This window comes from Periplaneta americana, chromosome 4, assembly GCF_040183065.1.
Source record: "Periplaneta americana isolate PAMFEO1 chromosome 4, P.americana_PAMFEO1_priV1, whole genome shotgun sequence".
Taxonomy (NCBI): Eukaryota; Metazoa; Arthropoda; class Insecta; order Blattodea; family Blattidae; genus Periplaneta; species Periplaneta americana.
This window is the reverse complement of record NC_091120.1, coordinates 172,947,528-173,091,706: the sequence shown is the minus strand read 5'-3', so window position 1 is coordinate 173,091,706 and position 144,179 is coordinate 172,947,528. Positions and strand designations below refer to the sequence as shown.

Below are 144,179 nucleotides of genomic sequence, written 5' to 3'. Positions count from 1 at the left end.
CTTTGTTCCATCTTAGACACCTGCGTCCGTAATTTTTATTGTTCTATAATTCTTCAAAACCTTTCTTTCAAAGGAGTTAGATGCATCTTCCATACACCGTGTTAGCACAGTCTACTATATACAGTCACGAAGCTCAATATGTACTAAAAATGCAAACATGGGTAGTAGCCCACCACTAGGATCGCTACTATCGCCTCATCATTGCAGATCTCTCTCCTAGTAGACGACAAAATATGTTACACTTTCGTTGTGTTCTTTTGGAAAAATTAACACCTTCCTTCCATTATTGAAATATTAAATGCATAAAGTTAATTTATTATTTTAATGAAGTATATTAAATTCCACCATAAACTCGAAGATACCTGCAAGAAATAGGTTAATATAATTTTTGTTTGTGCAAAACGAACTGAAATTTACTATAATCGCTTCACTCATTCAAGATTATAGCGATAATTAACTATGAAACCAATAAATATTAATTTTCATTTCCCTTTACAACAATAATAATGGAAGTATGAATTAATGGAGTAACTTACGTGTACCGGTACTTGTAGTGTAGGCTTACGCAGTTAACAAAGTGGGATGAGGTTAAGCAATAATAATCACACCAGAATTGGAAATAAAACGTGATCAATAACTTTTATTGTAACAGACTTTTTCTACGTCTCTAGTAAAGTAACAAATAAAAATAACAACAAAATTAACAGTTATAATTAAAAATATATCCTTTGAAAAAAAAAGTAGGCCTAAGAAATAATAATCCCACCAGAATTGAAAATAAAACGTGATCAGTACATTTCATCACAACAAACGTAATTTCTCTAAGTCTCTATTAAAATATTATTATTCCAATTATTGTATTTTAGCCATTAACATTTCCATTACAACCAATAACGAACATTTCACAAGCATCAATGTGAAATACGCAACGAGCTAGCACTCGATGGAAATACGACACAGTCCAAAGTCGACCGTGGACAGTCTATTGTTTCTAGTTGCTAACCGCTTGGAGCGCTTTATCGCGAGATTTGCAAAAAATCACCTCAAGCTTCGCGACTGTATATAGTAGACTGTGGTGTTAGTGCCCAGGTTTCATACCCGTAACTCAAAAAGGGTTTTATACAATCTAATTTTATTTCGATTAATATATTTGGGCTTGAATATAGTTTGTAGTAAGTAGGTCTAATACACTTTGTTAGCTGTCAGTATTTTAACTTCTATTCCTTATGTTTCGTCACTGGTATTATTAATTGAAGTTCATAGATATTTAGCCTAAAGTTATTAACAATTTAATTCATCTAACAAAGGCATATTTTCTTCAGTTCACTATCTTTTCCTACTATGTCTCTCAAAAGTTTGTTCAACAATGTTTTGAATTTATTATAGCACTGCATCAAATGTGAGGTTATCCAGCGACCATGATAACTGAAGAGGTAGATTCCACACTGGTCAAAATGACAGTTATGATAAAACAAATTGCACGCTCCTAGTGCCTGCAAACGGATCTAAGCCGAGACTCAAGAGAGTCTGCTAAATTAAAACGTAAATGAAACAAGTTAAAACATAAAAAAAAGACTTAGGGCACTTTGAAATCCACCTCTGCAATTGTGGCTGCGAGATAGTAAAGTTTTGTTGACGAGTCTCCAGGATTCATCATGAATTTACCTGACATTCGTCTTACAATCGGGGAAACCATCAGGATAAAACTTAATCCGAGATGGGACACTCGTATTGTAAACAGAGCAATCAGCATGAGTACGGACATACTACAGCAACTAAGACAGCGGGAGAAGCTAAGTTCTCTGAGAGTGGCCTTTCCACGTCCCTGCGGTAAGCTATCCAAAAAGGATTCGAATCCACGTTCCAGTTCAGTTCTTTAACCTTGACTACGCCAATGGATACAAGTCATGTTAAATGTGATTCTGCAAGTAGAAGTATATAATGCAAAGGCATATGTAAAATGAAAATGCATTTATTAAAAACTATATTAATTTATCACAGAATGGTTCCGAGTATCTACAAGTGGAGAAATTTTCATATGCTTCTATCTCTTATTGTAGTCTGAGATTGGCTCAAGTACAGACCTTGGCCTGAAATTATCTTCAATGAGACATGCTAAATATTAGGCTTTTATGCTGATAAATAGAATACGTTATCATTCCTTAAATCGGTATACGTCAGTACACTGAGTGTTATGTGTTACTTCAATTCTTTAAGGTGGAAATGACATATAAGCATTATGTTCCAAAACAATCTTGCTTTTAAGGGGTAAGGTACAGCTTACAGCAGTATAATTTTGGAAATATTGAACATTTTTTTCCTCCATTACTGTATCTTGTACAATAATGAGAATTAGTATGTATGAAGCACTGTCCTTCTGCTATATGAAAAAAAAAAATATTTTTACGATTTAAAAAATTATTTACATTTTTTTTTTTTGTTTCAAAATTCAGTTCACTGTGCAGTGACGAAGCGTTTCCCATATAACTCAAAAACTATTCAACATTATGTGATTACATTTTTTGTGTGTATTTATGCATGTCATATCTACAATATGATGCAAGATCACTTGTCTACCTTTGATAGATTGTCTGATAAAAAATAAATTCATTTAAAAATGGTCAAATATAAGTATTTTCTTCTATCACAAAATAAAGAAAAATATTTATTAAGGAATGTAGTTGAAAGAGCATGATATTGTAAATATGAGTTTCAGCAATAAAATAAAAAAGAGAGGACATGAAAAAGTTAACAAGTTTATGAGTTATGAGGAAAACGCTTGATCACTGCACAGTGAACTATCACCATTTTGAATTCTGAAAAAATATATATATATAATTTTTTTAATCGTAAAAATATTTTTTCATGTAGCAGGACAGTGTTTTATAGCCTACATACCAATTTCTATTATTGTACAAGATACAGTAACGAAGGAATAAAAATGTTGAATATTTCCAAAAATTTTACTACTGTAAGCTGTAGCCTACCTAACCCCTGCCTGCTTAGTCCAGTATTCGGAAGTTGATTCTCTACTATTCGTAATTCAGACTTCTATACAGTTTTCCTTAATCCCGACAAAAGGCAATTCTGACAGAATAGACTGGAATAAACTTACGGAGATTCTGGAGAAAATTGGTGTAGATAAGAAAGATTAATCTAGTCTCTATCATCATATCCCACCTCCCTCGAATCCATTTTAATATTGTTTTCCCATATACGTCTCGGCCTCCCCAAAGGTTATAATCGGTCCCATTCCGAGGCTTATTTTGAGGTTTCGTAACAAGCTGTTTTTTTACGGTGATGGGTTGTTAGCCCTTCGCCCAACCCCCAAGTTGGAGGACCACCCCTTATCGGCTGTCTACGACTGCTTATTCAATATATTCGCAGTTACCCTCTATATCTGGAGGTCGTCTTCTCTGTCCGCAATCTGAGGACGCGCCATGTCGTAGTGATAGAGGCCCACAATACATGGCGTAACATATAATTTCAGATTAAAATCCTACATACATTCAGACAGATTGTACTACTTTAAATCTTTTAGTACACAGATTATTAGACAAGTAGAGGGAGAATTTTCCCAATCACTAGCGGTGAACGTAATATTGTACCAGAGTTTACTCAATGTATTCTGCTCTTAATCTAAGCAACGCGTGTCATAACCCTATATCCGTGGCCAGGATTCCAGTGTTGGAATATCCGCAACTTTTCCTTGATCAGTAATGAAAAGTTATGTTTTTACAACCTTCGTGATGAGAAGTATTATGCGGTATCCACAGAAATGGGCTAGAGCCGACTGGGTTAACTCTCACGCGAATCAAAAGTGTCGAAGAATTTCCGCAGCCACTGACGCTCCAGCCACGAAGGAATGCAGACACTGCTTTTGGTGAAGTGGCACGCACATCGGGCTTCAATTCACAAGAATAATTTAATAAAAATGTTGCTCCTTCCAAAATCAGGAGACATTCTGAAGGCCAACCCGTAGCTCATGCAACTGACAAATAAGATTATCAACACACGAGACTGATTACGATTCAAAGCAGATGCCGTCAGATTTGCTGGGCGATACACGTATAGAGCAGATTTTGTTCAGAGTAATTTATTCGTTTCGCCGTTCTCTTTCAGCCAAACATCAACATCGTCATATCACCACACGGTGTGGGTAAGTTATTTCATACCATCTTAGGCATGAGATCAGTGTGACGAAATTTATACGAAGCAATTATATAAAGTCGTGCAGTTGGCGACGACGTCAAAGTGTTGGACTATGAATCATACGTGCCGAAAATGAAAACAACTTCAAATTCTGATTTTCTACGTATGTTCGAACAAGATGGATTAAAATAGGCAATGAATGGAAATTTTACGCTGAAAATTACAGTCCAAGGTCTCAAACAGAATCAACCCGAACAGTCACGGTCGTTTGCCCTTATGACTTGGGATTTTAGGTTCCCAAGGTTGCAATTCTGTTGGAGTATGGATTTTTTGTAGCTTTTCTTCACCGTGCCGCCACCGCAGGCATGCCCGTCTATTAGCTCTGTTTACCGGTCCATTAATTCGTGAAAAAAGTAACACTTTCAATCTTGGGCTTGTAAGGATAGGCCTACGCAGGGTTCATCATTTCAAAGCTACGCTATTACATATTACTTCTAAACTCTAAATCAAATCAACAAGAACGAGATAAGTTCGTAATTAAGATCTGGGGATGCAAGATGATAATGCTGAAAGAAGCAAAACTAAAAATTATTATGTGCATTCAAGCATATCTCATTCCAGGCTAATTACTAATACGTTTAACACAGTGTGAATTCTACAAAAATTCGGCAAATTCGTAATATAACTGCTTTATTTAATTTGGGAATTTCTTTGCAGTCAATATCTAATTTCCTTAAGCACTTCATTAAGATGCTGTTAAAAAGCCCAGCTGCTTTATGACTATTCGGATGACTTCCACGGAGACTAAAGCTTACCGTGCATGCCTCTGTGTTCATTTGAGAGAGGAATACCCTTCTGATATAATTTTAATCATGGCTTTGTTTATGACGTAATAGAAAATGAAGGCGGTTCTTTTTTATTGGATATAAAGGACAATGTCAAATTATTATCTTGAATTTATTTACAAAGTCGCCTCCCACAGTGCACTTGTCGTTCGCGTCGAAGTTAAAGAGCGTTTGTCGGGGGTTGCATGCGTGCAGTTCACCTCAATCTTTTATGAGCTGCAGAAGGGATTACTCACTCTGCGTAATGTAATGCAAGGTATTGTGTGTTTTTTTAATTGTTCGAGAACAATGAATGGCTTACTCGTTCGTGCGTAGAATAGTGCAAGCTACTATGTTTTTCTAATTGTTTGAGAATAGTGTAAACTCTTTACATAGTACATCGCAATGCGTCTTTGTAGTTTTAAGTTATGCGAAATATGGAAGAAAATATCCAACAAGTTATTTCGAACATTTCGCAAGAAGAAATTAGTAGCGTATTCCAGAACAATCTTCGGAGATGTCAAAAATGTACTGAAGCAGGAGAAGCACACTTTGAACATCTCTTGTAACACACGTAAGATGCACTTGTATTCATTTTATAGTTATTTATGCTACAAGGAAGGTAAGTAGCAGTTACCAGTCGAGGACGAGAATGGTCAAATCTACTTACATCCCGAATTGCATACAATATTTTCCCACTTCTACGTAAAAAAATATCATGTTTTCAAAAATTAGCTTGGATTTAGGGCCTACATCTGTTAACATCAGTGAACGCGTTTGAGTATTCTTTTGTAGTTTTGTTTCATTCAAAAAATTGGTTTGGATTTGCATCTGTTAATATTAGTGAACTCGTTTCAGTATGTTTTTCTTTTATTACAATGTTTCTTGTTATAGAAGTTGTAAAACTGTTTACACATAGAGAAGTGTGGCAAGCATTTTGAAAATTGTATTGTAGTTATTTAAAATAATTTCAGTTGATGTTGAAGAAGCATCAAGGGATACTTGTAAGATTTTACTGCCGCAGAAATAAAAAAAACGATATGAACGTTCGTACAAGATGTTTAAGGAATGGTGTGGTGTTTAAGGAGACGATTATTTGTGAAACCCCTTTGTTAGCATATTTCTTTCAAAAGTCGGAAATAGTAATTTCACCGGCTAGTTTGTGGTGTGAATATTCTATGTTAAAGGTGACTCTTTTTATTGAGGATAATATTAACATATCAAATAATAATATTCATGTAAATGTTGTAACCAATATAAGTACTAATAGACGTGATAATTGCAATTGTTCCTATAAATTTCAGTTGTCGGCAAAAGAATGAATGAGTGTATCTTGAAATTTATTTCTACTTACCGCCCTAGTAACTTACTTATTGTTCTCGCCAAGCTTAGACGATCTCATTCACACCACTCTGCTGACTCGTGCCTTACCCAAAATATAACAAATCATACAGTGCATGCCTGTTAGTTATGTAGCGTTGTCACATTATGACTCTGAATTGGCTGGGCTGAGGCAAGTATGATGATTTTTTTTTTAACGGACAAGTTAGTAGTAGTCTCTTGCGGCACGACCTCTCTACTCGGGCTGAGGCCGTCTATGTTTGGCAACGCTGTTATAAAGCAATTCTGACGTTGCCAATTACATAACATAGACATCGAGAGCATGTTGATGTGACTTCTTTCCTCTGAGCTGGGGTCGTCTAAGTTTGGCGAGTACAATACCTCCCGTTGCCTGTAGAAACCAAAGAAGTGACTGTAAAATAGACTTCCTTTCTTAGAATCAATGTAATGACTAGGCTTCGAGACTTCGGACCCGATAGAGCAGTTCAGTGGAAAATCTGCATAACGGCGTACTGAGTATAGTGGTAAAGCGTACAGTGGGTGGGGGTACTGTAGAATGAATGCCAACAAATAGCCTACGCAAAGGAAAACGCTCTGGATTTGAAGGTTCTGATGTATAATTTGGTTTTCATACAAACTCACTTTCAAACTGTGTCTAAAACTATTACACGGTTAGAAAAGTCAGAGCAAGAGATACCGGAAGCCCTCAAATTAGTCGAGGAAATGACACAGAGAATTAATGAGACATCAAGTACACCAGTTACTGAACGTGTAAAACAGGAGTGGAAATAAATTTTATTTAAAAATAACGGATGTGGAGAATTGTGTAATATAAACAGAGAATTAGTGGACATGGAGTCACCCGAGAATGAAGGACTGTCTCTTAGCGACTGCAATTATGTTAGGTTTCTTCGTTTTACTCCTATAAAGTCATGCGACGTAGAGCGCATCTTTTCACAGTGCAAACTATGTTTGGTAGACAACTGAAAAAGATTTACGTTTGAAACACTGAGAATGTATCTTGTAGTACATTGCAATTCGGTACTATAATTCGGTACTAAAGACGAGCAATAGGATAAATGAAGAAATTTAAATTGCTACTTGTTTATTTCCACCATTAACACTGTGTATAATTAAACACAAATGCTTATAAAAGACAGGAGAATAAATGCTTTTCACATTCTTTTGACATTGTCATTGTGTAATGTATATTTACTTTCAGAATGTGCATATGTGTGCGTTTCCCCATACTACCGTACTCTATTCTAAATAGCAACGTTGTTACCTCAACCCTAGATCATATATACTAACAGATAGCTCTTTTATATAGGCTTTAGGGTTTGCAGTCGAGGCCGGCTTGATGTAGTTCAATAATTGTCAACAGATGGCACAATGACCAACACCATCACTAGATACGAACTCTGAACCGGTCTGGTCGGTCTAAATCGATTATTTCTTGCTTACGAGATATTCTACTGTCGACAATTGATGACCATGGATAAATATTATTGGCCTATATGACCTAGGCAAGTTCGGAACGAGGGAGTTCTAATTATAGTTGTCACGTGGGCGAAGCGGAAAGATAAGATAAAGTACGCCTTTGTATTGAATAGAATACAATGCAGAGTCTCGCGCAAAGCCAATCTACCTAGAATTTTTAGACCGTGTTATAAAGTTATCGGTGGGCTAAATTATGATTCGTTATCTCTTCTGTTTTTATATATTTGTCGTGAATATTATTTATATTATCAACTGAGTGTATAACATAATTTATTCGTTAATTGATATTTCACTAATGATAAATCCAAAGAACAATGGGAAATAAGGGACTAAACACTGAAAAATAAATAAAATAAGAGAATTTGACGTTCATAATTATAATGTTGCCGGAGTTTTGTTATACTTTACTTTGAATTATTTTAATTTGCACCACAAAACTTATGAAAATTAATGTTAACATTACCTATTTAGTTATGATAGTAGTATATTGGAAAATTTGTGCATATAGCCTGATTACAATATATAAGTAATCCTATCCTAACCTAACCAATGGTAGTCTTGTTTATTTCAGACATGTTCGTATAATTATACAAAAACAAGAATAATCTAGTTTGCAGCCTGTGATATTGTCTCGTTTACAGTATTATATAATATACATATTACGATATTTACTAGGTACTTTAACAATATATAGTTAATAATATTATAAAATATACAGGCCTAATCCATTACCAAGAAATAGCCCTTCCCTCACATGTTCAATACTGTTTACCTCAAAAGGCCTTCAAACCTTAAAAACTATTAGAAACTGGATTAAAATAGTCATGTTGATGTAGGCCTACAACATTACATTTTTTGTCACTACTCCTGATCCCATTCTAAGTTTCAGGTTTTGTAATTTGTAACAATACTAACAATACTGATGGGTCATTCCATAGTCATACACGTAACATTTTCGAAGTAACTATGATCTTCACAGGATACTTAATCAAATACTTAGGAGTTCATGAAAGACACATCACTGTTTTTTAACGTAAGCATTCCAAAATATAAACAGAAAATCATAATGAAAAGGAATAATTAATAATGTAAAAAATATTAAATATTATATGGTGTGACACATGAACATTTTCTTGCCACTTAATTTATTACCAAAATGGAAAATGTTCATATTATTGTGCCAAATGTCATAAATGCATTTAGTTGTTTTTGAAACAATTAAGACATTTGTGAAGTACATGTAACTGCTAAATCGCATACTTTAATAAAAATAACAGTGCCATTAACAAATAGAATATTACAAATTATATTGTGACACACGAACATTTCTGTCAAGTTGATTACTAATCATTTCAAATGCATATAGAGATTTACCGTATGCACTGTGCCTACAGTTCTTATTATACACTATTATACTTATTACACTAAAGTGTCCACACCTGTGGAGTAACGGTCAGCGCGTCTGACTGCGAAACCAGGTGAACCGGGTTCGAATCCCGGTCGGGGCAAGTTACCTGGTTGAGGTTTTTTCCGGGGTTTTCCCTCAACCCAATACGAGCAAATGCTGGGTAACTTTCGGTGCTGGACCCCGGACTCATTTCACCGGCATTATCACCTTCATATCATTCAGACGCTAAATAATTTAGATGTTGATACAGCGTCGTAAAATAACCCAATAAAAAAAATTACACTAAAGTACACTTTCAGATTTAAAATATCCACGGTTGTTTACAACTATATGTGGTAATATCTCCTGTGTAATGTCACGTAACAAATACACCAATATAGGCTATCCACTTTTTCTGCCATTTGTAGTACTTCCCTTTTTTTAACAACACAGACGCTTTAAATTCTTCGCCACTACAAGCTTTTGTAACTTCCTCTGCTTATCTGACGTCTTTTTTTAAATAGTTTATTTAACGATGTTGTATCAACTACTAGGTTATTTAGCCTCGATGGAATTGATGATAGTGAAATGATATTTGGCGAGATGAGGTTGAGGATTCGCCATAGATTACATGACATTCGCCTTACAATTGGGGAAAACCTCGGAAAAAACCTCAACCAGGTAACTTGCCCCAATCAGGATTTGAACCCGGGCCCACTCATTTCACGGTCAGATGTGCCTACCATTACTCCACAGGAGTGGACCGAACATGGGTTATGTACATTAATTCTTTTGACTTTCGGTTAGCTTTCTTAAGAATACGCATAAAGAAATGTAGTGTTTTCCAGGCTATCCTTGTAATATTAGTGACTTATTTCAACCAGTTTGTTACTAAAATATATACAGTACCTAAGTGTTTACTTGTGACACTGGTGATCCATTTAATTGGTATATGAGACGAATTTAATTTTGTGTTTTACAGAAGGATACATATTGATTTACTTTTGCTCACATTGATTTCAATTTTATTTGTTGTAGTCCAGTTTTCAATAACGTCAAGCTAGTTTTGCAAGGCGGTGTTATAAGATTTATCACTAATTTTTTCTGTATATTATACAGTCATCCACGAATAACCTTGCCTGAGAAGTGACATTTCTATTCAAATCCTACAATAATTTTCAGTAAATATTTTGCACCGAGAAGCTATTATACATTTAATTTTACTTCTGAGACCAGTGAAATATATGCCAATTTTATTAGAAAGGTGCATGTATAATTATCCAATAGCATGATATTATCTGCAACAAAAACTAAAGGGCATGAAAGAAAAGAAGAAAACATTAATGCTGTGGTTCTTAGAGTTCCATTAGAGTTACACGTTCATTGTCCACTGAAAGTTGTATTTCTCTATTGAAGTGTAAAAGAGAAACTCTCATAAATTATGTCAGAAACAAAGAAAGGCACCACTCAAATATGTGGGATAATTAATTTAATAATGTTATTACCGGGACTTGAAAAAAGCAATCATATGTAATGGGTGGGGAAAAAAATACGTTTTAATCGCGCTTCTATAGTTCGACAATGCTGACTATTCAGAGTTTTGCCTGACAGGTGAGCTACCATAAATTCCTTGAAGTCCTAGTTATTACTGAAGCCAAATGTGTGTCTTTTGTCAAGAGTCCATTTTATTTATACTTGTTAAGACATCATTTATAGACTAGTTACCGCTTTCAGTTTTGATACTACATACACTGAAATTAATCTATTATTATTCGTCCTATTTATACATTTATATTGAATGATTCGGTCTACCTTCATAACACATCTCATCAACAATACTCGATAAGAGTTGAATTAGCTTCCATGGTGCATTGTATTTATTTTGTCATGTTCCTATAGCAGGAATATTAAATAGGAATTCCTTAAAACAGATTTATATTCACTCCTATGCCTTTATATAGAATACCAGTACATATACTGTATTTCTTAAGATTTGGTTACTTTATAAACAGTATGTTAGTGCAAGAACTCTTTTTTTCATATTTAATAATTCTGGCATGTGTCAATAAATATGCTTGAGACCTCTGTCTCTCTGAATTACTCTTTACTAACTGGAAACATATTCCAAATTTATATTTTAAAAAAGTATTAAAATATCCTCACAATTTAGAGCATAACAATTCCCGAAATAATCATCCTACATTAAATTATTAAGATAAAAATGATTCAATCTATCGCTTGTAACAATACCTTTATGGTCCTAATAAATTAAGAAATAATTTACATCCAACAGATTTATTTTAAAATGGTCTGCAGTTATTATTTTGAATTTTATTGTACCTTAATAAATTGAGTTAAGGTACAATAAAATTTCATCAAGTTTCAAACAAAGTAATTCCATCTTTCCAACAGGGGGACAATAAATACTTAAAGTAATGCTAAACTCGAAAAACTTATTGATGCAACTTAATTTCATATTCTATACCACTAACACCAAAAAAAAAGTGTCTTATTGTTCATACTGATTCAAGATGAATAGTTTCTTAGTGTTTGTCCATTCCACTTTTTTTATTGTCCTTCCCATTTCTATTTCTCTCATTTTTAGTAGGTACCGGTACTTCACATGTAGTATATATTTTATTTTAATACATATAATGACCATGAAGATATTTGGATATGTCTTACAAAATTCTTGCTGAAGACCATTGTGGTAATATTCTGCCGCATCTGTAGTTTGTACATTTCGAAATTTTCGTGCTTCAGCCCAGAATTCAGGCGGGGGGAGGGGAGGTTGATGTGACAATGTAGTTTTCCAGAATATAATAATATTCAAAACATTCTCTAATAGGAGGGGCCTCTGATATTAGCTCTGCAAAAAATCTGATATCGGTACTTCTGTTGCTGGTAAATAAGAAAGAACGAAATATAAAAATTTTTAACCACTTTCGAATTTCAGGTGCTTTGTGTCTCAGCTGCTGGTTTGATATACTGTTTGTTTCCTTTAATTTTCCAGAGCAAAAACTGTCCTAAGCGAAATTTACACTCTGTAATTTTAACACTGGGAACATTTATTTTGGCAGCATTGTGTGATGCTATTTCATAATATAACAAGAGCTTTGAAATGATTAACTGCTAACTACTTACCTGGGTGAAGCGGTTCCTGTGATTTCTGAAGTGAAAACCGTTCAATTTATAAGGAATTTTTTTGTGGAGATGCATTTGATTGTATATGCAAGGTGTAAAAGTGCCTAAACTAACTGACCCCAGTGCTCTCATGGAGGCCACACGAGGCCATATATTGTATGGAACCTACAATTTTTTTTTTAATTAATCGTATGGGGAAATGAAAATTTTGTCTGTAAGGAGCCATACGGCATATCGGTGCCTAAGTTTTGTACGTGGAGATCTATACAGATCTTAGATCATCTCTTCCTGTTCCTACTGTACCTACCGCCTATTTTGTTTGATGTTCATAAACAAAAATTATCCACCTCTTCAGCACTGGAATCCAGAATTATATAAAAAAATGGTTGAAAAACAAGAAGTGCTGCAAATATACACTCCAAGATTCATCGAGACAAGTGTGCATCTATGGTGGTGCTACATGGTGTATTCTTTAAATCAAACTTGTACAATTAAATTGTAAAGCAAAACAATTTCTTTACTTCTTCTTTAATATTAAAAAAAAATAATTAAATGACAATTGGAGAAATAGAGAGAGGAGAGTAAAATATATTTCAAGGGAGAAAACAAGGGGTGGGGTGTATGGCCAAGAAAAAAATTACCATGACAGCACTGACCAAACCTAACCTGTTACAGACTCATGTATGTAAGGTGAATAAGCTGAGTATGAAGGAAACTACCTCAGCGCTAATTTAACTCTTATAGATGAACTATATAAAGAACTTCAAGTGTCAATATTGTCTCAAAGGTTTCTGTGTAACAAACTTCATTTAGAAATGCCCATCTGCGATTATGTTAACTGTAGAAGAAGGAAGAAATATTGTCGTCATATGAAGTTACTCAAATTTCCAATTAAGGACAAGGTAAGGCTACAAAAGTTATTTTTGATTTCACCCTTATAAATTGAACGATTTTCACTTCAGAAATCACCGTAACTACCTCAGCACTAGTTTCAGTAATTTAAGGACCAGTATCAAGTAAATTTGATTAAAGTGAGAAAGAAATTCGTAAGGGAGGCGGTCAGGAGGGATTGAGGTTGTCTACTAATTCGTTGCAAACAACTATTATAGGCTATTTCATTTGACTAACGATGATTTGTAGAGAGCAAAATACCTACAGTAGGGTAAAGAATCTAAATCAGTACGTTTGAGAACGGATATAAAAGTGTCAGGAAAATAACAGAATTACCGTATATTGCAATTAACTCTGCATTGGCAGAGAAACCGCACAGGGTATCGTAAATCTGCTGAAAATCAGAAAATTGTGTAAAAAAATGCATTCAGAGCGAATTTTCCAGCCTGATAATATCTCGCCCACGTTATGGACATAATTCAATACCGTAAGACTGATATAAAACGAATACTAGAACAATTTGTTAACCAAAGACGATGTTCAGTAGTTATTTAACAACATACAGTGCAAATAAAAACACAAATGCATATTCTAGCAATAGTTCAGATGAAAAGAAAATGATTAGTACGACCGCTTATTCGTAAAAAGAACACTGCCAGCTGTGTAGCCTACATGAAACAATATATCAGGCCTACGTTATGAACACGTTGAATTTAATGTGGACGAGAAACGTACAGTTATTATTTATCTGCTTCCATATCGCATCGTATAATACACCTGTAAAATGAAAACATGTAGGCCTAGAAAAGAGGAAACATGTTTGGGGGAGGGAGTTGTAATTCTTCCCCTTTCGGATAAATTTCAGAAGAGGGATACCGGCTTTTCCTTCATATTCAAAATTTGTAATCTTGTTCACACAAAATAAATTAGTGCCTTTTCGTGAGCATCATGATGTGCATTCAACAAACGCAGACAAATCTGCTCTTTTTAGTATTTTGTGATAATTGTTGCTAGGGAGGTATTGTATACTGAAAATTAAAAACAATTAGATTTCGTACATCAAATGATGACAGATTGTATATTGAACGCAAACAACATTATATCAGCCATGTACCAAAATGTCATCTATGTGTGTTGATGAATTTCGGTAAAACAAGCTTCTGTATACTACAATTTAGCGACACATCAAAGTTCTTATTGTAACATAACCTCACATTACATTGAGAAAGAAATTTGGAGGTGGCATGACGTAAAAAAGTCATCCCACAGTCGTATTACTCTATGTACTGTTCAGGTACTCTGACATCTAGTGTTTGTTATTGCAAGCTCATTTCTCGACACTAGCGACGCATAGCGTCCGTTATTTTCCAGTTGCGTCTAAATTTAATATAAACTTGGTCAATCTGTTTTATATATGATCTAGGCCTCAACACATCTCTACCTTTCACCACCTGCAGCGAGTCAACAACCTATAGGCACCGTGCATGGGTCTGGAAATCGTACTGGTGGCGCCGCGCAGTGTCTCAATTCGTAATTAACTACAGGCTAGCATTAATTCACTAGTCGTGTGATATAGAAATTACATGCGGCTTTCTGCCAATAAAAAGCTGTAATTTTAGTAAGAATAGGTTCGTTCATTAATAGTGTTCTGACCAAGGGCAGGCCTTTCACTGCAAACCCAGAATTCTACAGTCTTTAATTATTTAATAGACGCAGTCGAAAGTTCAGTAGGGCATACTACTAGAGGAATGTAAAAATGTAACTACAGAGTTCCTGAAATATCAGCGTAGTCGTTCGGCATTTAAATTAGATTTCAGACCATTGAATGATGGAGGAATAGTCGTATTACGAAAACAATGATATATGTATGATGTCATGACGTGTGTAATATTTATATGTGTATAATATCTCTACAAATTACGTATTATAATGTGTTTTTTAAAAGTAGTCATTTTTATGTTATGTTTTATTTAACGACGCTCGAAACTGCCGAGTAGTTTCGACTTCTTCAGCTGTTAATCTGTTATCATGCAGATACGGTGAAGTAACAATGATCACTTTATCGGAGAGGTTTGTTTTTATTCCGGGAAAACCTGACTTCATCACCACCTTCTAATAGAGTAAATAATCCGCAATCAGCTGTTATGAATGTGTCATTCGATCTGCCACCGTAGCATTTAGATTTGAAGGCCACCATTTGTTCCACGTTACGTGGCTGTTCCACTTTAACTTCAGTACAATCAGTTGTCACTCTGCATTTTGGGTAGTCTACTTTCTTTGCAATATTGCGGGCATTGTTTCCTGAATACTTTTTCTGCTAGGCCAAAACACAAAACTACAGTAACAAACAGCATTAAAGTGATGGAAAAAATACATCATAATTATAGTTGTACGATGACCTCCGAACATCACCGTCATAGTAGAATACGGCAATCCAGTTTTCAATTTAATGTGAAAATATGAGTAGACTATTTTCTTTACTAATCTTACTATATGATTGTGTTTCAATTGGCAGCAATTTTAACAATATATTCAAAACCACAAATGTCACTCCCATTAAGTCTGGTAGATCTGTCTCATTTCTTTTTGAAGAATAATCTTGGAAACCTTGCATTTCATTAAACATATCATCTGTTCCTGAACTCTTGTCATAACATTTTTCTTATGTGACTTCAGTTCGGGATGTAATGGAATAGACACTTGAGTAGAGAATTCTCACAATTCAATTGTGAAAGAAAAAACCAAAATCACTAAGAATGGTTTCATTTACTTCTTCCTACGGCTGACTACTTCATTTTTCGAAATAACACTTGTTGAGCATTCACCTTCCGTAATACTTAAATGTTCATCTTTTCTTCTTCTTTTTGCGTCTCTTTCATATCTTTTCTAAGCTAGTTGAGATGAAGCAACTTTTTCTTGTAATCTTGTGGAAAAATACTGGGAACGATATGCTGGTTTTAGAAGTGTCCTGATCTCATTCCCAATAAAATGAATACTGCAGATTCTTGTTGTGGGTGTTGGTTCCCAAGGTGAACCATCAGCACTTGAAGTCAAGAATTAAATATCGATATGAATACATTTAAAAATAAATATATATTATTGTTTCTAATATTATACATAATATATATATATGTAAAGAACTCGGTAATTATGTACTATGTTTTTTTTAATATAATAGCACATACAGCATTGAAATTTAAATTATAAATTTCCGTCATTGTTGACTTAATGGTTATTTATAAACATAATATAACATATAGATTATATTTTTACATTAGTATATAATAATACTATGATTATTTACAAGCAGTGTAGCCTACTTACTTTCGTCTGCGTAGACTACTGCTTGGATCCACAATTAACATTGTTCCGCTTCAATTTTCTGTTTTGGGAATGAATATTCCTATAAGCATTACTGCACCAAAGAACACAGCAATTTGTGTTACCTTTCCGCTATTTAGGATTATCCATATTTCTAACCATTTAACCTGAGACGTTAAAGTACATTCATACGTTTCAAGCATAACTCTATCGCTGCTGTCCTGCAGTTAGTAACAACTGTCGCCGCCAGAGGAGCTTGCACGGTGCCTATAGTATAAGCACAGTAAACTTATTGTATCGGGTCCAAAGTCTCGAAGCTTGGTAATGACAATATATTTACTAGAGGAGGAGTGGGGAAAAGTTATTTATAAACATTTACCTTACTAAACATGTTTCAGAAGCTAAGTTACTACCGTAGAAACGTCGGCCGATTCCGAGGTAAATGTGCGAGGAGTATAAAAGAAAATGCCGCTGACCTTGAGTCTGACTTTAGTATCTTCTTCACTTATAAATTCGAGGTTTGATTCCAAAAGCCTGCTGTATAACTGTGCAGAATTTTGTAGATTCAGTTGATCTTTGTTGCGAAAACTTGCACAGCTAGTCTGTACAGAATAGAAAATGGATCTTACTGGGAGTTGAAACCCGGTTGGCTAGATTTGTAATACCACCATTTTAACCGCAGGCAAATACAAACAAGACTAGCCACAACGATGGCCAACAAAACGATTGTTTCTAAGTGCAAACGTGGAGATAAACTCACTCTATTGAGAAACAAGCAAGCGTCTCAACATAGCTGTGCGGAATTTATTCCAGCCATAAAGAAAGATAACTCCAACACTCCTCTAGCGCACATCCGATGCCTCCCTCAATTACTCTTTATTCAGACAATAAAATCAATTAATGCAGATTTAACAGCCTAATAATAGAAAGCCAGAGTTTATTAGCGCAAGTCACGTGAAGACCCATGTGCAAGTCGCTCTATGATAAACTCTCACATAAATACTGCACTTATCTCCAACAGGGAGCCACAGTGGCGGGGAAGAATCAATGAACGACACCAGGCGAGATCCCGGACACATACACGAAAACAAGTGCTCAAATATGCGAATGCAACACTTACAAAAACATTTTACTCAGATACTAACATGTGTTATTACGACTATGACGTCAGCTCTCAAATCTCGGAGTTCAGGGGACTTGAATAAAGCCTCGTTCACACTTTTCAAGTAACCTGAATTCAAGTCGCAGTTCAGACATATTCAAGTTGGGTCTATTTTGTTTTCAAGCGTCGATGGAAGTTGTGCAATTAGAAATTTGTGTAGTACCAAGTCAGAGAAATGATAAATATATTGAAGAAATGGAAAACGCGTTGTTCAGTATGGGTTAGAAATTAAATTAGTAAGAGAAATACACGACCATTGACCATTACAAATAGAATAAGTGAAATCTTCAAACAGATTTAATAATTCTTAATGTAAATGTAATAAAATATAAGCAGGTCTGATTTATCATAATTGAAAATTATCTTGAAGTTGTTAGAGTTCCCCCCCCCCAAAAAAAAAACTATCAGTCACATTGAACTATGCCAGTTCGACCGATAAATGTCATCCCTTCAAGCCTGCTTCAAATAACACTTCTTAATCCCTCCTACATTCCTCACTTCTTCTCTATCTACAGTTTAATGGTTATTAATTGTATTTCATATCTCATCTGTGTCCACGTTAAAATCTCTGCTGTTCAGTTCTTCAATGCACTCTCCCTTCCTTGGCAGCTTCTTTTGCATTTCTGTCACGAAACTTTGCAGTTTCTATAACCCACAGACCTCCGTGAGTTTTATACAACTTCAGAAACTCAAATATTTGGTCATTACTTCACTTACTATTAATTCCTATTATTTTTACGTTCTCAGTAGAACAGAAAAACAATCAGTTGTTAATTTAACGCTCTTAAAACAGCTGTTAATTTAAATTCCCGCGCTTTTCTCCTTGAATTCAAGTTATCAAGTGACGTTCACACTCTTCAAGTTGTTTCAAGTGTCCTTTCAGGTCAAGTAAAAAGTAGAAAGGGATCCAACTTCACTTGAAACTTGAATTCAAGCCGTTACTTGACTTCAAGTCAACTTGAAATATAGTTCAAACTTTTCGAGATCGTCGAATCAAGTGACTTGAATTCAAGTTACTTGAAAAGTGTGAACGAAGCATAACTAAAAATGTTGGGGCAAGTTTTCTTATTGGGTTACTCCTTTCTCCATGGAATTTAGTACATTAATTTCTTCATTTATTAACATTCCATGCAATGGCATAGGCGGACAAAATCGTGTCACCAGTTAATGTGCCCATGGAAAGTATGATATTTGTTATTTAACAAGACGACAGAAAGAGAGATTCGTGAACAAGGTCCACAAGATATAGGCACAGTCTAGTGTATACAGTCGCGAAGCTCAATACGTAGTAAATATGCAAACATTAGATAGTTGTTCACCACTAGGATCGCTAATATCGCCTCATTACAGGCAATGCAAAATAGTACCGTCACAGTCTATTGTTTCTAGCACCCTCAAAACTCAAGCTTCGTGAATGTATATAGTAGATTGTGATATAGGTATGTCTCACTCACTCATTAAAACATTTTACTTAATCATTACAAGAAATATAAGAGAAAGTAGCCTAATGTGATGCTGCAAAAAATTGAATGATATTTCAGTGGGGAAAAACAAATTTCAGCATCATAGACAACAAAAAAATCGACAGACGTATAGCTTTACTAAGCCCCGTATCTTTACGTAGAAGTAAATACGTGTGAGTGCGACCACTCGTCCACAGATGCATAGGTTTTCTATGCTGCAAATCTTTATGTAGAGTTACGCGTGGATGCGATAACCTATTCACAGATGCAAAGCTTTACTATGTTGCCTATCTCTGCTTGAATTTAATTTAACGAAGGGGGCACTATGGCCCAGCACTGCGACCTGTTAAGATCTATTGCGCTGACCCTCTGGTGAAGCATTCCGAAACCCACACCGGGTGACCACACTAAGGTTCTCTGTGTGCCCAGGTTTCGAGCAGACAGGCCAACACCCTCCATGCGTCGCCAGCCGGCGTTCGGGGAATGCTACGAAATGATAACGAAATAGAAAAATGGTGACGGAATGATGTAAATGCATAACTTGGGGAAAAACGAAAGAACCCCGGAAAAAACCCCAACTGCGACCTTGTCTGCCACAAGTTTCACTATGGATTCTTTCACCCGGGAATCGAATCTAGGGCGCCTGGGTGACAGTCTGAAGGTCTGACCGTTCAGCCACCGCAGAGGTCCCTATCTCTGCTTAGAACTACGTACCCTATTACGAACAGGGTTGGGTCAATGGTTAACAAGAAGGTGCCTACTGAAGGATGCACTGGAAGCAATGGTAAACGAGAGAAAAGTTCGGGGCAGATGAAGATATCGGATAGACGACATTAAGATAATATGGTTCATATACGGAGACTAAGAGGAAGGCAGAAAATATAAAAGATTGGAGAATGCTGGTTTTGCAGTGGAAGACCTGGCCTTGCGCAGAAAACTATGAATGAATGTTTATTTTGAATTTATTAGTAATTAGGACAAATTTGAATACAAAATTGTTGTTATAAAGTAATAGGGTCATTCCAAGCAAAAAAATATGTTTTTGAACCATATCTCAAAAGTTAAAAATATTGTAGTAGGTTATTTTGTATGTTCTAAATATGAATTTCAAGCAATACTATATTTATATCGTTCATAGTTTGGCAGCAATCAGAATTTAAAATATTGGTTTAACAAAGAACAAGTTTCATTTAATGAAGTTTTCTTACTATGTAAAGGAAGCTGGAAACGTGATCTCAATGCAATTCGAAAAAGGACATCTTTGTTTATAAATGCCCTTAAAATGAAAAAAATATATAAATTTTTAATAGTTACACACCGTAAAATAATTTAAAAATATATAGAACACAAAAGCAATTCAGACGAAAAAACATTTGCTTAATTCTTTAGGGTATATTGATTCCACTGTGAAAATATCAGAATGCTGACTTAAATATCATGTCAGATTTTTAACAAAATTAACTCATCGGAGCAAAGGAGCTCAGCAGGTAGGCACTCATGTCGTACAGAATGTAGCGCGATCAAGGTCAGGGAGACGGACGTTTGAGATTACTCATCGTTATGAAGTCTCGCGAACACTGCGACCGCCACACATAGCAAGCGATTTTCAACCGTCGGAACAAAAATTAATGATTTTATTAATTCAATTATTAATTTTAGATAAGGTCATAAAACTTGGGAGATGGATTAGGAATAAGTTTTTCTTTAATACGAATGGAATTCGCATGAATTTAATTCGTCGCATTCGAATATAAAACTATTTATTTTTTCAATGAGGTGTTTTTATGAGCATGCCTTAATATTATTCGGATTAGTCTTTAAGGTATTAAAATATGGTTATTCAGGTTTACAATGGCGTCCGTTTAGTTTCGATGACACTTCATATAGGGTGTCTAGAATATTTTAAATGACTGATAACATGTAACTGCCACCCATTTTTCAGTCATCCGTACGACTAAAATATTAATGATGTGGCGCTCATATTTGGCAGTTTAATTTATTTTCATAATAACATTATTATATTAAAAGCCCAAAAAAATTCATGACATCGCTAGCATGTTCTTAAAATTTTGTATGGAATGACCCAATACTGACATTAAAATGTGTTGGGATACTTGTGCAATATTTTACATTATGCAAATGAAAAAAAAAGTCAGACATGAATAATTTGGAAATATAACATTAGATCTGCATTTTGAATTTTAAAGACATTTTAAATTTTTGTCTGTTTTTATTTTATACAATTAACTTCCATCCGAAATAATAAACAAAATTGCTGATTTCAAAGGTGTAAATGGTTCTTCTTTGAAGGCAACGAATACATTGAAACGCCACTGCGAGCAAGGATATTACACTTCTAAGTATAAGGCCAAAGTCATAAATTCTGAGTTCTCTATCGGGAGGTGTAAACGGGGGAGGGTTTGTGTTGCTAGCACAATGAGGTGTGGGAGTGACCCTATTGGAAATAACCGACGCACCCTAATGGTTCTGGAGCAGGCACTGTAATTCCTGGATGCTGCTTCATTTATCTCCCTATCTCACTGGGGGCACGTGATCGCTCGTAATTGCAGGAGGGATAGCAGCCCTCTTCAGTACACGTAGGCTATATCGGAATTGAATGGGTGCCTCCTATCTCTAAAAGGGGTATCCGGCTGTCTATGAGATAAAGCACCAATATGAGAACCAATTATTGGAAGTCACTGTAAACGACAGAAATAATCACGCTACTGGAATTCTGCTCCCCTGTGATAATACCGCTTATAAAACAGCTAAATACTCAATAATGTTATTCGCCATTTTCCTATTTCGCGTTTGTTAAATAATGCAATATATGAAGGGTTCAGAGCCATAGTGGGCCAAGCGCTATAAATAAAAAGTGAAGAAAACACGGGTTAAAATTAAGTTATTATTATAATTTAATCAAACATATAGCAAGTAATATAAAGTATGCACATTAAAACTATGTGACATATCAATCTTCATTAAACCATGGTATTCACTTAACTTTAAACCTTGCTTTCTCACTTTTTTTAAAAAATGGCGCTTGGGCCACTATGGCTCTGAACCCTTCATTTATTCAGTGACGGTTCGTGCCTAAAATTACAAGGGGTTCACTACTTTTATATTACGTAGTTTTCCAACAATTTAAGCAATATCTCATTTCTGAAAAATCTTTAAAGTAGATAATTGCCTTAAAATCAGTCTGGTGGTGGTGGTGGTGGTGGTGATGATGATGATTAATTATATTTGAAAGAACATAGCGATTTTTCCTTACGTTATCATTTTGTCTTTCAATATTCTGCCTGAAAGCTGAGCTAAGCGGTTGCCTAATTTCTGTTCTTCCAAGGACTGATCAATCTAGGCAAGCATTCTTATGTGCAATAGATTTCTCATGCTTCTTAATTTTCTGTGTCAAATGGCTTAAATCTGACATACCAGTGCATGTCCAGCTCGTATCTTTATCCTTAGCAAATAGTAGGCACGAGAAACAATATAATTTATTTGTAGATTCACAACCACAAATCCAGCTGTTTCTTTCATATTCTTTTACATTAAAAGTCCTTCAAAATGTCTTACCTCGGCTTGTTTGTGCTTAACTACAATAAATAATGTTAAAATGTTCAATCTTATGACTTATTCCACTACATAACTTAGATATCGTAGAAGCAAGTTGTATCTGATGATGTCGTAAAAGGCGAAAACGTTTATACATTATTTATATTTAACACGTATTCAATTGATAAGTCATAAGATTGAACATTTTAACATTATTTATTGTATTTAATAACCGGCTTATCTGAAAATCAAAACATGAATTGTAAATTATTTGTGCTTGCATTACATCGAGTTGAGATAACGGCCTTCCAAACTTCTTTATTTTACACTTATCTTCCAAGATTAAAACTGAATAATTTGTTTTTAAAAGATAATGAACACTTTATTTTATTTTGAAACGAACATGGTTACACTCACAGATGAATTATATTAAGACTAAAACACACACAAAAAAAAGACTAAATGGACATTTAAAGAATTGTAAGAAACCACTAACAAATATAACAATCAATAACACACACGTGCACGTGCTATAAGCATGATCTCAGCTACAGATTGGAGCGAACTTCCGGTTTGCATCACGAATGCCTTTCGCGTGTCGGCTGTCTCATCATCAGGTGACTACAGCTGCGCTGCTCCAAACATCGGCGCAACCACACGTTTGCCATGCAGCATTTCCCCTTGCCTCTCGCCCCGCACACAAGTCCAGAAGCTGACTCAGAAAGGTTCAGAGGATAAATTGAACCCTCGGAAGCACTCATAAGCATGTATTCATATATGTGTGCGATCTCTGCGGTTCATAGGCTTTCATACGACAAAAATACGCGAGTAGACTTATTAAAGATGAGCAGGAAACAAAGAATGATAGTACAAATTATAAATGCATTTCAAGAATTAAAACTGTTTTCACTTGTTTTTCCTGGGGGTTCTTCGTTCACGGACTCTGCCGCTGCATTGTTAGTACCAATGCGGAAAACATCGCATAATAATGACAGGCGAAATACTGTTCAAGCAGTGCATGTTCTAGAATCTAGGTCAGTGGTCGTCAGCACTCGCTGAAATGTGCAAAGGGTAAGCGGTGCCGTCCCGTGTGTACCGTCGTGCAGCAGAAGGAGATAGCATACCCGCTAACAGCTACGAGTGCACCATGGTGCACTGCGTTTTCCGCGGGTAAGAGACGCTAGCCCCAGGGTGCTCTGTGCTGACGACCCCTCATCTAGGTGGATGTATTCAAACATTAAGTCTGCGTATATTCTTAAGCAATACGACAGCAATAACGAAAACAAAACTATTTGCTTAATGTCTACGTCATCATTAATCGATATTAGAATATATGCCACGGTTTTCACTTGTTTAAAAGTATTCCTTGAGAAATTGCGCCAAGTTATTTATATGCGGTAATTACGATAATGCTATGTTACTCAAGCGCAGTGATATTTATATTTAATGTGATCTTACAGAAGCTATTTTTGAATAGCTACTGTATAATCTATCCACACAGCTAAGCTGCACGTTTTAATAACATTGTGTAGTGCACGGCAGGCAGTGAATTGAGCGTGTTGAAATGAAAACACTGCAACTATAGTCCGGGTTTTCTTACTTTATATCCTAAGGGTGAAAACTATCTAGTTCCTCCCTATTACTATACATATGCTAGTGGGTTATAGAGATTTTCTAGTTGTAAGGTTGAATTTTCTTTCACCAACTTTGTTTCGAATTTCGGTAACGACAAACACAGTTACTCTCTAATAATTATGTTGACAACATCGTTCATGACACGAAAGTTACTAGCAAGACGTGTTATTTGAAATTTTAAAGTAACTAATAATAATTTTAACAAATAATACATTAGTAATAAAATTAATATATAAACAGCATACATTTTAAAGTCGTATTTGATTTTGTCAGTCACAACCCGATGAACCAGGCTTGCGTGAGAACTGACAAATCTCTAGATTAGAAAACCAACAATTCCAGCAAAATATGCCCAAACGTAGTTCAGATGCCCGCGCAATACCAAAGAAACTGTTCTAATGAGAATAATTTGTTAATTCTCAAAATTTAACAAAAATCAGTCCAGAAAGATCATCTCTTCTCCGTAATATTGTCATTAACAGCAGGCAATTTTCTGAGCAACCACCAGATCCCATTTCTATCTTTTCTGAAAGTACTACCGTATGTTTCCAAATTAATTCAGCCTGCAACTTCGGAAAAGTGCAAAGCTAGAGTGCTTGAAGGTAATTTCTAAAATAGACCTATAAAACATGTGCGTCACAAATAATTATCGTACTCATTCCTTTTATTGTCCTTCTCCTTTCCAAAATTATGTAAGTTTGCTCGAACTGCGCTGTCCCCTTGACCAGTGTGTAGAAGTGCATTTGCCGATGGCCAAAGTTGTGGCTATATGGCCGGGAATAACTTTGCTCACCCATTATTTCTATCCCAGTGCACCTCTACTGAATAATTTTCTAGTAACTTGAGGGGTTAGGTACAGCTTACAGCATATTCAACATGTTTTCCCTCCATTACTGTATCTTGTACAATAATGAAAATTGGTATGTGAATAACAAAGTCCTTTTGCTATATGAAAAAAATATTTTTATGATTTAAAAAAATAAGTTATATATATATATATATATATATATATATATATTTTTTTTTTCAAAATTCAGAATGGTGGCAATTCACTGTGCAGTGATGAAACTTTTCCCTTATAACTCATAAACTTGTCAACTTTTTCGCGTTCTCTCTTTTATTTTATGTTGAAACTCAAGTTTACAATAGCACGCTCTTTCAATTACATTCCTTAATAAATAACATTTTTTTTTATTTCGTGTTTGAAGAAAATACTGATATTTGACCATTTTAAAAAATGATTTAGCCTATTTTTATCAGACAATCTATCAAATGTAGAGAAGTGATTTTGCATCGTATTGTAGATATGAAATGCATACATACACACAAAAAATTTAATCACAGAATGTTGGATAGTTTTTGAGTTATGAGAGGGAAACGCTTCATCACTGTACAGTGAACTGCCACCAATTTGAATTTTGAAAAAAAAAAAAAAAAAAATATATATATATATATATATATATTTTAATCGTAAAAATATTTTTTTTTTTCATATAGCAGAAGGACAGTGTTTTACACATACTAATTTTCATTATTGTACAAGATACAGTAATGGAGGAAAAAATGTTGAATATTTCCAAAATTTTACTGCTGTAAGCTGTACCTAATTCCTTAATAGATTATACTGACATGATTTTTTATTATTATTATTATTATTATTATTATTATCATCATCATCATCATCATAAAAGATTATACTGACATGATTTATTATTATTATTATTATTATTATTATTATTATTATTATTATTATTATTATTATTATTATTATTATTATTATTATTCATGTAACCAAGATCACGAATTTACTTTAATAAAGATGAAGTTTGACTAGACGACTGAAGACCACATCGGTGCGACTGTCAAATTCATTATATCACATATGGCACGCATTGTTCTAGACGTTATTACGGCACTTTTTTTTTTTTACCAAACGCATGTCTTTAAAGTGGAACATCATTTTCTTTGCTGCAGAGCTGCAAAATCCTTCCCAATTTCACGCTACTGTCGACCGATATAGCAAACCACACCTCTGTAACACGGTTCTATCAGGCAACGTGATACGCATGCACGCCAGGTTTAAAATCCTAACCCGGAAGTGGAAAGAATGCAGTTCCTTCCCCCTCCCCCCGAACACCCGCGCACACGACACCAAATGGGGCGATCACGCAGTCCATCAGTACGCAGCAAAGTACGTGACGAGAAACGGAGAACAAAGGCGTGCAGGACATGTCCGCGACGGACCATTCAACACCTCCCGGGACGGGATCCAGAGCAGCTTTAATCTCGACTGTTCGCTGTTGGGCACGAAGCCATTCAAGAGAAAGGGTTCTGCCGCTCTCACGGGTTTTAGTAGTACGATTAAAAATAAAAAACGTATTTCCAAAAGAGTCAAAAGGGAAAGCACTAGAATAACATGATTCATCAGTGTAATCCTTCTAATGCGACGAATGAGACGTTTCCATGTCAAACGGTTGAGACGTTTCCATGTCAAACGGTTTCTTTTCTTTTTTTTTTTTTAGTAGGTTATTTTACGACGCTTTACCAACAGCTTAGGTTATTTAGCGTCTGAATGAGATGAAGGTGATAATGCCGGTGAAATGAGTCCGGGGTCCAGCACCGAAAGTTATCCAGCATTTGCTCATATTGGGTTGAGGGAAAACCCCGGAAAAAACCTCAACCAAGTAACTTGCCCCGACCGGGAATCGAACCCGGGCCACCTGGTTTCGCAGCCAGACGAGCTGACCGTTACTCCACAGGTGTGGACTAAACGGTTTCTTTCAGTTCATTCGTTCATTCATTTATTTTATTCCATAGATCTTACATGAGCAATGAAGCTTTAAGATGTGGAACAAGTCAAAATTTTACAATATTACAATTACAATTTTTACAAATTTTTACAGTTTTACAATTTAGTAATTTTCTACAATTTTTACAATTTTGTGCAATTTTTTACAATATTTTGGCGAGATGTAGTGAGATGAGGTGAGGTCCGAGGATTCGCCAAAATATTACCCGGCATTTGCCTTCTGGTTGGGGAAACCTCGGAAAAACCCAGCCAGGTAATCAATCAAAGGGGGGTAATCAAATCAAAGGGGTTGATGCCGAGGACTCGCCATAGACCATCCGGCTTCAATCCCACGGCTGTGGAAAACCTCGGAAGAAATCAAAGACCAAAGGGGGATCCAACCCAAACCCGAACACAGCTCCGGATCAGCAGCCCAGCGAGTCTGCCGACTGAGCTACATCGATGGCTCTACTAAAAGTATACAATACATAGCCAATCAGATTATTAAATTTACAAACGCAAACGATCATTCATAAGTTGAGCTATATGTATAATACAAAACAAGTAAGTTAATTAAATTTAAGGCATAAACAATTCAACCAGTTGTGATGCACAGAAATTGATAATACATATCATGCAAACTACTTCAAATTACAAACACAAACAATTTATCAACAGAGCTATACAGATTACTATTCAATTTAAAGCATATACAATTTATCGGCCAAAACTATACAAATATATACAATACAAAGTAAGCAGAATAATTTAATTTACAAGCATACTTTCATTAAGCTATACAAATTTGTGCAATTAATATCAAGTAGATTAATTCAATTTATAATCATAAACAATTCATCAGTTGAACTATACAGACTACTATACAATTTACAGCAGATACAATTCATCAATTGAGCTATACAAACTACCATTCAATTTAGAGTAGGCCTATATACGATTCATCATACAATATACTAATTCAATTTACAGCACATACAATTCATCAGTTATGCTAAACAAAAATATACATTGCATAGTAAACAGATTAAGTCAATATAAAAACATATTTTAGTTGAGGTATATAAAAATTGTACATGTCATTTAAGTAGAATAATTCAATTCACAAGCATAAACAATTCCTCAGTTGTGTAGAAGGTATGAGTATGTAGAAATTTGATTAATTCTTTTCTAAACCTTTTCTCGTGTTTCTTCAAATCTTTAAGATAATTAGGAAGTGCTTTCAAGACTGTTATACATGAATAGCGAACTCCTTTTTTAAAACAGCGTAGACTAACAGAGGGTAGATGAAGATCTGATTTATGTCTTGTATTAAAATGATGAATGTCTTGATTAGTACTGAATTTATCTTGGTTCTTAACCCAGATAAGACTGACGTCCTATATATAGGACGGAAAGTTTTATTTTTTTAACATTGCTGTGTAAGATTTTCATAGTCGGCAATCATGATACCATAATCCTTATGTGTTATAAATTGCCTCCAATTTTTTTTCTTATATTTAGTCTGTCATAGTCATTGTTATTAACATATTTGTGTGAAACGTCCGGTGTCCTATATATAGGATGTCAGTCTTATCTGGGTTAATATACAGCATCATTAGGGAAAGAATGTATTCACAAGGTAAAGTCAAGATTTCTAAGTTTCGGAAAATATTTTTACATGATGTCCTTTTCTGCACACCGGCCATTATTCTTATAGCTTTCTTTTGTAAAGCAAAAACGTGTTTAGCTTCAGACGAGTTACCCCAGAACATTAATCCATATTTCATTACAGAGTGAAAATATGCAAAGTATGACATTTTAAGTAAGTTTATATCACCAATAGTAGATAAGGATCTTAATGCATAACAGGCAGAGCTCAATTTACGAGTAATACATTCTATATGTGTTTTCCAGTTCAAGTGATTATCCAATTCTAAACCAAGAAACTTTGTGCTTATAGATTCTTTGAGATGAGTTCCATTTAATCGAATACTGTAGGAAACCTGAGCACTATTGTGTGTACTAAATTTGACTGCACTGATTTTATCAACATTAAGTGCTAGTTTATTTGCTTGGAACCATTCATTCATTAGATTCAGCACTGTATTAGAAGATCTGCAAACGGGAAAATAAATAACAGGGGCACTAGGGTGGAGTGAAAATATGAAGTTTATGGAATCAAAATGTAATACCAGAGAAAAGTTGTGGGGTGATATCATAAAGAACAATGCAAAATATATTTTCTCCAGATTAATATTTAAAGGTACCCCAAGAGCATCATATTTTGAAATTTTCACAAAATTTTGAGGTTCAGATTTTTTATCGAGAGAACATTCTCTAGTGATTTAATCTGAACAGGATACCACGAACATGTTAAAAAAATACAGTTAAAAGACTCGGCATATTTTTGGTCCCCTGTTGTTTCATCTTGAAGTGTCACAAAAACCTCAATTTATAAGAAAATTAAATTAAATCAAGAAAATTTTACAACCCTGAAAAGATATTCATTATAACGGCGGTATACCGGCTAGTCCAAGGAAGTATTGTGGAAAAAATGTTATATTTACTCCTACAAATATAATTGCAAATGAGTTTGTTGTTTTGGTTTTATTTTTAATATTATATGTTTATTTGAATGGTTTTAATTGGAAATAATCACAAGACTCTTAGGTATGATATAATATAATAAAATTAATAGAAATTCATTCTTTTTGTTTATACAAAATTTTTGATTGGAAGTCAAATATACTAATTATATTAGATAAATTATGTACGCGATATTTGTGTAACTCGGAAACGGGGATGAATATTGCAAAAAGTGTATTAGGATTTTTTGTTGCAGATAAGGTCCTGAATCACCTCCTTGGTGAAGGACTGACCTGATCTTTTGATACACCCTGTATACATATCTAATATCAATTCACATATATTTTAGAGCAGTTTTTAACTCTAATACCGCTGGAAAGGTTAGTCTACTAATACAAATGTTCGAACGAGTTCTATTTATAAGAACTGGAAGAGTACAATTCATGGTATGCATATATTAATTCCATACGAATGTATCTTCTGAGTTCATCATCATCACTATCACCATCGTCATAACATTGCCTATTGTATACGGCTTTCCTAGAGCACTGCCTATAAGGCGTTGGTCGCTGTATACTGTGTATGCAATTCTGCAGGTGTTTCCTCGCAGTTCGTATTATTATGAAGACGTGAAAAACAACGCCGCACAAGTGCACAGCAACTGACACGGAGTTCCGGCTTTTACAATGTAACATACTCATGAAAACCGCAAGTAACACGTCAGCTGTGGCAGTGAAGTCATACGCACTGTAGGTGTCAATAGCTGTCCTCTGTCGAGCAATGTCTTGCTACTGTTTGCCAAAAGAAAAGAGAAACGAAAAATCGATTTGTTTTATTTAGGTACAAGAAATTAATCCTACATAATAATGTACTCCAAAACTAAATAAAATATCATTACATATGAAGACCACGGGAGGAAAACGTGATAAGTAGGCCTACAAAATTACCGATTCTGTTTTAGATGTCATGTAATAGCTCAGATAGTGTAGATTTGCGTAGTTTAACTGTACAGAATAAGAATCTTATAGGTCCAAAGAACTTTGAAGAATGATAACCCAAAGACAACATAATATCATGAGTCTCGAAACTTTCAACTTGCTCTCCTATAAAAACAGTAAAACGTGACTTATCATGTTTTTTCCCCTGTGATCTTCATAATATAATAAGCATCTGGGATTCTACGTACGATAGCAAATTAGGGAATGCTATCTGCATTCTGACGCAATACGCGGTACTTGAATCCTGAGAACGTGAAAGATTTGACAATAGTAGTAATAATAGTAGTAGTAGTAGTAGTAGTAGTAGTAGTAGTAGTAGTAGTAGTAGTAGTAGTAGTAGTAGTAGTAGTAGTAGTAGTAGTAGTAGTAGTAGTAGTAGTAGTAATAATAATAATATGTCAATATCATAATCATTAAGGAATTTCCTACAACACAATAATTTTAACAAATTTTATTCTTCCATAATGTTCTATATGCTGCATCCTCTCTTCTCCTGTCAGTCTAAGTCGACAACATTCATACATTTCTCTTTTAATCTTCCTTCCCCTTTTTTTCTTCCGTCTAACTCCTACTCTAATACTTTCCTCGGTAATATCTGATTTGACATTCTTTTCAACATATCCAAAACCATCTTAATCTTCTTCCTCGAATTATTAGTTATAAAATGTTATTTTCCATCTCCATAATTGAAGAGTCCACTGCAGGAATGATGGATGTCATTTGGAATAATACATTTTGCAGGAGAAGCAATTGAAAGTTTGAAATGCTTAGCGCTCAAAGCTTAACTGTGATTTTCCGATCATTACTGGACAATGACTATCAGTGTTAATGTCATAACTCTGTATGTACATTCTATATGTCTTAAGCTATGCATTGACAGTTTTGGTTCATTTTCGACAAGAAAGTGACATCCATCATTCTTGCAGTGGACTCTTCAATTTCTCTTATAGTACTTTTTCAGACTTCCATCTCTTCTTGATTTCCTCGCTGACCTCTGTAAAAATATATTCTGTAGTGAAAAACTTTTGGCTCCTAATGTGTTTATGTTACATGTTTCTGTATCATATAATAAAATGATTTAGACTAAAGCCTTATATATAATATAAAATGAAGGGTTCAGAGTCATAGTGGGCCAAGCGCCATATATAAAAAATGGAGAAAGCAAGTGTTAAAGTTAAGTGAATAAAATAGTTTAATGAAGACTGACATATCATTTAGTTTTAATGTGCATACTTTATATTACTTGCTATATGTTTCATTGAATTATGGTATTTGCTTAATTTTAACCTTTGTTTTCTGCGTTTTTAATATATGGCTTGGCCCACTATGACTCTGAACCCTTCATACATTATATAGGCTATACATACATGTTTTTCTCGTTTCAAATTTATTGTTCTTACATTATAACAAACCTCTAACTGAGGTTCTGGCTGATATGTACATCTATTATCAGGCAGTACATCTCACTTGACGATATTTGTCAAAGGAAGAACAATTGTTTGTATGCATCTAAAGTCTGACTAGTGTAATAGGGAGAAAGAAACTGGCCACCCCTTCTCCATTATCTCCTGGCCTAGTTGCCTCATAAGTGGTGGCTTCTTGGTATCACTTGTGAGGTTCAAACCTGTCTTCCGATAGTTAACTACACAACACTATAACACAGAATTTAGCATACAAACTGCTCTCCTTCCATCACTCTTTTTGTGCGTCTGGTATAGTAATACCATTATTATTACTTTTTAAGGTTGAACCCAATAAGTAATTTGTTTATAGCCTTTATTTATTTTGTGTTAATAAGTTATCCATTTTATTACACGGTTACATATTCTAAGTTCGCTATGTTGGTTCGTAGTGTCACCTTCCGAAATTCAAATCAATCAGAACAAGGAGGATTCGAACCCATACCGGACAGTAACTTAGGATCAATAGACCAGCTTCTTATTGTGAGCTACAAGGGCCAATAAACCATTACTTCAAATCAGAAGCAGATGACAGCATTCTGTACGGCCATAGATTAAAATTCAAAATAAGAAAAAAAATACAAAACAACGCACATCCGTTTCCCGAGACCCGAAACCGGATCCACTGGGTTCGTAGTCGGAAAGCTACAACTTTTTTTTTCTACAGGTACAAACAATCAAGAACTCCTTGCGGCAGGTCAAGGTGACGAAAGAAATGGGCCAAATAACTAGTATGTGTGTGTGTGTGTCTATATATATATATATATATATCACGAAATGACGTTTTCCTTCACGAAGGTGTGTTACTCAAATGTTTGTTGACAAAAGGACTGCGAGCATGACTAATATAAAAATAAATGGGCCGCGTACTGACAAGTGAGAGAACTGTCGCATATTCGCTTATCGTAAGTAACGAAACGCAGCGAACCACGGTTTGTGAACGCACTACATTGCCTCGCCGGTCACGTTGTGTCACGCCGACGACGGTTGGACAGACAGACTGTCCCACAACACATAACGGGCAAGAGTGATCCTAATGACTCGGTTAACAAGAAACTGTGACATCTGTCCCACATCGCGATCGCTGCTGCCAACAGGCACATAGTGTAGGGATCTCAACCTCGCTTCGGCGGCAAGTACAGTCTGACGTCCAAAATAAATGAGTAAAGAATGTTGACTTTATCGCATTGCCTGCTACGATAATGTGTAATCAATCATAATTTATTGCTTATTTTGAAATATGTGCACCATATTATCCACACTAAAACAGTCAACCTTCTGCCTAATTCTAACAGCCTGTATGAAATTTTGGCAGTGTTGCTTCTAAGATTCCACACTATAATACTGCTATTCATACATAGAATACGATTTTGTATCAAGTAAACAAAGTTAGGCCGTGTCTCAAAGCTACATTTTCAGCTGAAGTGAACTAGATTGTTGACTAAATAGCCGGATGTGACGTCAGAAGTTATGATCCAAAGCTACATAGTGCATAGCAATCAAGTCCGTAGTAGCTAGTAAACGAAAATGCTTGCTTGATTGATGACTTGTTCACTAAACAAACATGGATACCTCATCTGCAATTGGAGTTATGAAATCTGAAAATGCTTTGGAAGTGAACTAATGTAAATATAATGTAGAATAACACGTTAACTTTGAACACTGACATTATTAGTACCTTCTGTACAATGTTTTAAACATTATTGTAATATATTAAGCCCTTATCTTTTCCACATAACTCGTAATGAAACTGCATTAGGACACTGCCTTCTTAATTTAGTACTGCACCGTGATGTCATGGTTTTAGAAGATGACCATGTTTCAAGCATAAATTTCCAAAGCTCCCTAGTGTGTAGTCTACAAGTCACCTAGTTGCTAGTCACTAGTGTATAGTATGGACTTGAGCTTTGAGACACAGCCTTAGTTCGAATGATGATGCCTTATTGGTGTCACCTATGAGGTTTAAACCTGTCTTCGGACATTTGACAAAACAACAAATATCCAACGCCATGTTATATAACTTACAGACACTCTATAGGGCATTCAAACGGGGATAGTTTACAGGAGTCAAGTGCTTGAAGCAGCTCGACTTTCCCCGTGTGATATGGTCGAGACAGTCAAGCTGTGGCTTGGCGGTCAAGCAGAATTTGAGTTGACGACTCGACAACTTTTGTGTCTACTTTCCCGTCACGTGATCAACTTGACTCCACCACTTTCCGCGTGTGAATGCTAACTTGTAGCAACTTGCAAGCAGATATTGTGGATAGTGTGTGATTGTTTTAATTAATAGCTAATTAATTTAGGTATCGAAATTGAGATTAATTTAACTTTCACACTCCACATTTTAAAAATTACTAATAATTCTATTTATAAATCACTTGGCTTTGTAATTCGAAATTATTCAAGCAACCACCTGTTTTTAGGTTAGGCCTACATCTGGTTAGAAGCAACTGAAACACGCTACTGTATATTTGGAATCCTCGTTGTAAAAACAACCTTCATTCTATCGAGCTGATACAGAATAAATTCCCTTAAGTTCCTACAAGATATTCAAAATATCTTGTCCATTCCAGTTCCCAACTAGATTATTGAGATGAATTTTTGGTTTCCACACGCTCAATGACAAAACGACTTACTCGATATTTCTCAGAAAAATATGAACAAAAATAATACTGATTCCGTTGAAATACTCAAAGTAATTCCATTTTATATCCCTCCAAATATATATAGAAGGAATTTGGTATTTAATATCTCTAGATCGAGACAAATATCACAACTTTTTCCATGTTTTGTCCATGCAATTTTTTACAAGTATCGATTTATTAAATTTCTGATTTTTTAATCATAATAAGCAATATATCTTTCATGTTTTCATTTCTTTTATTTCTATTGCTAATGAATTGCATATATTAGTACGTATTTTATAACTGCAGTCCATATGAATCATTATCACTAATTATAAATTAAATTTATGTGAAGAAGGTGCTTTGATGGGCATCTAACCTGTGTACCTACTTTCCCGTAAGTCATAGTAAATAAATATATAGACCCTATTTTTAGAAGTGCATGACATGCACGAACTTCCGTGGAATATACGGCACGAAAAAACTTCAATAATAAGAAAATTAAAATTAAACACGAGGTAATTATTTCAGAAACTTTCTATAAAACTTAAGGAACAAGGTGTCCAAAATATTACTGTAGAAGTGGTTCGCAAAAAAGGTTTAAAGAAAAAAAAAAACCCTTGAAAACAGTGTACCTCCCCATGCATACAACATTCAGCGCGCGTTTTTTACGTGTGAAACATGGTTTCAAGTTTAGTGTCTCCGAGTGATCACAAATATGGCGTAAAGTTTAAAGGCTTCAAGCACTTGACTCCTGTAAACTAGCCCCGTGTGAATCGGGCTTATATGAACCTTTCCACAATAAGCAAGAAGTTTGGGTACAGATTATGGTAAGAGAAGCTGTTTGCACTTCCATTTCAAATGAAAACAGCCTTACGAAGGACTAAGTTCAATTTGCGCCCCGCGTTTCCGTAACGTCTTTAAACCCGGAAAATACGAGCCTGCACGTCGCCACCTGTCCGAACCATCGATTGCAACACGAGCGTGGGTGTGGTCCAATCAGCTGGAGATACTCGGTGCGACTCGCAGGATGTGAAAGTGGAAACTAGCCGCCTCCGGGCGACCAGACAGATATTCCGCGTATCCATTATTTGTAACTTTGAACCAAGTGTCCCAGTCTATGAAGTGGTGGCCATTATTGCATATCTTCAGTAATCTCACTAGACAAAATCAAACTTGAGTGGGATTTAATTGACTATTTACACGATTAGAAGAAAGTATATAAAGATTAGAAGAAATAAAGTACTCTAATACTCTCTCCGTTCCAAAATATGGTATAGTCACAGTCTAGTATATGTATACAGTCACGAAGCTTGAGTTGTGAGGGTGCTAGGAACAATAGACTGTGCCGGTACTATTTCGCATTGTCTGTAATGAGGCGATAGTAGCGATCCTAGTGGTTAGCAACTATCTATGGATGCATATTTACTACGTATCGAGCTTCGTGACTGTATATACTATACCACCGAAATACACATGCGCGCACGAAATGCTTTGCGGTATTCAGTAATGAAGAGACTATCAGACAGTGCAGTTGTGAATGTTTCTAGTCTTCTGTAGTGTATCAAACTATACTTAAATAGTTCATTATGAACAGAAATCAAATGGGCACATGCTGTGATGTTCCTGTTGCAGAAAATGTAACTCAAACTCAGTCAATTTTGAATAGAATATCTAAGGCACAACACTCATATAAAAGCGGGTTGTAATTTATTGCAGTGTTTATGTTAATTTGCCTCTCTCAAAACAATGTTTCTTTTTTTCTTTTATTAATTTGACATTACATAGAATGAAATGTACTTTATTTATTAGTTTTTCTTATGTTAATTCATCAAAGAAATAAGTATCTAGAAGATGTATTAAAGTTACATTATATTACTGAGAACTTTAACAAATCTATACCATATTTTGGATCGGAATAAATTACATCTTTCTATACCATATTTTGGAACAGAGTGAGTACAATAAAACATTGACTTTCTAAACTATTAAACTATCTTGAAAATATATTATTATACCATCTCATCATTACAAATATTCCGCTAGATGGCAGTTGTGTGTTATGATGAGCTGTTCTCTTGTTATCAGTTTTGCCAACTATACAATCTTCATTGAACTGTAGAGACGATTACTAGTCAAGAAGGCTTTGTTGATTCAATTTTCATTTTTATTAAAAGTTGCATTCTACTTCAATCACTAATATATTATATTAAGCAATCTCTGATACGTCACTATTCATTTAATTTCATAACATAACCTAACTTAAATATAAAAAAAAAATTAATGATAGAAAAGTTTTAATTAAGGATGATGAAATAAACATGAATCACTTTAATAGGTACAATAAAATTGTTGAAAGTACAATGTTGGCAAACAAACAAAAATAGTAGGGAGGTGATAACAACTGAAGGATAAGCAGCCATGATTGGTTGAGACACGTCGTTGCGTACCGTTTGTACCTACTGCGTCCAATAGGAATGGCTGGAATTTGCTTTGAGTTATTGTAAAGACTTTGTGAATGGACTATGTTCTGTAAATGTATTCAAATCAACGGGTCATTACTATCTAATGTGTGTAGGATGAATAATAAGAAAATTATTAAAGCATCGAATATCTTTCACATCATTCGACGGCAACAGAAAACTGAAAGTTATGATTTCATGCTTGGCAGAGCAAATGATCAAAGTTCAATTCCCAACACATGTTTGCACTCTGATAAACTGTATCTCCACAGAAGAGATTATGATAATCCTGTGTCACATACACAAACCAATGCAGTTCAGTTACTTCATGCGGTTGCATGAACATGTGATATCCTTTTCCTGTAAGTTTCGACGCAACTTATCTTAAATAATACACAATACTACTGTATAAATAGAGTACATTTGTTACACTCTTCATTCTGAAGCAGTTTCCTATGGCGATGGAAGAAATAAAAGGGATGTAAGCTGGATAGTTTGCTTACACGTTATCAAGCTTCCGCATAACCCTCGTGTGCACAAAGGTTTAATGCGCCCAAAAGCACGGATATGAATCATGCCTGGCATGATAATCCGTGGTCATTGTCATGCTGAACTCGTTCTACCACGTGTTCATATACCGTTAATAGGGATCTAAAAGTGCCCAAGAGATACTAACTCAACATTATCCTCACAGTGTGTTTACTTGAAAAAACATGACATTGGAACCTTCAACCACAGAGATTTCCTACGTTCATAGAAGGATGATTATTCGTATCTATGACGGAAGGAACTAGCTAATTTAGAATTCGATTAATCATAAAACGAAAATAGCTGATGTCAACTTCACATAATTATGATGGCTAGTCACGTAAAAGAATCAATAATTTTAAGAAATGAATCGTGTCAAAACAATACCGCAGTATAACGCAAAGCCAAATACCGGAATTTGACAATCTCATCAAAACTGTCACAAAGCAGTGACGTACCCGTATTGAACAATTTCATAAATGGTGTCATCCTAGCAGCAATGCCATCACCTGATAGTCCTAATACGGCACAGTACAGATCTTGCGTCAGTAGGCAAAAGGAAATAAGAGTCACTGCATGGATTTTCAGGTTATGATTGATATAATAGTGTTTTGGAGAAGAATGGAACGTGTGAAGTGTACAGACAGAATAAGAAATGAAGCTATGTTGGAAAGAGTGGGTGAAGAAAGAATGATGTTGAAACTGAACAGGAAGAGGAAAAGGAACTGGCTGAGAAGAAACTGCCTACTGAAGAATGCACTGGAAAGAATGGTGAACGGGAGAAGAGTTCTGGATAGAAGTAGATATCAGATGATAGACGACATTAAGATATATGGATCATATGAGGAAACAAAGAGGAAGGCTGAAAATAGGAATATTGGCGAAAGCTGGGTTTGCAGTGAAAGGCCTGCCCTTGGGCAGAACACTAAATGAAATGAATATTTTATGCTTGTTTTGATGATGATACTCCTGAATTGCAGGAATGGATAGTTACTTACGTATTTCGATATTTAAAACAATTAAGTCATAAAGCTGTACACAAAGTGGAATATTCATCTCACCATATCTCAAAATGGAGGTATTGGACTTACTTCCCTTCGACTTCAGAGGTAAGAGATGTTGGTGGTCACTGAACTAGACACCGACCATCTTCTATAAATTCTTATCAGCATCAACAGCCGTTAACTTGCATTATCAGCATCCTGATAACTGTCCCTGCCTGTTGCGGCCTTGATAAGAATGCATAAACAGTTTAATGGCAGCTGACACATTCAGTGTTGCCACTTTTTCATTAAAATCTGTGAACCTACTTCAAATGAACTTTGACATCGATACGTCTGTAACTACGTCCAGTAGTAGGGTGCCATCCCAGAAAGTCGACTGACATTTGCAGGTGAGTTTTGTCGCGCACATAATTTCTAAACTATATGGCATATTCCAAATAAGTAAAAGGCGGTCGACAGACGAAGGATCAAAGTATCCAACGTGACTTTGAGTTGAAGCAGGTGACGTCATCTAGGGATACGCGGAAGGGGTGAATCTGAAACACGAATTGGCGGATCGCGCAGCAGACGAGGCAGTTTAACTCGAGATTGCAAAGTGATAGAACGTTTTCAGTGGTGTCAAACGATTTCAACAAGGCTACAATTTCACCTTATTCCATAAACACTTAACACGACAGTCGACAAGTCAAATTGGAAAAATTAATTCACAATGTCGAGGCATAGGCATATGCAATGCGAATGGTAGAGAACGCACAGCTGTCAAAAGAAAAAGTGGCCGCTCTCCTGAAACAAAGTTCCCTTCGGGTATCTTCGCTACAATTCGGAGAAGGCGATGTTACATGTTATTGGACCACGTTGCCTGATATCTACAGTTATAATTGAAGTATTCTGTGTGTTATCGCTAGCATAATGGTAGCGTTCAGGCCTCTTATTCATGAGGTCCTGCGTTCGACTACAACCACGTGCTTTTTATGTTCTTTTTTGTTCTGTTTTTGAGAGAGACAAACTATACATAATGGCTCCTTTCTCTTTTACGATTATTTTAGTAATTAACATCAGGTTCATTAATATATTATGCCATGACTTTATCATTATGATATTGTGGCTGCAAATGGAAAGAAAAAAGATTTTATTCTCAATAAAAATATCCTTCGTGGCATAAACAAAACAAATTTACTGACGTCGGCCTTAAAACATTCAAACAATTAAGCGTTCAAAAAACAAAACAAAAAGCCACAATTCAATATTTAGTCTATCTTCCTCTTATCTCGATCATCTTGCAGTTGAGTGGGCATGGAATTGACTAGTCTTTGCAAATAGCGACTGTTTTTATACACGATATTCCAGGCATTCTGAACATACATAAGTGTTCTGTCCATGGGCAGGTCTTTCATTGCAAACCCAGCAATCTCCAATCTTTCCTATTTTCTGCCTTCCTCTTAGTCTCCGCATATGATCCACATATCCTAATGTCGTCTATTATTCTTTTCAACCAGAGACCCAACCAGTTACTTTTTAACTTTCTAATCAGTTTCAGCATCATTCTTTCTTCACTCACTTTTTCAAACACAATTTTATTTCTTATTCTATCTGTCCACTTCACACGCACCGTTCTTCTTCACATCCACATTTCAAATGCTTCAATTCGTTTCTCTTCATTTCGTCGTAATGTCCATGTTCCTTCCCCATACAATGCCACACTCCACACAAAGCACTTCACTAGTCTCTTCCTTAGTTCTTTTTCCAGAGATCCGCAGAAGATCCTTCTTCTTCTATTTAAAGCTTCCTTTGTTCATGTTTGCAGTTTTTCTTGGGAAGGATAGGCCTAAATGCGGTAACATCCAGTTGCTTTCCGCACACCACTATCTCTTTCGCATCTTATTAAATTCCAGGGGGCCCAAGCGTGGAGATGAGGAGAGTGGATTTGACTAATTGGGCTCTCCGGACTTCACCGAAAGTCACGGCAAGGGTTAAATATTAATTCTATCAGGATGTTTGACCCTACCAGAGATCGGGAAATCTCAATTAGCCTTTGCCCCCCGCATCCTGGACTAGCTTCTACGAATCATCAGAAAATTTTAGAGTGTGATTGGGCCAATTTTTCCGAAAATGTTTCCACACTTTTGCCCTCGTAGCTCAGCGGACGAACGTCGGAATTTAGATGTCAACGTCTCAGGTTCAATTCCTCGTTACTCCTTTTCATTTTATTGTGGTTCAAGATAGTATAATGTAATAATACAAAAGAAAAACTAATAGCAGTATTATGCAACTGGATTTCTCCAAACCTAATATTAAATTTATGTTATTTATATCGCTAAAGAACGATTACAATATAAATAACTTGAATATTATTTATACAGTATCACTAAAGAACGATAACACAATATAAATGATAAATATCGGTTTGTTTAATTAATATAAGATATTATATAATAAAGGTAAAGGTATCCCCGTAACGTGCCATGAAGGCACTTGGGGGGCATGGAGGTAGAGCCCCATGCTTTCCATGATCTCGGCACTAGAATGAGGTGGTGTGGTCAGTACCACGCTCTGACCGCCTTTTACCCCCGGGAAAGACCCGGTACTCAATTTTATAGGAGGCTGAGTGAACCTCGGGGCCGTTCTGAAAGTTTGGCAACGAGAAAAAATCCTGTCACCACCTGGGATCGAACCCCGGACCTTCCAGCCAGCTGCTCTACCAACTGAGCTACCCAATACGTATTTAATTATCTAAATAAAATAACCTATTTTACAAAGAAAGATATTTATTTGTGTTACAATAATTACCTACATAAAATACAGATTATTTATATTGCGAAAGAACAATAACAATACAAATAACTTGAATATTATTTTATAATGCTAATGAAGGAAAACAATATAAATGATAACTTGAATATTATTTATATCGCTAAAGAACGATAACAATATAAAAAACGTGAATATTATTCATATCGGAATTTCACAGATTTATTACAGATGTATTTAAGAAATTGTAGAAGTATAGTAGTTAGTAACAGTGTCCTATTTATTCTTCTTGGAGCCAAATTTGTAACTTTTAAAAGTGTGGTTACTATGTTGGAGTGTATGTGTTGCAACGGATGCTTGATTTGTTATGTAAGTCAGTTATGGGATGCTTGATGTCGTCGCAATGTCGTAATTATAGTTTGTGTTTGTATGACTATTGTGTATTAATTTATGATGTATGGTACGGAAAGCTGCATATTTGTGTTATAGAAGTGTTACGTATGTGTGTTGTTAATGTTTTTGTATGTTTCAAATTGATAACTGATATTTGTTTTGCAATTGCAATGCCTAATTTACGGATTGTTTATGTTTTGTTTACATCGCGTAAGCTAATTTAATTTTCTTTTCCATTTCTCTTTATGCTTATCTTTTTTGTGTATAAAACTATAGCCTTAACATACATATGTAAAATAGGGCTAACCCCCATTGGAGATACTGTAGCTACAATAGTAATAATTATTATTCATATCGTTATAAAACGATAACAGAATACAAATGATGACTTGAATTTTATTCATATCTCTAAAGAACGATAACAAAATATAAATAACGTGATATCCATCAAGAACGATAACTGGATATAAATGATAATTTGAATATCATTTACATCACTAAAGAACGATTAAAAAATAAAATGAAAACTTGAAGAAGGCGAGAACCCAGAACCTTTAAATCATTAAACAAGCACTCTACCGCTGGTCTGCGAGGAGCAGATATGGAACACTTTCATAGTTCCGGAACTGCTTACAAGCACATGCATCGTGTAACATCGCCGCGACCCGAAGTGGACTTTGAAAATATTCGCTGTTCACGAGTGCGGCCACTTTTTTTTTTTTTTTTTTTGACAGCTGTACAAGCAACGGGTAGCAAACGATAGAGCACGATGGTTACTATAGCAACTAGGGTTGCCAACTTTTTTTTAAGAAAATACGGGAGATTAAGGAATCGACAAAATTTCACATTGGAAATTTACAAATTATTCCGTTCAGTTATTTAAAAAACAACTTTATTCTACACTTTGGCAGCTAGGCTTAAATTAAAAGTAGGCTATTTTGAGACAGATTTTTTCTCGCGTAATAATTGAAGTCGACTGCATTTTGCAGCTCTGATTTGATTAAATGTGTCGTGCTCCTGTTTCGAACATCTGTCCAATTATTGTTCATGACATAAAACATCCTCTTTGTATGAGCATTACTACCTGGTGTGCTTAGAACAAAACTAGCTAGTTTTTATTTTTCCATCATAATTTTAATATTGTTTGATTTTAAACTGGTGCTCACTAAAACCCATTTCTGGCAAGCATTACGTCCTATAAACACTGCACATTTCAATGCCTGTCTTGAACAGTTGTATAATATTGCGTACACGTCCAATTTCATACATAAATATTTTCAGGAAAGAACCTAACAACCCAGCCACTAGCCTTTACAGAGGGGCCAGCAGATGCGACATAACTACTCGGACGGGCAGTAGTCTTCCTTTGAAAAGAGAACCGCGCGTTGATTTTGACCCGAAGAAGAGTCCGCCATTTTTTCTTGGGACGAATGTACAAGAAAAAAATATCAATGGCTCAGTGTCAGAGTTGCTTAAACCACAATTGCGGTGGAAAAAGTTATTGAAGTCTAAACTTGTCGTTTGTTAAAATTATATGCTCTCAATTGGAAATTATTTCTCATTTACCATCATATGAAGGGTTCAGAGCCATAGTGGGCCAAGTGCCATTTATTAAAAACGGAGAAAGCAAGGGTTGAAGTTAAGTGAATGCCATAGTTTAATGCAGACTGACATATCATTCTGTTTTAATGTGTATACTTTATATTACTTGCTATATGTTTCCATTGAATTATAGTAATAACTTCATTTTAACCCTTGTTTTCTACGGTTTTAGTAAATGGCGCTTGTCCCACTATGGTTCTGAACTCTTCATATAATAGTTAGGCCTATCTAGTACATGTACTTTGTCACACATAAACGATAAATTTCAGTCATTCTATGCAGAAATCAGAGGCTTAAAAATTTGTGGGTTAGGCAACTGTGGCACTGAGCCACTCCACAGGAACCAGTTAAATAAGGAAGGATTTAAATATATTATGTAAACAAGAAACTCATATTTAAATAATATTTTAAACACACTTTATGGACTATTTTATGCGATTTTTCCAAGCATATCTTCTTCTTCTTCTTCTTCTTATTATTATTATTATTATTACTTAATTACAAATGGCTTTTAAGGAACCCGGAGATTCATTGCCGCCCTCACATAACTTAAGCCCGCCATCGGTCCCCTATCCTGTGCAAGATTATTATTATTATTATTATTATTATTATTATTATTATTATTATTATTATTATTATTAAGAAAATAATTCGTCATTTGAATTCAATTATGATTGCTTTCAGAAACTGAGTTTCATTCAATACATTAACATTGTGTGGCTGATGACGTCTTGTGAAATTTTAATCTTGCCTTATTTCTTAAAGCATTCAATGTTTAAAATGAAATAAAATTATAAAATTAAAAATAAAGATGGTTTGAACAGCGTAACATCCGTAATCAGTACAACATTAAAGCACAGTCTACTATATACAGTCACGAAGCTTGAGTTTTGAGGGTGCTATAAACAATAGACTGTGACGGTACTATTTTGCATTGCCTGTAATGAGGCGATATTGGCGATCCTAGTGGTGAGCAACTATCTAATGTTTGCATATTTACTACGTATTGAGCTTCGCGACTATATATACTAGACTGTGATTAAAGGTTCTTTATATGCCACAGTTCCATGCTTTCACGACCTCGGCACTAGAATCAATGGTGAGTCAGCACCACGCCCCAACCGCCTTTAACCTCCGAGAAGGCCTGGTACCCAACTTGACAGGATGCTGAGTGGACTCCGGGGCTATTCTCAAGATAAATTCCACCACCAATCGGAACTGAACCAGAGACCTTTCAGTCCTTAGTCGGTTTTCCTACCAACTGAGCTACCAAGCCACCTATCCTTGATAAGTAGCAATCAGAAATTGTTATATTTATTGAGGTACAAGTTATTGATAACGTTATCTTGAAACAACGCAATACGTCAGTGATAAATCGAAATATCACAAATGTAGATCATGCAATCACAAGAAACGGGAAAGAAAAGCCTAGTCAACATTAAAGTTCGTATCATATAGCCTAACTTATTCCTTTAAAATACGGAATACAGTATCTGACAAAATTAAACTCAGAACAACTATTAATCATAGCAGAAAATTCAACGATTTCTGAAGCAAGTGAAGCGATTGGTTTGGAAGTAAATCCCGAAAAGACAAAAAGTATATGATTATGTCTCGTGACGAGCAAATTATATGAAACGGAAATATAAAAATTGGAGATTTATCTTTTGAAGGGGTGTAAAAATTCAAATACCTGGGAGCAACAGTAACAAATATAAATGATACTCGGGAGGAAATTAAACACAGAATAAATATGGGAAATGCGTGTTACTATTCGGTTGAGAAGCTTTTATCATCCAGTCTGCTGTCAAAAAATCTGAAAGTTAGAATTTATAAAACAGTTATATTACCGGTTGTTCTTTATGGTTGTGAAACATGGACTCTCACTTTGAGAGAGGAACAGAGGTTGAGGATGTTTGAGAATAAGATTCTTAGGAAAATATTTGGGGCTAAGAGGGAGGAAGTTACACAACGCAGAACTGCACGCACTGTATTCTTCACCTAACATAATTAGGAACATTAAATACAGACGTTTGAGATGGGCAGGGCATGGAGCACGTATGGGCGAATCCAGAAATGCATATAGGCCTAGAGTGTTAGCTGGGAGACCGGAGGGAAAAAGACCTTTGGGGAGGCCGAGACGTAGATGGGGAGGATAATATTAAAATGGATTTGAGGGAGGTGGGATATGATGACAGAGACTGGATTAATCTTGCACAGAATAGGGACCGCTGGCGGGCTTATGTGAGGGCGGCAATGAACCTGCAGGTTCCTTAAGCACTACTATTAAACCCACATAGTGTAGTTAAAATTTGTTACAGCGTGTACTGATAAGTGCTCAAACATGTGGTTAAAAATTTTATGACAACTTTAAAACTGTAAGAGTTGAAAATTTCAGTCATAATTACCTTTACAAAATAAAAAAAAAGTCATTCTAAGATGTGCATTTATATCGCTACTTAATCGGTAGTTGCTGACGTAGCTCAGTTAGCTATAATAAGCTGGTTTTCTGGTGTGAGACAGGCTTGGGCATGAGTTCGGATTTTTTTCGAGGTTCGCCCCCAATTTTATTGTAAGGCGAATGTCAGATAATTCGTAGTGAATCCGCGGTTTCGTATCATTAAAACACCATCTCGATATCATTAATTCCACACTAAATAACCTCACAGTTGTTACAGTATGGTTAAATAACTCATTAAAAACTAATTGATGACCCCAACGTAATAGCATTAAGTTTCAATTGTAACATGGAGCACGGAGACAAAATTATTCTCGATCGTTGTTGCCTTAAAACTTTTTTTTTCGATTCTGACGTTTTTGAAGGAGAACACTTTTTTTTTTTCTCTGAATCACACATGACTTTCGATGTAGGCAGACCTATCCAAGTTGAAGTCTGTGGGTGATGCATTTAGATTGCGTCATGGTTACCAATTAAGTTACGTAAGAATACAAATAACAAGAATAATTTTATAACACAACTAAAACATCGAGCACAAAACTCGCTGAAAGAAACAACCATCAGAAGGTATGTAGGCCTATGTAGGCTATTGCTTTAGTCTCCGGCTGGCTATCGAATCATCATGCACGCGTAACTAACCAAACAAAAATTTCAAGCAGACTACCATAATAGCAGCGAAAGCTTTCTTTCCTTTCTCACGGTAAAATGCTCCTTAAGCTTCCGAAAAATAATCTCAAACATGTTTCTGAAAAGTTTTTTTCTACTGTTTGCAGTGCTCTTACCGAAAGCGACAGTCAGGTCGAGTTCCTATCTATATCAAGCAATTCTCAGTTTGAAGCTTCTGTTGTCAAAATGAATCTTCTTGAAAATGCTTTTAAACATGGTATCCGTTAGTCGATCAGGTTAGGTCAATAACTAGGGCGATTTGCTTCGTTAGGTTAACACGTGGGATGAATAAGTTCAGTCTAACATTTTAGTTCCGTATGAGAGATCACATTAACATTTACAATCACAAAAGTACGTTTACAAAATTATTGGGTTTGGACACTTCATTGGGAAAACTGTTTAAAGCGAGAGTCGGTTTTAATGTAAGAGACAGACAAATAGAAAAAAGGCGTAACCAGACACATCAAACGAGGAAGGCTATCTCGCACCTACACTAAAATTCACAAAAACACTACGAAATAGCTAGGCATACATTTTTTAAGAGAATGTTATCAATACACGCATTTTTGACAACTGTTACTAGTGTACATTAAAGTACTGAATTAAAAACAATATTGTTCCTATCCAAGCAAATGTCAATGAATAGTTTCAACACTATAGCAAAATTTTAATGAATTGATAGTGTCATAGAAAGCGTTCGAAGAAATTATGGATTTAATAAATAGCCTATAGATTGCTACATGACATAGCCTAAATGCTTAACACGACGAAAATGTTAAATGTTATGTTTTATTTAACGACGCTCGCAACTGCAGAGGTTATATCAGCGTCGCCGGATGTGCCGGAATTTTGTCCCGCAGGAGTTCTTTTACATGCCAGTAAATCTACTGACATGGGCAGTCACATTTAAGCACACTTAAATGCCATCGACCTGGTCCGGGATCGAACCCGCAACCTTGGGCATAGAAGGCCAGCGCTATACTAACTTGCCAACCAGGTCGACTTAACACGACGATGATTATGGATTTCTGGGTAACTATTTAATACTTTTAATTCTCCACTCGTGTCTAAAGACTGTACATTCAGATTATAGTAAGGCTTTATGTAGTAAGAAAACCGGCTGTGTCTTCCAAATGTACAGGCATATTATATTCGATACAATGTAGACATGACGTGCAAAAAGGCCTATTCTATAAGCAGGCGTTGAATGAATGGGGGAATTTAAAATACCACAGTACACAACAGCATATGAACACCTGTTTTCTGTATGTCGTACTTCGTACAGTACACTTTAATAGGCTATGTCAATACAAGTCATACCTCAATTTCTATTGAGAAACGTAAATGTCATTTATTCGCCCTACTATACAATCTAATTATGCATCACAACTGTCCAAGAGAACAGTGTTTTTTTAGATGTTTATCCTAGATATATTAAAACTTGCAGTAGGAGTCTTGAAGAGTTCTAAATCACACATGAGTATGTAACTCATAACTGTCTTATTATCATCATCAACAAAATAGCCTACTTTGTCTTGCTATCTTAGTAACTATAAACTACAACAAAAAAGTGAATAGAAATTCTAAGAACACTTTTAACTTATTCTATCAAAATCTCTAAAAAAACGTGAACAGAAATATTATAGGAACACTTTCATTCTGTCAAACACGTAATAAGTTCGAAGTACGAACATCTAATATTTACTTCTCTTCAAATTGACCATTTCCTACTCACAACTGTATGTATGTGCGTGTTTTCCTGTTAAAATTTCATAAAATATCTGTCGCCGCATTATTCCCATTCTGATACTACAGTACATTAATTCTAAAGAAGGTGTAAATACTAATAATTATAGGCTATCACCTGTTTAGCCTATGTGAATTCATTCATACTGCGTAACAAAAATACGCAATTGGCATGGATTATAATATAGGCTACAATTACCTTTCACACAGGCCTACAATACAACCCAATTTGATCGATGTATTGAAATCTACATTTTACCCGGGACACAAGATTCTTCGAAATTTGAATTACATCTTACATAACATAATATCATACGATAGGTAATATGTACTGTACTATTTCACTTAATTATAGTACTGTTAAATTACTTACATTGTAATAGGCCTATATAAAGCATACCGAATTTTCGCTACAGGAAAATGGGACAATATTATAAGCAGATATGGCAAAAATGGATAAAATAAAAGGATAAATTTCAGAACACGGATACCTTCCTTTCCCTCTTAAATAAAAATTAACCATTAAGCTTAAAATACTGTGAGAGGTTATGTCAATTTGAAATTTGGAACAAAATTCTTTAAAAACGTTTTTGCAGTACTATGTCTATGTCCTACCTGTGTAAACTTTATCTTGGTTATAAATTAATTTTACATTCAAATTAATATAAAAACATTTAGATCATCTTAATAAACATATGAACATTGGTGATGTGCCCATTTTAATTCTACTTGTACTTATGAACTGCCCTTCACGCCTTCATTTACATGCTTGGTGTAGACGTCAAAATGATGTTACATGTATTCTGAATAACTCAACTCTTAACAACATGAAAAATCTATTTGTAAATAATACGATTCATCACATGTCAAAACTTACTTTTAGCAGCACTAAGCAAGTCTTTCACTTCTTTCACTAGTCCTTTTATTTGTTGACTGGTTCTCTCAAGTTCTTTCTCATGTGTATGCAGTTTTTCTCTAAAATACGGGCTATCAGTTAAACAATCAGAAAATTCTAGCGGTTGTAGTCCCACCCCCATGGTAAAATTGTAACACTTAACAGCACACCATTCAAAATTTATGGAAACATAACCAACTTCCTCAGCTACGTACACATCACTCGACCACTGACAAATGATTACTAAATACACGAAGTTAACTTCGGACCTGTTCACTCTACAATTTACGCCATTTTGTTTCTAACCGTATTTAAAGGATTACTGCGACATCTGCCGGATAATCGCTATATTTTTTCGATTTTTATTAGTACAAAATAAATTTACATCTAAGATAGATGGCAGCTGTGTCCAAGATTGCCAGGCACGTCATCTCATTTTATCACAACGTGATTTGTGTTCTTTACTACTCAAACCCGGGGATGGTTTTTGATATCATTCATTAATGCTCTCTGTAGGCTCCTGTCTTCAGCTGCAGCTTGATGGTAGAGATCACTGTCCACTTGGTCCTTCCATCGGAGTCATGGTCCACCAAGAGGTCTTCTAGGCCTATATCTTGAATAAAATTCTCCAAGACTTGTACGCCTCAGCTTAGAATATGACTAAGACACCATTGTAGTTCTTAAACAAACTGTTCTCCATTTGAAGCTATTCATTAATGAAATAATAATAATAATAATAATAATAATCACCACCACCACACTTGAAAATTCTAGACCAAGTGCTCTGTTTCGGACCACAAAATGAAACAAATCATCAGATGTTTTTAAGGTCCCTTTCGTTTTTATTTCCTCCAGGTTGGTAATTCAAAATTTGTAGAGGGATTCTGCTGTCATCCACTCTTAGTATATTCTGTACTGATTAAATTTCCAACTTCTTTACTGTGTTAATATTTAGGATTTATCTTAGCTGACTTAGCTGATTTACCAAATTGTTCAAGTTTCTGGTTTTTTGGCTGGATGTGTAGTATTTTCATGTCATTGTCCATGTTACTGTAGCTGTGATTGGAGTTAATCAAATACATAGCATAAGAAATTGTCCAACACAATAGACATCATAAGAAAGACTAAATGCAAACAAGAAAACATCACACAAATACATGAAAGAAACAAATACATTACACTAACATACGAAAACAAAAACACATACTTACAAGATTGCGTCATCATTCAAGAAACTAAAAGACAACATTGCATAGAGAACACAGAACACACTACAAAAACATCTTACAAGACACACGAATAAATACAACTTAACATGAGTTTACAAACTATCATGCAACAGTTGCAATGACTTCTACATTGGAGAGACTGGAAGATCATTTCAAACATGTTACAAGGAACATATTACAGCCATAACCAAACTACACAATTCAACCTACGCAGAACACATCACAAACTCCAATTACAGCTACAGCAATATACTGACATGAAAATACTACATCCAGCCAAAAAAACCAGAAACTTGACACACTATTTATAAACATACAAAAACACATCCACATCACATACTGAACACTCAACTCAATTTAAAAAAACACGCCGTTTTCGACACAATAATGAATATCACACCACAACATGAAACCAGTCTACTATATATAGTCACGAAGCTTGAGTTTTGAGGGTGCTAGAAACAATAGACTGTGACGGTACTATTTTGCATTGCCTGTAATGAGGTGATATTAGCGATCCTAGTGGTGAGCAACTATCTGATGTTTGCATATTTACTACGTATTGAGCTTCGCGACTGTATATACTAGACTGTGATGAAACAAAAAGATAGCGCGGTATCTCCATTAGGCTTTGGACAATGAAGAACAAGACTTCGAAACTAGTCAGCTATGGTAAATCCTAAATATTAGCACGATAAAGAAGTTGGAAATTTAATCAGTGATATATAAGTCTTAAAAGTGTATATACAAAAATGAAGTATTTTCTGTATCTAATTTTGCTTGTAATTTTTTATTATTTTAAAAATTAAATATAATTTCTATTTCTTGTAAAATTTCTTTTTTTCTTTCTTTTATGCTCTAAGTATATCCAGTTGTTTTCCTAAAAATTTCATCTCTGCAGTATTTCATCTTATTATATGTTGTTTTCGAAGTGCCCATATTTCGCTACTATACAGCAAAATTCAAACTGCTAAGATGTTTTACACTTAGAAGTCTTGTTCTTTTCTAAACTTAAGTTTGAAAATTTGATTCAGTATGTTCAACTAATAGGTCTGAAATTTCAATTCAGTATACCCATTAATGTAATGTATTAATAAAAATCCAATCTTGTCTGTTTCTGTTTTACCACGTTACAAAAATGGAGTAAGCATCATTTCTTACTAGCAGCTTGTATTATGTCGCTTTGAGTTTAAAAATGACATTGTATTCAGATTTAATGTACCAAAATAATATATCTTTTAATGTTTTTAATCACATTCAGACATCAGTACTAGGGTTGTCCAACAGTTAAAATTACATTCGTTTGCTCTAAAACCAATAACAACCATTCATATTCTATTGGGTTCTCTTAAATAAAAATGCTAATCATTATGTACTTAAAATTTATTGGACTAAAGAATATAAAAATAACAACAGTATCAATAGTAACAGATACATTTGAAGGGCTCAGAGCCAAAGGCGACTAACCCACAATTACAAAATGAGTAAATAAGAGTTGATATTAAGAGGATCCTTACAAAAATTATTAGTTTCACAATTTATTTTAAATGGTCTACATTGAATAAACACAAAAAAATATCATGAATCTATAACAACAATGTACAGTTTTGAAAAAAGGCTTAATAATGAACAATACAAAATTGTGGGCTGGTCGCCTTTGGCTCTGAGCCCTTCATTTACATACCTTACTAGTTAATATGCCATCATTACTAAGGAATGTTATAAATATTGTAGCTACATCATAAATTGTCCGTACAATAAAAGATTTTCATAAATTAAACTACAATTTCATAATTTCCTTCGTGGCCTTGTGTTTACTATGTTAGGTAATGGATCAGAACTTGAGTAATTTATGTCCAGTTATTAACGTCGAGTTTTCTTGCGATGGTTGTCTGCAGAAAGATAGAAATAGTAGATGTCTCGTGTTATAGATGTACATATTCGTACTTTATACAATTCATCCTTGTTTTTTATTAAATCGCGCACAGTTGTAACGACAATCTCATATTCTGATGCGACATGAGCCACAATTTCTTCCTCAAACCTCTCAATTATTTTCGATAATTAGCACACGTTTTCTTTTGACACACATGAAAGAAGATATTTTACATAGAAGTATGCAGTACGGCCACTTGAATAGTAAGGATAAGGTCTGAATAGTACACAGGGGAGTTATTTCTTTGAAAGCATGTAGCGACTATTTTACAAGTTGGGAAAAACACCCCCTCCCACAAGTAAGAGTTTCTGTTGCCAGCAGCGAAAACATTCCTATTTACATACTGTGTGCTATGCTTGTAATTAATAAGCCTCTACAGAAAAATACGTAGTAACACAATGTACAGCACTTCATATTTTTTTATGCAGGAGAAAAAAAGAAGGTAGAGAAAGATAAACTGCCAGTCGGTTAATAGAGTGGCAGGTAATAATCGGAATTCTACTATAGATTAAAAAGGTTTGCTAACAAGTTCCTGTTAATACATATTCATATTAGGTATAATGGGAAACATTTTCATTACAGTAATTATCCTAAAATGGAAACAATTCGTTCTCAGGCATAAGAGTAGGCTACTGCAGTTTCTAGTGCAAAATGTCGTTTGCTACTGATATAAAGTCAGAGGCTGTGTAGCAAAACTTGGCTCCTTAGATCACAGGAATTGTTAAGTAGCTTTGTATAACAGCGATCAGTTTGTCTGTTCTTAAATTATTACCGACATTACTGTTAAATGATCACTAAAACCTTCACCAAGGAGGAAAACAAAACGTGAGGCAGATACAAAATACTGCGGATGAAGGATTAGGGAAACAACTAGAAGTGTCTGAGGTGAGGAGCATAGACAAGACTAATGGAGGAAATGCAAGAAAAGACATGATAAGAACGAGCAAAGAAATGAAGCGACTACCAGATATTAGTGACTGTGAGGACAAAATAGATAGGGCTTTGGAGAGGTTATTAAATGGCGAAATGGAGGACAGAATAGTTAGAAGGATGGAATTAGCGAGGAAGAAGAGTGCTAAAAAGTGAATGCAAGAAAATTAGGGTTGGCAAAAGTTGTTGTTGTTTTCTAATGCAAGGTGTTTGACAATAAAGTCATTTGATCTCTTGTACTCCAATATTTTTCAAAGATATTATCATGGTCAGCCACTGAAGCACAGATTTTGAGGTGTTCTGAATCCATTTCTTGGTTTGAGTTACACAATGGGCAGTTAGGGGACTGATATATTCCAATTCTATGCAGATGTTTGGCCAAACAATCATGGCCTGTTGCCAATCTAAATGCAGCTACAAACGATTTGCGTGGTAAATCGGGAATTAACTGTGGATTATGACGCGAAAGTGATAGAATAGGATTAGAGAAGAAAGTGTTAAGTGTAAGAAGATTGTGTAAGAGTGTAGTAAGATATACATACAAACAATGAATAAAAGAAAATTAAAGTGAAAAAATATCTGAACAAATGTGAAGTAGAAGAGAGAGAAATTGGAAATGTAATTAAGTGAATTAGATATTTCAATGTTTTTCAATGTTGTGGATTGGGAGTAATATCAGGGGAATATATCTGTAGTAGTATTATAGGAATAAATATAAGGAAAGAGGTAATAAAATAGGAAATTTAGGAGTGAAGTGAAGAGAAAGAGATAAATACGTAAATAAGTCAATCTTCTTAATGTATCCAGCTGTTTGCTGACAACATAAAATCCACTATAGTCTATTCAGTTGTTGTTTTTCACGAGAAATGAGGAGTATTTTGATCAGTGTTCATTATAATGCCTGTTGCTAGTAGCCAGAGTTGGGGTGTAGTCAATATATACTGCAGGGCTGTGTCTTCTGCAACTGGTATTGATAATTTTAATTTACTTCTTTTGTGGTATATGGATAGACAATATAGAAGAATGTGTTCCAGATCTTCATCATGATTATTGCACCACAGACAAGTAGGATTATCAGAAATGTGAAATCGGTGTAGGTACAATTATGTGACAATGTAAATAAAAATAGAGAGAGGAAAATGTAAACAATTAATTCAGGAAAAGAATAACTGAGTAGGTAGACTTGAGAGTTGAGAAGAAAATGAATGAAAAAATGTGAATTATTAAGGAAAGGAATATGCAGTATTACGAAAGCGACAATTGAGAGGGAGACAGTCTAGGTATAAGAGAGAATAGAAGAGGATAGATAGGGAAAGATATATAGCAATTCAGTGAAAACAGAAGAATAGGAAGTAATCAAGAAATACTTGGCAAATGAATATATTAATATAAAAGAGTGATATGTATTAAAGGGATGGTGGATCGAAAAACAGAAATGTGATGGTCCATCATAACTGTGAATTGTAAAGTTGACTGACAAATAAATATCATATCATATCACTAAAACCTTCAATGTTACTCATAATTTAAATATAATAGGCACTGAATAAGCTTCGAATCTTCCTTCCTATGAGGTAGGAAGGCCTTGTCTGACAAGTCACTTCAAAGACTGAAAACCGGTTTTCTTTTATTTTTCTGTTTTGTATAGTCTATTAAAAGACTGCTGCAAGGCCAGAACAGATGGGACGCTTGGGCGAGGAAATGGATGGTATTCTATCACACAGTATAATGAAGTATAGCTATTATTCAGAACCTTCACTTCCCTCTTAAAGGAAGCAATGCTAAGGCTCTCTATCATCCTTCAAGTCCATCCTCCGCAGCTAATCTGAATTGTCAATCTCAGATTCAAGGGCAATTACAGTAATTCAGTTATTCTGATGCTAGAGAGATAATCACAATTGGTCCACTGAAACCTCCTCAGGGTTAATCTAAATCATCACTATATTTTAATTATATTTTCAACAACAGATAAACATTCTCTTTCTTAAGTCATAAGGTACTGTATTGGTTTCTAATGGCAGCTCACAAAAATGTAAAGTTATTATGAAAATGCGAGATTTACATGAATAAAAAAATAATGTATCACATTTTCATGGTCGATTATATCACTCTTCTACTCATCTCTTATGAAATAGAGGAAAGGAATAAAATACCTAACTAAAATATTAAATGTCGTTGTTCCTGCAATAACTCCTATGTGCAAAATATGAAATTTTTCAGGAGAGGGGGGGAAAAAAAAACACATCTATTCTTCTATGGCAGTAGTGCATAGGAGATTGTGAATTCTTACATTTTCGAAAGAAAGAAATATAATTACAGGAATGCTAAATAAAAAAGTGGTCTTCCAATGGATCCAGGCCCACTGTGGACTGAACAGTAACGAGAAAGCGGACACGTTAGCAAAGAAAGGAACTAAAATCAACTTAAAAACAAATTTCAAGTTCCCATATGAATCAATAAAACGAGTCATAAAAAAGAATAAGTAACAGCAAACAGACAAAATATCAAAATTGAAAGAATCATTCAAAGATCCAAAACTAATTCCTGATCTACCTCGAAAATCTGCCATGGCCATGTTTAGATTGATTACTGGTCATGATTGCCTCAGTAAACACCTCCATCGTATTGGAGTACTGAATTCACTTAAATGCCTGTGCACCAGAGAAGAGGACATGGGGATGGAGCACCTGGCTAATTGTGAAATTCTTAGGACATTTGTGGACCATCCATCAAAATATTGGAAAGCAAGAAGGATGATGACTTCATTGTTAAATCCAGAGCATTAGATACACACACATACAGGAGATTTTATTTTTTGCTGTATCACTATATAAGTTATTTAATAGAGCAAAAATCTGAAAATCGATAAATATGTCACATAGGAGTTATTGCCGGAACAATGACGATATACATCTTCCTATTAGGAACATGAATTAAATACCTCATATTCAAAGCTGCAATACAAATAGCTTTTGTTTAACTACTGGGTGTTCATTTCAAAGTGTGTCATGACGTCACTGTTGTTGAGTCATCGATTTGAAGCGAGTTTCAGCTTTTATGTCAGAGAAGTTGCCTATTAATCAAGGCGTTCAATCTGAACTTGAGAACATGTACGGTATAACTTGAACGTCATAGCAACAGATGGCAGCCTGTATGGTCTGTGTGCTACCATAACCTCTTTCAAACTGTGTTTTGTGCGGGCAAGTCGTACGCAGGGTATTTGTTATCATCGGTTGCATACGGCAACATTTCACAAATCAAATGCTCTGTGTCCATGTTGACCGTCGAAGTTAATGTCAACAAATACGTAAGTAATCGTCTTAACCCTCTCCCTATATCCTGACAGTAAGAAAAAAACTCACCTCAGTACGTGTTTCCAAAGAGTTCACATTCTTGCCACTACCGCCGTTACTGTACGTATCGGTACATACTCTTCAGGATGAATGCTGTACTTGCTAGGCAACTTCTCTGGCACATAGGTAATATGCCTTTGCAGAAGTGTAGGAAGACTGAATTCTCTAGGCTCTTCGGCTAGCACATGACGGCATACAGCGAGCCATGACACACTTTGAACTGAACACCCAGTATAAACACAGAATTCTTAATAATTCAATGTTTAAGAAATCCGATTTGCAACACTAAGATAACCGACGGCTGAGTTTATAATGGTACAAAAACGCAAAAAGGTCCTTAAATATAGTCACACTTATAGTTCATGAGAAATTTCTACCGTATACAAAAATATTTCTGCTATATTATAGTATAAAAATGAAATGGAATGAAATGTCACATGAGAGGAAAAAAAGAAAAATCACAGAAATAGCCGAGATTCTATGATGCATTCTGAACACACCAGGTGAAGGCATTCTCAAAGATGCGCAACCAGGGTGAAATGGTGTATTTATTACGCCAATCTGCTGGCATCCAGGGCCATTGCCACAGCTGTGTGCAGCGCTCAGGGTGAGGCATCATGGCAAGATGGCGACCATCTTCAGAGCATACTCCAGCAACTCCATCTGAGAAAAGACAAAATAAAAGTCTAAATTCAAGAGAATGGCCCATAGATTATGCACTGTAACTTCTACTTTTACTGATTTCATTATCATCATCATCATCATCATAATCATAATAAAAGTAATCAATTGGAATCCCTGGAATAGGCAATAAATTCTGAAATCAGGAAAATCTTGGTGGAAAGGGGGAAGATTGGCTCCAATTTTATGAGAGAAAAAAAATTCTGGAATGTAATGTTCTCAGCAGTAAAGATGATAATCTTTGGGATCCATTCTCATGAATGAGTGGAAGAGTTCAACTCTGGTACACTGTAACATGAATAACAATGTGAAGTATTTAAGGGTGTACAATACTTACAAGGGCTTCCATTAGGATTGAGTGGATATGCCATTGTTGGTCTTCCATCATCGTCCACATATTTTATGGCAAGGCAGCGACTCTTTTCCAAGCTTGTGACCACTTCCTCATTGCGGAATGTGAAACGACCTGCAAATATTAAAACATTTCCTACACCAGTCTGTAATTCTATAAACAATAAAAAATTCTCTATGAAAGATTTATGTCATGGGCTGTCATTACTAGAACTGGAATTTTTATGTAGTATCATAATAGTAAACAGTGGGAGAAACACATGTGACAAAGAAATAATACAGAAAATTATAAAATACACATAGAAAACCATAAAGTACACGTTTGTTCTATGTCTGTTGACAGAACTGTCTTTACGCAAACAAAATCACCTCAGTTCCACCAAACACATAATTTTGTTCCAATGAAACTGTAAAAAATTCTGTCTTAAATATTTTTATCATCCTTCAAAAATTCATTTTACGAACTACTTGATCAGTAAGAATTTTGAATGTCCAAAACTATCCTACATGTTCTGATAAATCTTCTGAAACAAGAGAAGTAGTCCAAATCAATCTTTGTAAACACAGTAGCCCAATATAATTTGGAGAACATGTACTGACAAGTCAATGTAAACAATAAATATTAAACACAGAGCCTTCATTTGACTGTCATATTTGTACATTATGCAACGAGCCTATAATGATAATAATTAAGACGCAAGTATGTTTGTTTATGAAACGAGCGCAAGTGAGTTTCATAATTTTCATACGAGCGTCTTAATTACCATTTATGCTCGACCATATTTCTAACTTGAAATTATTCAGAAGTATTCATTTTATTTGTATCTGACAGAAGATCGGAAGTGACCTTGTTCATAGCTCGTCAATTGTGAGATGTGCGCAGACGCGAAAGTATTGATTTTTTTCCGAGGAACAATAATGTCATTGACCTTGATGTAATGTAACATGAACTAATTTTGATATAACCTGGAAATTGATTTAGAATTGAAAAACGAGATGACAAATTGAATTTATTTGAATATTATTTACAATTAACGCTAATTATTATAGTAACAGAACATAACCTTCTGCGACAGTAGTGGATTTCCAGCCTCCATGACATTTCCCTCGTTGTCTTTCGATTGCATATCCGAGAATAATCGAAAACCTGAACTTTAATGAATAGGTGTACTTTAATGACATGCATTAAAGGACTGCTACCAGGTGTATAATTACTACATTTCGGCATGGTCGAGCATAAAATATAATATGACAGTCAAATGAAGGCTCTCTGTTTAATCATTTATAGTAGCCCAAATCAATCTCTGTACACAAAAGTAGCTCAAATTAATCATTGTAAAGTTATGAGTGCTTTAAACCTGTAACTTATAAGATACCTCATTATGTACAACAACAAACCTTCTCCATGTGCAACCCAGACTCCTAAGACACACCCCTCCATGCCTCGTAGCATAATGGAAGGACTCCTCTCGATGCGAACAGTGCTGAAGCGGCACTCAAATCTCTCGGACAGATTGTGGTCTAGCACAACATCAGGTACTGGCAGGTCATCTGACACCTCAGTCTTGGCTGTGGGTAACACAACATGATTTAGCAACGTGATTTTCTAAAGGTATATACAAAGCATAGGGTTTACACGTGGAATAAGTAGTAAGTCTCCATGTAAAGGTCGTAGAAAATAAATGAGCACTCTTTTAAGGCTTGAAATATTTTTAAAATGGAGAGGTAGTCAATAGGAAATGAGGCGAAAGTCGCAGCAAATTGTAGAGTTTCAAGGCAACACAATACACCCATGTTAAACAAGTAGACGATCACAGCAATTTATTTGAGGGCAATAAATAAATACTGGTAATAATTAATAAATAAAATAAGGAAGACTCTTTCAAGTTGTGTTGCCATCCAGTTTCTTAACTACCCATCATGAGCTCATTTACCAGAAAGTCAGGACAGCTAAATGGATAGAATATGGATTAGAATGCATTAAGGTCTCTGTTCGAATCTCTTTACTTCAACTTTTTTCCATTATTATTATTACTTACTGTTGCCCAAATTTATTTAATATAATGTTACATGACTTACCTGATGTTGTTCTACCTGAGGTAAAATAAGTATCTATGCAGATGATGTTACAATATGGGCTACGAACAACGATCCAAACGAATCATTAAGAGTTATACAACAGCTGTAAATAATATCAGTAATTGGGCATCCACATGGAATCTATCTATCTCACAATTAAAAACTGAATATACTGTCTTCACAAGAAGATATAGCTTAAAAAACTATAAACCTCACATTTATCTGAATAATCAAGAAATTCAGTACAATCCAACTCCTAAGATCCTAGGATTAATTTTTGATGAAAAACTTTTATGGAAAACACATTTAACCAATGTTGCTTTGCAGCGTCTACCATGATTAAATCTCTTGAAGATCATAGCTAATAAGGAATGGGGATCAGATATCACAACAATGCGTCTGTTTTATAATGCTTAGGCTATATTCGATCAAAATTGACCTATGGATGTGAAATATGGGGAGGAGCATCAGCAACTCATCTACAAAAAATATCTGTTCTTCAAAACTCAGCCTTAAGATTATGCCTAGACAGATTACTTACTGTTCAACAGTTTTTTACTTTATCATTGTATGAGTTGTAAGGGGTAGTGAAGTGCATTTCATAACCTCTCCTACTCAAATTCCATCCTCACCTTCCAGTAGTTCAACCTGTTTTTAAAAAACGAAGCTCTGGGGACAGAATTACAGTGGTATAACTGTTCCATCAAATATGGAAGAAATGGTGTGCATAAGCATCCCCTAAGTGTGAAGAGGTGATATGGTCGGTAGAGTTGTCTGACAATCCTTCCGATTAGGTCATATGGACCACTAACGGATGGCAGGTATGGTCCTCCAAACAGTTTGAAGGTTGAGTGTACGTGATATAACCACCTTAACTAGGGTTGCCAGGTTTTCAAACTGAAAATATGGGAGATTTTGGAAATAATTGTCATAATCGTCACAGACTTTACATCATTATGTTTGACAATAAATTAAGAAACTAAGATATATTCACCTTCTGATTGCAATCCTATCCAACCTAGTAAACTAATTAGCTGGCAACCATTGCAAACACCCAGGCTGAAAGTGTCTTTTCTCTCCACAAATGCACGGAACTGATCTCTAAGTGACGGATGGAACAGCAAACTTGCTGCCCAGCCTTTCGCAGATCCAAGCACATCTGAAACAATTACACAAACCTTGTACAAAAATTGGTTTTGAAAATATTCTAAGTAGGCTACTTCAGTTTCGTGTGCTGCTATTGCCGCATTAATGGAAGTTATTGTAACGTATCATAAGAATGTAATATTGTTTGGTATCTATGGATACGAAAAACAAGAGTTTTGATCTATGTTAATCAAGAGGATTTTCTGTATTAAAAATTGTTAATTCAATGAGTTTATTAAATAAAATCATTATTATATTACCTAATATAAAGATAATAATATTGGCGACGAGATGAAAAAGAAAACAATTGAAACGACAACAGTTATTAAGGAACAACAGGTAACATTGCTAAATTCAATATTAATAGAGATAATTGGAAGATATGGACAGAATGTCTCTGAGCAATATTTTGTGGTCAATGATATCGCAGAAGATTAAAAGGTACCAATTCTGGTAACCTAATGTTACCTTAAGACCATGAAATAAAATATATCTGTAAACAGATGACTGCAAACAATCAGTGACGTTACCGCAAATGAAAAGCATGAAGTTTGCAAGCTTCTGGTTCGCGTTTTCGTTCACTTCTAATATCAATGTTTATGAAAATCATTGTGAATAGTTACATTAAATAACCTGACTACAAGCTTTGGCGTTTACTTTTCGTTGTGAATGGCCCTTTGCAGCATTGTAATTTTGGCGAGCATTTAGAAGAAAATTTACATGATCAATTGGTTTGAGGAATTCGCAATGAGAATATTAAGAAACGATTACTTGGTGGAACGAACTTGACTTACAAATGCACTGTTAAACTAGAGGCACTATGAAAAACGCAGCATTAGGAGCTGATCAAACTCCGTCTTCAGTTCCTGTCATCACTATTGGTTCGTGGAGGAAAATCAGAGAAAGTTCAAGGTACGTAGGTGATAAAAGTAAATCTGTAGTTCTATATTTGTTAACGTTGTGGAAAATTAAATCATATAACTGCACAATGCTTTTTCAAAACATGTGTGTGTAATGGTTGTGGTAAAGTGGACAATTTATTGAAAGTTTGTCGAAATGTAGAAACTAATAAATTGAATACTATGCGTAGGTCTAGTGGGAACTTATAGGGGAGTCAAAAACCTTATGTCTCAATATCAACACATCACCAACTATGAACACAGAAATTGTAGTCAATGCTTCCTAGTCTACTAAAACTGCTGACAGATAATCTTATTTAGCTTTATTTACAGAAGCAGAAATAATATACAAACAATTTCATAGCCACAGCTTAACACATCATATAAGCAGACATGCCTTTTTATTGAAAAACGCGTGCATTACGAGTTCCGTTATTAATTCTACACTGTTATATCTCGCCTATTTAAAAAAAAAAATCAAATTCCTTCAGGTATCGTTCTTCAGATTTTCTAGGTATTAATTTACATAAAGTCTCCTCAGAATCTCTCTCTTAATATCAAAACAAAATATATTTTTTGATAAAGCCATTTTGAGTTTTTGCATGTTCAGAATACACAAGTCCTCACAATAGCTACACAACAATCATGACGTTATAACTTGACCTGCTATAAAGTCAATGTAGTGTTAGTAGGCCATGACTCCTAGCCTACAAAAATCTCAATAGTCTTTGATTTATTTAATAGGTTAATTAATTCACATAGAATTTCCATGTAGTTGTGCCAAAAAATATTGTACATAACTAGTACAAAAGTATCTTTCGCGCACTCGTTTCGAAATTCAGGACTCGGCTAACGCCTCATCCATAAACGTCTCACTCATACATCGAAGTATTACTTTCTGTTCTAGTTACGTACATAACTATCTTAGGAGGCCTTGTGAATTAATATAAAAAACATATTCCTAGGGTCTCATACACTCTCAATCCTTTGTATGCTATATATTACATAAAATGAACCATGGTAATGGTCTAAAGCTCATGTTTCACCATCTTAATGCAACAAATAACCCACGCATTGTTTCTTTTGCTGGATTTAAAGCAAAGATGATGTTGGAAAACCCAATGCACTGCCTGCAATGTTGCGACTCGGTAAGAATGCCAGTAATTTAGGTTTGACTCATACTGTACAATGCATTCATCAGCACTTAAACAAAATAGAAGACGAGAAAATTAGAATTACACAAAATGGTTAGGAGGCCATAATAGGGTCACCAAGGCCCATACTGAGTTGGCATTTCTGGTATTCAATAACTGTCAGAATGAAACGGGAATGATAAAGTGTTCTGCCGTAACTTGGTTTCATATAGAAACTCACCTGCATAGCTAAACCCTCCAGGAAAGATAATGCCCTGAAAGTTATCTGCTGTCACTTGTTTGTTAAGAAGGTCCTGCATTGTCACATCCCAGACATCAAAGCCAACGCTAAACAGGGATGCTGCCATCTCTCGATCTCCATTGGAACCTTCTTCTCTAATAACTGCCACACGTGGAGCTGAAATAAAAGTTTTCTCTCTCAAAACTCCAAAAATATTAGACATATCCTATACAACTGATAGAGATTCTGGCTGATATGTACACTGGTGTTCAAAGATGTCTGACCTACAATTTTCTGATCGTGTAAGCAAACTTTCTAACCACGGGATAAGACAGTACGAAGGATTTAACAAATCGACAATCTTTGAAATAGTTCCTCTAGTCCTTAATAGGTAACAATGGGAAAAATTATGCAGATTAAGTATGTTGTTGTTGTTTTCTAATGCCAGGCGTTTGACAAAAAAGTCATTTGACCTCTTGCACTCCAATATTTTTCAAAGATATTATCATGGTCAGCCACTGAAGCACAGATTTTGAGGTGTTCCGAATCCATTTCTTGGTTTGAGTTGCACAATGGGCAGTTAGGGGACTGATATATTCCAATTCTATGCAGGTGTTTGGCCAAACAATCATGGCCTGTTGCCAATCTAAATGCAGCTACAGACGATTTTCGTGGTAAATCGGGAATTAACTGTGGATTATGATGCAGAGAGTTCCATTTTTTGCAGATCAAGTGTAAATTATTCATATAATTGACAGTATCAGCGGTTTCTGCTAAACTTAGTGCTTTTTACAATCATTATAAACCTAGTGCTTTCTACAATCATTAGAATGTAATAAAATTTTATTTATGTAATACTGATGACATTGACTGTCATCTTCGCCATCTATTCATATTAGTAGTAACATAACTAAAGCCGCCACACTTACACAAACAAACTATTGATCACTATCGATTAGTAGTAGGAGTCAGGTATGTTTGAACGCCAGTGTACATCTATTATCAGGCAGTGCATCTCACTTGACGATAAGTCTCAGAGGAATAACAATAATTGTTTGTATACATCTGAAGTCTGATTAGTGTAATATGTTACTAGTCAGTGATGTATGCAATGGAGGGGGAAAGGAGCTGCCCACCTTACTCCATTATCTCCTGGATTAGTTGCCTCATGAGTGATGCCTTATTGGTGTCACTTATTAGGTTCAAACCTGTCTGCAGACAGTTGACTAAACAACTATGCTGTATGAATTTCAGTCGTGTATCTACATTACCGATATAAATGTATTCACACACACACACTCTCTCATCAACTAATTTTTAACCCGCTCACACGCAAACAGAAAATATCACAGAGTACTTACCAGACGACAATTGTTTTGGAGGTGTTGGTGGCTTGTGTGGATCAAAAGTCAGTCTATATGATGGAGGTTTTCGATTTCCTAGAGATTCAAACTCTCTTCGCACACAATCAGGATTGGCTTGCCGCCGTTCCAGTCTATAACTGGTTTCTTCCCATGTTCGAAATAGTGAAAGCAACTCACTGTTCAATATCAGGGTGTCATTAACAGAGATAGTGACTAATGACTGGATTCCTAAAGTTGTCGACTGTCCAATTGTGTAAACTGGAACATTATGAGCCTTGAATGTTGTGTTTATAAAGTCAATGTCTTTAGCATCGACCTCCAGCACCCAACCTAGCTCCTCAGCAAACAGTATGTCCAGAGCTTTGCCCTCTTTGTGAGTAATGTTGATCTTGATACCACTTATTCCAGCGAATGCCATCTCTAACAGACAAGTGATGATACCTCCATCGCTGATGTCATGACCAGCTATTACTTTGCTCGCTGCAATATAAGACAAGAAAGCATTAACATCCACATTAATAAATTCCCTTTGTAAATAATTCTATGATGGGGTTTATTTTATTGTAATTACCTCTGATCAGTTTCTGAGTAGCAATGAAGGCTTGTTTGAGGAGAGTGGGTTCATCAAGGTCGGGTACGTCATCTCCGAGCTGCTTGAAGCACTGAGCAAGAGCTGTGCCTCCTATTCGGTTCTTTCCTCCTGAGAGATCCACTAGTAGAAGAGTCCCGTTCTGTCCTCTAGCAGGACCTTTCAGATCTGGTGTTACTACTTGTTTGATGTTGGGGCAAGGAGCATAAGTAGAGATCACCAAAGCACCTACAAAAATAATTTTATATTACACTTGCCAATACCTAGTTTAATTCTTAAAAGAATTCACTCCACATAGTGAATAAACCACGGAACTCACACTTTGCAGTAGATAATGACAAAGCTTGCAGGAGCAATGCTAATGGTGATAGTGGCGGTGGAGGTGATGATTGTGTACGTTATGGTGGTGGTAGTAGTGGTGGCAGTGATGGTTGTGTAGGTGGTGGTGATGATTGTATAGGTGATGGTGAAGGTTGTGTGGGAGGTGGTGGTGATGGTGGTAGTGATGGTTGTGTAGGTAGTAGTAGTAGTAGTAGTAGTAGTAGTAGTAGTAGTAGTAGTAGTAGAAGTGGCAAAGATGGTTGTGTATGCAGTGGTGATGATGGTTGTGTAGGTGGTGGTAGTAGTGATCGCAGTTATGGTTGTTTAAGTAGTGGTGGTGATGGTTGTGTAGTTGGTGGTAGTAGTGGTGGCAATGATGGTTGTGTAGTTGGTGGTAGTAGTGGTGGCAGTGATGGTTGTGTAAGTAGTGGTGGTGACAGTTGTGTAGTTGGTGGTAGTAGTGGTGGCAATGATGGTTGTGTAGTTGGTGGTAGTAGTGGTGGCAGTGATGGTTGTGTAGTTGGTGGTAGTAGGGTGGCAATGATGGTTGTGTAGTTGGTGGTAGTAGTGGCGGCAGTGATGGTTGTGTAATTGGTGGTAGTAGTGGTGGCAGTGATGGTTGCGTAGTTGGTGGTAGTAGTGGTGGCAGTGATGGTTCTGTAATTGGTGGTAGTAGTGGTGGCAATGATGGTTGTGTAGTTGGTGGTAGTAGTGGTGGCAGTGACGGTTGTGTAATTGGTGGTAGTAGTGGTGGCAGTGATGGTTGTGTAATTGGTGGTAGTAGTGGTGGCAGTGATGGTTGTGTAGTTGGTGGTAGTAGTGGTGGCAGTGATGGTTGTGTCGTTGGTGGTAGTAGTGGTGGCAGTGATGGTTGTGTAGTTGGAGGTAGTAGTGGTGGTAGTGATGGTTGTGTAATTGGTGGTAGTAGTGGTGGCAGTGATGGTTGTGTCGTTGGTGGTAGTAGTGGTGGCAGTGATGGTTGTGTAGTTGGTGGTAGTAGTGGTGGCAGTGATGGTTGTGTAGTTGGTGGTAGTAGTGGTGGCAGTGATGGTTGTGTCGTTGGTGGTAGTAGTGGTGGCAGTGATGGTTGTGTAGTTGGTGGTAGTAGTGGTGGCAGTGATGGTTGTGTAGTTGGTGGTAGTAGTGGTGGCAGTGATGGTTGCGTAGTTGGTGGTAGTAGTGGTGGCAGTGATGGTTGTGTAATTGGTGGTAGTAGTGGTGGCAGTGATGGTTGTGTAGTTGGTGGTAGTAGTGGTGGCAGTGATGGTTGCGTAGTTGGTGGTAGTAGTGGTGGCAGTGATGGTTGTGTAATTGGTGGTAATAGTGGTGGCAGTGATGGTTGTGTAGTTGGTGGTAGTAGTGGTGCCAGTGATGGTTGTGTAGGTGGTGGTGATGATTGTATAGGTGATGGTGAAGGTTGTGTGGGAGGTGGTGGTGATGGTGGTAGTGATGGTTGTGTAGGTAGTAGTAGTAGTAGTAGTAGTAGTAGTAGTAGTAGTAGTAGTAGTAGTAGTAGTAGAAGTGGCAAAGATGGTTGTGTATGTAGTAGTAATGATGGTTGTGTAGTTGGTGGTAGTAGTGATGGCAATGATGGTTGTGTAGTTGGTGGTAGTAGTGATGGCAATGATGGTTGTGTATGTAGTAGTGATGATGGTTTTGTAGTTCGTGGTAGTAGTAGTGGCAATGATGGTTGTGTATGTAGTAGTGATGATGGCTGTGTAGTTGGTGGTAGTAGTGGTGGCAATGATGGTTGTGTCTATAGTAGTGATTATGGTTGGGTAGTGTGTGGTAGTAGTGATGGCAATGATGGTTGTGTATGTAGTAGTGATGATGCTTGTGTATGTAGTAGTGATGATGGTTGTGTAGTTGTTGGTAGTAGTGGTGGCAATGATGGTTGTGTATGTAGTAATGATGATGGTTTTGTAGTTCGTGGTAGTAGTAGTGGCAATGATGGTTGTTTATGTAGTAGTGATGATGGTTGTGTAGTTGGTGGTAGTAGTGGTGGCAATGATGGTTGTGTATGTAGTAGTGATGATGGTTTTGTAGTTGGTGGTAGTAGTGGTAGCAGTGATGGTTGTGTCTGCAGTAGTGATGATGGTTATGTAGTTGGTGGTAGTAGTGGTGGCAATGATGGTTGTGTATGTAGTATTGATGATGGTTGTGTATGTACTAGTGATGATGGTTGTGTAGTTTGTTGTAGTAGAGGTGGCAATGATGGTTGTGTATGTAGTGGTGATGATGGTTGTGTAGTTGGTGGTAGTAGTGGTGCCAGTGATGGTTGTGTAAGTAGTGGTGGTAATGGTTGTGTATGTAGCAGTGATGATGGTTGTGTAGTTGGTGGTAGTAGTGGTGCCAGTGATGGTTGTGTATGTAGTGGTGGTGATAGTTGTGTATGTTATTAGTGATGATTGTTGTGTAGTTGGTGGTAGTAGTAGTGGCAGTGATGGTTGTGTTAGTAGTGGCAGTGGTGGTTGTGTAAGTAGTAGTGATAATGGTTGTATAGTTGGTGGTAGTAGTGTTGGCAGTGATGGTTGTGTATATAGTATTGATGATGGTTGTGTAGTTGGTGGTAGCAGTGGTGGCAGTGATGGTTGTGTAAGTAGTAGTGATGATGGTTGTGTAGTTGGTGGTAGTAGTGTTGGCAGTGATGGTTGTGTGTGTAGTATTGATGATGGTTGTGTAATTGGTGGTAGATGTGGTGGCAATTATGGTTATGTAAGTAGTGGTGGTGATGGTTGTGTATGTAGTAGTGATGATGGTTGTGTAGTTGGTGGTAGTAGTGGTGTCAGTGATGGTTGTGTAAGTAGTGGTGGTGATGGTTGTGTATGTAGTAGTGATGATGGTTGTGTAGTTGGTATTGGTAGTGGATGGCAGTGATGGTTGTCTAAGTAGTAGCAGTGATGGTTGTGTATGTAGTAGTGACGATGGTTGTGTATGTAGTAGTGATTATGGTTGTGTAGTTGGTGGTAGCAGTGATGGTAATGATGGTTGTGTAAGTAGTGGTGGTGATGGTTGTATAAGTAGTGGCAGCGATGGTTGTGTAGTTGGTGGTAGTAGTGTTGGCAGGGATGGTTGTGTATGTAGTAGTGATGATGGTTGTATAGTTGGTGATAGTAGTGATGGTAATGATGGTTGTGTATGTAGTAGTTATGATGGTTGTGTAGTTGGTGGTGGTAGTGGTGGCAGTGATGGTTGTGTAAGTAGTAGTGATGATGGTTGTGTAGTTGGTGGTAGTAGTGGATGGCAGTGATGGTTGTGTAAGTAGTAGCAGTGATGGTTGTGTATGTAGTAGTGATGATGGTTGTGTATGCAGTAGTGATTATCGTTGTGTAGTTGGTGGTAGCAGTGATGGTAATGATGGTTGTGTAAGTAGTGGTGGTGATGGTTGTATAAGTAGTGGCAGCGATGGTTGTGTAGTTGGTGGTAGTAGTGTTGGCAGGGATGGTTGTGTATGTAGTAGTGATGATGGTTGTGTAGTTGGTGATAGTAGTGATGGTAATGATGGTTGTGTATGTAGTAGTTATGATGGTTGTGTAGTTGGTGGTGGTAGTGGTGGCAGTGATGGTTGTGTAAGTAGTAGTGATGATGGTTGTGTAGTTGGTGGTAGTAGTGGTGCCAGTGATGGTTGTGTAAGAAGTGACAGTGATGGTTATGTAAGTAGTAGTGATGATGGTTGTATAGTTGGTGGTAGTAGTGTTGGCAGTGACTGTTGTGTATATAGTATTGATGATGGTTGTGTAATTGGTGGTAGCAGTGGTGGCAATGATGGTTGTGTAAGTAGTGGTGGTGATGGTTGTGTATGTAGTAGTGATGATGGTTGTGTAGTTGTTGGTAGTAGAGGTGCCAGTGATGGTTGTGTAAGTAGTGGTAGTGATGGTTGTGTATGTAGTAGTGATGATGGTTGTGTAGTTGGTGGTAGTAGTGGTGGCAGTGATGGTTGTGTAAGTAGTGGCAGTGATGGTTGTGTAAGTGGTACTGATGACGGTTGTGTAGTAGGTGGTAGTAGTGTTGGCAGTGATGGTTGTGTATATAATATTGCTGATGGTTGTGTAGTTGGTGGTGGCAGTGTTGGCAATGATGGTTGTGTAAGCAGTGGTGGTAATGGTTGTGTAAGTAGTAGTGGTGATGGTTGTGTAGTTGGTTATAGTAGTGGTGCCAGTGATGGTTGTGTAAGTAGTGATGATGGTTGTGTAGTTGGTGGTAGTAGTGGTGCCAGTGATGGTAGTGTATGTAGTGGTGGTGATGGTTGTGTATGTAGTGATTATGGTTGTGTAGTTGGTGGTAGTAGTAGTGGCAGTGATGGTTGTGTAAGTAGTGGCAGTGGTGGTTGTGTAAGTAGTAGTGATGATGGTTGTATAGTTGGTGGTAGTACTGTTGGCAGTGATGGTTGTGTATATAGTATTGATGATGGTTGTGTAGTTGGTGGTAGCAGTGGTGGCAGTGATGATTGTGTAAGTAGTAGTGATGATGGTTGTGTAGTTGGTGGTAGCAGTGGTGGCAGTGATGGTTGTGTATGTAGTATTGATGATGGTTGTGTAATTGGTGGTAGATGTGGTGGCAATTATGGTTATGTAAGTAGTGGTGGTGATGGTTGTGTATGTAGTAGTGATGATGGTTGTGTAGTTGGTGGTAGTAGTAGTGTCAGTGATGGTTGTGTAAAAAGTGGTGGTGATGGTTGTGTATGTAGTAGTGATGATGGTTGTGTAGTTGGTGGTGGTAGTGGATGGCAGTGATGGTTGTGTAAGTAGTAGCAGTGATGGTTGTGTATGTAGTAGTGATGATGGTTGTGTATGTAGTAGTGATTATGGTTGTGTAGTTGGTGGTAGCAGTGATGGTAATGATGGTTGTGTAAGTAGTGGTGGTGATGGTTGTATAAGCAGTGGCAGCGATGGTTGTGTAGTTGGTGGTAGTAGTGTTGGCAGGGATGGTTGTGTATGTAGTAGTGATGATGGTTGTGTAGTTGGTGATAGTAGTGATGGTAATGATGGTTGTGTATGTAGTAGTTATGATGGTTGTGTAGTTGGTGGTGGTAGTGGTGGCAGTGATGATGGTTGTGTAGTTGGTGGTAGTAGTGGATGGCAGTGATGGTTGTGTAAGTAGTAGCAGTGATGGTTGTGTATGTAGTAGTGATGATGGTTGTGTATGTAGTAGTGATTATCGTTGTGTAGTTGGTGGTAGTAGTGATAGTAATGATGGTTGTGTAAGTAGTGGTGGTGATGGTTGTATAAGTAGTGGCAGTGATGGTTGTGTAGTTGGTGGTAGTAGTGGTGGCAGTGATGGTTGTGTAGTTTGTGGTAGTAGTGGTGGCAGTGATGGTTGTGTAAGTAGTGGTAGTGGTGATGATTGTATATATGGTGGTGATAGTTATGTGGGGGATGGTGGTGATGATTGTGTATTTGGTCACAGTGGAAGTAGTAGTGATGACTGTGTAGATGGTTGTGTAGGACGTGGTGATGATGGTTATGTAAATGGTGGTTGTGCAGGTTATGGTAGTGGTGGTTCTTGTTTTGTTGGTGGTGGTAATAACTGTGAAGTTGGTAATGATTGTGGTGGTGGTGATTATGGCTGTGGTAAAGGTGATGGTTGTGTAGGTGGTGTAGGTTATAGTTGTGTAAATGGTTATGGCTGTGTTAAGGGTCGTGAAAGGTCGTGATGGTAGTAGTGTTTGTGGTGATGGTTGTGTAGGTGTTGGTGGTGGTATTGGTGATAATGGTTATCGTTTGTAGGTCGTGGTGGTGATTGTTGTGTAGGTCGTGCTTGTACTAGTAGTAGTGGTGGTGGTGATTGTGTAGGTTATGGTGGTGATGGTTGTGTAGAGGGGTTATGTTGGTGGTGTTGGTTGTATTGGAATTGATCATGTTGATTGTAGTGGAGGTGGTGATGGTGGTGGTTGTGTTGGTTATTGCATTGGAGGTGGTAGTAGTGATCGTAGTGTTGGTGGTGGTTGTGTTATAGGTGGTAATGGTGATTATGTTGTTGGTAGTAGTGTTGTTAGTGTTGGTGGTGTGGTGTGTTGGTGGTGGTAGTAGTGATTGTAAAGTTGGTGGTGGTTGTGTTATAGTTGGCAGTGGTGATTATGGTGTTTGTAGTAGTGTTGTTAGTGTTGGTGGTGTGGTGTGTTGGAGTTGGTAGTAGTGATTGTAGTGTTGGTGGTGGTTGTGTTATAGGTGGTAGTGGTAATTATGGCGTTGGCAGTAGTGTTGTTAGTGTTGGTGGTATGGTGTGTTGGAGGTGGTAGTAGTGATTGTAGTGTTGGTGGTGGTTGTGTAATAGGTGGTAGTGGTGATTATGGTGTTGGTAGTAGTTTTGTTAGTGTTGGTGGTGTGGTGTTGTTGGAGGTGGTAGTAGTGATTGTAGAGTTGGTGGGTGTTGTGTTATAGGTGGTAGTGGTGATTATGGTGTTGGTTGTAGTTTTGTTAGTGTTGGTGGTGTGGTGTGTTGGAGTTGGTAGTAGTGATTGTAGTGTTGGTGGTGGTTGTGTTATAGGTGGTAGTGGTGATTATGGTGTTGGTAGTAGTGTTGTTAGTGTTGGTGGTATGGTGTGTTGGAGGTGGTAGTAGTGATTGTACTGTTGGTGGTGGTTGTGTTATAGGTGGTAGTGGTGATTATGGTGTTGGTAGTAGTGTTGTTAGTGTTGGTGGTGTGGTGTGTTGGAGGTGGTAGTAGTGATTGTGGTGTTGGTGGTGGTTGTGTTATAGGTTATAGTGGTGATTATGGTGTTGGTAGTAGTGTTGTTAGTGTTGGTGGCGTGGTGTGTTGGAGGTGGTAGTAGTGATTGTAGTGTCGGTGGTGGTTGTGTTATAGTTGGTAGTGGTGATTATGGTGTTTGTAGTAGTGTTGGTGGTGTGGTGTGTTGGAGTTGGTAGTAGTTATTGTAGTGTTGGTGTTGGTTGTATTATAGGTGGTAGTGGTGATTATGGTGTTGGTAGTAGTGTTGTTAGTGTTGGTGGTGTGGTGTGTTGGAGGTGGTAATAGTGATTGCAGTGTTGGTGTTGGTTGTGTTATAGGTGGTAGTGGTGATTATGGTGTTGGTAGTAGTTTTGTTAGTGTTGGTGGTGTGGTGTGTTGGAGGTGGTAGTAGTGATTGTAGTGATGGTGGTGGTTGTGTAATAGGTGGTAGTGGTGATTATGGTGTTGGTAGTAGTTTTGTTAGTGTTGGTGGTGTGGTGTGTTGGAGTTGGTAGTAGCGATTGTAGTGTTGGTGGTGGTTGTGTTATAGGTGGTAGTGGTGATTATGGTGTTGGCAGTAGTGTTGTTAGTGTTGGTGGTATGGTGTGTTGGAGGTGGTAGTAGTGATTGTAGTGTTGGTGTTGGTTGTGTTATAGGTGGTAGTAGTGATTATGGTGTTGGTAGTAGTTTTGTTAGTGTTGGTGGTGTGGTGTGTTGGAGTTAGTAGTAGTGATTGTAGTGTTGGTGGTGGTTGTGTTATAGGTGGTAGTGGTGATGATGGTGTTGGTAGTAGTGTTGTTAGTGTTGGTGGTGTGGTGTGTTGGAGATGGTAGTAGTGATTGTAGTGTTGGTGGTGGTTGTGTTATAGGTGGTAGTGGTGATTATGGTGTTGGTAGTAGTTTTGTTATTGTTGGTGGTGTGGTATGTTGGAAGTGGTAGTAGTGCTGTAGTGTAATAGGTGGTAGTGGTGATTATGATGTTGGTAGTAGTTTTGTTAGTGTTGGTGGTGTGGTGTGTTGGAGTTGGTAGTAGTGAATGTAGTGTTGGTGGCGGTTGTGTTATATGTGGTAGTGGTGATTATGGTGTTGGTAGTAGTGTTGTTAGTGTTGGTGGTGTGGTGTGTTGGAGGTGGTAGTAGTGATTGTAGTGTTGGTGGTGGTTGTGTTATAGGTGGTAGTGGTGATTATGGTGTTGGTAGTAGTTTTGTTAGTGTTGGTGGTGTGGTGTGTTGGAGGTGGTAGTAGTGACTGTAGTGTTATAGGTGGTAGTGGTGATTATGGTGTTGGTAGTTGTTTAGTTAGTGTTGGTGGTGTGGTGTGGTGTGTTGGAAGTGGTAGTAGTGATTGTAGTGTTGGTGTTGGTTGTGTTATAGGTGGTAGTGGTGATTATGGTGTTGGTAGTAGTTTTGTTAGTGTTGGTGGTGTGGTGTGTTGGAGGTGGTAGTAGTGTTTGTAGTATCAGTGGTGGTTGTGTTATATGTGGTAGTGGTGATTATGGTGTTTGTAGTAGTGTTGTTAGTGTTGGTGGTGTGGTGTGTTGGAGGTGGTAATAGTGATTGCAGTGTTGGTGGTGGTTGTGTTATAGGTGGTAGTGGTGATTATGGTGTTGGTAGTAGTTTTGTTAGTGTTGGTGGTGTGGTGTGTTGGAGTTAGTAGTAGTGATTGTAGTGTTGGTGGTGGTTGTGTTATAGGTGGTAGTGGTGATGATGGTGTTGGTAGTAGAGTTGTTAGTGTTGGTGGTGTGGTGTGTTGGAGATGGTAGTAGTGATTGTAGTGTTGGTGGTGGTTGTGTTATAGGTGGTAGTGGTGATTATGGTGTTGGTAGTAGTTTTGTTAGTGTTGGTGGTGTGGTATGTTGGAGGTGGTAGTAGTGAGTGTAGTGTTATAGGTGGTAGTGGTGATTATGATGTTGGTAGTAGTTTTGTTAGTGTTGGTGGTGTGGTGTGTTGGAGTTGGTAGTAGTGAATGTAGTGTTGGTGGTGGTTGTGTTATATGTGGTAGTGGTGATTATGGTGTTGGTAGTAGTGTTGTTAGTGTTGGTGGTGTGGGGTGTTGGAAGTGGTAGTAGTGATTGTAGTGTTGGTGTTGGTTGTGTTATAGGTGGTAGTGGTGATTATGGTGTTGGTAGTACTTTTGTTAGTGTTGGTGGTGTGTTGTGTTGGAGGTGGTAGTAGTGACTGTAGTGTTATAGGTGGTAGTGGTGATTATGGTGTTGGTAGTAGTTTTGTTAATGTTGGTGGTGTGGTGTGTTGGAGGTGGTAGTAGTGACTGTAGTGTTATAGGTGGTAGTGGTGATTATGGTGTTGGTAATAGTTTTGTTAGTGTTGGTGGTGTGGTGTGTTGGAGGTGCTAGTAGTGACTGTAGTGTTATAGGTGGTAGTGGTGATTATGATGTTGGTAGTAGTATTGTTAGTGTTGGTGGTGTGGTGTGTTGGAGATGGTAGTAGTGATTGTAGTGTTGGTGGTGGTTGTGTTATAGGTGGTAGTGGTGATTATGGCGTTGGCAGTAGTGTTGTTAGTGTTGGTGGTATGGTGTGTTGGAGGTGGTAGTAGTGATTGTAGTGTTGGTGGTGGTTGTGTAATAGGTGGTAGTGGTGATTATGGTGTTGGTAGTAGTTTTGTTAGTGTTGGTGGTGTGGTGTTGTTGGAGGTGGTAGTAGTGATTGTAGAGTTGGTGGGTGTTGTGTTATAGGTGGTAGTGGTGATTATGGTGTTGGTTGTAGTTTTGTTAGTGTTGGTGGTGTGGTGTGTTGGAGTTGGTAGTAGTGATTGTAGTGTTGGTGGTGGTTGTGTTATAGGTGGTAGTGGTGATTATGGTGTTGGTAGTAGTGTTGTTAGTGTTGGTGGTATGGTGTGTTGGAGGTGGTAGTAGTGATTGTACTGTTGGTAGTGGTTGTGTTATAGGTGGTAGTGGTGATTATGGTGTTGGTAGTAGTGTTGTTAGTGTTGGTGGTGTGGTGTGTTGGAGGTGGTAGTAGTGATTGTAGTGTTGGTGGTGGTTGTGTTATAGGTTATAGTGGTGATTATGGTGTTGGTAGTAGTGTTGTTAGTGTTGGTGGTGTGGTGTGTTGGAGGTGGTAGTAGTGATTGTAGTGTCGGTGGTGGTTGTGTTATAGTTGGTAGTGGTGATTATGGTGTTTGTAGTAGTGTTGGTGGTGTGGTGTGTTGGAGTTGGTAGTAGTTATTGTAGTGTTGGTGTTGGTTGTATTATAGGTGGTAGTGGTGATTATGGTGTTGGTAGTAGTGTTGTTAGTGTTGGTGGTGTGGTGTGTTGGAGGTGGTAATAGTGATTGCAGTGTTGGTGTTGGTTGTGTTATAGGTGGTAGTGGTGATTATGGTGTTGGTAGTAGTTTTGTTAGTGTTGGTGGTGTGGTGTGTTGGAGGTGGTAGTAGTGATTGTAGTGATGGTGGTGGTTGTGTAATAGGTGGTAGTGGTGATTATGGTGTTGTTAGTAGTTTTGTTAGTGTTGGTGGTGTGGTGTGTTGGAGTTGGTAGTAGCGATTGTAGTGTTGGTGGAGGTTGTGTTATAGGTGGTAGTGGTGATTATGGTGTTGGCAGTAATGTTGTTAGTGTTGGTGGTATGGTGTGTTGGAGGTGGTAGTAGTGATTGTAGTGTTGGTGTTGGTTGTGTTATAGGTGGTAGTGGTGATTATGGTGTTGGTAGTAGTTTTGTTAGTGTTGGTGGTGTGGTGTGTTGGAGTTAGTAGTAGTGATTGTAGTGTTGGTGGTGGTTGTGTTATAGGTGGTAGGGGTGATGATGGTGTTGGTTGTAGTGTTGTTAGTGTTGGTGGTGTGGTGTGTTGGAGATGGTAGTAGTGATTGTAGTGTTGGTGGTGGTTGTGTTATAGGTGGTAGTGGTGATTATGGTGTTGGTAGTAGTTTTGTTATTGTTGGTGGTGTGGTATGTTGGAAGTGGTAGTAGTGACTGTAGTGTAATAGGTGGTAGTGGTGATTATGATGTTGGTAGTAGTTTTGTTAGTGTTGGTGGTGTGGTGTTTTGGAGTTGGTAGTAGTGAATGTAGTGTTGGTGGTGGTTGTGTTATATGTGGTAGTGGTGATTATGGTGTTGGTAGTTGTGTTGTTAGTGTTGGTGGTGTGGTGTGTTGGAGGTGGTAGTAGTGATTGTAGTGTTGGTGGTGGTTGTGTTATAGGTGGTAGTGGTGATTATGGTGTTGGTAGTAGTTTTGTTAGTGTTGGTGGTGTGGTGTGTTGGAGGTGGTAGTAGTGACTGTAGTGTTATAGGTGGTAGTGGTGATTATGGTGTTGGTAGTTGTTCAGTTAGTGTTGGTTGTGTGGTGTGGTGTGTTGGAGGTGGTAGTAGTGATTGTAGTGTTGGTGTTGGTTGTGTTATAGGTGGTAGTGGTGATTATGGTGTTGGTAGTAGTTTTGTTAGTGTTGGTGGTGTGGTGTGTTGGAGGTGGTAGTAGTGTTTGTAGTATCAGTTGTGGTTGTGTTATATGTGGTAGTGGAGATTATGGTGTTTGTAGTAGTGTTGTTAGTGTTGGTGGTGTGGTGTGTTGGAGGTGGTAATAGTGATTGCAGTGTTGGTGGTGGTTGTGTTATAGGTGGTAGTGGTGATTATGGTGTTGGTAGTAGTTTTGTTAGTGTTGGTGGTGTGGTGTGTTGGAGTTAGTAGTAGTGATTGTAGTGTTGGTGGTGGTTGTGTTATAGGTGGTAGTGGTGATGATGGTGTTGGTAGTAGAGTTGTTAGTGTTGGTGGTGTGGTGTGTTGGAGATGGTAGTAGTGATTGTAGTGTTGGTGGTGGTTGTGTTATAGGTGGTAGTGGTGATTATGGTGTTGGTAGTAGTTTTGTTACTGTTGGTGGTGTGGTATGTTGGAGGTGGTAGTAGTGAGTGTAGTGTTATAGGTGGTAGTGGTGATTATGATGTTGGTAGTAGTTTTGTTAGTGTTGGTGGTGTGGTGTGTTGGAGTTGGTAGTAGTGAATATAGTGTTGGTGGTGGTTGTGTTATATGTGGTAGTGGTGATTATGGTGTTGGTAGTAGTGTTGTTAGTGTTGGTGGTGTGGTGTGTTGGAGGTGGTAGTAGTGATTGTAGTGTTGGTGTTGGTTGTGTTAAAGGTGGTAGTGGTGATTATGGTGTTGGTAGTAGTTTTGTTAGTGTTGGTGGTGTGTTGTGTTGGAGGTGGTAGTAGTGACTGTAGTGTTATAGGTGGTAGTGGTGATTATGGTGTTGGTAGTAGTTTTGTTAGTGTTGGTGGTGTGGTGTGTTGGAGGTGCTAGTAGTGACTGTAGTGTTATAGGTGGTAGTGGTGATTATGATGTTGGTAGTAGTATTGTTAGTGTTGGTGGTGTGGTGTGTTGGAGATGGTAGTAGTGATTGTAGTGTTGGTGGTGGTTGTGTTATAGGTGGTAGTGGTAATTATGTTGTTTGTAGTAGTTTTGTTAGTGTTGGTGGTGTGGTATGTTGGAGGTGGTAGTAGTGAATGTAGTGTTATAGGTGGTAGTGGTGATTATGGTGTTGGTAGTAGTTTTTTTAGTGTTGGTGGTGTGGTGTGTTGGAGTTGGTAGTAGTGATTGTGGTGGTTGTGTTATATGTGGTAGTGGTGATTATGGTGTTGGTAGTAGTGTTGTTAGTGTTGGTGGTGTGGTGTGTTGGAGGTGGTAGTAGTGATTGTAGTGTTGGTGGTTGTTGTGTTATAGGTGGTAGTGGTGATTATGGTGTTGGTAGTAGTTTTGTTAGTGTTGGTGTTGGTTGTGTTATAGGTGGTAGTGGTTATTATGGTGTTGGTAGTAGTGTTGTTAGTGTTGGTGGTGTGGTGTGTTGGAGGTGGTAGTAGTGACTGTAGTGTTATAGGTGGTAGTGGTGATTATGGTGTTGGTAGTAGTTTTGTTAGTATTGGTGGTGTGGTGTGGTGTGTTGGAGGTGGTAGTAGTGATTGTAGTGTTGGTGTTGGTTGTGTTATAGGTGGTAGTGGTGATTATGGTGTTGGTAGTAGTTTTGTTAGTGTTGGTGGTGTGGTGTGTTGGAGTTGGTACTAGTGACTGTAGTGTTGGTGTTGGTTGTGTTATAGGTGGTAGTGGTGATTGTGGTGTTGGTAGTAGTTTTGTTAGTGTTGGTGGTGTGGTGTGTTGGAGGTGGTAGTAGTGATTGCAGTGATGGTGGTGGTTGTGTAATAGGTGGTAGTGGTGATTATGGTGTTGGTAGTAGTTTTGTTAGTGTTGGTGGTGTGGTGTGTTGGAGTTGGTAGTAGCGATTGTAGTGTTGGTGGTGGTTGTGTTATAGGTGGTAGTGGTGATTATGGTGTTGGCAGTAGTGTTGTTAGTGTTGGTGGTATGGTGTGTTGGAGGTGGTAGTAGTGATTGTAGTGTTGGTGTTGGTTGTGTTATAGGTGGTAGTGGTGATTATGGTGTTGGTAGTAGTTTTGTTAGTGTTGGTGGTGTGGTGTGTTGGAGTTAGTAGTAGTGATTGTAGTGTTGGTGGTGGTTGTGTTATAGGTGGTAGTGGTGATGATGGTGTTGGTAGTAGTGTTTTTAGTGTTGGTGGTGTGGTGTGTTGGAGATGGTAGTAGTGATTGTAGTGTTGGTGGTGGTTGTGTTATAGGTGGTAGTGGTGATTATGGTGTTGGTAGTAGTTTTGTTATTGTTGGTGGTGTGGTATGTTGGAAGTGGTAGTAGTGACTGTAGTGTAATAGGTGGTAGTGGTGATTATGATGTTGGTAGTAGTTTTGTTAGTGTTGGTGGTGTGGTGTGTTGGGGTTGGTAGTAGTGAATGTAGTGTTGGTGGTGGTTGTGTTATATGTGGTAGTGGTGATTATGGTGTTGGTAGTAGTGTTGTTAGTGTTGGTGGTGTCGTGTGTTGGAGGTGGTAGTAGTGATTGTAGTGTTGGTGGTGGTTGTGTTATAGGTGGTAGTGGTGATTATGGTGTTGGTAGTAGTTTTGTTAGTGTTGGTGGTGTGGTGTGTTGGAGGTGGTAGTAGTGACTGTAGTGTTATAGGTGGTAGTGGTGATTATGGTGTTGGTAGTTGTTTAGTTAGTGTTGGTGGTGTGGTGTGGTGTGTTGGAGGTGGTAGTAGTGAGTGTAGTGTTGGTGTTGGTTGTGTTATAGGTGGTAGTGGTGATTATGGTGTTGGTAGTAGTTTTGTTAGTGTTGGTGGTGTGGTGTGTTGGAGGTGGTAGTAGTGTTTGTATTATCAGTGGTGGTTGTGTTATATGTGGTAGTGGTGATTATGGTGTTTGTAGTAGTGTTGTTAGTGTTGGTGGTGTGGTGTGTTGAAGGTGGTAATAATGATTGCAGTGTTGGTGGTGGTTGTGTTATAGGTGGTAGTGGTGATTATGGTGTTGGTAGTAGTTTTGTTAGTGTTGGTGGTGTGGTGTGTTGGAGTTAGTAGTAGTGATTGTAGTGTTGGTGGTGGTTGTGTTATAGGTGGTAGTGGTGATGATGGTGTTGGTAGTAGAGTTGTTAGTGTTGGTGGTGTGGTGTGTTGGAGATGGTAGTAGTGATTGTAGTGTTGGTGGTGGTTGTGTTATAGGTGGTAGTGGTGATTATGGTTTTGGTAGTAGTTTTGTTAGTGTTGGTGGTGTGGTATGTTGGAGGTGGTAGTAGTGAGTGTAGTGTTATAGGTGGTAGTGGTGATTATGATGTTGGTAGTAGTTTTGTTAGTGTTGGTGGTGTGGTGTGTTGGAGTTGGTAGTAGTGAATGTAGTGTTGGTGGTGGTTGTGTTATATGTGGTAGTGGTGATTATGGTGTTGGTAGTAGTGTTGTTAGTGTTGGTGGTGTGGTGTGTTGGAGGTGGTAGTAGTGATTGTAGTGTTGGTGTTGGTTGTGTTATAGGTGGTAGTGGTGATTATGGTGTTGGTAGTAGTTTTGTTAGTGTTGGTGGTGTGTTGTGTTGGAGGTGGTAGTAGTGACTGTAGTGTTATAGGTGGTAGTGGTGATTATGGTGTTGGTAGTAGTTTTGTTAATGTTGGTGGTGTGGTGTGTTGGAGGTGGTAGTAGTGACTGTAGTGTTATAGGTGGTAGTGGTGATTATGGTGTTGGTAATAGTTTTGTTAGTGTTGGTGGTGTGGTGTGTTGGAGGTGCTAGTAGTGACTGTAGTGTTAAAGGTGGTAGTGGTGATTATGATGTTGGTAGTAGTATTGTTAGTGTTGGTGGTGTGGTGTGTTGGAGATGGTAGTAATGATTGTAGTGTTGGTGGTGGTTGTGTTATAGGTGGTAGTGGTGATTATGGTGTTTGTAGTAGTTTTGTTAGTGTTGGTGGTGTGGTATGTTGGAGTTGGTAGTAGTGACTGTAGTGTTATAGGTGGTAGTGGTGATTATGGTGTTGGTAGTAGTTTTTTTAGTGTTGGTGGTGTGGTGTGTTGGAGTTGGTAGTAGTGATTGTGGTGGTTGTGTTATATGTGGTAGTGGTGATTATGGTGTTGGTAGTAGTGTTGTTAGTGTTGGTGGTGTGGTGTGTTGGAGGTGGTAGTAGTGATTGTAGTGTTGGTGGTTGTTGTGTTATAGGTGGTAGTGGTGATTATGGTGTTGGTAGTAGTTTTGTTAGTGTTGGTGTTGGTTGTGTTATAGGTGGTAGTGGTTATTATGGTGTTGGTAGTAGTGTTGTTAGTGTTGGTGGTGTGGTGTGTTGGAGGTGGTAGTAGTGACTGTAGTGTTATAGGTGGTAGTGGTGATTATGGTGTTGGTAGTAGTTTTGTTAGTGTTGGTGGTGTGGTGTTGTGTGTTGGAGGTGGTAGTAGTGATTGTAGTATTGTAGTGTTGGTGTTGGTTGTGTTATAGGTGGTAGTGGTGATTATGGTGTTGGTAGTAGTTTTGTTAGTGTTGGTGGTGTGGTGTGTTGGAGTTGGTAGTAGTGATTGTAGTGTTGGTGTTGGTTGTGTTATAGGTGGTAGTGGTGATTATGGTGTTGGTAGTAGTTTTGTTAGTGTTGGAGGTGGTAGTTGTGTAATAGGTGGTAGTGGTGATTATGGTGTTGGTAGTAGTGTTGTTAGTGTTTGTGGTGTGGTGTGTTGGTGGTGGTAGTAGTAGTGATTGTAGTGTTGGTGTTGGTTGTGTTATAGGTGTTAGTGGTGATTATGGTGTTGGTAGTAGTTTTGTTAGTGTTGGTGGTGTGGTGTGTTGGAGTTGGTAGTAGTGATTGTAGTGTTGGTGATGGTTGTGTTATAGGTGGTAGTGGTGATGATGGTGTTGGTAGTAGTGTTGTTAGTGTTGGTGGTGTGGTGTGATGGAGATGGTAGTAGTGATTGTAGTGTTGGTGGTGGTTGTGTTATAGGTGGTAGTGGTGATTATGGTGTTGGTAGTAGTTTTGTTAGTGTTGGTGGTGTGGTACGTTGGAGGTGGTAGTAGTAACTGTAGTGTTATAGGTGGTATTGGTGATTATGGTGTTGGTAGTAGTTTTGTTAGTGTTGGTGGTGTGGTGTGTTGGAGTTGGTAGTAGTGAATGTAGTGTTGTTGGTGGTTGTGTTATATGTGGTAGTGGTGATTATGGTGTTGGTAGTAGTGTTGTTAGTGTTGGTGGTGTGGTGTGTTGGAGGTGGTAGTAGTGATTGTAGTGTTGGTGGTGGTTGTGTTATAGGTGGTAGTGGTGATTATGGTGTTGGTAGTAGTTTTGTTAGTGTTGGTGGTGTGGTGTGTTGGAGGTGGTAGTAGTGACTGTAGTGTTATAGGGGGTAGTGGTGATTATGGTGTTGGTAGTTTGTTAATTTTGGTGGTGTGGTGTGTTGGAGGTGGTAGTAGTGACTGTAGTGTTATAGGTGGTAGTGGTGATTATGGTGTTGGTAGTAGTTTTGTTAGTGTTGGTGGTGTGGTGTGTTGGAGGTGGTAGTAGTGACTGTAGTGTTATAGGTGGTAGTGGTGAGTATGGTGTTGGTAGTTGTTTTGTTAGTGTTGGTGGTGTGGTGTGGTGTGTTGGAGGTGGTAGTAGTGATTGTAGTGTTGGTGTTGGTTGTGTTATAGGTGGTAGTGGTGATTATGGTGTTGGTAGTAGTTTTGTTAGTGTTGGTGGTGTGGTGTTGGAGGTGGTAGTAGTGTTTGTAGTGTCGGTGGTGTTTGTGTTATAGGTGGTAGTGGTGATTATGGTGTTGGTAGTAGTGTTGTTAGTGTTGGTGGTGTGGTGTGTTGGAGATGGTAGTAGTGATTGTAGTGTTGGTGGTGGTTGTGTTATAGGTGGTAGTGGTGATTATGTTGTTGGTAGTAGTTTTGTTAATGTTGGTGGTGTGGTATGTTGGAGGTGGTAGTAGTGACTGTAGTGTTATAGGTGGTAGTGGTGATTATGGTGTTGGTAGTAGTTTTTTTAGTGTTGGTGGTGTGGTGTGTTGGAGTTGGTAGTAGTGATGGTGGTGGTTGTGTTATATGTGGTAGTGGTAATCATGGTGTTGGTAGTAGTGTTGTTAGTGTTGGTGGTGTGGTGTGTTGGAGGTGGTAGTAGTGATTGTAGTGTTGGTGGTGGTTGTGTTATAGGTGGTAGTGGTGATTATGGTGTTGGTAGTAGTTTTGTTAGTGTTGGTGGTGTGGTGTGTTGGAGGTGCTAGTAGTGACTGTAGTGTTATAGGTGGTAGTGGTGATTATGGTGTTGGTAGCAGTTTTGTTAGTGTTGGTGGTGTGGTGTGGTGTGTTGGAGGTGGTAGTAGTGATTGTAGTGTTTTTTTTTTGTGTTATTTTACGACGCTGTATCAACATCTCAGGTTATTTAGCGTCTGAATGATATGAAGGTGATAATGCCGGTGAAATGAGTCTGGGGTCCAGCACCCAAAGTTACCCAGCATTTGCTCGTATTGGGTTGAGGGAAAACCCCGGAAAAAACCTCAACCAGGTAACTTGCCCCGACCGGGATTCGAACCCGGGCCACCTGGTTTCGCGGCCAGATGCGCTGACCATTACTCCACAGGTGTGGACATTGTAGTGTTGGTGTTGGTTGTGTTATAGGTGGTAGTGGTGATTATGGTGTTGGTAGTAGTGTTGTTAGTGTTGGTGGTGTGGTGTGTTGGAGGTGGTAGTAGTGATTGTAGTGTTGGTGGTGGTTGTGTTATAGGTGGTAGTGGTGATTATGGTGTTGGTAGTAGTGTTGTTAGTGTTGGTGGTGTGGTATGTTGGAGGTGGTAGTAGTGATTGTAGTGTTGGTGGTAGTTGTGTTATAGGTGGTAGTGGTGATTATGGTGTTGGTAGTAGTGTTGTTAGTGTTGGTGGTGTGGTGTGTTGGAGGTGGTAGTAGTGATTGTAGTGTTGGTGGTAGTTGTGTTATAGGTGGTAGTGGTGATTATGGTGTTGGTAGTAGTTTTGTTAGTGTTGGTGGTGTGGTGTGTTGGAGGTGGTAGTAGTGATTGTAGTGTTGGTGGTGGTTGTGTTATAGGTGGTAGTGGTGATTATGGTGTTGGTAATAGTTTTGTTAGTGTTGGTGGTGTGGTGTGTTGGAGGTGGTAAGGGTTATTTTGGTAGTGATCGTTGTGTTTGTGGTGATGGTAATGATGATAATAGTAGTGATAGTGGTGTTTATGGTGCATTGGTGGTGGTGATTGTGTTTGTGGTGATGATGGTATTGATATTGGTGTTGGTTGTGGTGTTGGTGATGATGGTTGTATTGTTGTTGTTGGTGGTGGTGGTGGCTGTTGTGTGATGGTGGTGTTGGCTGTGGTTCTGTATGTGGTGGTAGTGTTACATAACGATATATTTCATACCAGGTGCCTTGACAGTGTCGCCATCCACTCTGGCTGCCATACTGAGGGAGTCCTTCCCACCATCAACCGCAATGCCAAGTTGCGTCATCACCTTGCACATGGCAGTGCAGGCATCATACAGAGCTGCTCCTTCACCTGGCAGCTTGGCCGCCCACATCCAGTTCCCGCTGCACTTTATATCCTGCAAGAACAGAAAATAACCCATTTATTATAGTTTTACATTCGATATCTCTACTCACTTTAATTCTATTCAAGCAGTGCTTAGAAAGTACAAGACAATAACAAAATAGGCGTCCAGGGTCTGGAGTTATAGCTAAGCCTTCAGGGTAAAGGCCACATCATCATGTCAGAACTGGAAGTCTTGGTCCTGAAAGGAACCAACCTGACAACTGTATGAGATTTAGTGACACAACAATGTGACCTTAGAAAGCATATCATCGCCTGAATGCAAGAACTAGGTAACTTGATTTTTCATATTTCGTGACATCGCCTATTTATTTATTTATTGGACTAAGGAATATGTCTCGTTTTCTTTTACCTATTTGTTATATTGGAAAATAGATGTCGCTGGTATCGTTCGGTCAGTTACCTAGATCCTGGATTACATTTTGTGCGATTTTTGCTATGCTATAAAAGATGTAACTAAAAAACGCAAATTTCGAGTTACCTAATTCTTGCATTCAGGCGACGTTATTATATACACTCAGTCTATGATTATAACCCCATGTATAGGCTTTATGGATTACAAGATGAGATTGCTTGGCATGTAATCTATGAAAGTCACTTATTAAGCATCACAAGAAATCAACTTTTTGGCATAACAAAAATATAGTAGATGTCATCTACATATTACTAATTGGCTAATTTATATTCATATTTCACGTTAAACTTGTTAGATGTAGCTTAAAACGAAACTAAAGTAATTCAAATGCACCCGAAATTCCCAGAAGGAAATTGTTGAGCTGAAAGGATGACTATTTTCTTTTTTCTATGAGTTACTGAATTCATCAATAAAATAATATGCCTCATTTTAGGGCTATTTGACCTTCACGAGAGTGAGAAGCATTTTGAAAAATGTCAGAAAAATATAATTTATAAACTATGATAAAACTTGAAAATGTCGAAGTGTTAAAAATAGTCAAAAAAAGGGTAATGTACCTTAAATAAACTAGAAGTTCTCGTGCTTCATCGTCAGCAGTCATATTTTCTTAAAAACGTATACTATAAATGAAAAATGTAAATATCAGGTTATTCAAGTAGCCCTACCTTTATGTCAGATACCCGGGCAAACACCAGATTAGTGAGTGATTCTGCAACAGCCATTCTTGCGCCTGCTGGTGCATCAACCAAGCCTTTAACTGGCTGCTCGCCAATCGCACTAGCAATTCCTTCCTGCACAACACATGGTACACAAGAGAACAATTGAATATATGACACTCTTACAATTACATACGTACATATATCCTGCTTCATTATGAAGAATTTCTTATTTCTTTAATATTACCTAGTAATTATTTTATTTGGCTATGTACGAACATAATGGCAGCTGGGTAGCTGAGTTGGGAGAGCTGCTGGTTATGGACTGGAAGGTCAGGGGTTCGATCCCGTGTTGAGACGGGGTTTTTCTCTTTGCCAAACTTCCAGAACGGCCCCAAGGTTCACTCAGCCTCCTATCAAATTGAGTACTGGGTCTTTCCCGGGAGTAAAAGGAGGTAGGAGTATGGTGCCAACCACACCAAGATATAAAATCTTTTAAACACGATATTTTCCAAAATAAATCAAATGAGAGCTAATTTCGATGTTCCACATAAGTAATCCTCAAAACAACTAAAGTGAGATCTGAAGCATTTACATAATTTAGTAATGTTGTAATCAGATAATTAATCTTACACTGGATCAAGAAATGAAGTGTTTCTGCTCTATTTCATTTTAACTAGGTGAATGTATGAAAATTTCGCAAAATCTTGCTAGTGTAGCACAGACAACTCGCACAGCTGCCGTGATGACCCTTCAACCTTCAAGCAGTTTTGTTCCCATTTTGCTGCGGTGTGACGTCATTGATGCCATTCAGTCCGGTGAGATTCGGAATACACTGAGAGATTCAAGTTCAAAATCAGGTTAGCCCAAGTGGTCAACAGTACTGAGAGACTTTTTTCTTTTGAAATTCAAGTTTCCTCTGCTATCATTTTATCATTTCTCCACAATTAAAAGTCATCTCATCACCAATACAAAAACAATGAAAAATTACTGTACTATCATCTTTTTAAGATACCAGAGGATAAATGTTCCTGGAGCATGAAACATTATGAAATTCTGGAGTAAGTACAGTATGCGGCAAAACAAACAATGCTGAAATTACAAACGTACTCTGAAAATCAAGATAAGCCATTATTACATGCAAAGTGAATACAGCAACACATATCTAAATGCATCAGTACAGTATGTGTTCAAAATGTGTATCCTCATGTCTCACACATTGTTCATAATGGTCCTTTTTTCTTCTTCTTCTCAAGGCACTACAACTTCAAAATTGAATGTCTTGGCCTTCTCAACAATTTTTTTCCAGGAACTTCTATTCTGTACGACCATCATCGAATCCATGAGTCTTAGTTTCCTCAAATCATTCACAATATCATCTTCCCAGCAGCTTTTCAGTCTACCCCTTGCTCTAGTTCCCAGGGGTTTCCATTTATATATACCTTTCACTAGCCTCTGGTCTTTCATTATTTTAACATGGCCAAACCAACTTAACCTCATAGCCCTGATGAAATTTATTATATTTTCATTGTGTATTAAATCATTTAGTTGCAAATTATTCAAATCAACTTTACAGGGAGTTATACCTGAAATCTTGATTTGCATAATACACGTCACTGTTCGTTAACAGAAAGCCACAATTTAAGTCACACGGAGTTAGTGTGCACTCGAAGTTGATTGCTTGACGGTTGTCAGCCCACTTTGAGGTCTGTGGATATAGAGGGAAAAATTGGATCGGTGTCGGTTAGAGTTCCCGAGTAGCTCAGTGGTAGAGCGTTGGTACGTTAAACCAAAGGTCCCGGGTTCGATACCCGGCTCCGGAACAATTTTTCCCTCGAAATTATTCAAATCAACTTTACAGGGAGTTATACCTGAAATCTTGATTTGCATAATACACGTCACTGTTCGTTAACAGAAAGCCACAATTTAAGTCACACGGAGTTAGTGTGCACTCGAAGTTGGTTGCTTGACGGTTGTCAGCCCACTTTGAGGTCTGTGGATATAGAGGGAAAAATTGGATCGGTGTCGGTTAGAGTTCCCGAGTAGCTCAGTGGTAGAGCGTTGGTACGTTAAACCAAAGGTCCCGGGTTCGATACCCGGCTCCGGAACAATTTTTCCCTCGAAATTATTCAAATCATTTAGTTCTTTGTTAGTTTTTATAATGGTCCTTTAGATTGTTGAACGTGTTGATGAACACATGTTGCTGCAAGGACACAAAAAATGACTATTTTCTCCCATAATTGGGGAACATTTCAGGTGGATCATCTGACCGGAAAACAAATTCTTTCAGCATGCCCCATATGTAGGCATCTGGGGCCGTGAAATCCGGGAATTGGGAAGGGAATGAGAATGCAGTTTCCTATAATGTTTGACAATAAACATCTTCTCCTCTGTTTTGAGAAGCATAATTTCAGCACTAACCCCAAAACTGAATATAAAATGTGTCAAACTATTAGATAAAATAAATAAATTCTTGGTTGCTGGGGAAACATGAAGAGAAGATGAGAGATAATTTCAATATTGTTTGTTTTGCCACATACTGTACAAACCCCTTACATTAGGAATGGCACTACAAGAAAGTTCTTACAAGTTTAATAATTCATAGTGAAGCAGCGCACTTCCACTAAACTTACAGGACTGAAGTGAGTGAGAGCTGTGACAGCCACATCTGCAAGGGGTGTATGGAGAGGACCCACACACTGCTGCTGTGCGATGAGGCCTGTCACACATCGGTCCACCTTGTTGGTCAGGTAGCGCTTGCTGGCAACAGATGGCAGTCTTAGTACCCGCTCCAGAGCCAACTTCACAGTCAGGTCAGCTGGTAGACTCAGAGACTTGACAATTGCAGGCTTGCGATCCAAATTGAATACCTGCAACAATATCATCTCTTTGTATCTCGCAATTCTACTGTTTTTTTTTTTCTTTCTAAATTTTAGGGTAAGTCTGTTATGTCTACTCTTGCGTGGATGCCTGCCAATGCTGGTTATATTACGCTAACCCCAATAATAACCTAGATTCCATCAGACATTCCTACCTTCCTTTTAAGGCATAGCAAAGGCTTGGCAAGATCAAGGTAAATTACAGCAGAATGTGGGTTATACCTAACCCAGTTATATGTAGTTCTGGTTTATACGTAATTATGCATAGGTCTTGGCAAAATTACATTTATACTTACTTACTTACTTACTGGCTTTTAAGGAACCCGGAGGTTCATTGCTGCCCTCACATAAGCCCGCCATTGGTCCCTATCCTGAGCAAGATTAATCCATTCTCTATCATCATATCCCACCTCCCTCAAATCCATTTTAATATTATCTTCCCATCTACATCTCGACCTCCCCAAAGGTCTTTTTCCCTCCGGCCTCCCAACTAACACTCTATATGCATTTCTAGATTCGCCCATAAGTGCTACATGCCCTGCCCATCTCAAACGTCTGGATTTAATGTTCCTAATTATGTCAGGTGAAGAATACAATGCGTGCAGTTCTGTGTTGTGTAACTTTCTCCATTCTCCTGTAACTTCATCCCTTTTAGCCCCAAATATTTTCCTAAGAACCTTATTCTCAGACACCCTTAATTTCTGTTCCTCTCTCAAAGTGAGAGTCCAAGTTTCACAACCATACAGAACAACCGGTAATATAACTGTTTTATAAATTCTAACTTTCAGATTTTTTGACAGCAGACTGGATGATAAAAGTTTCTCAACCGAATAATAATAGGCATTTCCCATATTTATTCTGTGTTTAATTTCCTCCCAAGTATCATTTATATTTGTTACTGTTGTTCCCAGATATTTGAACTTCTCCACCTCTTCAAAAGATAAATTTCCAATTTTTATATTTCCATTTCGTATAATATTCTCGTCACGAGACATAATCATATACTTTGTCTTTTCGGGATTTACTTCCAAACCTATCTCTTTATATACACATAAATTAATTTTGAGTTGTATGTAATTGATTTATACGTAATTTGTAAGTACTATTATTTTTAAATCGAGTTTAAATTTTATGTATGTGTGCGTGTATATATCTAATGCTCAGGATTTAACAACAAAGTCCCTTCTTTCTTTAGAATATTTGGACGCAAGATCCACAAAAGTTTCAAGAGATTCGCAATTTGCCAGATATTCCATGTCCATGCATAACAAGCATTTAGGAGAAGTTAGTAAGCTGATCCGATGATGGTGTTTACTGAGGCAATCGTGACCAGTAACCAATCTGAACATGGCCACAGTGGAATTTCGAGGGAGATCAGGAATTAATTTTAAATCTTTCAATGAATCTGAATGATGATTGGAGTTAATTCTCCTTTTTTATAACCAGTTTAATAGATTCATATGAACCTTTTTAGTATGTTATTACTAGAGCTAGGATTTATATGTAGTAAGAGTTAAGAATGACGCAGAGTATAACTGAGTCGATGTGATGCCGGTTAAGAAGGTTTTAAGCTTGGTTGACGTGACCTGAAATGCAAGAAAAGTCAAAAGAACTAGACAATGCAGCTTTTAAACCCCCCGCTGTTTTGTAAGTGGTGGTTAAGAGGATTAAAGACCCTTAGCGCTATCTAATGGAAGTACTGAATAACAAGAATGGGAAGTATAAGGAGTGGGGGGCATGGCTTACATGTTTATAAACCATACCGACTATAAATATTAGCTTTTACCACATATGAATCCTAGCTCTAGTTATTACACTGATTTTAGCTCCTTTCTTGACTAACATATCAGCTTTCTCATTATCATTCAGCTCACAGTGGGCTGGGATCCATTTGAAAACTACGTCCTTACTTAAATTTTGAATTTGTTTTATCATGCAATGTCTTTTCAAAATTTTTTCTATTTTAGAGAATTTAGTTCAGATGTGTCAAACTCGTGGCCCCTGACTCATATCTGTGCGGCCCCAGCTTATTATGAGCAAACAAGTGGGAATGCGGGCCATGTTCAGAGTGTTCATAAAATGAAACGTGAAAATGGCGCATAGCGTAGTGATTTTGAGGTTATACATTGGTTGGTGATAGAGAAGAGCTGTCAGATATTGGGAAGAAAACATTAATCCGTGTTACTGTTGTTTTTTCTTACTAGCAAACAATATGTATTTCTATAAATAAATACTGCTAATACATTACGCATTATATAACATGATTATTTCTTTTCCTTGCAGCTCACACAATCTTACACCCAGACTATTTGGCATGCCTGATCTAGTTGAACTAATGTCCTAGATTGCAGCTTTGGAGAGGAAAACTATGGTTTTGCATTTATGTTTAAATTGTAAATAATTTTGTTTGCTCTGATACGTAATAAAGTTACATTTTAACTTCACATATCTTTATCTTTTGATTTTGAGTACATTTTAATCATTCCCTGCAATGTTCAAGGTCAGCTGTAGGATATGGGAAACATATCAGTCATGTTACAATGAAGATATCCCTGCCTCTTTACTTACATCAGTGATCTTAAGGTTATGGGTCTTGTACTGGTAAGACAGCAAACTCACACAGCCCAAGCAAATACAGAGCTGGTGTGCTCCATCTTTACATGCTAGCTGATCTTTCTCATGAGACATGTTCCAAATATTTGAAAACAGCTGTAGGTCACTCAATACCTGTCTAGCAATCATGTGTGATAGTAAGAGAAATAGCTACTCGCTAAAAGACAAAGTTAGATTAATAAAAGAAGTTTAAGCAAATCCTACCAAAACAAAAATTGAAATTTCAAAACTCTTTTGATGGGTATATTTTAATTTACAGTGTAAAGAAGAACAAAATACACAGGCAGCTCCTATTTGTGATCAAAGAAACAAAGTGATATTCTTACTTTCTGTGGCATCTTTCCCAGCACTAGCTCCAATTCAAGGTCCACTGGATGTCTTACATTTTCTTGCGCATAGCTGCCAGATAAGTATTTCTTTTCATCCATTTCCTCTTCCTCAGAAAGAATCACCTGTCCATGACAAAGGTATCTATGTGAAACAGTTTCATTGGTAAAGGTGACACAAACGGTACTTTCCCATTATATGTTTATCACATTTCACAACAATTCAATTACTTCATCATACATGGATGATACTGCTGCTTATAGTGAACTTTCTTCAACTATTATTCAGAACACACACATTAAAGAAATAATTTTATATGCAAACATATAAAAATAAGAAATTTGTTTCTATGGATGACACACAAAAATGGCAGTCTCTACACTATTCCAATTATGAATTGAACAGTTTGAGTAGACTATGTAATTAATTTTTTATAAATTTACATAAAACAGCTACAATTAATATTTTAATATTTTTATAATAACAAAAATCGGCATTTAATGTTAAAATATATCAGACTTTGTTTTCGTTTACTCACAAATACCAAATCAGTTTATGATAAGGGATGATATCATACAAAAATGAGATATTTTTCTCTAGTGACTACCTGCCTTAGTCTAGAGGCTATTTTGACTTGAAATATTTGACCAAAGCTAAGATGGTTAGGTAATGTACAGAATGACTTCAAAAAAGCAGAAATCAAGAGATGGAGGAGGAAAGCTCAGGTTCAATTAGAATGAATAGCTATCATGAAGAGGCTAAGGTCGGGCAACAAGGACTGTAATACCACAGAAGGAGGAGGAGGAGGAGGAGGAGGAGAAGAAGAAGAAAAGCAATAATATTTCAGAAACATGGTAGTCTGAGGGTATAATGTCCAGCTCATTTCATTTTATTCTGTACTTTTAAAATAGGAACGGATATCTCATGAACTCATTGTCATGTGAAGTGAACTGAACTAACGCTGTCTAGGAAATGTTCCAGGTTCGTCCCATATCTTTCTTACCCATGCTATAAAAAGATAAATTGCATTATGTTTAGAAACATAACGTTTACATAAACCTTGATTTGTACATTAATTTGCAGATAAACATATTATAACTCGTCAGAATTACGCGCAGAAGTTCAGGTGATTTGTATTGTATTTCCATTTCTCGTCCAGGAAAGTACTCGTCTTTTAAGAAAAATAATACCATGGCTCACTGAATTACAGTACCTTAAGTATTAAACTTTATCTCCACACAAAAATCCTTTCTAAATTCTACGATTTTAACTTCCAAAATTAGCTGAACTTCCCAACAGCTAGTTTAGCCATGCTTCCTTCATACAATGCTAGAGAGAGAGAGTAGCCTACATCACTTGTTAGCTATGTTCAACTCATAATGGACATTTTAACCTAAGTTGAAGAAATTGGTACCATGACATAGCCTACAAAAGGCGTGGAAGTAATCTGTCATTAACTTCGGTATGTACAAATTTTTTTTTTTATCCAATGCCACCAGGTTGTCTTTCAAAAAATAAACTACTATATATGTATTTTTGGTCTTAATGAAACACTTCTAGCTCTCATATCTTTTTATGCTCGACCATGCCGAAATGTAGTAATTATACACCTGGTAGCAATCCTTCAATGCATGTCATATTCATTAAAATTCAGGTTTTCGATTATTCTCGGATATGCAATCGAAAGACAACTAGCAAAACATCATGCAGGCTGGAAATCCAATACTGTCGCAGAAGGTTATGTTCTGTTACTATAATAATTAGCGTTAATTGTAAATAATATTCAAATAAATTCAATTTGTCATCTCGTTTTTCAATGTCGAATTCAATTTCAAGGTTATATCAAGTTTAACGTTTATCTTACTAGATTATGTCAAGGTCGTCAACATTCGTTGCTCGGAGAAAATCAATACTTTCGCGTCTGCGCACATCTCACAATTTACGAGATTGCACAAGGTCAGTTCACTCCCCAGTCACATAACCATAACATGAATACTTTCAAATTTCAAATTAGAAATATGGTCGAGCATAAAAAGTCGTATGAAACTTGCCTATAATGGTAATTAAGACACTCGTATGAAAATTATGAAACTCGCTTGAGCTCGTTTCATAAACATCCTCGCGTCTTAATTACTATCATTATAGGCTCGTTGCATAATGTACTATTATATGCTTGCTGATCACAACTTTTATTTCCAGTCATGCCTAGTAATGTTTTCTAATTTATTATGAGAAAACTATATGAGACTTATAAGCTGTTGTCTTCCTTTATCTCACGATAACCAATTAAATTCCATAATGATTTGTAGTTAGTAGAAGTCTTACCTTCCCACTGTCGAGAACAGTACCAACAAAGTTGATGGGGCATCTCTCTCTGTCTCCAATCTGCTGCAAAAGAGGGACATCAGTCGCATGGCACAGCATAGCGTCATTCTCCTGGTATTCAGCTCCCCAGAGTTCAAGAGTGCTGATTGTGGGGTCTCCCAGTTGGAACTTATTTGTAAAGATTATGGCACCAGATGGTTCCACCAACTCCTTCAATACATTTCCTGCAGCGAAAGTTACATTCTAGTTAATTGGTTATTAATATCACGACAAAGTCATTATCAGTCTTGTTTTTCAATATTATGAAATGATCAATTATGACTTTAGATTGTCAGAGCACTCAGCATGTTGCTATATTTTCAAGCCATGTGTCAACTCCTAGTCTGACGAATGAGAAAGTATATGCTCTGTAAAGATGTTTGCAGCAAGATAGTAGTTATGACTAGTTGAGAGTCAGGGTGTAATATTGACTGATGGGTGCATTCTGAGTTACAACAAAGGAGATGAATTTTGGAACTAAATATTCTAAATTTTTAACCAGTAAGTTATTTTGTGTTGGAAGTAAATCAACCTATAATTTACTCTCGACCAAACATTTTTGTACCTACAGATCTCTACAGATATACAAACACGCATGACGAAGGGAAATCAAACATACTTTGCATTACTGGATATCCTGAAATCAAGATTTGTACATAATAAAACTAAATTTCGAATCTATAAAACAATGATTAGAATGGTACTCTGTTGTGGATGTGAAACTTGGGTAATGAATAATACGATAGAATCAGCCTTAGGTGCATTTGAAAGAAAGATATTGAGGAGGATAGTTGGACCAGTTAATGAAAATGGACAATGGAGGATAAGGTATAACCAGGAAGTAATGGAACAATATCAAGATACTGTGACAGCGACGTGAGAATCGAACTCACGACCAGCGTCCCGCAAGAAAGCAGATCGCACAGGCTCCACGGAACATTCAGTGACGTCGCGCGGTGGAGAGAAGAGAGAGGGTGTATTACGTCACGCGACGAGTCCGCGCGCGCAGCTGCTTACGGAGGGAAGGGGGAACGGACCTTCCCGGCCCTTCCAGAAGTCTGTCGATCTAGAGATATGAGATAATTCTCTACACACTTGTAGAAGGTTCTCGCAACTATGATTTTGCTATAAAAGAGCAGTCGCCAGCGAACTAGAGTTTCAGTTTCAGAGTTTTCAGTTATTCCGTCAGTGAGTAAGCCAGAGCAAGCAAGCCAGAGTTCGACTCGAGTGTGCGTCCGCATCTGCGTCAGCATCCGAAGGCCTGAGTTCGAGTGCAGTGGACCGCAGTTGGAGGGACCTGAGTTCGAGTGCAGTGGACCGCAGTTGGAGGGACCCGAGTTCGAGTACAGTGAACTGTCTCTGAAGGTCTGTGGTTCGAGATACTGTGAACTCGAGTGACTGAGATAGAAGAACTGTGAACTGAGAACTGGTAGTTCTGATTTGTAAATAGTGCTTTGTAAATATTAGTTAAGATTAACAGTTCATTGTTGTGCGTAAAAATCCAAGTAAACTGTCATTGTCGTCGGTGGAGTGCTATAACGAATACTGTGTTGAGTGAAGATCCAATTGTTGCCGAGAGCGTTTAAGGCGAATTGTAGAAAGGAATTATTGTTGTGAGCAATAAATTACATTGTTGTAACAAATAAAAATTCACATTGGTGTCAGAACCGGGATATTATCGACAATGGAGAACCTACAGCTGATCCTGCAAGCCATCGCAGAACTGAAAAACGACTTAAGTGCAGTAAAAGCAGAAATGAAAGACGACATGAACGACATGAACAAGCACATCAGTGAGGTCAAGAACGATATAAGTGAAGTGAAAACGGAGATGAAAAGTGACATAAGTGAAGTGAAAGGCGACATAAGCGGAGTGAAAGGCGACATAAGCGGAGTGAAAGATGACGTCACTTCGCAAATTGAAAGCGTTTCGGCCCACGTAGATGGAATTGTCGCCATCGTGAAAGACGAACTCAAAGCCGATCTTGACAACCTAAACAAGAATTTTACAACTATAAACGAGACAGTAACCGAATTGAGACAGGAGGTAGACCATTTCGATGGCAAAATCCGTGATCTCGAGCGTCGTCAAGAGCAGACGACCGAGTTGCTGGACAAGACGAGTGAGATGATAGATAAACACGCTGAGGAAAACAAGCACATTCTCGCGTTGGTGGATCGCCAGGCTAGAGAACATAAACAGATAGTTGCCGAGGAGGTTCGACGTGCCATGCAAGAAGCGGCCACAGAGTTGAGGACTCCATATAGTGCCCCTGCGGAACCATCGGCTTCAGCCAGACATCACAACGTCAAGACGCCGAAGTTCGACGGTACGACGTCTTGGGCGATATTCCGTCGCCAGTTCGAGGCCATCGCAGAGCACAATGGGTGGACGCCAGCAGAGAAAACTACTCAGCTGCTGGCCGCGCTTCAAGGACAGGCGTCGGAGATTCTTCACAGCGTTCCAGAAGATGGGACAGCCGCTGAGATAATGGCGGCCTTGGAGGGACGTTATGGTGACCATCAACTTGCTGCAGCATTTAGGACCCAGCTAAAAACGAGGGTCCAAAAGTCAGGCGAGTCCCTGCAAGAATTCGCGATGGCGGTGGAACAACTGGCCCATAAGGCGCTCAGGGGCCTACCTAATGATTTCATCGCTGGAGAGGCGGCCTACACCTTCGGCAGCGGAGTTCGAGACCCCGAAATCAGACAACAGCTACTCTTAGCAGAGCATCGCACCATCAACGCAGCTCTGGCGGCGGCCCTCAGGATGGAGGCGGCCAAGTCGGCGGCGGGAGTCTCAGCACCGCACTGGATCAGGAGCGTCACGGCGACGGATGCTGGGGGGGACCAACCGAAGCCACCCGAGCGGCAGAGGAGAGGAGCGTCTACCTGCTGGTCCTGTGGCAGACCGGGACACTTGAAAAGGGACTGCGACCGATCTGGCCACAAGCAGGAGAGAGAGGTGGCCGACGTCGAGGAGCGCCAACTGTCAACGGAGGGGCGGAGACGACGGGCGCCCACCTGCTGGTCCTGCGGCAGACCGGAACACCTGAGAAGGGACTGTGACCAATCCGGCCACAGGCAGGAGAGAGAGGTGGCCGACGTCGAGGAGCGCCAGCAGTCAAAGGAGCGGCGGAGACGACGGGCGCCCACCTGCTGGTCCTGCGGTAGACCGGGACACCTGAGAAGGGACTGTGACCGATCCGGTCACCGGCAGGAGAGAGAGGTGGCTGACACCGAGAGAAACCAACAGTCGCCTGAGCAACGGAGACGACGGGTGCCCACCTGCTGGTCCTGCGGTGAACCTGGGCACCTGCGGAGGAGTTGCGACCGACCTGGCAACAGTCAGGAGAGAGAGGGGGCCGATGCTAGGAGGAGCACGTCGGCGCCATCATCACCGTCCCCTCGGCTCGTCCTGAAACCGGTCGACAGAAGGTGCGACGATGGGCTGATTGCTGAAGGACGGATAAAAGGCCGTCCATGCAGAGTACTGGTGGACACCGGGGCGATGCTCACTATCGCCAGACCAGACGTCGTGCGTGGCCTATCTGGGAGGACGCCGCTGCGCCAATACGAGTTACGGACTGCTTCAGGCGAGAGCTTGCCCATCCAGAGAGAGGTCTTCCTGGACCTGACCTTGGGGAAGAGGAAACTGGAGATGTGGGTGTTCGTCGCCAACATCACCGAGGACGTCGTCCTGGGACTCGACGCCATGCGGTTACTCGATGCGACGGTGGACGTCCGGCGCCGTATACTCCGTCTTGGTCGGGATGAAGTGTTCCTGATGGACGCCGAAGACCAACCCGTGGCCAGCGAGCTCTCCTTGGAGGGCCAAGGGGAAAAGCAAGATGACGCCCACGCAGTACGAGTATCGCTGCCCAGCCAAGCCAAGGATAGGGTGGCGCCACCATAAGGAGGGAGCAGCCGGAGGACCCCAAACGTTGGACCGATTAGCAGCCTACCAAGGGACTGCCCGAGACGAGCAGCCCTAAGGAGGGGGCAATGTGACAGCGACGTGAGAATCGAACTCACGACCAGCGTCCCGCAAGAAAGCAGATCGCACAGGCTCCACGGAACATTCAGTGACGTCGCGCGGTGGAGAGAAGAGAGAGGGTGTATTACGTCACGCGACGAGTCCGCGCGCGCAGCTGCTTACGGAGGGAAGGGGGAACGGACCTTCCCGGCCCTTCCAGAAGTCTGTCGATCTAGAGATATGAGATAATTCTCTACACACTTGTAGAAGGTTCTCGCAACTATGATTTTGCTATAAAAGAGCAGTCGCCAGCGAACTAGAGTTTCAGTTTCAGAGTTTTCAGTTATTCCGTCAGTGAGTAAGCCAGAGCAAGCAAGCCAGAGTTCGACTCGAGTGTGCGTCCGCATCTGCGTCAGCATCCGAAGGCCTGAGTTCGAGTGCAGTGGACCGCAGTTGGAGGGACCTGAGTTCGAGTGCAGTGGACCGCAGTTGGAGGGACCCGAGTTCGAGTACAGTGAACTGTCTCTGAAGGTCTGTGGTTCGAGATACTGTGAACTCGAGTGACTGAGATAGAAGAACTGTGAACTGAGAACTGGTAGTTCTGATTTGTAAATAGTGCTTTGTAAATATTAGTTAAGATTAACAGTTCATTGTTGTGCGTAAAAATCCAAGTAAACTGTCATTGTCGTCGGTGGAGTGCTATAACGAATACTGTGTTGAGTGAAGATCCAATTGTTGCCGAGAGCGTTTAAGGCGAATTGTAGAAAGGAATTATTGTTGTGAGCAATAAATTACATTGTTGTAACAAATAAAATTCACAATACGAATGTAGTGACACACATCAAACTCCGAAGATTGGAATGGGCTGGGCATATCAATAGAACAGAGAACCAGAGGATACCTAGGAAAGTAATGGAGGGAAGGATATATGGTAAAAGACTGATAGGCAGACCGAAGGATAGATGGGCCGATGCAGTGAGAGAGGATGCTAGACAAGTTTTTGGGAGTAACGGCATGGAAGAGAACATCACTGGACAGATCTGACTGGAAGAGGAGAATAGAGGAGGTCAAGGCCCGATTTGAGCTGTAATACCATAGCAGAAGAAGAAGAAGATCTCTACAGCTTCATTTTGCACTATTTTTTTACCTGGAAAATAATTACTAGAGCGAACTATGAAGGAAATCACTGTTGTGTGTTAAAATCTTCTTTATAATATAAAGTTATCAATGCAGTATACCATATTTACCCACATAATTTTCGCACCCCAATTTTTAGCACCTATTTTTGACCTCGCCATGGCATACCTCAACACATCTCCTTCCAGTGCATTCTTCAGTAGTCAGTTTCTTCTCAGCCAGTGACCCAGCCAATTCCTTTTTCTCTTCCTGATCAGTTTTAGCACCATTCTTTCTTCATCCATTCTTTCCAACACAGCTTAATTTCTTAGTCAGTCTGTCCATTTCACATGCTCCAGCCTTCTCCATATCCACATTTCAAATGCTTCTAGTCGCTTCTCTTCACTTCGTCTTAATGTTCATGTTTCTGCCCCATATAATACCACACCTCACACAAAGCACTTCACTAGTCTCTTCCTCAGTTATTTTCCGAGAGGTCTGCAGAAGATGCTCCTTTTTCTATTAAAACCTTCCTTTGGTTACCTTCTTTATTTTTATTCCAATAAGCATGGTCTTCGTCTTGCGTGTGTGTGTATGTATGTATATATGCACGCACGCACGCACGCACACACACACACAGACATACATACACGTATTACAATAAAGTGCATTACTTTAATATACAATGTATCTAACATGTATTTTTATTTCTTGCGTAATTTATGCAACCCTATTTTTAAGACATTTTTTCCCCCAAGAAAGTGCGAAAAATACGCAAGTAAACACAGTAAATTATTGTATTTAATCAACACACTGTATTGAGTATAAAGAAAATTCGTACATGGTGCGATAATCTTTTTTGTTTTTGCACCATGTCATAGATGTAGAACCATCAAATGTTTAGGAGCTACATCACCTCAATCTTTAGAAGCCATTCTCCACAAATGGACCAATGAAAATCTCAAATAACACAGAATTCGTTCAACAGTTTTGCAGAAAAGGTTCCACACAGACAGACAAGCCAAATGACAAAATCACTAATTTTTTGCTTACCATTGCCACCAGCGCCTTGATCATGAATACTGCAAATAGGGTTCTCACTTCCTCTTTCTAAACAAGCTCTGATAACTCTGTTTAGTTTTTGCTCCATCTCTGCATCACCTCTTTGTACAGCACCAAAATCTAATTCTGATTTGTTGTCTCCCTGAACCTGTAAAAACCGGGCACATCACAGAGACATCAGTACTTCACAAAGTGTTGGTCATATCAATATTCGTATTATTTACAACGTATAATTTCAACTGAGATGTGTAAATATATCTCCTCACCTCCACCGAACTTGCTGAACCTCCACCAACACCAATACGATACACTGGACCTCCCAATTTCACTACTTTCATACCTAACAGGAAAAAAGCAGAGACACAAATAAATGCAACAAAAGCAGAAATAAATATAAAAAAATCATTACAAAGGCCACAAACAGAAAAAAAAAACAGTAACAACATTTAGGTATACTTATGACACTGCTTAAAATATTGCTCTTAACACTTACGCAGTGACAAATCTTTTTGGAGGTGATGAAAGGGTTAATGGGTAAATTTAGGATTAACAGATTCGTTTTCATAAATTATTTATCAATAATAAATAAATTAAAACCATATATAACCAAAACTTTATATTAATTTCGTCGTCGTCATCGTCGTCGTCCTCATCATCATCATCATCATCATCATCATCATCATCATCATCATCATCATCATCGTCATCATCATCATAATCCATGCACGTAATAATTTAGAAATCTTCTCGCCATTTGTGAGCTGCTGCAAGAAACAAAGAGTACTTAACCATATAAATATTTACAAGTTCATTGAACCATTGATTTTGTTTTGATAATGAAACTCCTACAAGTACAGAGCTGCAAATATATTTTTAGATTAGTGGAAATCTAATTTTAGAGAGAGAGGTAAGTGTTACAGTTGGTGGCCTCTTATGGTCACATACCAGTGTGCTTTTCGCATGCAAAGGTCATTGCTAATTGAGCCTACATTTACTAATGTGGAATGTTATTGATTCCATTTTTAATTCTTGCAGAAAAAAATATATATTGTATATCCAGCAGTCATTCTTAAGAACACACTTTGTGGGTCATAATTTCCTTTCCTCCGCACCTTCACGTGGTTCATTTCTTTTTTTAATGCCATTTTTCTCTCTAACCCCTTGTTATGAAATATGACATATGATTTTGTACAGTTGTTCAAACTTTAAAATCTCGCTACTGAAAAACTGCAAAAAATGACATCACATTTTGCCTTAGAGTCAAATATAAAACAAAAAAATACAGTAAAATCTCGGTTATCTGGCACCTGATTTATCAATCAGTTCAAATATAAAACAAAAAAATACAGTAAAATCTCGGTTATCTGGCACCTGATTTATCAATCAGTAGAATATTACTATATGGCTTTACTTCACAGTAGTTCGTTTACAAACAACAACGCAATGTACAATACTATGTTAATTACTTGAAGTCTGCCACCGAAATCTAATCTTCCTTTTCAAGCATTTCATAGTTCAACTTCAGATATAGGTACACTGTTTTTCAACATTTTTTCCATCATAGAAGTATAAATGAACATGGAAACAAAACTAAGAAAAGTAAAGGTGCAGAGTAAAGTGACTGACTTCTTTACGAAAACATAATCGAAAGTCTAGTATTAGGAAAGTTATGTAAATAGCACAAAATAAACTGCAAACATTTCTATTTTACCGTATTATTTTCACAGAGTATAGTGTATTCGTATTTCAATCAAGTGCTTATCCAGCATGATTCTGTGTAGCTTGAAGAACAGTGGTTTAATTAGGCTATAGTGGGAAATTCAAAATCCTATAATATGCACTCTGAATATGAAAACCAAGACATAAGCTATCGATTATCCAATTTTTTCACTTCATTATTCATCTCAGCTGGTTCATTACAACAAGTAATGGGGATTCTACTGCACTGTGCAAAAACAGTTCAGAAAGTATAAAAGAATAACACGTACATATAGATACCAATTCCTGCAGAAAAGACATTAAAACCAATGGTCCAGCAAAGTTCTGTTATGATGACTACTATTTCATTACTTCAGCCTTATTTTATAACCTCAACATATTTTCATCTTATATACTGCATGAAGAAAATGTTTACCTTTCTCTGGCTTCAGTTTGTTGATCATGTTTGCATCAAGAGAACCGATACCACCACTGAACATGATGGGCTTAATCCATTCTCGCCGGTCCCCGGATGGTTCCAACATACCGAATGACCGAGCAAATCCAGAGATAACAGGTTCTCCGAATTTGTTTCCATAATCTGATGCCCCATTGCTAGCTTCTATTAAGACTTCCAATGGAGGTGCAAAGTTATCAGGATATTGAACACATGGATCTTCCCATGGCAACTCATAGTCTACACAGAAAGAATACAAATCATCTTACTTTTGGATATTGAACTAATGTAGGGTCGAATTCATAGTCGTCACTTATAAAATGAGGAAACACTTAAGTAATGAGCATTTCCTTAGCACTTATTTCAGATTGTATTGCAGAGACGCTACTCATTCATATGCCCTGAGCATTCCCTTGACATCGAAAGAAATATGGCAACATGGCTAGACGTGAGCGCTTTCCTACATTCAATTGTTTTCCAGCGCCTTCAAATTGTTAAATCGGCATTATTGTCATACACAAACACAGAAGTAAATATTATAGAGCTAAAAATTATACAAGATGTCTAGAAAGCATTTTACAGAAAAGAAAGAAGTGAGCTAAGATAACTAGTTATGAAATATGGAGATATCGTCGAAAGTAAAAAAACTGATAATTGTTCTCTCCAAAAGAAGAAATTGATAGGGAATAAATTTGCAGTTGAGTTTAATGCAAACTCCGGAAATATTCCTGTAAGTAAATCATTTTAATTTATTTTTCAGTTATATTTATGCTAAACAAAGTGGAAGTGGTATAATTACGCAAATTTTAACAGCTTATTCCTTGGGTAGAATACAAATAAAAATGCAAATAACACTTCGTTGGGACGTGAATACTTTTCGAAAAAAAATGCCACTTAAATCTACCTGAAATGATGCTGTATCATAAAATCTCAAAGCAACCAGTACTTTCAGCAGTGGCGAAATCAGTAAGCCTGATGCTTATATTGTGAATTGAAATGAGAGACACCAGAATATCCACAACAGTGTTCTTGTCGAAACGGTATCTCCTCTTAAATTGTTGATCATTATACATCTCTAAAAGGTTTTCCATATCTCTGATATATCTTTTGCTTGCCGAAACTCATTTTCATTTTAATTACAGAACTCAATAAATTAAATCAAATCATAATCATCATCTATTGTATACCGAATCAGCTGATTTCAATGCATATGAGGAAACACTTGAGTAAGCTGACAAGCTACCTTATTTGAATAAGTGTTCACTTCAGTGGGATTTATGAATTGGAAATTATTATAAGCAGCTGCTTAAGTGTTTCCTTACGATAAGTGTTGACTATGAATTCGGCCCGTAATATAATTAGGGATGAAAGAATGTAACTTTTCGTTCTGAAAAGGAATTTTAAAATGTTACATTTGTTCGGATCAAATTTCTGCACATCTACAGGACAAAACTAAAATTCTTTCAATCATTAATACACTGCTCTCTTAAGGAGTAAAGTACAGCTTACAGCTGTAAAATTTTGGAAATATTCAACATTTTTTTCCTCCATTACTGTATCTTGTACAATAATCAACATTAGTATGTGTAAAACACTGTCCTTCTGCTATATGAAAAAAAATATTTTTACGATTTCAGTTCACTGTGCAGTGATGAACCATTTCCCACATAAGTCAAAAAACTATCCAACATTCTGTGATGAAATATTTTGTGTGTATTTATACATGTCATATCTACAATATGATGCAAAATCACTTCTTTACCTTTGATAGCTTGTCTGATAAAAAATAAATTCATTTAAAAAAATGGTCCAATATCCGTACTTTCTTCTAACACAAAATAAAAACAAAAATTATTTATTGAGGAATGTAGCTGAAAGAGCATTACATTGTAAACATGAGTTTCAGCAATAAAATAAAAGAGAGAGAACACGAAAAAGTTAACAAGTTTACGAGTTATGAGGGAAATGCTTCATCATTGCACAGTAAACTGCCACCATTTTGAATTATGAAAAAAAAAAAAAAAAATCATTTTTTTATATTGTAAAAATATTTTTTTCATATAGCAGAAGAATACTAATTTTCATTATTGTACAAGATACAGTGGGCGGCCGGGTAGCTCAGTTGGTAGAGCAGCTGGCTATGGACTGAAAGGTCCGGGGTTCGATCCCAGGTGGTGACAGGATTTTTTCTCGTTGCCAAACTTTCAGAACGGCCCCGAAGTTCACTCAGCCTCCTATAAAATTGAGTACCGGGTCTTTCCCGGGGGTAAAAGGCAGTCAGAGCGTGGTGCTGACCACACCACCTCATTCTAGTGCCGAGGTCATGGAAAGCATGGGGCTCTACCTCCATGCCCCCCAAGTGCCTTTATGGCATGTTACGGGGATACCTTTACCTTTTACAAGATACAGTAATGGAGGAAAAAAATGTTGAATATTTCCAAAAATTTTACTGCTGTGAGCTATACCTAACTCCTTAAGTTGACTGAGAATAGTTGGGAATAAAATTAATGGCTTTTCCAAAACACGCTATGAAATGTTTCATATAAAACAATTTTTTTCTCGAAAAGGAAGTAAAAACGAGCAAAAATGCATTCAACTATTTCGTTTGAAACATCTCAAACAATACCCCTTGAAATTAATGATTTATACTGTATATTATATTATAAAGTATTAACAAATCAATTACTCCATAACATGGGAATATATAACTCTGTTGACATGTACCGGTGCTCACTGAACTCAACAGAAGGTACAAAACACATTCACTCTACACATTACGAAATATATATTTCATTTATGAAAGGTAGGAAATCTCACTGCAAATTATGGTTATATGAAGATAGTCACTGATGATTTTAAAGACAATACAGTTTGTAACTTGTATCAAACTTGCATGGTTGTGCAGTCCAGACTTACCAGGCATTAGCAGGTTCCCCACACAGTAACCAGCTGTCCCTGCAATACAGTGTCCTCCTCTGCCAACGGCATGGACGTCTCTGATCCTTCCACCAGTACCAGTTGTTGCTCCACTATACATTAGAAGGATGTCACACTTGCAGAGTTAAGGATGTTAACACACAAACTCATGCATAAAGCTATGGTTTCCAAAATCATTCCACATAAATTTTGCACAAAACTTCCCTTTCCATGAATAATATAAATCAATATGGAAGTATTGAATTAAACTGCCTTGATATTTTGAGAAATAATTGGGTTTGGAAGCAACAAATGTTGAGTGTTCCTACCAAAACGTAAAATCAGTCAGAAGAGGCGACAATAAACAAAAGCAAATATTTGAAATGGATTTTCTCCGTTGTTGAGTATGTAAAAATACGTTTCTAAAGTATGAACTATGTTCTGAGGTAAAATGGGGGACATGGAAAGAAATCCTATGCAGTGGTCGTTACAAATATCTGAACCCATTTAAGAACAAACTGTGAATTGAAGGCGAGAAAAAATAAGACAACCATAATACAGGATGATAGAGGAAGTCCCAGTAAGTCTGATTTCTGTTTCTTCTTTCCCGTTCATCATCAGAAGACGAAGTGTTTTTTCTAAAATTTTCATTAGCAATGAAAATGATCCAATCCACTACTTACTTACTGGCTTTTAAGGAACCCAGAGGTTCATTGCCTCCCTCACATAAGCCCGCCATTGGTCCCTATCCTGAGCAAGATTAATCCAGTCTCTACCATCATATCCCACCTTCCAGAAATCCATTTTAATATTATCTTCCCATCTACGTCTTGGCCTCCCCAAAGGTCTTTTTCCCTCCAGCCTCCCCCAACTAACACTCTATATGCATTTCTGGATTCACCCATACGTGCTACATGCCCAGCCCATCTCAAACCTCTGGATTTAATGTTCCTAATTATGTCAGGTGAAGAATACAATGCGTGCAGTTCTGTGTTATGTAAATTTCTCCATTCTCCTGTAACTTCATCCCTCTTGGCCCCAAATATTTTCCTAAGCACCTTATTCTCAAATACCCTTAATCTATGTTCTTCTCTCAAAGTGAGAGTCCAAGTTTCACAACCATACAGAACAACCGGTAATATAACTGTTTTATGAATTCTAACTTTCAGATTTTTTGACAGCAGACTGGATGATAAAAGCTTCTCAACCGAATAATAACAGGCAGTTCCCATATTTATTCTGTGTTTAATTTCCTCCTGAGTATCAATCCACTGCTCCTGACATTAATAAGAAGTCTATGTTTCCATATTCCAAATCGAACAACAAGAAAGAGTCAAGTTCTAATGTACTACCAACTACTACTTTAATTTATGGAGGAAACACTACATGTACAGTATGTTGAAAACAATAATGAAAATAAGAAAAATAACGTAAATGCATACATACAAAGATTAGTAATATAAAACAGTAAATTCATGACAATAGACGAAATATCAGTTCAAGGAGTTTTAGTCACTATAAATCACATGCAATTAAATATTTCAAACGGTATTTACAATCATATTTTAACTTCATCGTGCAATATCATTTTACACAATTTTGTAAAAGCTGTTGCTAAGAAATAAGCTAATTATTACCATAGTTCAACAGCAACAATAATGACGCAACACAATTATTGCATTATTATTAATACGAAAGTAGTGGAAGATAAGTATGTAAGATGTGGGCTGCAGATTTCTAGGGCCCTACATGAGATTGCAAAACATACAGAAAAATCTGTTACAATCCTGTGACCTTGAGTGAAGATATTAATCAGAAAAAGGTGCTGTTACATAAACACACAGAAATTCATTTCTTTTTTTTTTTTTATATTTTATTTACCTGAATGGCGCAACTCCAGTTGGGAAGTTGTGCGTTTCAGCTGTGAATATGAGATGTGATTTGCTCTGAACTGTTTTAAAGCTGCTGGCCTCTTTTGAATCAGTAGGACGCAAGTGTTTCACTTCAAAGCCCTCCATGGCACTAAACACAAAAGAAAATTATAAACATTTAATGTGGCTATAATCTTCAATTAGTATAATTCAGTGAAAGTAAAACTTAACTCTTGACATACTATGTGACCTTCTATTATTATAAAAACATTAAAAATAATGTTACCGTACCAAAAGGAGTAAAATTCAGGGTAGATTTCAACAACTAAGGGAAGAGCCAGAAGGGTTTGGTGAACTAGTACCAATCCTTCTGACACCCCCCACTTCATGCAAACATCGAAAGTGCAGTTAAAATTAGTTTCAGAACAGTTTCAACTAAATTTCCTCATTGTTTTAATTATTGTTATATTTATCTCTCAATACTTTCTCAGAAATTACCTACTTCTCACAGCTTCTCTTATCACACTAACAAAGTTAATATTTCAATACTGGTATGTCGAACATTACCTAAAATTATACCTTTAACTTGCTTCTGTTTTGCTGACAAGTTTTACATTCTTATGCCTTGACTCGTAATAATTCTATTCCCATACTGATTTTATATTTTATCTCTGCCTCTGTGCAACATCACATTTGCGGTAGGGAGGAGAGGAGATAGCAAAAGGTTTGAATGCTTTTTAATACGCTGAGGCCCACAGCTAAGATAATTCACTTGAAATTTAATGGTCACTGACCAGGAGAAATATAATGAAACATCTATAATAAGTCTGATTGTAGTACACAACAAAGGAGGGTTGTCCACTTTGATTTAAGTTCTGCCCATCTTTACATTCCCTTCTCAAATAAACATTTCTGACACTGCCACTGCTCATAACAAATTTAACACTGCCAATCTGCAATTTTGACAAAAATAAAATGCTATAGCTTAGTTGTAGCTAAAATTTTATGGATCAGAAGTAATAAACACAAAATTTCAACACTTACGATACATGCATAACCGAAACTCAACATTATTTATCTGAAACCTGAACCTACGAAATTAAAATGAATAAAAAGTACAAACTAAAAAGCACACTAACAAAAAATATAAATGTTTATTCGCGCCAGAAAAAAAAAATCTTAAATTACTAAACTAATGGAAAAAAAAATTGCGTAATATGCATTTCACTGCGTAGGGCCTATGCATATTTGAAACATAAATTAAAAGTAACTTGAACACACTCCTACGATTTTGGCATCATTTTCAATACACAAAAGCTAGTCAAAAGTAAATACCAGTAATACTTTCGCAATAAGTGACCTACATGTTACAATTTTAGAACATGTGTGGTAAGTATGTGAAAATAAAAATAAATCACTTAAGACTTTTATATTCAACTATGACATATTGGCCTTGTAACTACAATTTTAACTTTAAGCACTTAATAGCCCAATAATAATACCTGCTGTTGTCACTGAATTTGATGACGTTGTTTGGATTGGTATAATTCTGGGTGTTGATAATCATGTCTATAAGTGATTCTGTTTGTTCTTTACCATTTATCACCATCCGACCCTGAAAAAATTAGAGATATTATTATGAATTAGTAAGAATCAGTAGTAAAAGCTGTCTTATTGATTCTTATAAATAACAATAATCACAGTTTTGAATCCTGAAAAACCTTACCTTGAAAAACCAGTGCCTACTGTGTTCACTATTGGACTGAGCTAGATCAAAGCATTCAACACTTGTTGGATTACGTTTTAATTTGTTTTTGAAAAGATCTGTGTAGAAGTCAAGATCCCAGTCGTCAAAAGCCAATCCTGGAACAATCACAAGCATAAATACACAAATAAATTAATTAAACACATATAAAAATATCACATTACTACAAAAGTACTATTGATATGCAAACTCCGAAACGACAACATGGTTTTACACCTTCATGTATATGAAAAAAGATGCATGACTTCTTAAAACAAATTGATATTTTATTTAGTTTTAGAGTACATCATTATGTAGGATTAATTTACTGTAAATAAAATACAAATTACAGCCAATTTTCTTTTCTCTTTTTTAATTTTCTCCCCTAAAATTAGGATGCGCGGAATATCCAATAACATGGATTAATTGTGTATATACAGTAATTTAAAATTCGTTATCTTGTTAACTGAGCTCTCAAATGAATGAGCTTGAAAATATTTTAGACCTGTAGAAACTGATCAATCATTTTGTGCCTAGATATACTGTAGTACTAATTTCAAGTTGTTTAATATATTCTTAAATGTCTACATTTCCCTCATTCTATGCAAATTTACAAATCTTCAGATTTTCTTTCATAAAGAAAAGATCATGAACCTATGATCACTCTAGTATCTATAGTGGTATATTTCAGTCTTTACAATGTTTACATGAAATAAAGTACGGTACTTGCAAATTTATAAAAATTCAAACATTTTCTAGATTTAAAGAAGAAGAAAGTTGTAATCAATAATCAATCTTCTTAATGTATCCAGCTGTTTACTGACAACATAAAGTCCACTATAGTCCACTGTAGTCTATTCAGTTGTTGTTTTTCACGAAAAATGAGGGATATTTTGATCGGTGTTCATTATAGAAAGTTGTAAAAAGTAGATGAAAATAATTATTCACAGTTTCTCCTAAACAAGTCAATCCTGCTGTATGCAACAGTATTTCCTATACTGTACCTAGATGAGAATTCACTTTCTCCAACGCCTTCCTTCCATCGGACAATACATCCACCTCATACCACTCTTCAGGAGTTATTCCCAGTTCAAAGCTCTCAATGGGCTTGTTGTAACGACACTGAGTCATGCGGTCATGTAGGAGACCTGAAAGCTGTCAAGCATAATAATAGCATTTAGTTACAAGAAACAAAATTTCATTTCTGGTCTTCATATATATATATGCCATATCAAACAAAATAGATATGGAATGTTGTTAGTAAAATGCATGACTATATTCCTTAAGAATTCACTGAACTAGTCTAGTGCAAGATTTACAGAGTATAACGAGGAATTTTTAATGCACTAATAGAAAATGCACGTTTTTGAAAACACTGTAACATGTTATCACAACAAAATGCTGTGTTCCAGGGAATACCGTTGAAATAGAATAATTTGAGGAATGAAAATGTATGAAAGGGACAATGGATATAACATTCACTTGCGCCATTTTTGCGCGAAGCACTTGCCACTAATATATCCCCTCACCAAAGCCTACCTAACCTTGTCATTGACAGTGGGCCTACTTATCACTAATACATCCCCTCACCAAACTCTTATCTAACCATAACACTAACAGTGCATCTAAATGACACTAATATATCTCGTCATCAAACCCTACCTAACCTTGTCGCAAACAATGGTGTTATCTCTCAGTAATATTAAGAAAGACAGAAGGAGAGAGAAGAAAACAAATTTATGCTGGCAACGGCGCTACAGGTAAACGTTATGCCCATAATGTTGGTGACATTGTGTACTTAGTTGTAATTGGCGTTCATCGTTAACTGCTGTACCTAATTCTTCACTTTAGCAACAAATAGTATACTGTATAACATTATGAGTGAAAGAAAGGAGTGGATTCTTAAGTCAAGCCTATATAATAAAATTGGTAAATTGTATGTTCTATACAGTGTATATTAGGACGTTTTAAAGGATATGTTCAGAATTAATTAGAATACATTTCCAGCATACCAAATCAACACAGGTGAAAAATATTATAGAAAACAATGAGTCTGCAGACCAGCCTTATGGTCTAGTGGTCAGAATTTCTGGCTCCAGTTTATGAAGTCCGGGTTCAATTCCCGGTCAGAGAACAAGGATTTTTCCTTAAAAGAAAGTGTTTCTTTATTCGTCGACAGTCTCAAATTTAGGTTAAGACCTCTCCTGGTGCTACATAATCACGTGACCATCCTACCATATCATTGGGGCAAGGTAACTGCGTCCTTTAGGCACTTCAACCTCAGAAGTGAGTTACATATAAGTCAATGCCAGGAGAGAAGATCAGAAATATCGAAGACAACTTCATGTGATGGAAATAAGTCTGATACTGGTATGTAACAACTTTGTAGTTCACAAAATAAACACAGGCTTTTAACTAGTAAGTGTGGAAAAAGAATAATAGACGAGGTCACAGGTGCCAAACATGAAGGTCTTGAACAAATGTCTACACAAAATGTTTTTTCTTAAAGTGTATAAAAACCACACTGTGAAATTTGACCCACTTTTTCTCTCACTCTACATATAAAAAGTGTCGATAGTTAAAGATTTCAATACCGATTTAACACAACATATCTATATCCAAAATTGAATAGATACGAAAATAATTACACGAGTGACATTAGAATTTCTTGCAGTTTTGAGCATTATTCTTTCAACTACCACGCACATCATTAACGAACTCCTAACAATAGAACTTTGGTTATGGGTTAATTTAGATCAACACAAAATAAGCTTAGGTATATACTGTTCAGTTCCTAAACATTGAGTGAGCTCAGGTACATTATTTTCAATAAACATTCTATCACTGAAAAGATATTACAGTACTTCTTTTTCCTGTTTATACTGTATTTAGATATTACACATAAGCCTCTTAAATCAGAATCATTTGCTTAGTATAATATTAGTTAATAATATAATCTAAGCTTTAACATTAATGTAATAAACACTGCATAAGTAGATCACTTACATGATTCTATCTAAAATCCTCAATTGCAGACTGGAGACGAAAATAAACAAATTAGTAGTACCATTATTATGCAAAAGACAAAGTATATGATTATGTCTCGTGACAAGAATATTGTACGAAATGGAAATATAAAAATTGGAAATTTATCTTTTGAAGAGGTGGAGAAGTTCAAATATCTGGGAACAACAGTAACAAATATAAATGATACTCGGGAGGAAATTAAACACAGAATAAATATGGGAAGTGCCTGTTATTATTCAGTTGTAAAAACTTTTATCATCCAGTCTGCTGTCGAAAAATCTGAAAGTTACAATTTATAAAACAGTTATATTACCAGTTGTTCTGTATGGTTGTGAAACTTGGACTCTCACTTTGAGAGAGGAACAGAGACTACAGGTGTTTGAGAATAAGATTCTTAGGAAAATATTCGGGGCTAAGAGGGATGAAGTTACAGGAGAGTGGAGAAAGTTACACAACACAGAACTGCACGCATTGTATTCTTCACCTGACATAATTAGGAACATTAAATCCAGACGTTTGAGATGGGCAGGGCATGTATCACGTATGGGCGAATCCAGAAATGCATTTAGAGTGTTAGTTGGGAGGCCGGAGGGAAAAAGACCTTTAGGGAGGCCGAGACGTAGATGGGAAGATAATATTAAAATGGATTTGAGGGAGGTGGGATATGATGATAGAGAATGGATTAATTTTGCTCAGGATAGGGACCAATGACGGGCTTATGTGAGAGCAGCAATGAACCTCTGGATTCCTTAAAAGCCAGTAAGTAAGTATTATTATGCAAGCTAAACGACATTTAATCAATATTATTTTATTATATTTCGAGAAGTGACAATTTAATATGAAGGTACCGATATTTTAGAAAGTTAATTTTATTGGGCAGAATAAAATAACACATGAAAGGGAAGTTATTAGGTAAGTATTTTAAATAATATTTGGCATGGAGCCCAATTTCCAAAAGATTGGGAAACAGTCCTAATAATTAATATACATAAAAAAGAATAAAAAATTAATGTGACAATGGCAACCAAATTGTATGCAAGTGAAAAATAAATTATTCAATAAACGAAGAATGTGTATGTAAAACTGTACAGAAACAGATGCGAAGAATACTGTTGTAGAGTGTAACAAGATTCTGTCACGAGTAATTTAAAACTTGCACATTATGCACATTTCCTCCTAATATTTAACAATTCTCTCCTTAATGTGATCTTAATGGCATTTATCTTATCTGGCATAACCTTGGGTCTATGTTATGCATTATTATTCAATACGTATTTATTAGTGATCAATCTATTCAAAGTACTGATACCTCTTCCTCAACAGCTGGACTGATAGCCAGACCATCCTGCTCCCAGAGAATGAGATATCTTGTAGAAACTTCCAGTCTTGTCACCTTCTTCAAGCCAATGGAATTACAAATTGAGACAGCATTACTTGAGAATGCAGTTGAGAAGTTTAACCTAAAGAGAAAGAAAATTGTAATGAATAATCAAATACAGCTCTTTCACATGTGTCATATGTGGCCTGTCCATTACAATCTGCCTATTCTTACAGCTAGCGTAAATTTTGGTTCTTCATAACTTGACATTGTATCTAATTCTCCATTTACCTTTTCTTGCATTGGGCCATAATTTTTTCTTAATAAATTTCTCTCAAAGATTACATGGTATTGTCAGTCTCTTATATAACTGGGCTTTCATTATCTCTGAGATTATTTGAGATCTTAAATATTTTTGTAATCCAAAGTAGCTACTATTTGCTGCTGCAGTTCTGGCTTTAATTTTTTCACTTACCAGGTACGTTACTTCTGGTGTTAATTTTGAACCAAGATATGTGGATTCTTCTACCTGTTCAAATTCTTATATTTTTAATGGAGAAGTTTCCTTGGTTCTTTTCCTTAAATCTATCAGCATACACTTTGTTTTGGCTTGGTTCAAACTCAGTTTTACTTGTAATTTAAAAGTGCTTTCCAGTCATTTTTGCGAACTCTAAAAATATTATTATGCAAATCTGGCTTTCAGGTAGTAGCTCCGTGTAAAGTAGGTTTGAATAATTTCAAGGAAAAATTGTTCCGGGGCCGGGTATCGATCCTGGGACCCTTCGCTTAGTGCACGAATGCTCTACCAACTGAGCTACCCCAGGAACTATACACGACACCGTCACAATTTTTCCTTTGTATCGACACAACTCAAATGAGCTGACAAGACGCCAGAACTCAACTATGAGTGCACACAAATACTGTGTGACTTAAATTGTGGCTTTCTGTTAACGTACCTCCAGTAACGAATATTGTGACAGTGTCGTGTATAGTTCCTGGGGTAGCTCAGTCGGTAGAGCATTCGCGCGCTAAGCGAAGGTCCCGGGATCGATACCCGGCCTCAGAACAATTTTTCCTTGAAATTATCTAAAAATATTAATTATTTCTTAATAACAACTAATCAATTACTCATTTGATACAATTGTACTCTTTTCATGTAAATGTCTGAGTCCTATACAAGTCTAGATTTAGGACTGACACAATAGACTGAGGTCTAAGGATCATTATTATTATCATCATCATCATCGTTTTGCACGAAGAGCGCCAATTAATATGAATACCATCATCATTTATAAAAATATGATTAGGTCAACTTAGTTGTTACGTCAATTCATTACTATCTGATTCAAGAAAAATGATTCTGGTACATACATTTTTATTTTAAAGGTATTCCTTCTATTCTTTCAACACGTATTCAGTACCAATTTTTAAAAAAAGTAACAAGACTGAAGAGGAGTGACTGCTCTAACTAGCAGAAACGTTAAAATCCTACATAAGCCATTCAGAAAGAAACATAAGATGCTGCCTGAAATCCCTGAAGCTGTTATAATAATTCCTCCTTATAGAAAATTACTTCGAAAACTGTAATTGATAACATATAGTATTAATCAGATGCTGATGAGGTTTGAATGATTATATTAGGCCTAAATGAAATGACTTAAAAAATATTGGAATACTTTTTTTACGGGAAAGCCTTAAGGGTAGAAAGAGATTATGGTATAATTTCTCTCAAATAAATACATATTCGGGCTACATACTTATTAAAAAATATTAAATTAATATCATTACTTATTTTTGAATAAAGAGAATGTTTCTTACAAAGGTCACGACCTTAAAATCTCCACCTCAGCAGTGTCATAAGAAGTAGCATTGACTAACTTATGTAATACAGTATCGTACTGTTTATTTCTTCCTGCTGTAGCATCACTAGGTCATAGGTTATCAGAAATCGTGCACGCTATTTAATTATACTATATCAGATATAGGGGTTAAGCAGGATCAAAAGAGATTTGGAAATGATAAACTGTGGAAAAGGAACTTCAATAAATTAAGTAATACAATATCACAGCTTCCGACAATACTGCGGCAATTAAAATTGTATAGTGAATTTAATTATAGAATAATTTATGTTATTATGTGGTATACCTAAAAGCACTTCACAAAATTTTAACAAAGAAAGTCCAAACACTGTAGCAATATGAATACTTATTTTGTCCCTGAAGGAACTTGTTAATTTTAAACTGTCTATATACTATTTACAGTTCATGAGATGCAGTGACGAATTCAGGGGGTGGCTCGGGGAAATCTCCTGGCCCCCCCCCCCGATTCTAGGATATCCCTCCCTCGGAGATGTCGGACTTTTTCTTAACCTGAATAGTAATTTGTATATTATATTTCAATTTGATAAAACATTTCAGAACTAAAATAAATTCTATTATGTAGACTTTCAAGTACCTGATTCCTTGAAGGTTGGTGGTTTGCCAACCAATATTGATTGGTAGAAATTCAAACTGTCTGAATTTTCAGTCTTGATTGTTACAGATATGTTTTTATTGGCGTAGTTTTCAGTGTTAGTTTTGTTTAGCAAGTACAATAATTTTGTTTACTAAAATAGTTATAGCACAGAGATTTTCAAATGGCGGACTCCGGTTCAGATCTGGACCCAGAAGCCTTTTTTTTCCCCGGATCTCCACAGTTTATACAATGACAAGGGTAAAAAGAAAGGAAAACAACTATAATAATAATAATAATAATAATAATAATAATAATAATAATAATAATAATAATAATAATAATAATAATAATAATAATAATAATTAAAAGCAGTAAAAATATTTCAGAGAATAATATAACACTTACACGTCCCCTAAATCCTAAAACAATATTTGATCCACAGATGCATAAACATCAGTGTTACGTTGTGAATTATTTCAGGGAAAGTCTTGGCTCTCTCTTGATAACGATTCATACCCTAATTTGCCCAAGTTTTTTAAATATGTGCTGACAATGTCTGGATCGTCAATATATGTGTGCGAAAGTATGTTTTCCAACATGAATTTTGTCAAGAAAAGTTTCCGATCCCAAATAATGAACACTTATGTTCAACCATTGCTGGAATTAAGATGTTTTTCTATTGGTTCCACCCCCCCCCCTCCACCTCTCGGTTTAGTATAAATCCCTTCTGGGGGGAAAAGGTCTTAATTAACACTAATGGGATAACAATGTGGCAAAGGAGTAACAGTTATCCTTGGATAAAATATTTTCTCATAAAAGTGTTTCCATTACAAAATTAATAGAATTTACAGGCGAATTTTGTCTAAGGTCAGTAATTCTTCATATAAATGTTTCCAGAGAGCTGTAAGCTCATATTACGAGTATTATTACTGAATATCCGTATAGTAGAGAATACTGTTTCACCAAGTATTTTAGGGTTACAGTTATTTACATCTCTGTTATAAATACTTAATTTACAATTACTAGAAATTATTAGGATGCCAATTTACAATAAATGTCCCGAACTGTAAGCTCATAATAGCATTCAATTGAAATCACATAATGAACATAAAAAGAAGTGTGTTACTGATCAATAATGATTTCATCATGTGGGTAAAGATCATTATAAAGTTTTCACTGAGCAATATCATTCATATAAGTAATGGAGAGAGACTGCAGTTCATACTAATGAAATTTCATCACTTATTATGAAAGGACTTTAGATCAACCAACTCATATCAGAAAGATATCTCACGAATAAAAGAAATGTAAACTTTAACCTAAAATCTGCTGGACACGTCATGTGGGTGTAGTAATGTACTGTGAAGTTCTCCAATAAGATAAACGAGAATTTTCATCATACAATATAACATACTGCTACACTGGACTACTTAATACATTTGCAATAAAATTACTTTGCAAATCTGGCTTTCAGGTATAGTTCCCTGTGAAGCTGACGTGAATAATTTCAAGGGAAAAATTGTTCTGGGGCAGGGATTCGTACCCGGCTTGAATTGTGGTGCATAATATACATCACTGTTCGTTAACAGAAAATTTGCATAATATATGTCACTGTTCATTAACAGAAAACCACAATTCCACAATTCAAATCACACAGAGTTTGTGTGCACTCAATGTTGGGTCTTTGACGTCTTGTCAGCCCACTTGAGGTATGTGGATATAAAGGGAAAAATTGAGCCAATGTCTGATAGTTCCTGAGTAGTTCAGTCAGTAGAGCATTGGCACGCTCAGCCAAAGGTCTTTTCCATTGAAATTATACAATAAAATTACTTATTAGCTAACCCATTAATCCTACTTTTACTTGACACTATTCTTTAAAAATACTATTTAAAAGAACTTATTTCCCTCATAAATTATACTTTTACCTGGCACAACAAATACTGAAATAATTTCTTATTTATTTTTTAAATGTTATTAGGCTTTCACTTTACCCAATTTTTAATCTCTTATTTAATGATCTATACCAACTAACTTACTAGGTTATTAAAGTGTTGAAGGAATTGATGATAGCAAGATAGTATTTGGCAACATGAAGCCGAGCATTTGGCAAGTGATTACCTAGCATTAGTGTTACAATTGGGAAAAACCTGAAAAAATGGAACCAGGTAATCAGCCCAAATGGGAATCGAACCCATGCCCGAGCACAGCTTCAAGTCAGCAGGCAAATGCACCTATCACCTGAGCTATGCCAGTGGCTCACTATTTTACACAGCAAATACTGAAATAGCTTATTTTTACTATTATAATTATGCTTTTATTTGGTATAAACCATGACAGATATGGAGGTAATTTGTGTGTACCTGTTAAAAATACCGAGATAATTTACCTTTACTTGACATAAGGTATCATGACAAATACTGAAATAACTCATTATATACTATTAGAATTATACTTCTATTTGGTATAAGCCATGACAGATATAGACATAATTTATGTACCTATTTAAAATCTGAGATAATTTACTTTTACTTGACATAATGTATCAAGACAAATACTGAAATAATTTATTATTTACTATTACAATTATGCTTTTATTTGGTATAAGTCATGACAAATATAGAGATAATTTATGTACCTATTAAAAATACTGAGATAATTTACTTTTACTTGACATAAGATATCATGACAAATACTGAAAAAACTCATTATTTACTATTAGAATTTTATGATTTTATTTGGCATAAGCAATGTTATATATTTTATTCAATTTTATTGTATTTTATACTGAGATAACTTATTTATCTGTTAAGGTACAATTTTAATAAATATTGAGATGAGGTATTTACCGATTAAATTGAGTTTTTATTCGACATAACAAATACAGACATCATGTAACTCACCAATAAAATTATATTTAAGCTGCCATGACAAAATATATTCAAATAATTTAGTTATTGCTGGTTAAATACTATTTCTATTTTACAAAACCCACAAGAAATAAAACCTGTATTTGGTTTAACATACCTTGGTCCTATCTCAATAAGCAAGCTTCCATGATACACTCCATGGAGATTTGGTTCTGTAGTAAGATTTTGTGGTTCAAAGGGAGATCCAAGAATCCAACTTATCTTCTCCAACTCTGATTCTGTAAACGAAGATGTTGTCTCCACATTGAAGCACAATTCTGTCTGGAGCTCACGTACCAAGGGTGTATTCTGTCTCAGTTGCCTTAATTTCGTAGCAGTAGCTGCTGAGCTAAGTCCAGGCTTTCGGTAAAACCTAACAATCACCATCTTGAACTATCTGCAAGAGTCACAAAGCATCAACTGAACTCAAACGAGTTTTAAAACTGAGGTTATTAGTCAGAGCAAGATATGGTCTACTGGCACTTAGAACAAGTGTTACAGACTTTTTATGTTCCTATGGTGATAATCACAGCTGGGGTCTTATGCTGACTGACTTACAAGCATAGAAACAAGGAATAAAGAGGTTATCAGAGAAGGTTTCAATGTACCGACGTCATAGAAGAGACGTAAAGAGATAAAACTGCATGAACTCTGACACTGGTGTGGAGGCAAATACTACGTACCGAATGACACAACTCTGTCGCATGATGGATTTACATAGAATACACTGAAAAGATACAAACAGTGATAATCGTTCACAATTACTTCATAAGCATGTTAATGACTTAAAACAGCAGTTTCCTAACTAAAAGAAAAGTAGAATATCCTAGAAATTCAGTGTAGAGCACCTAAGTCTAATTCAACTTCATGAAAATTTACATTATACAGGGACATCATTTTATTTTACAAACATTTTTAATATTGACCTGGCTATACCTTCGGATCAACGCCGTTTGCTACCCCCTTCCACGACTGGAGTTCGATGATATTGGAGTAATGTACAAACAAATCACTTTACTAGGTATAGGAGGGAAGAAAAGTAGTTCATCAATTTACGTAAATTAGGAAATATCGCGATTTTAAGTTTGATAATTTTCATTAGGTTTTTGTTTAATCAAAATACAGTACAGTATTAACAATGAGTGTTTTTACTCACGAACTGAGCTTTCCATGTGGACGTATTCATTATGCAGTGTATATTACACTGTCCACAGCACATTAACGTACACTATAGAGAATGAAGTTAAATTGAAAAATAATCGTAATATGGATATTTAAACACATTTTTTAAAATGGTGGCCGTTCATTTCGATACAGGCTTCAGTTCCAATGTGCATATTATCGCACTATAGACTATTGTATCTAATCCCAATTACCAGTTTCGTCCTTCGTACTAGTAACTCATGTTGAAATAATTCTGTACCTACTCTATAAAAGAGAACCTTACACACTGTAAATTCAATCTTCACTTCTGCCCGATCCGAAAAGATAAAATTACTCAGACATACTATCTACTGTCCGTTCCAGTGGTTATGTTGTAGGGTCGTAGAAAGGGGGGAAATCACGTGACAGTTAATTACTTAATGAGGCCCTTTTATTTAAGTTATTTTAAACAGTTGTATAATATTACGTAGACGTCCAATTCCTAACAGAAATTAATGTTCTCAGAAAAGAGCTAAGACAGCCCAGCCACTGGCTGGCGAATAAAAGCTGGTGGAGGAAACTTGGATACGACGTAGGCAAATGGACGACAGTATCTGTGCGAAAATTATTCAATATTGAAAGCTCTTTCGTCACTGGAAAACACGAACATATATTTGTGGAATGTACTGTTTACTATGACCGTAAGGCTAATATGACTGTATATGCAGTCTTGGATCTGTGTGGAGGACGATTGAGCTTCATTAGTAGAAGGGGTGGGAGTGAAATACATTCAAAAACTCAGGTACAATAAAAATTGAAGTAAAAATAAAATGATGTCCCTGTATATACTATGGAGCTAAGGAAGTGTATGTAAAAATGAATTTCTAAATAAGAGGCATAAAAATTACTGGCCGTTTCTTTCCCATACCTAAAATTCAATTCCCATGTATAATCTTATAAGGTGTTCTATAATTCCCCAAATTTAAAAATAAAGTTCTTCCCACTGCAATGGTACAACAGACCAGGGTTCATTTCCGTTAATCCTAACTGGAAGCATTACAAACAAATCAATTACAACTTAGAATAGCCTATAATTTTCTTAAATATCGAGACTTTATAACTTTCCAGAATTACTGTGCACTGACAGGAATTACAATAATTTTTTTTTTTTATCCAATGCCACCAGGTTGTCTTTCGACATTTCTGGTCTTCTTTCCTGGCCATGGCTTAGTTGTAACCCACTTCTGAGGTTGGGGCGCCTGGAAGGTGGAGTTACATTACCCCTATGATGTGATAGGATGATTATGATAATGGGGTGCCAGGAGAGGTCTTAAATCTAAACTTAACCTAAATTCCAGACCATGGACGAACACAGGAATAATCCCCTTTAAGGAAAAATTCCTGTGCTCTAACCGGGAATCGAACCCGGGACCATATGAACTATAGCTCTGACCACTAGACCATGATGAGTGTGAAGATGATATTCTTTGGGACAATGACAATGTTTCAGACTCAACAGAAGAGGAAAATGACAGTGAATGAATGAATGAATGAGTGAATGTGTGTGTGTACCTACTTTGTTTCTCTGTTTTTACAGACAACTTGTAGTGAGTTACAGAAATTAATTTTGCATAAAATCAGTGGTTGGGTGTAATTTAGTCTCATCATTTAATCTAATTGATACCCATTTCACTATCACATATCAGTACATCATTGAGAGGTTAAGTAAGGTGCTGAAATTTCCTTTTTCCTTTTTTCCCAAAAATTAACCTAAAAATGTATGTAGGTGCGATTTAAATTCAGAGGCGGGTTATATTCGGGTAAATACAGTATTATGAACATCATAAAATGCGGTTGGAATATGATTTCGTCGTAAGTTACCAGTATTACAAAATTTTCTCGTGAACTACAAATCATAAAATTCTGGGACTTGAACCAACACGTTCAACACAATTATCTTAACCGGTAATATAACTGTTTTCCCGTAAATACGCATGGGATACATGGGCCCAGGGTGCTAAATTCGTAGGGGTGGCAAAATGTTTAGAAAAGAACAAAAAATCGAGCCCAAAATAAAATTTCAATTTTTCCTACTTGCAGAAGTCTGCTTTAGTAGTAGCACATATTAACTTGTTGTTACATAACACTTTTTTTTAACAGTTTGAGTGCTAAATGTCTAAGATTTGCATAAGTTACTTGGTGGAAAGGAGGGGAGAGAAAATTAAACGCAAAATAAATATGGAAAATGCCTGTTATTATTCGGTTGAGAAGCTGTTGTCATTTAGTCTGCTCTCAAAATAGCTTAGGGTGCTATGCATAGACATTTCGCTAGCCCGCGCTACGAGCTAAACTAGCCCCGGCTATCGAATGATTACTTGTACAGGATTCATATCATATCATATTGCTAACACTGGTTTATGAATACGAAAAACGTTAGTTCGCTGATCATCCATTGGAAGCCCGCACTAAGAATGTCTATGAATATGGCCCTTAAAGTTAGAATTTATAAAACAATTATGTTACCGGTTCTTCTATACGGTTGTGAAACTTGGACTCTCACTTTGATAGAGGAAGACAGGCTAAGGGTGTTTGAGAATAAGATGTTTGGGAAAATATTTGGGACTAAGAGGGATGAAGTTATAGGAGAATGGAGAAAGTTACACAACGCAGAACTGCATGCATTTTATTCTTCACCTGACATAATTAGGAACATTAAATCCAGATGTTTGAGATGGGCAGGGCATGTAGCACGTATGGGCAAATCCATAAATGCATATAGTATCAGTTGGTAGAGAGAATAAGACCTTTGGGGAGGCCGAGACGTATAGATAATATAAAATGGATTTGAGGGAGGTGGGATATGATAGTAGAGATTGGATTAATCTTGTTCAGGATAAAGACCGATGGCTAGCTTATGTAAGAGTAGCAATGAACCTCCGGGTTCCTTAAAAGCCATAAGTAAGTAAGTAAGTAAATAATAATAATAATAATAATAATAATAATAATAATAATAATAATAATAATAATAATAATAATAATCCCTGAATGCAACATCCAATAAAAGCGCAAGGCCAACCAACTGACTGCTGGTCTCAAGTCCACAAGTCTTAGCAGAGGTGAATGATCATCCAATCAGTAGGAGATAACGTGTGAGTACCACAATGATCTTCCCAGCCAGTATAGCTAGTCCACAGAACCTGTTTTCGCTACTTACTGTAACTCCCAAAATTCATTACGATGCTGGTAGGGCATTGGTCTCAAGATATTCGTTTTATGGGTAATTTATTTTTTCAAATACCTTTAACTTCTACTTGCTTATGCATTTCTAATTTTGTTTTATGTGGAATACCTTTTCAGCGAGATTTTATTCCAAGGATTTACACTGGCTGAAATTTCATGAGAAAATGTGTAATTCCTAATCTGAAAGTAAAAATCGGCCACGAATTTTATTGAAACACTGGATTACATTCCTTTTATATTCCACGATGTGTGCATATCTGACATGACGGATATAGTGGGAAAAATGAATATCAAAGAAGTTCAGGCAGGGATAGAGCTTGTGGAGGGATTTCAGTGAGCTAGTAATCCTTACTCTCCTTTCTACATCAATATTTAAAGTGCAGCCAAAGCTTGTTTCAGAATACTTCTAACAAAACTTACTCATTATTTTAAGTAGGCTTTTTTTTAATATCATATTCAGAAATTTTTACTGCCTAAACCGAGCAATGTTCAAGCTTTAGTTTATTATTTTGCTTTGCATCTCAGTCACGCACAAATGAAAAATGAAGTGTATGCCAATCAGAATTAATATTGACTAGTAATAATCTAATTCTCTCAACCTCAACAATTTCAGTAGTGTGGTACACAAGGGAGGAGGGTTGTCCACCTTGATTATGTTTTACCTGACTAAAATAATCTCTTCACCAAATTAAAAATCCTGGGTAATTGAAAATGGAAAGAAGTATTAAGTAGGGTATTATTTCATTTTTGCTAGGAGGGAGGCAAGGTTTTTTTATTTCATGTTTGTTGGTTATTTAACAACGCTGTATCAACTACTAGGTTATTTAGCATCGATGAGATTGGTGATAGCGAGATGAGGCTGAGGATTCGCCATAGATTACCTTGCACTCACATTACGGTTGAGGAAAACCTCGGAAAAAACCCAACCAGGTAACCAGCCCAAGCGGGGATCGAACCCGCGCCCAAACGTAACTTCAGACTGGCAGGCAAGTGCCTTAACTGACTGAGCCATGCCGGTGGCTGGGAGGCAAGGTTTTTTAAGAAAAACCTTATACAGTATATTATGTGGTTTAGTCCCTCCCTATTTCCTGTGAACTATTTTCCATGGTAAACTTGGCCACAAAAATAGATTTAAACCAAACGAGATTGCTGCTTTGAGACATGCAATTGTTTCTTCCGACTGGCTATGCAGTTAAATTGTAAAAAATTAGTCTACATAAAATCTCCGATTTCATTTGTCCAAATTCTATTGCAGATGAACTTGACACTCCCTAGCCACTCCAGAGGTGAACACACAAATCCTAACATCTGTAAGCAATAAAGAAATAATAGGCCTACCAGAAATTCCGAAAAATATGGACTTGATTGCTCATACAATCTACTTTCCCCCCCCCCCCAAAACAGATCATTACTGGTACTCCAAATAATTAGAATATATTAAAAAAAAAAAACATTGCCAATTCTCGCCTAGGACTTTGACTACAGTTTTCATACATTTATTTTACACGATGAAAATACTAACATTTAATCATGCAGCAGATTAAAACACAAGAATATCTGGTGCATTTCTAACAGGGTATGGCACTGCAGGATGATAAGCCATTACCACACACAATTTCCTGAATTAGCCCTAACAAATCTCGTCTCTTATTTCTTATGCCCTTATACAAAGTTAAATACTTTGATATTAAAAGTATTCGACTCCACACTACCAACACAAACGCACCCCCAGCAAAACAACTGAAGAAACAGGAAAAAGCAAAGATCTCACTAGTTCTGTAGATGATTGATACGAAGTCGAAACTAGTCAACTAGGTAATTTACCACTTAGTTTTCATTTTAGAACACGAAAGTTATTAAGTATAGGCCTAACTAAATTCTTAAGTGATACAAACTGTTAAAAGTGTGCAATCGAAATGTATGTATGCCGGTACCGTAAATAGTTCTCACACTTTTTCAGTAGTAGACTATACTACTCATTTATTTTTTAATGGATTCGGAACACCTCAAAATCTGTGCTTCAGTGGCTGGTCATGATAATATCTTTGAAAAATATTGGAGTGCAAGAGGTCAAATGACTTTATTGTCAAATGCCTGGCATTAGAAAACAACAACAACATTTTTTAAGCTTAAACTTAGGGACGGTGGGGGGGGGGGGCAATTGCACTACCCTGCTCCCCTAAGTGACATCTCTGTAAGTAAATTTGTCATAAAGTTAACACTATTCAGATTTAATATAACAATGCGTTTGATTGACAAACTTTACACTGTTCCTGTTTACTTGAAATATAATGCAAATTAATACGATTTTATTTTTCTTAATTAGAAAAACAGTCTTCGAGCCGAGGTGGGTCAAATCTTCTCACACATATAAAATATAACATCAGACACTTTCGTTGTCATAACTTTTGAATAATTCTGTACCACTTCTACCAATCGCAATGAATATGTAATTATTGACCAATGGCACATAATGTGGCCCAATGGCACACGTGATTTGACTTTCATGGCAATAATATAATAATAAACAGGCCTACACGATATAATTCAATTCCTAAATATACATTCCAAATAATGCCAATGAATATATTTATTGTAATATTTATGGGCTACCATCAGCACAACAAACTTGTCATAATTATGCTCTTTCCACTTTATGAACACAGTAAATAAACTTATAATTGAGAAATAAGACAAGAAATTAATAAATACGGTTGTATGTTCAAGACCTTGTCTGAATTCAGATTAAAGTAGTCTGTTATTCTTAAAAGTTATAGCTGCTGACTATTACAGATCACAGTAATCGGGTTCCACCACATGATAGGCCTACGTCACTTGTTTTTGCCAATATAGGCCCTAGGCACACTCAATCAAAATATTATTTAAACAATATTATTTTTATGTAAATTTTGAAAATTAATTAATTCAAAAGTACAAAAGTAACAGGGTTTTCCGGTGATATTTTTCTAAAAAAAAAAAATCTGCACAATGAGGAATATTATGGCACATTACTCCATTACGGCGCGAATTCAAATTGTCATTCGTGGGTTCGAAAGAAATACTGCGACAAGCATAATGCCATTCAAAATATAGAGGTGATGAATACACAAGTTATTTGTAACTACATAATGACATATTATTAGCGTAACGTAACGTAATACTTTATCTTCCACGAGAGAAAAATAGGTGTTTGTGGATCAAATCGAGGTGTCTTACGTGACTTAATTACTTTTCAGGACATACCGAAGAAATAATTCATAAAAAGGTTAATATTACGCTTTAAATTATTCGAATTTGTGTACAATATAACAGCAAACTGTTTAATGATTTAGAGCTGATCTTCAAGCAGACCGAGCTCTCCAGCAGTAGCACGTAAATAACATGAAGTAATCAATTATTATCGTGCAACGAGATATCGAAATTGATCTCGATTATATCTTTCTGGTGGAATCGAGCGAAATCTGTGGAACAGGGCGAATCGCGTAAATGTTGGCCTATTAGTGTTTACTATAAATATTATAGGTAAATATATTTTAATTTGATATGGTTATTTTATAATTCCTGTTATGAATGTGCCATTTTTTGTTCAGAGTTTTGTATACAATATCGTTAAATTATACAGAATTTTTGCATAAAATAGTACCTCTTGACGTTAGACCTACAGCAAAACATAACTGAGATATTTGGCAGGGTGGTAACGTGGTGTCTTACTCGGGTTGTATAGTTACAGGGTTCGAATCTCTATCTTAACTTTATTTAATATTAGTTCATTGTAGTTGAACACATAAAAATAATGATGATAGTACTCTCCCCTCCAATGATTGATAGCATTCTGTAAAACATTTATGCAAAGCATAATTGATATGTTTATATTTAGTAAAGTAAAAAATAAACTAATAAGACACATTCTACTTGCTTGCCCTTCCAATCGTTATTGAAAATACTTGTATACTAAATTATTGTTTCTTTTGCAGTTCAGTAGTTTCCGAGATGGCTACTTCTGACAGTGAAGACTTCGAAAGTGCAGATGAAGATCTGGAAATGCAGAATGAAATGTCAACTTCACAGTCTACAAAGAAACATAAAGGATCAGATAGATCTCTGACAAAGGAATGTAACAGTAACGAAACCAAAAAGGAGAAAGATACTGGTAAACTTAAAAGGAATGAAATTGGAAGTGGCGATTTACATGAAGTGACAAAATGCGTTAACGATGATAAAAAGAACGTTGAACCATCGGAGATTAAAAATGATGAAAAAATTCAAGAAAGCAATGACAGTGTCAGATCTATCACCGAAGGAAACAACATTTCAGATGAAGCTGTTACAAAAGATAAATCAATAGATAAACCACCAAGTGAACGTGTAAGAAGACAACAGAAACCTAGAGAACCGAAATCTGGTAGTTCAGTAAAAAAGCTTGGGACAAAAATTACTCCCAGTACTGTACCTCGTCTCGGTTCAGAGAGCGAATCTGAAAAAGTGAAGAAAGATCTGCTTACATCAGAAAAATCTGAAAAAGCTGTTAGTCAAAATGGAAATGATAATAATTATGTACAAGAAGCAAAAAGCACTCCTGCACTTTCTTCCTCGAAGACAGAAGATTTGGAAAAACAAGTTGACAAGATGTCTATTGAAGAAACTGATAATAATATTGCACCCGTTTTGGATAAATTATCTGAACATACTTCAGAAAAGGTTAGTAGTATTTTTAACAATGAAATGGATGAAAATAAGAATAAACTTGCACGTTACAAGTCAATAGGCTAATCTTAGTAATATATGTAGCAAAAATAGATCCGGTAAGATCTTTTCCTGGGCACGAGTGTGCTCTTTATAAAAATAATACATAGAGAAATGCTTTCAGAAAATTAATTGGTGAAATGTATGCTTATAAGTACCGTATATCGTTTGTTCTTCATTTCCATTAAAAACTCATTACAAACTGCATAGTCTATGGGCTACATTTACTTTAAATATATTGAAAATGCACTGAAAGAACATACAGTGCTCAAAAGGTAAATTTAGTCACTTTTTTTATACATTCAAGGCCGTGAATCGAGTTATCCAAGAAGACTTTCAATTTCATTTCGGGAACAGCTATAACTTAGTGATCTACGGTAATGTGTAATGAAATCGTTTTCCAAAATTTGGTCTACGGTAAAATACTAATATTTATTCTATTTATATTGTATTGACTATAAGGTGCATCTACATAGTTCAACTTTTCTTTCAACTTTACTCATTCAAGCAATGCACGCAAGATTGATATTTAATATTAATAATTAATATAGGATACGTAGTAGATTACGTTCAAAACGACGCATCATGTAGACACAAAATCTTGCATCTTCACTGAATGTAGGTACGTTTTAAACTTGATTCTTTCAATATTCTTCCCAAACTGCATGCATACGTGCATGGAAAATTGAATCGTATAGATGCAGCTATAGGCTAATGATGACATACGCACTATAAATTAGTTCCCAATTCCTTACGAGGTGTTGATTTTTAGTTATAATTTAGAGAGAAGTGAAGTATATGTTAAAATCACGAACCTTGATTCGTGGTAGGTTCAGAATGTATACATCGGTTAGGCCTATAACAAACCCATTCTCGCAAAATTATTAATACTGTTTAAAGTTGACGGGCTACCCTTAAGCCCTACTGTTGCATTCTATGCAACTAGAACCTGCATCACAACTTATGATAGGCCTTTATCTTTTCGCATCCTAAAGGCGCCATATGTCAGGTCGGACGTAGTTTTGGACACACCATAGGCCTTTCATCATTTCGCATGAAAACAAAGAAAGCCAAGACTTGTCTCGCTCTTTCGTAACTCTACAAAGATATCTCATCACTTCGCAAAATGTCACTGCTAAGTGGGAAAGAAACTTTAAAGAAAATATCAACAAAATTGAAAACCATTGGCGAAATATCAGCTACACTGATGGACGAATAAGACATCCATCCTAAGTTCTGGCAAGAAGTTGATGCTGTAGACCAAAATCCTTATTCGGATTTGGTGTCACTAGCATTTTCCGTCTTCACCCTATCGCATTCTTACGCGGAAGTCAAGCGGAGTTTTAGGCAGATAAGCATAATGAAAAATAAACTTAGAAACAGACTTAAAACAAATAACATCTCTATTTTTTAATGTAAGGTTTGGGTTGAGACGTTGACATAAATGCTGTTTTTCATACTAAGACCTAAAAGAAATAATGAAGCTTATTGACAGAGGAGGAGGATTTATTTTTGCTAAGTGAGTCTTGTATTTTTTTTTTTTTTACTAATTCAGTTCGTTAATTATTCAAATGTACAGTTTAGCTATTTCTGGCCTTTTTGACACGTCAGTTTAGTTTATTTTACTAATTGATAGTTGGCAACACTACACTGCAATAAGACGACAAATCACGTTCCGTATCAAAGCGGAGTAATATATTTCGCATCAAGTGTTTGTTTATCTTAGTATTTTTCTTATCTGGAATTAAGTTTATATATATGAATGTATTCGTTATTCATCCCTGAAACAGGCGTCACTGGCTTCTACCAGTGATATATATTCGTCGTCGCTCAAAGCAACAACACAATTGTTTTAATTTCCGACTCTCCATGTATTTCTCAGGAGAACGGATTCTTGGAATTATCATGACATCAGTTAGCCGAGGCTCGCGCAAATACAACAATGGGACACGTGTCTCAGTGGATTTCTTCATGTACTGTGTAGTTCACTCCTTAACAAAATGCCTCGGTGTTCAGTTTATGGATGTTCCAACACTTCTCGTTATAAAGGCAAGGACAGAAAGGAGAGAAAATTCTTTTACTCATTTCCGAAAAGAAGCTGCTCTCCAAACCGGCATTTGGCATGGGTGCAGTTCTGCAAGACAAAACACTTCGTCCCAACATCTAATGCTGTTATTTGCTCTTACCATTTTTTACCGTCTACGATGAATCTTAATTTATGAAGTTTAATTTAATGAACGATAAGAGAAAAGGACCTTGCCTTAAGTCTGCAGCAATGCCAATTGTAATAGATGTGAATATGTGAAAGCACAAGATAAGAGACCAAGAAAGTTGCGGTATGAGATAAAAAAAAGAGGAAGAAGATCGTCTCCTCATTCTTCAGACACCACATACAATTCTTCTACTTGTGACATGGTAGTTAATGAGGACATTTCGTTACAAGATCCGTGCTCTTCAGAAGCATTTAATATGGATAAAGAAGTTCAGTGCGAAATGGAAACTGAAATTTTGAGCAAATACTGCACTGACTAAACTTCTGACAATAATAGTGATCAAAGTTATGACCTGAGTAAAAATTCTGAAATCGAGTTACCTTGATGAAAATGATAATGAAGATATAAATGCGCGTCATAATGCACAGTGGTAGGCGTATTCACAAGAAATGCAAGGACAACGTCCAAAACGCAACATGTTAATTGCATCGGCATTGTTATCTGGAATACAGTTTAGTGTTTTTCGCGAGTTTTGCAGTATTCTGAAACTGTCTGTATTTAGGCCTATTAGGACTATTTTCGGTAGGGAAATTAAAGAATTCTTCACTTCGTTTATTAGCGAGCTGTGGCTAGAATGACCAACTTTTCTAAACATCTTTCGTTTTAGAGGAAATACTGTATGGGTTTATGGTGATGGGCAGTTAGATACGTCAAGACACAGTGCAAAGTATGTAGGTACCTTATAAAATAAGGATTTGAGTACAAGTATTATTAGAGACTTTAAAGGGGAACCTGAAAAACAGGCTTGTCAATTGCTGCTCAATTTAGTTAAAATTCAGATTTGCCCATAAAATTGTTTCTTATTGATATACATTTGGATATCTGAAATCTTGTGAGAAATGAGTATTCAAATATAGACAATGAATTTGATGGCAGCATTTATCCATAAGTTCTGATGAACAACTTAAAGGCTTACAGTTCAAATAACCACAATTTTCTTTCCAACAGCAGACTGACTCCAATTCTGGATGGAGTGGATGGGGAGGCTGGGGAGTCACATCACTATTGTCCACAGCAACAGAGAGTGTATCGACTCTCACAACACACGTTTCACAGGTACTGTTACAATTCTAATATTGAAGGAAGGGATTTCACTGTTTTATGGTTTGCTACCAGTTACGTAGACTACTTTGGGAATAGAAGAACATAGGTGGCTCAGTGGCAACGCACTGGACTCGCATTCGGGAGGTCGCGGGTTCGATTCTCGGTGTCGACCAATCTAGGGAACTTTTTTCCGTGGTTTTTCCTCGACTGAATATAACAAATTTTTAGTTAAATAAAGGCAAATGCCGGATTAAATAATCCGTGGTGCTACAGCCTGTGAAGGACCTAGACCAACTAGCCGGCCACTGGCCTCACGCCCACATGCCGAAGCAGAGGTGGACGATCATCCAACCAGAATGGAGGTACCGTGTGGTTAGCACGATGATCCCCCCAGCCATTATAACTGGCATTCTCAACCGGATTTCGCTACCTATTGTAGTTCCCCAAGTGCATCACGATGCTGGGTGAACACCGATCCCATACACTGGCCGAAACTTCATGAGAAAATTTCTTCCCCCATGAGAATCCGAACCAGCGCGCATTCCGTAATGCGAGTCCTAGGCAGGATGCCTTAGACCATGACGCCACGGCACGGGACAAATGGCAGATTACCACGAAATAATAGCAGTGCTTTTTTTCTGGCACCTTTTTATTATATTTTTGTCATGGAATCAAGAACTGTTTTAATAATTACGTTTTAAAAATTTTTCTGTGAACACCTGCTTAGACCTTGAAAGCTTTAAATTTGGACGAAAAGTAGGTTAAAAATGACAAATTTCCTGTGCACTGAACAGTAATCATCTCCCCATCTGCTATAATGTATTCTGTAGAGTTCTATCACTTTTTCTCCAGAAGAAAAGCACTGGACACATTACAACAACAAGCATTCCCAATGGTAAACAGTAGACAGTCGCAATATGACTTGGTAGTTAACGCGACATGGGGCGGGGGGGGGGGGATGCACGCGCGCGTTTTTTTTTTTTTTTTTTTCCAAATACAAGACAATAAGCGGTAAAAATCTGCTCTTTGAAATATAGACTATAATAACTTTGCTTAGTGAATTTCTACACACGGTAAAAAGTAAAGAATGTCCATTGTAAGAATGAACACGACATAGGTTCATGCTGGGTGTATGGAAACAAAAGAATAGCTGGACTGATAACAGTATGATAGGAACAATGCAAGCATTTGGTAGGACTGTCCATCTATAACACACTTTGCAGTCTTTTAGCAATCTGTCAGACTGCATTTTCGAAAATAACATTCTACACTGAAAAATAGAATAGGGTTATTTTAAGCAATTCTGGATTAATATTTGAATCCATATAATGTCTTTCAGGGTCTTAGTACAGTTTTGGAGAGTGGGCTGGGTGCTCCAGATCCAGAAGAACTGGCTCGACTTGAAAAGGAGGAAGAACTGAAGCTGCTTGAAGAGAAAGAACAGAATAAAGCAAATGAACGTAAGTTGCAGTGGGATTGAATTTATCTTGTTTTGTATGGTTTTGTGTTCACTGCTCAGACATCATGCAGTCTATGGTTACTTGCTCTGAGAAATATTCGCCATTGGAATAGCATGCAGGAAACTACTGCAGTAGATAAGAGTGACTGTGAATTATGAAGAAATAATTTTTTTTTTAATCCAATGCCACCAGGTTGTCTTTTCGACATTTCTGATCTTCTCTCCTGGCCGTGGCTTAGTTGTAACTCACTTCTGAGGTTGGGGCACCTGGAAGGCGGAGTTACATTACCCCGATGATGTGATAGGATGATTATGATAATGTGGTGCCAGGAGAGGTCTTAAATCTAAACTTAACCTAAATTCCAGACCATGGACGAACACAGGAATAATCTCCTTTAAGGAAAAATTCCTGTGCTCTAACCGGGAATCGAACCCGGGACCTCATGAACTATACCCAGAAGCTCTGACCACTAGACCATGAGGCTGGTCATGAAGAAATAATGGAAAGGCAGAGGAAATGGGAGTAATTTGATACAGCTGCATAGACATCTTTTTTCACTACTAGTCTCAGTTGGAATTGCCAGTTTTTCAATTCGGATATCCATGAAGGAAAATCAATACACTAATTGAAGAGGGAAATTTCAAAATGTCCTAAGTCCTTTTTAAGATTGTAACTGAGAGAGAGAGGGGGAGGGGAGAGAGAGAAGAGAGGGAGGAAGAGAAAGATTAAATTTATCTGAACTGATCTCGAACCTACTTTATTCATTCTGACCATATAAGTCCGGATCCTTCGATCTGAAAATTGAACTCGTGAAATTATTAAAAGTCTCTTCCTTATAATCAGAGATTCCAATATTATTATTATTGTGTAGATCTCACATCATATTGTTCAATCAGCTTACAAATTCCACCAAAATATTGCAGTCCATTTGGATGTCCTTATTACATTTGTGTAGAAAAAAAAATTTAGAATGTTTTTAGGCCTTCTGTAAGATTGTACAAATATAAGATATTTAGTGTAGAAGAAATATGCAACATTAATGTTCTTCGCTTTTTCCAAAATAAAGAGACTTTATAATAGACGTAATGCTGGAGATGAGCAGAAGTTGGTAGAAACATAATTATTCTCTTCATTAAGTATCAGAAATCAACCTTGTACCTTCACTAAGTTTTGGACTGCAATGTAAATACCTTGTGGCCAGTTTCAGAGATGCAGAGAGAAGAAGAACAGAAATCTGAGGCAGAAACATCTGGACTATTTGGATTCGGCCATCTAATGTCAGGAGTGTCATCTATAACGAAGCTAGTGGAGACAACTGGCAGCAAAGTTCTTACCGGAGGTCTGGACACCTTGGAGACAATTGGTAAGAAGACGATGGAAGTCCTGCAAGAAGGTGATCCAGGATTAAAGAAGAAAAGGGCCTTGTTTTCTGACAAAATTGTTTTGTCGCAGGTATGTACGTGTGTAATGTATGAAAGCTTTTATACAGTATACAGATTGATTCAGAGTGATGGTGAAATATTTTATTAGGATATAAGTGACACACAAATATTTTGAGGAAGGGAAGGAATCGTAGCTCATAAAACAATTTAAAGAAAAAAATGTAAGAATAAAGTTTCCATACAAAAACTGTACGGAAAAAGGGGGGGGGGGAGATCTCGAACAGTTTCATTAATATGTTTTTACTTCCTCTTTGATTGCAATGTCCATGTTGCATCTCTGTTAATTTTCATATATGATATACATTTTTTAGAACATATGAAGTTCTTAACAGTAAAGGCCCATTCACAATGAAAATTAAACATAAACATAACGTAAGCATAAAACCTTGTGTCCATGTTATTTAATGAAAGCATTCACAATGAATTACATAAGCATAAACTTAATCTTAATCATAAGACGTTAACATGAAAGTTTGCAAACTCCAAACTTTCATGCTTATGTTTATGCGATTTGGAAACAGTACACAAGCGGAAAGCGTGTTTTCACTTTTTGTTTAACATCTCATGGGCTTTGCCTACAGGCAATATTTTGATCTATTGGCCGTGATGATAGCTAGGCGCGCAACATGGAATCATATGACGAAAAGTTGATTATTTTACTTCTCCGTTTCTTTGATTTCAAGTATTGAAAGCCATATACTGATGCCATTGTAGTTATTAGAAACATAAATTGAATAGCTACATCGTCAGTCATTGTGCAATTCTCCATTTTTATGTAATAGATTCTGTAGTTTTGTTGATTCGGTATGTTTGTTTCCACACACATGTTATGTTTACGTTATGTTTAATTTTCATTGTGAATGGGCCTTGGCTACTTAAGTTTGTGGCATATGTTTATGTGCTTATGTTAATGTTTACGTTATGTTTAATTTTCATTGTGAATGAGCCTTTAATATGTGCACTGTTACGAGATTCAGAAGTGACGCTGCTAATAAAATGTTTATCATTCAGACAATAATATCATCTTGGTTAAATGACTTGCAGGTTCTCCGAGAGGCAAAGGAAAAAGCTGAAAGAGAAGTACAAGAAATTGAAGATAAACAAGCTTCACGAAAAGCACATTTTGAAACCCTGTTTGATGATTATCAAGGTAAATTACATAGAAAGATCTTATATCAATATTCAAATACTTAGTATAAAACAAAAAATTACGATGAGTTCGTGTGAATTGAAATAATGTATAGAAGAGACATTCGAAAAGTTTCTTCTATAATTTCGCATTTATATTCATATATGAAGCCTCGCCGTTCGCATTGAATAATCAAGACTATATGTAGTCAACATGTAGATACTTATTATTGGAGAAAAATTCGGGTCTTGGCATAGCTCAGATGGAAAGAGCCATGTACTATAATAATAATAATAATAATAATAATAATAATAATATAGGATTATCAATAACGATGTCTTGCTTATTTACTTATTTACTACATCTCATCTTTATGTTGAGAGGTGTTTTCTAAATGGTTCAATAATTTGGGAAAGAGAATATTTTCCTCTCGGACCTCTCACACATTCTGTTTGTAATTAATAGATTAATATGATCTAATATTAAAATGTATTTTGTCTGACAACATGAAATTCATTGCTTTGACTAAACAATTTACGATTCACGAGACCTAACCTAAAAATATATTTTGTTTGATCACTTGAAATGATTAGTACAAACTCCGAAAACCAAATGCCACTTTGAAATATATGCTTAAAAATACTTACTCCTAATAATTTTGCTATTCTAGTTATAATTGCTGTTTCCATAATTATGCATAATTCCTTCATTATCTTCTTTCTTCGGTTCATTATACATTATGAACTATAGATTCCTGAGGCATAGCCTACTCTGAATGGCACACACTTTCTTTTTTGGAGGAGTCATTGCCATGCTATTTTCTCTCTTTGACATTATTGTAATTAAAATCTAAACACGAGAGAAATTAATTAAAATGTGAAATGGTATTTCTATTGATTACCCAAGTGCCTGTATCACACTGTATGTTATATTTATTTTCACTTACCTGACTATAATCTTGAATTGTAACCACAACGCAACTAATAAAATAACTATTATGTATTAATATTAATACGTACTGATATTAATTATTAGTTTGTTAAAATTTCACTAGGTTCCAGTAATCCGCTCAGAAATCTAAAACAATTTGAATTTTCAGAATTTGCACTACTGACAACTGCTGTCACTGCTGCCAACGTAACAGTTAGAATATCACTACCAGTTGTAGTATTTCTCAGTGACGAAATTCGAAACAAAGTTGGCAAAAGAAAATTCAACCTGCAAACTAGAAAATCACAATAATCTACTAGTATATGTAGTAAGGGGGGGGGAAGGGTTAGGTTTCACCCTTAGGATATTAAGTAAGCTGATCCAGACTGTAACTTACATTACATGTGATTGCAGGACTTGTGCACCTGGAGGCGTTGGAGATGCTGTCCAAGCAGTGTGACATCAAGCTCCAGTCCCTTCTTCTGTCAAGTAGTGGGACAGCTTTAGGTCAGCTGCAGCAGTCTTTGCAGGAAGTAAAAGACCTCTGTCAGCTACCAGATGACGAAGATACAGAGGAGGATGAGAGTGAAGTAGTTGACTGGAAAGAAAAGCTGGACAGTGTCACCAAAGATCTTGGAGTTCCTGTTGCTACTGAAAAACTTAACAAGGTAGTATATGCATATGTAGAGATGCTCAGAAATGGATTGCACTCGACATAAACTTTCTTATATCTTTGTTGTATGAAATCTACATTTTTTTGTTCTCTAACATGTGTTCCTTACAATTGCTTCCGCCTTTTGCTAGAGAGTTTCAGTTAGCTGACAGTATCTTACCGAAGACGTCATGGTTCAGTTCTGGGTAATTGCTGCGAAATTTATTTAAGGGGACTGGGTAGTCTTGAGCATATGGCTGTTGTGTATAAGTGAAATAAGTGAAGAAAATTTGCTATTATTCTTCAACTTTCGAATCTATAATTTACAGCATACACATAATATTTGCAGGTATAGGCTATTTTGGTTTTTAAATTATCTTTTTACTTCATATGCTTTATTTTATAAATAAATTTAAACCTGAAAATCATGGAGAAATCATTGCAATAAGTGAAAGTCTCAGGAATCTTCTATGCCACATCAATAAATTTAAGAATGCAGTTATATTGTCAGACTCCAAAGCAGCTATTCTATCAATCGTCTCTAGACACACACCTTCATCTCAAACAGCCGAAATAACTAAAATGCTCTCTCAATTAATAACACTCAATAAAAGAATTGTATTCCAATGGATACCATCCCATTGTGGAATCCTGTGGATGCTTTAGCAAAGAAGGGCAGCACTGCTACTTACAGACCTGTTACTAAATCTACGTATTACTCTGTGAAGAGATTTATTAAATCTACATACTTAGACTTCAACAAACAAAATTTGATAACACAATCTCAAGGGAAAAAATGGAACTCTGTGCATCATAATCCACAGTTCATTCCCGATTTACCACGAAAATCGTCTGTAGCTGCATTTAGATTGGCAACAGACCATGATTGTTTGGCCAAACACCTGCATAGAATTGGAATATATCAGTTCCCTAACTGCCCATTGTGCAACTCAAACCAAGATGTGGATTCGGAACACCTCAAAATCGGTGCTTCATTGGCTGACCATGATGATATCTTAGAAAAATATTGGAGTGCAAGAGGTCAAATGATTATATTGTCATATGCCTGGCATTAGAAAACAACAACAAACCTGAAAAAATATTAATTAAATTTAAGTTAAAAACATGGTTATTTTTGGAACATTTTTCTCAGAAACTACTGGGGCTGGGATGCTGAAATTTTGTGTACTCCCATTTCATATGGTAGTGAAGAAACTGGTGGCCAGTTTCACATAGTTATCAAAATGATTATGGATTTTACAGCCAGGAAAGTATGAAAAAATATGAAAATTTTGAAATAATTTTTTTCAGGATGGAAAATAATTTTTTCTAGTGAACGAATATTCATAATGTGGTAAAAATGGCGGAAAATATAGTCAACTGCATTGGAAATATTCTTGAATTTTTAGGAACCTGTAGTGCGAAGAAATGTCTGGGAAAAATGTTGCCAAAATACCTATGTTTTTAACTTAAATTTAATTACTACGCTTCAGGTTAAATATTTTTTGTAATATCAATTGTACGAGGTAGAAAGATATCTAAAACCCAAAATATACTTGCAAATATTGTGTGTATACTGTAAAAAATTTGTAAATTGATACATTCAAAAGTTGAAGAGTAATATCAAAATTTCTCCACACATACTCGTACACAACAGCCATACTTTCGGCCTATCTAGTACTCTTAAACAACTTCAAATAATATTCAAGCAAGAATGGCTACACAATCTGATGTAGATTTCAGTTGCAAGTAGTTTGAAGAACATACTTGATAACTGTTGTTAGAATTTGTTTAAATTTATTTATTATTGTGCATTAATTACAGACATGGGATGAGGCTCAAGAATGGCTCAACGATTGTCAGACCAAGCAAAATACAGCTGATGCTGTTGGTGCCAGAGAGATTCACCAAAAGGCAATAGCAACTTTGGCACAACTCACAGCTGAATCTGTGGAGCAGTTCCATAAAGCAGCTGAACTACTCCTGGTCAAAGATGAGCGGAATCCAACTGAAGAAGCACAGACATTGTTGCAGTAAGTTGCCTTATCAGATTAATAAACATTCCAGATCTTTTTCTGCCTAATTTCCATACTGATAAGAGAACTGTTAATGAGCTTATATCGAAACCTCCCCTTAAATTGCGCATATACAAAAAAAAACTGCTTATTCTAATTATAATGTCCTAGTGTCGTGATCTAAGCCATCAAGCTTGGACTCACATTACAGAATGAGTGCTTGTTTGAATCCTAATGGGGAAGGAATTTTCTCATGAAATTTCGGCCAGTGTATGGGACTGGTGCCCCCCAGCATCATAATGAATTTAGCTATGCTAGGTACCAATGGCTAAGGGATCATCGTGCTAACCACACAATCAATACTTTCGTACTGGTGGATGATCGTTCACCTCTGCTGATGCATGGTGGATGAGAGACCAGCAGTTGGCTGGTTGACTTTGGGCCCTTATGGGTTGTGGTGCCATGGATTACTAACTGTAAGATTTTAAAATAAAAGCTTTTTATTATATATAAATTAGTAGCTTCTGGCCATTGTAAATAGTGCTTAATCAGCTGGCAAAGTGCATTAAATACACAAAGTTATCTTGCATGTTACGTGACATGCTAGCAGTTCATAAAGGATGACATATAAAATCTAATCTGCGTGTATGCCGACATCTTTTATAGATAATTCATGAACTTATGAAGTATTACAGTATTTACTTGCATACTTTTTGCACTCTAATAACTAAAACGCTCTCTCAATTAATATCACTCAATAAAAGAATTGTATTCCAATGGCTACCATCCCATTGTGGAATCCTGGGAAACGAGAATGCAGATGCATTAGCAAAGAAGGGCAGCACTGCTACTTACAGACCGGTTACTAAATCTACGTATTACTCTGTGAAAAGATTTATTAAATCTACATACTTAGACTTCAACAAACAAAATTTGATAACACAATCTCAAGGGAAAAAATGGAACTCTGTGCATCATAATCCACAGTTAATTCCCGATTTACCACGAAAATCGTCTGTAGCTGCATTTAGATTGGCAACAGGCCATGATTGTTTGGCCAAGCACCTGCATAGAATTGGAATATATCAGTCCCCTAACAGCCCATTGTGCAACTCAAACCAAGACTGGATTCGGAACACCTCAAAATCTGTGCTTCAGTGGCTGACCATGATAATATCTTAGAAAAATATTGGAGTGCAAGAGGTCAAATGACTTTATTGTCAAACGCTTGGCATTAGAAAACAACAACAACTTTTCGCACTCTTTTGGACAAAAATGTCGTCTTGAAATAGGGGTGCGTAAATTATACGAGGAATTAAAAAATACATATAATATCTTGCACTAAAATAATTAATTTTATTGTAATGTACTTTTATATACTGTATATCAAATAATAAGTACATAAATACAATTAAAAATCTTCGAAAATTAAATGTTGCTTCAGCAAAATCATGATTGACTGAAAAACAAATAAGAATACAGTAACATTAGGTTTTATCATAATTTTACGTCAATCGGTCAGGGTGGAGGGGATGATTTTTATGCATGTGATGACATTGGCTACAAGCAACCCTTTGTCACAGCAACTCAAGGACAGCCACGGGATGTATCGAGGCATGTGGCGAGCTGTAATGTCATTGTATTATTTTACCACTAGCTGTACCCGTGCGCTCTGCTGCACCCATTAGAAATAAATATAAAGTAATTACATAATTAAAATAGAACATTTGATCCAGGGAACATTCGTGTTTGATAGAAGGATAAATCGTTTAATATGTTACTTAATTTAAATTGAATCCAAATAATTAAAATGCGATCATTTTGGTCCAGAGACAACTCATTGGTGCAATGACAATTCCTTTAACATGTTTCTAATTTTTATTATATGCAACCATAGTTTAATGAACATTAACATCATTTAGATTTAATGTGTATACTTTATTTTACTTGTTATAGATTTCCTTTGAATTATGGTAATAACTTAATTTTAACCCTTGTTTTCTACGTATTCAGTAAATGGCGTTTGGCCCACTATGATTCTGAACCCTTCAAATAACTTAAATTATATTATATAATATTACATTACATATATTATATTATATCAGAAGTTAACTGTAATAACATTATAGCATTATGTCCATCTAGAGAAACTACACTTTCCAATGGTGAATTCATAATTAATTATACAAATCGATTAATTTAGCTTCCGATATTACTTCATACAAACACAGAAACATTCTCTGTAGGCTATCTTTCATCGCTTTCGATTCTTGCTGTCCAAGGCCCCTTATAGACGAAGTCATTTGTTTTTTATTTCATTATACGGCCTTAGATGGCAGTTATTTTAATTTTAAAACTCATTTATCTCATTAAATATCAGTCCTATCAACATTTTTCAAGGAATAAAACTTATCGCAAATTATTTTTAAAGAAACTTTTGTTATGTAACATTTTTCACAAAAATCAATAATAGGCGAGATATTTCGATTTATTTAATTCAGGCCCCCTTATAACCCCCCTTTTAAATAATGTATTTTGAATGCCATATAGCCTAAAATCTAAGTTACAACGAACATAATTTATATTCCAATTTTCATCGAAATCCGTTCATCCATTATCGCGTGAAAAGGTAACAAACATACAGACAGACAGACAGACATACAAACAAAAATTTCAAAAAAGCGATTTTCGGTTTCAGGGTGGTTAATTATATATCTTAGGACCAATAATTATTTTTGGAAAATCGAAAATTACCAGAAAAATTTCGGCTACAGATTTATTATTAGTATAGATTATAACTGGCCAAGAGGCTGAACTTTGCGAAATAAAAAAAAGTAAGAAGAAAAATGCTTAAAAATTGGGGTACGTAAATTCTGCGACTGCGAAAATTACGCGAGTAAATATGGTACTATTTTGGGAACAAATTTACATTGAAAGGCAGAACTGTTGTAAAAATTCCCCCTTCGAATAATTCCTGTATGAAAGATGGAGAAACTACTCAAACTGTAATAACTGAATGTGTAACTGTTCCAGAGTCACGTCTGTTCTGTCCTCGCAAGTGAGTGCCGCAGCCACCCGCTTCTCAGAATGCCTCAACGCAGTGTCGGATAATTCATCCGACCCTGATGCAGTGAATGCCCTCATCACTAACGTGTTTCTAGAGGTGAGCAATTAGAATCTCAGTTCTAAGCTAAGTTCCCTCTTTTGGATGCACTTATTCTTTTGAGGCGCAGACACTCAAATGGTGATTTATTAAGCCTGACGAAGGCTACAGATTTTCGTATTAATGATATCTAAATGCGATAAATCATGAATTAAAACAGAAAGTGGTTTTCTTTGTGAATATGTATATAATAATAGCGAATACCAACATTTTTCAGTAGATTTTCACAATCAAGATTTTTGCAGCAACGAAATAATCCATTTTTGCTAAAAATGCGAAATTATCCCAATAAACATTTTTTGTCAGTTGGGGGCATTGACAAACACAGCCATGTTTCTTAGCAGGTGAAAACTGAAATTGAAAACACGCATTGTATTGTTTAACGAAAGGATTTAACAGCTACTCTTTCTACCCATTGTTCTCAAAGTTCAGTAACACATAATATGAGAGGGGATGAAACATACTGGTATTTTCTAGTTTTGGGATAAATCTTTTCTAAGCTTCTGTTGCGAAACTGGGTCGCAACCACTACACTTATCACTGGATTGGTATCATGAGTGCCAATTGAGATGAAAAGAATTTACCAGTACGGAAACATACCTTTGATCATTGGAAAACAAAGTGATTGGGACAGAAGGACTTACAGGGCTATCAGTCTTCTTTGCTCTAAACTCGAAGCTCATCACCTGTCAGCAATGAAAACAACGTGATGATAGAGTGTATGTCAGTGTGAAAGAGTTTATAAAATGTTAAAATATTGTTTCAAACGAAAAGAGAAAAGTGATGCTTCAAAAAGGAAAATGTCAAGTGAAGGTTTATTTCACAATCTATGAACTCCAAGCAGGAGAAAGGGGAAAAAAATATTCCTTCCATTTCAACGAAAAACCTTTCCTGAATTATACAAAATTCTTGCGCTATGATAATTAGTTCGCAGTAAAACGCGAAATATATAACATTTTTATCGTGAATTATTTCCAAAATAAATGCGAAACTCTGTGATTTCTATGCATCATAGATCCGAGGTACAGAATAACACAAAAGAGATTGTGAATAAATTTTATGAAATTGATCAAGATTTCACGGCTAATCTAACTAATTTTTCGTCTATTCTATTTCCTGTTTCTACTGTTATCTTCTTAATATTAATGTTATGTAATAATGACATTCTATGAATGAATGCATTTTAAAATAATATGTGTTTTTGAATTGCAGGCAGCAAACAGCAGTTCATATATCCAAGAAGCATTCCAGCTTTTAATCCCCGTGCTTCAGGTTGGACTGACACTATAATACGGCTGCTTGCCCACAGAGGGCAAACCTCACTTCCAGTTTGATATTATTACTCTTGTTGTAATTTCATTCCAAGTGAAAATGTATATATTTTGTAATTTCTGTTAATATATATGTATGATTTAACATAATAGATGGGCATGTTAGATTCAGGGTAAAATCTTCCCTGGTTAGAACCCAAAGATAATTTTGTATACATGGAGAGTTTCATCACTCATTTTGAGGTTGAGAATATACAGTATAATTGAAATGGAAGCATAATAAATACAATTAAATGTAAACGCCTTACGTATAATACTTGAAAATATAGGGCCCTGATTATCTGTTGTAATGAAGAGGCTTGGATATATGTTTAATTAAAAAAATTAGGTAATCCATAACCTTACCTAATTTTCATATGTGAAGTGCACCGGTACAATATTTTGAAGTTCCTGCCACAATACAATCACTGTTGTTGGCATGTTATACAGCATTATGCTGGAAACACGTGAGTGAAGTTACATTACTCTATGAAAATAGTAACACGCAGCACAAAAATATATCAAAATGAAAACATTTACACTATTGTGAAGTAGGTAGTCACTTTTCTTTGTACATTTGGTTTGGTTAGTTTCGTGTTTATTTCTCGTTCACTCATTTATGATGGTAAAAATATCAGGAAACAACGTACCAATATCTTCTGAAATTGAAGAATGTAATCTCAAAACATGTTAAGTCCATTTTTATGAAAGGACTGGGATAGCTTTTGTATCCATCAGTCTATGGACTGCGAGTTTTCAAGTGACATGCACAATGACACAACCTTTTAGACGAGAACTGGCACAGTTATGGTAGAAAACATGCTAAAAATATAATGATAGAATATATATAGGTACCTATATATACACACAAAGATCATAAAAATAACCAAATGGACTGGGCAAGTTTTAGGATCACACTTTTCAATTGTACTATAAAATACTTGTAAGGAGAAGCTTAGCTGACAATGGTAGTCCTATATGGTCCAAGCTATTAATACAGCATTGTACACTGTATTGTTGTTAGCACTTGAACTCTCTATCCTTTATATATCCGCAGTGCTGCCAATGTGAAGGAAAAAATCGGATAATCTATCAATTGCTTGAAAGGATGACATAATCAGGAGTTCTAGTGCATCTGCTGTAAAACGTGTTATTTCAAAATTGTTACCTTAACCAAACCGGTTTTTTTTCGAATTGTCTTAATTTTAGCTGTAACAGTATAAAACTGAAGTGCTTTGTAGTCATGTTTCATAGGTTACCCTTAAAATTAAAGTGTTCTACATGTATTTGAAAATCAGATTTATTTGTGAAATTATTCAATCGGTTGTTTGTTGAAACATGATAAACATGTGTTAAAAGTGATAAGAAACGTCGTTATATATTTATCTGTATGTGGAGGGGGGGGGGGAGAAACAGACGAAAAATAAATGAAAAATTTCGAGATTTTGTCGAGAGGTTGCAGTCTAAATAGAGTGAGAGAAAATGCTAACATATACAATTTGTTCAACAAAGATTCTGTGAATTTCTGAAAGGCAAAGAGAAATTGGTGCCATTTTCAACACAACATTTAGTCACAGTCTGAAAATGAATGTATCCACAGATGTTTTCCAATAAAGGAGATCACCAAAATAGACTCTGAACTACCATATTTACTCGAATATAATATGCATCCCAATTTTTTATCCTAAAATCCAGCAAAAAAAATTAATGGCGAATATAATACCCATCTGTGCTGAAAACCACTAAAGATTAAAATTGTAT

At 36.6% G+C, this 144,179-nt stretch overlaps 3 protein-coding genes across 12 annotated transcripts in view; 1 reads left to right on the top strand and 2 right to left on the bottom strand.

The window, feature by feature from the left end:
- Positions 1-49,612, bottom strand: part of Graf (GTPase regulator associated with FAK) — a 432,476-nt gene extending 382,864 nt beyond the window's left edge. For 3 of the 4 annotated variants that reach the window (XM_069824366.1, XM_069824368.1, XM_069824367.1), the window contains exon 1: positions 49,316-49,612. In XM_069824366.1, coding sequence (XP_069680467.1) covers positions 49,316-49,475 — 160 coding nt within the window. In that variant the 5' untranslated portion in view covers positions 49,476-49,612. The remainder of the gene's footprint in view (positions 1-49,315) is intronic. The other variant, XM_069824369.1, reaches the window with a different exon arrangement.
- Positions 49,613-51,930: 2,318 nt separating this feature from the next.
- Pfas (phosphoribosylformylglycinamidine synthase) lies at positions 51,931-125,608 on the bottom strand. 5 transcript variants are annotated; one of them, XM_069824363.1, is made up of 23 exons: positions 125,501-125,608; positions 117,993-118,271; positions 112,506-112,656; positions 109,174-109,324; positions 108,152-108,288; positions 107,928-108,040; positions 106,436-106,576; positions 104,555-104,667; positions 101,618-101,878; positions 99,750-99,823; positions 99,475-99,631; positions 93,291-93,514; positions 90,965-91,090; positions 87,780-88,016; positions 85,156-85,281; positions 83,890-84,070; positions 65,247-65,492; positions 64,673-65,155; positions 63,312-63,488; positions 60,887-61,051; positions 59,212-59,382; positions 57,800-57,928; positions 51,931-57,444 (listed from the first exon to the last, which is right to left on the bottom strand). In XM_069824363.1, the coding sequence occupies exons 2-23, from the start codon at positions 118,259-118,261 to the stop codon at positions 57,260-57,262; spliced, it is 4,017 nt and encodes a 1,338-aa protein (XP_069680464.1). In that variant the 5' UTR covers positions 118,262-118,271; positions 125,501-125,608; the 3' UTR covers positions 51,931-57,259. The 5 variants fall into 5 exon arrangements, with proteins under 5 accessions (XP_069680464.1, XP_069680462.1, XP_069680465.1 ...); XM_069824361.1 differs by lacking the exon at positions 125,501-125,608 and adding an exon at positions 124,987-125,142; XM_069824364.1 differs by lacking the exon at positions 125,501-125,608 and adding an exon at positions 124,524-124,920.
- A 99-nt stretch (positions 125,609-125,707) lies between these two features.
- Positions 125,708-143,167, top strand: LOC138698441 (protein FAM114A2). 3 transcript variants are annotated; one of them, XM_069824357.1, is made up of 10 exons: positions 125,708-125,779; positions 126,232-126,955; positions 130,222-130,329; positions 131,657-131,777; positions 132,979-133,229; positions 134,264-134,369; positions 135,693-135,946; positions 137,755-137,963; positions 140,979-141,108; positions 142,321-143,167. In XM_069824357.1, exons 2-10 carry the CDS (start codon positions 126,248-126,250, stop codon positions 142,396-142,398), a joined length of 1,965 nt encoding a protein of 654 aa, XP_069680458.1. In that variant the 5' UTR covers positions 125,708-125,779; positions 126,232-126,247; the 3' UTR covers positions 142,399-143,167. The 3 variants fall into 3 exon arrangements, with proteins under 3 accessions (XP_069680458.1, XP_069680460.1, XP_069680459.1); XM_069824359.1 differs by having other exon boundaries at positions 130,225-130,329; positions 142,321-142,549; XM_069824358.1 differs by lacking the exon at positions 125,708-125,779 and adding an exon at positions 125,883-125,988 and having other exon boundaries at positions 142,321-142,549.
- The last annotated feature ends 1,012 nt before the right edge of the window (positions 143,168-144,179 follow it).

Bases quoted from the DNA above. Each gene is read 5' to 3' on its own strand.
- LOC138698441 (XM_069824357.1), top strand. From the start codon at position 126,248: ATGGCTACTTCTGACAGTGAAGACTTCGAAAGTGCAGATGAAGATCTG. The intron at 133,230-134,263 runs GTATGTACGTGT...AATGACTTGCAG, and splicing joins ACAAAATTGTTTTGTCGCAG to GTTCTCCGAGAGGCAAAGGA. The intron at 137,964-140,978 runs GTAAGTTGCCTT...TAACTGTTCCAG, and splicing joins GAAGCACAGACATTGTTGCA to AGTCACGTCTGTTCTGTCCT.
- Pfas (XM_069824363.1), bottom strand. From the start codon at position 118,261: ATGGTGATTGTTAGGTTTTACCGAAAGCCTGGACTTAGCTCAGCAGCT. The intron at 99,824-101,617 runs GTAAACATTTTC...TTTTCCTGTTAG, and splicing joins CAAACTGAAGCCAGAGAAAG to GTATGAAAGTAGTGAAATTG. The intron at 88,017-90,964 runs GTAAGAATATCA...ATATTGTTGCAG, and splicing joins TGGGAAAGATGCCACAGAAA to GTATTCAATTTGGATCGCAA.